This window comes from Pseudonaja textilis, chromosome 1 (genome assembly GCF_049901715.1).
Source record: "Pseudonaja textilis isolate UNSWEBS1 chromosome 1, rPseTex1.2, whole genome shotgun sequence".
NCBI lineage: Eukaryota > Metazoa > Chordata > Lepidosauria > Squamata > Elapidae > Pseudonaja > Pseudonaja textilis.
Window position 1 is genome coordinate 9,147,659 of NC_141990.1, and position 136,716 is coordinate 9,284,374.

At 42.6% G+C, this 136,716-nt stretch overlaps 2 protein-coding genes across 4 annotated transcripts; both read right to left on the reverse strand.

Annotated features, from left to right (window-relative positions):
- Positions 1–36,588: 36,588 nt before the first annotated feature.
- Positions 36,589–78,882, reverse strand: HEATR6 (HEAT repeat containing 6). 2 transcript variants are annotated; one of them, XM_026710150.2, is made up of 20 exons: positions 78,559–78,882; positions 77,387–77,494; positions 76,879–77,019; positions 75,570–75,685; positions 72,530–72,644; positions 69,713–69,814; positions 66,227–66,364; positions 64,281–64,564; positions 61,818–61,995; positions 60,646–60,852; positions 57,789–57,888; positions 54,566–54,921; positions 52,902–53,024; positions 51,570–51,650; positions 49,546–49,680; positions 48,072–48,194; positions 45,504–45,628; positions 44,415–44,511; positions 42,080–42,284; positions 36,589–37,420 (listed from the first exon to the last, which is right to left on the reverse strand). In XM_026710150.2, the coding sequence occupies exons 1-20, from the start codon at positions 78,823–78,825 to the stop codon at positions 36,867–36,869; spliced, it is 3,555 nt and encodes a 1,184-aa protein (XP_026565935.2). In that variant the 5' UTR covers positions 78,826–78,882; the 3' UTR covers positions 36,589–36,866. The 2 variants fall into 2 exon arrangements, with proteins under 2 accessions (XP_026565935.2, XP_087781611.1); XM_087925485.1 differs by having other exon boundaries at positions 75,570–75,675; positions 78,559–78,852.
- A 17,356-nt stretch (positions 78,883–96,238) lies between these two features.
- DYNLL2 (dynein light chain LC8-type 2) lies at positions 96,239–110,961 on the reverse strand. Of its 2 annotated transcripts, none has more exons than XM_026710151.2 (3): positions 110,614–110,961; positions 104,490–104,628; positions 96,239–98,404 (listed from the first exon to the last, which is right to left on the reverse strand). In XM_026710151.2, exons 2-3 carry the CDS (start codon positions 104,619–104,621, stop codon positions 98,267–98,269), a joined length of 270 nt encoding a protein of 89 aa, XP_026565936.1. In that variant the 5' UTR covers positions 104,622–104,628; positions 110,614–110,961; the 3' UTR covers positions 96,239–98,266. The 2 variants fall into 2 exon arrangements, with proteins under 2 accessions (XP_026565936.1, XP_087781623.1); XM_087925497.1 differs by having other exon boundaries at positions 104,490–104,632.
- Positions 110,962–136,716: the final 25,755 nt, after the last annotated feature.

The window sequence follows — 136,716 nt, forward strand, 5'->3', positions numbered from 1 at the left end:
GAACGCTTCTAGGGATGAAGCTCCCATAACTCCTGAATGCAACTTCTGTTCCATGGGTTGATTGTTCTGTCCGAAAAAATTTTCCTTATATCCAAGTTGAATCTCTCCTTGTTCAGTTTCCATTCATTATTCCTTGTTCCTCCGGGTACTTTGGAAAATAGGTAGACCCCGCTCCTCTTTGTGGCAGTCCCTCAAACCTGCAAGGTCCCCTTCCAACTCTGTTAATCTGTAATGTATTTGACAAGAAGAGAAGATCAACTTATTCTCCAAAGACCAGAAGGCAAGATGAGAAACAATGGATGGAAACTAACCGTGGAGAGAAGCAACCTAGAATTAAGGAGATATTTCCTAGCAATGAGAACAATTAACCAGCGGAACGACTTTCCTCCAGAAGTTGTGGGCGCTCCATCGCTGGAGGTTTCTAAGAAGAGACTGGACAACCGCATGTCTAGACTTGAACAGGGTCTTCTTGAGCAAAAGGTTGGACTAGAAGACCTCCAAGGTCCCTTCCAACTCTATTGTTCTGGGTTTTTTTTTTCTGATGCTCCGTTTATTTATATGTGCAAAATGGGACGACCACATGGTTGTAGCTACCTACGTCTTGATTTTATTGGAATTTGGCAAAGAGCATGCATTTACGGGCATGCATTTATGCAGCATCCCGGGCTCATATGATCCAAATTCAGACCCTTGGCTACTGGCTCATATTTATGACGGTTGAAGCATCCCGGGGTCACATGATCCCCTTTTGCGACCTTCTGACAAGCAAACTCAACGGGGAAGCCAGATTCTTTTTTTTAAAGGTTTTTTTTTATTTATTTTAACAACAAACATTAACAAATACGAACATAAAACATCAAATAAAACCATCTTTCTATTGTACAGCGTGTCGGTTGGTACATATCGCTTGTGCACAATATCAACAGTCTTTCCCTTCTAAATACATTATTAAAATTCATATTATATAAATCATCTATGCCTGTTATATTGTATTATTAACTCCTTATTAGACTTTAATTATAAATTCACGTCATCCTTTTCAAGCAAATCTCAACTTTTACAAAGACTAATAATATCATTCATTTCATTGTAATCAGTTATAACATATTATTTACATTGTCTTATCTTTACTATAATATTATATTTATATTATATTTTATTTCCCTATTTTCTTATCTAGCCATTGATAAAATAAATCCCAAATTTTATAATATTTTTTGTCTTCTTGCTCTCTAATTGCTAATGTCAATTTACTCATTTCTGCACATTCCATTATTTTCTTAATCACCTCCTCTTCTATCGGAAGTTTTTTACTTTTCCAATTTTTGGCAAATACCAATTCTAGCTGCTGTTAATACATTTATAATCAGATATATCAATTCTTTACTATATCCTTCAGGTAAGATACCCAATAAAAATATCTCCGGTTGGGGAAGCCAGATTCTATTAACCACTATGTTACCAACTTAAAAACTGCAGTGATTCACTTAGCTAGCGTTGCAAGAAAGGTCGTAAAATGAGGGAAACTCACTTAACAACTGTCTTGCTTAACAAAATAAATTTTGGTCGTAGGTCGAAAATGATCTGTAAAGTTGTAAGATGATCATTGTCTACATCTGATCTATCAAACTCCTTTGGGACTACGGTGTAATTGCGGAATATATTCTGGACTCAAAAATGAGAGCCGAAAAGCAAATAAAAGCTCTTCTGCAACATCCACCCCCGCACCCCCCGCCAACTCATACAACCCCCTCTCCCCCCTTTTTTTTTTCTAAAGGGAACTGATACTTGCACAAGACACTTGCACTTTGGACGTATGTCCTTCTGCTCCATTGAACACCTGTCTAATGGCTTCTCGGTTAATATTTAAGAAAGAATCCAAGGAAAAGGTAAAAGGAATTGAACAGGACAGTTTTTACATTTTCTTGGAGGAGGAGGAGGAGTTCCTCCCCCTCCTCAAAATCTCTTTAAAAAAAAAAAAAAAAAAGCAACAGTTCACAAAAAGAAAAAGAATCCAAAGTAGCCAGGATTATAATTTTGAAATTCTTGGGATCTTCCAAAATACGTATGTTTGTATGTATGTATGCATGCATGCATATGTCTGTCTGTGTCTATATACTGTGTGTGTGTGTGTGTATACACACACACATACACAGTATGTGGGTACTTTTCGCGGGTACTTACATGTATGGCATTCAGCTTTGTTCGGGTATTCTCCCACGTCATTGTAGTTGTGCTTTTAAAGTTGTAGCAACGTTTCGGCAGAATCTCATCTGCCATCATCAGGCTTCTGTATAGTGTTTATCTATCTATCTATCTATCTATCTATCTATCTAAAACGTTCAAAAGTAGCCACGGAGTCTATGAATCTGGTCATCTGTCCAGTTGGTATTTGTGCCCTTTGTTTTATAATCTCTAACCGGGAATCTCCGTAGGACATGCACGAAAAACTAAAAATGACAACTACAATAATGTGACTGAAGCTACACCTGGTTTTTATGTGCATCCCACATCTGGATTTTTTTGGGGATCGCATCCTGCAGATATCCCTGGCTCTCCCCTTCCTGAAAACATCTGCATAGCTGCTGCAGGAGATTGGATGCTGGACTACACAGATGTTCGCTCTCATTCACAAAGCTTTGATTTGCGTTTATCTTGCTTTCTTTTCACCAAGGGCAGCCTGAAATGAAATAAATACAGGTAGTCCTCGACTTACAACCGCAATTCAGGCCAAAATTTCTGTTGCTAAGCAAGATGGTTGTTAAGTGAGTTTGCTCCTTTTTGCTACCTTTTTTGCTGCACTGGTTAAGTGAACCACTGAAGTTGTTAAGTTAGTAACACAATTGTTAAGTGAATCTGGCTTCCCCGTTGACTTTGCTCACTAGGAGGTCGCAAAAGGGGATCCCGGAACACTGCAACCGTCATAAATGTGAGTCAGTTGTCAAACATCTGAATTTTGAACATTTTGATCACAGGACCACAGGGATACTGCAATGGTGTGTGAAAACCATCACTTTTCTCATTGTCGTTGTAACAGTCATTCAATGAATGGTTTTAAATTGAGGACTCCCTGTATGATGCTATTCTGTTGTAAGGGGTTGTGTTTTCCAAATGGGATTGAAAAAGCTAAGCAGGGTGAGATTTGTTCTATATTTGAAGGGAAGACAACCAGGAATTTTCAGCACTATTAGGGGAAATTGGAGAAAAAATTTACATTCACTCTGTCATCAAGAAACCACACACCCCCCGATCAGGGGTATGAACTCAAGGCCCCGGGGCCATATTTCGCCTGCAGGGTGCTTAGATCTGGCCCATGGGGCCACCCTGGAAACGCAAAGGACCACCCTTGGCACCTCTGCCAGCGAAAACTGAGCTTGGGAGGGCCGCATTTTCGTTGGCAGAGGGTTGCAGGAGGCTGTCGCAGCCAAAAACAGAACTTGGGAGGGCTGCAGGCAGGCCCTCCCAAGCTTCATTTTCGCAGGCAGACAGTTGCAGGAGGCCGTCGCAGTTGAAACGGAGCTCGGAAGCCCATTTTTGCTAGCTCTCGGGCCACCTTAGGCACCCCCCAACACGAGTGATGTCGAACTGGCCACCGTGGCCACGCCCATCCTTGCCTCCCAAGGTCAAACACAAACCTGATGCAGCCCTCAACGAAATCCAGTTTGACACTTCTGCCCTAGTGTTGAGCTACACTCACCAGAAACTTGACTTGAGTATCATAACTTTAAACCAAGGGCCTTCAAACTTGGCAAGTTTACGATTTGTGGACTTCAACTCCCAGAATTCCTGAGCCAACATGACTGGAAGAGGAATTGAAGGGGAATTGAAGCCCAAAAGTCTTAAAGCTGTCGAGTTTGAAGACCCCTGCTTTAAACCATTGTTAAACAAACGGTTGTAAGATGAGGACTACATGTTTGGCCAACACGGTCACCTTAGTTTTAGTCTTTCTTTCTTTCTTTCTTTCTTTCTTTCTTTCTTTCTTTCTTTCCTTCTTTCTTTCCCTTTCTTTCCTTCCTTCCTTCCTTCCTTCCTTCCTTCCTTCCTTCCCTCCTCTATCTATCTATCTATCTATCTATCTATCTATCTATCTATCATCTATCTATCTATCTATCTATCTATCTATCTATCTATATCTATCTATCTATCTATCTATCTATCTATCTATCTATCTATCTATCTATCTTTATTCTTTCTTTTTTCCCTTTCTTTCCCTCCCTTCCTCCCTCCCCTTATTTCTTTTTTGCTTAACATATTCCAATGTTTCTCAACCTTGGCACTTGAAGATGTTTGGACTTCAGCTCTCATAATTCTGGGAACTGAGGCCCCCAGATCTTCAAGCCGCCAAGGTTGAGAAACACCACGTTGTGCAAATTGCTGGAAATGGTAAAACAAGGATAAGCATGTTTGGTGCCTCTTCATGAAAGACACTTTAGACAGTCACTTATCTGAATATGTATAGGTTATCCTGCTTGAGCAGGGGGCTGGACTAGAAGACCTCCAAGGTCCCTTCCAGCTCATTCTATTCTACAATAGAACCTCTGGTCAAGAACACTTCTGACCAAATCGGGTGACGACCAAAACTGTCACAACATTTTTGCATCTGGTCACGAACAAATACTCAGGTGGCAATCAAACACAGCCACGGCAATTTCCCCTTCCACACCAATTTCCATGCCATTTTTTTTGTATACGCATGTGCAGTCAGTCTCGCTTCTGGTCCCAACCAAATTGGGTTGCAACCGAAGTCATGGAATGGATTACAGTTGTGAACGGAGGTTCTGTTCTGTCCTGTCCTATCCTATCCTTTCCCTATTCTATGCTATTCCCAATAAAGATTTCTATTCTGTTCTGTCCTGTCCTGTCCTGTCCTGTCCTATCCTATCCTATCCTATCCTATCGCTTCCCTTCCCTTCCCTTCCCTATTCTATTCTATTCTATTCTATTCTATTCTATTCTATTCCCAATAAAGATTTCTATCCTATCCTATCCTATCCTTTCCCTATTCTATTCTATTCTATTCTATTCTATTCTATTCTATTCTATTCTATTCTATTCTATTCTATTCTAGGAATGATTGTAAGTGCCCCTCATACAGTGCCCCTGTAACTTGAAACAATCACTGAGTGAGTTGTTGGTAAACGAGGACTACCCAAACTCACAACACAGCAGCGACTTTGTCATTATGTTTAAAAGAAATATTTATCAAATATATGTTTAAATATTGAACGTTTAAAACATTATTTTGGGGTACAAATGGAATTTTACCTTATTGTACCAGAGTGCCCTGTACAATAATAGTAATCCTGTCTTTGTTCCTTAGATTACTTTTTTAATTACTAAATTTATTGGCCGCCTGCCTTACCACAGGGTAACTCTTAATTAGAGAGCAGTTCTGCTGATATGTAACCATTATTAATGTCGTTATGTTAATGTATCGTGTTTTACATGTTGACATCAACCTTATTGTGTGTCCTGCAGGATTGAGGCAATCTATTAATATTTTTAAATAAATAATTGGGTCCGAAAGGAGGAAAACTAATGGGGATTTGCATAAAATTTGCATATGCTCATCCAGCCTTCTCTAAACTATTCTCACCCAGGAATATTGAGATTATAATTCTCCAAATTCCCAATCACGTCATAGCCAGTTGAATTCGGAGGGTGACAGGATGAAGAACAGCAATACTTGTCTGTCTGTTTGTCCATCTTAAAATGGGCTTGGACCGCACACAATTCTTTAAGTAGAGCACGGTTTTTCATCCGTGGCAACTTTAAGGCAAGTGGACTTTAACTCCACTTAGCGTTGCTGGCTGGGGAATTCTGGGGATTGAACCCTGGCAATTTTAAGATGAGTGAACTTCAATTCTACTGAAGTCCACCTGTCTTAAAGTTATCATGGTTAAGAAACACTGAGACAGAGGAAGAGCACTTGACAAGGTAGTTCTTATGGGATTTTTTTTTTAATAGATTTTTTTTAAAAAAAAATGTACCAGGGTTCTGATCTTAAGACGATCACAGAAAGGAATTATACCGATGCGTCATATCAGGAAGCGGGAAAGAAAAATAGATGGTGAGTAGTGGCTAGATTATTTATCCCTTGGAAGGAATATATAATTGTTAGCTGGAGGCACTTCCGAGAAGCTGATGTGGCCACTGAGGTTCCCACCCAAACATTAGTAATGGAGCATGAAGGAATCAGCAGAAACTGGTGGCAGCTGTTGGGAGTCCTAGCATTTGTCTCTGCGACAATGTCCAACTTCCATGGTGGGCAGATGTCCAGATCCAGAGAGAAATCCACCAAAAGCGTTTTGTCACAAATTCATTGAGACCGAAAGGTAACCTGGATCCACAAGGATGATAATCTTGCCAGATGACCTGTTATTGTTTTTTCAGCTCTTTTAATTTTATTTGTTCGGTTTGTTTATTTATATCCCACCTTTATTTTTTGTAATGAATCACTCAAGATAGCAAATACACACAATATTCCTTCCTCCTTCTATTTTCCCCATAACAACAACACTGTGAGGTAGGTTGGGCTGAGACAGAGGGACTGGCTTAAGGTTAACCAGCCCGCTTTCATGCCTAAGGCGGGACTAGAACTCACTGTCTCCTGGTGATTGGCCCAAAGTCACAGAGCCAGTTTTCATGCTTAAGGCGGGACTAGAATTCACTGTCTCCTGGTGATTGGCCCAAAGTCACCCAGCCAGCTTTCATGCCTAAGGCGGGACTAGAATTCAGTCTCCTGGTGATTGGTCCAAAGCCACCCAGCCAGCTTTCATGCCTAAGGCGGGACTAGAATTTACTGTCTCCTGGTGACTGGTCCATCAGCCAGATGGCTTTCATGACTAAGGTAGGATTTGAACTCATAATTTCCCACTTTGTCACCATTTGCTCTTCCTTGCTTCACTCACAGAATGCTTTAATTAGGATTTCTTGTACTGGAATAGAATAGAATAGAATAGAATAGAATAGAATAGAATAGAATAGAATAGAATAGAATAGAATGCAATACAATACAATACAACAGAATACAATACAATACAATACAATACAACAACAGAGTTGGAAGGGACCTTGTAGATCATCTAGTCCGACCCCCTGCGCTAGATGCCTCTTTCCAACTGAGTTCTGACTTTCTATTCTAATCTATTTTTTTATAAACAAAGTTTTTATTTTTTACAACAAACATACAAACAAAACATAAAAAAATAAAACCCTCTTTCAATTATATACATACAGTGTGTCAGTTGGTTACAATCTTTTGTGCTATCCTTTTTTTACCATTACTCACAAGTTATATAAATTCTCACCTTATCAATCTAGCTTGTGCTTATATAATATCAATTATTAAACATTCATTTGACTAAACTATTTTTCCATCATTTTATACGAGATATTCTAATTTTCATTATGATTTAATCTTATATATTCATCCAATGGTTATATATTTTATATTGTATTCTATATCAATCTATTAACTTTTAATGTAAGGCTTACTAATCTATTTCTTTACCATGTCTTTTTATCTAACCATTGATAAAATAAATCCCATATCATATAAAATTGTTTATCCTCTTGTTCTCTAATTTCAAATGTCAATTTACTCATTTTGGCACAGTCCATGATTTTCTTAATAATTTCCTCTTGCATAGGTATTTTTTCACTTTTCCAATTCTTAGCAAATACAATTCTAGCCGCTGTTAAATTTCTATTCTAATTTATTAACGTTATGTGGCTACAGATCTACTTAGAATCCTCACGGGCAGAATCCTCTGTGAGAGAAGAGATATTTTAAAAACCCCAGGTTGCTTTTTTACATGCGCATAGGCACAATTTTGACTGTTTCAGTGATTCCTTCTCTGGATGGCCCCTGTGAGTTGGTTGTCATTTGTTCGTAAACTATACAAACCAGGGTAGTTTAAGAGTGTGGCCGTTGTTATTAGCTGCCTAATTTATTGCTCGTGTTTCCTCTGATGAAAAAGGTGAAAGTTAACGGAAGAGTTGGAAGGGACCTTGGAGGTCTTCTAGTCCAGCCCCCTGCTCAAGCAGGAAACCTGATGCCATTTCAACAAATGACTGCCCAATCTCTTCTTAAAAACCTCTAGCTATGCAGAATTTTTATCGTGCATCTCTTGGGCTCAAAAACCCGAAGACCAATGTTATAATTCCCTGTGTGACCACTGAGGACTAGACAGCTGGAAGGAAATTGTATCAGCTCTGTTTGCTTCGAATTAAGCCTCGAAAATGAAATGCAGCCAGAAGGGGGGGAAAAAACAAGACAAACTCAGCACGTTGGGCTTTGTGGAGTTTGTCTTAAAGGACCATCCTTCCTTCAATCTGGGCTGAACTCTTGTGCAAACATTGGGTGGGTGATCACACCCGATAGGAGCAGCCCGACAAAGCTGCAAAAGAAAAAAGAAAGAAAGAAAGAAGAGCCAATGAATTTATAGGTGGCACCAAGTCAAGTGGGCACCACCGTTTCTAAGGGGGATTTAAAGAAATCGAACAAGTTCACAGGAGGCCGCTAAGAAGATCAGGGGCCTGTAAACTAAACTTTTAACAGTTGGATAAGTTCAAGCTTGAGTAAATACTGTGGGTGGATCCATTAGGACCCTGGAAGGATGTTAGCCAGACACGATTGCTCCAGGATATGAAACAAGGGATTTATAGTATTTTAAACAACATTTTTTTAAAAAAAACCAGCAGCAATTTGGCATTGGTTTTCCTGCTCTCTGATGCAGTGACCAGATAGCTATCAGTCTGGACTGCCTTACTGTGGATTCCTCCAATGGGCAGAGTTGGACTCAACACCCTATTCTAGAGTCCCTACAACACAAAGGAACTACAGGTGGTCCTTGACTTACAACAGTTCCCTTAGTGACCTTTCGAAGTGACAGAAAAAAAGTGATTTATGAGCATTTTTCATACTTAACCACCATGGCAGCATCCCCGTGGTCACATGATCAAAATTCTTGGCATCTGATTCATATTTATGATGGTAGCAGTGTCCCTGGGGTCATGTGATCGCCTTTTGTGACCGTTTGACAAGCACAACAGAGGGATACAACCAAGATCAAGGGAGGTACTGATATCACTCTATAAAGCCTTAGTAAGACCACACCTAAGAGTACTGCACTCAGTTTTGGTCACCACATTATAAAAAAGATGTTGAGACTCTGGAAAAAGTCCAGAGAAGAGCAACCAGGATGATTAGGGGACTGGAAACTAAAACATATGAAGAACGGTTATAGGAACTGGGCTTGGCTGGTCTAGTGAAGAGAAGGACTAGGGGAGACAGGATAGCAGTCTTCCAATATTTTAGGGGCTGCCACAGAGAGGAGGAAGGGGTCAAGCTATTTTCTAAAGCACCCGAAGGCCAGACAAGGAATAATGGATGGAAACTGAACAAGGAGAGATTTGACCTGGAAATAAGGAGAAACTTTCTGACAGTGAGAACGATCAACCAATGGAACAGAAGTTGCCCTCGGAAGATGTGGGAGCGCCATCACTTGACACTTTCAAGAAGAGATTGGACTCCCATCTGTCAGAAATGGTGTAGATAGGGTCTCCTGCTTGGGCAGGGGGTTGGACTAGATGACCTGCAAGGTCCCTTCCAACTCTGAAAAAAAAAGATAAAAACAACACTTAACAATTGTGTCCCTAGCTTAACCACTGCACTGATTCGCTTAACAACTATGGCAAGAAAGGTCGTAAAATGGGACGTAACAAATGTCTAAACTTAGCAACCTGAGGCTCAATTGTGATCATCGGTTGAGCTCTACCTTCATTCTTTTTATTTTTTCCAGATTCCTTTGGAAAAACTATTCCTGACCAAAAAAAAAAAAAAAACCCTTCATTTCCCCGCTTGTTGGCTGGGGGGAAAAAAACAACAACAACCCAAGGCGCTTTCCTCCAGCATCCCAAGTGAGATGAAGGTGCTGGGGTGTTGTTGTTGTTGTTTGCAACGCCTCCGTTGTCACGCCGCCAGCGTCCCTTTCCCACAACCCAGAGTGGGGGGCCCTTGATTCAAGAGAAGTGACCCTTCCCAAAAAGACACGCTTCTCGTTTGATGTCCTGCCTTTTTCCCAAGGAGGTCACCTCTCCCTCGCTGGGGAGGCAGGATGAAAATTGCCTTCTTTTGAAGCGGGGGGGGGCTCCATCTCTTATTGGGCTCGTCCACTTTCTGGACGAGAAGAAGTGAAGCCGAGGGAGGGAAGTTGCCCGGCGGAGGCAGTCTCCCAGAACTCTGCCGCAGCTCCAGGTGCAAAATAAACCCGATGGGACTGGGAGGTGGGCAGAGAGAGAAAAGAGAGATGATAACCGGGGGGTCCCTAGGTTGGGAGGGGGTCTTGTCTCGGTTGCTTAAAACCCACACCACCGAGGTGCCTCTCTTGGCCCAAGGGACAGGGCAAGGAAATGGTGGGCCGGGGAGGTGGTAACGGAGAAATATTTGGAGAAAATCAAAAGAAAATTGGCCGAGCCAATGGCCCGTGTCGGCCCCGGCCTCGGCGACTGGAGTGTGTGTGTGTGACTTTGATTCTCCTATCACAAACCCTCCTGAATTAAAAATTCAAGCAATTTCGTGCATGGCTTCTCTCTGACGAGAGCCGGGGCCCCGGACTCATTAATGCAAGAGCACAGAAGAAAGTCGTTAGCCCTGGTGAGATGGAATGTTTCTCTGGGAACAGTTCCGCTTGAGGGGGGAGAGAGAAAGTCCAGAAAAGCAGGAGGGTGGTGGTGGTGGGGGAGAAGCGAAGAAGTTGGATTTCACACATTTCTCAGCAGTGAGAAGGTCTGGGCCTGGATGCCCCCCTCCTCCTCCTCCCAAGCTGCGCCCCCCTTTTCCCAACAGGAAGGAGGCCCCGGGCTCCTGGTGGAGGCCCTGATCTCATCCGAGAAGTCCTGACCTCATAGTGGAGGCCCTGGGCTCCTGGAGGAGGTTCTGATCTTCTGACCGAGGCCCCGATCTCCTGGTGGAGATCCTGCTCTCGTAGTGAAAATCCTGACCTCAGGGTGGAGGTTCTGACCTCCTGGTGGAGGTTCTGGGCTCCTGGTGGAGCTTCTGGGCTCCTGGTGAAGGTCCTGGGCTCCTGGAGGAGGTTCTGATCTTCTGACCGAGGCCCTGATCTCCTGGTGGAGATCCTGCTCTCGTAGTGAAAATCCTGACCTCAGGGTGGAGGTTCTGGGCTCCTGGTGGAGGTTCTGGGCTCCTGGTGGAGCTTCTGGGCTCCTGGTGAAGGTCCTGGGCTCCTGGAGGAGGTTCTGATCTTCTGATGGAGGTCCTGATCTCATAGTGAAGGTCCTGAGTTCCTGGTGGAAGTTCTGATCTCCTGGTGGAGGTTCTGGGCTCCCAGTGGAGGTTCTGATCTTCTGATGGAGGTCCTGGGCTCCTGGGGGAGGCCCTGTTCTCATAATGAAGGTCTTGAGTTCCTGGTGGATTTCCTGGGCTACTGGTGGAATTTCTGGGTTCCTGGTGGAAGCCCTGATCTCATAGTGGAGCTTCTGGTCATGTGGTGGCCAGGCCAGCTCTGCTTTTCCCTGTTATGAGGATTGGGGGGCGGGGAGGCCTGATGGAGGAGACCAGCAGGACTGGTCTCCGACTGGATTTTGCCAGAGCCTCCCCTAATAGCCACGCACAGGGCTGATGATGGGTAGGTTCTGTACATTGCTGAGCTAGAAGGCTAAAAATGGACCCAGGAGGGACTTCCCCACCTGTTCTTGTGACCAGGAAAGAGGTTCAGCCTGGAAAGCCTGAAAAAGGTTTTGGACGAGATGGCCAATGGGTTCAGCCTGTTTGCTCTCTGGGAACATCACTTTCATCCATTCACCTCTGCAAACATTGGCGCAAGCAAGCAGTAGCCCCCTCCTGCCCACACCTTTTCTGTTGCAGCTGTCTGAGTTTTTGAAATTCTCTTTCCTCCAAATATTTATTTCTCTCTCCCCTCCCAAGCCACCCCGGTCATCTTTTCCATGAGGTCATCAGAGCTTTGTATTTTGGTCCTTTTTTTTTTTTTAAGGAAAGAAGGTTTTCAGTATGGCTAAAATGACCTTGATATATTATTTAAGGACAATTTTAGGCCACTGTTAAGATGCCAATCTTCTTAGCCACTATAAGGAAAAGAAGGTGCATTTGGGATGAAATAAAACAAAATGAAATTGAAAAACATTGGGAAAAAAAACCCAAGCAATCAGGCATCCAAACTTTTATATAAGAAGAATAGTATTGCTTGGCTGTGAAGGTCAATAATTTAAATCCTATATATTTTAAAAGTTAGCGTGTGAAGCTGTATTTGTTTATTTCTGCTTCCATTCTCCATTAGTTCGGGGAAAGATGATTTAAAAGTACAAAAAAAATGCCTACTTTAAGAGTTGGCAGTGCAGGGGTGGTACACTCAAATTAGTAATTAAACGGGGAGATCTTTGAATTATTAGAACTATGATGGAATTTTTTGAATAATGAACCAAGAGTATGCGATGAATTTGCAAATGTGACAGATAAAAGTATAAGTGCAATTAACATAGAACAAGAAATAAGACAGGAGAATATTTAAAGAAAAAATGAAAGAAGTTAAGATATGAATAGAATATATATATAAGTGTGAAGAATATAAAATGTTTGAGAAAACTAATAGAAATTATAAATGTAATGATACGATATGAAATTGAATGTGAAAGATGAATATGTAACTAAGGTCATGTTTGTATGGAAATGTAAAAACCTGGAACCACTCTGTTCACTAAAAGAGATATTTTTTGGAACATAAAAATAAAAAACTTAAAAAAAATAGATTTGGCAATGCTTCCAAGCAGAAAATATCATTCATATATAATATATATGATATTATGATATAGATAGATAGATAGATAGATAGATAGATAGATAGATAGATACAGATATGTCGCATCTGAATTCTGATAACCTGACTACAGGGATGCTGCAATGGTCATAAGTGTGAAAAATGGCCATGTGTTACTTTTTTTAATGCTGTTGTAACTTCAAATGGTCACCAAATGAATGGTTGTAAGTTGAGGACTACCTGTTTAGCCTCTGCAGGGCTCTCAAACTTTTTTGCCAACATCTCCTTTCAGAAAGAGAAATGGCTTTGGAAATGAATGTCCATGGAGATTCTCAGTCATATTCAGCTCATGGTTGTCCCAAAGGTGTCTTTTTTTTCATGAGGCAACTGGACTTTCTGTTTTTTTCTTTTGAAGATATTTTGCTTCTCATCCAAGAAGCTTCTTCAGCACTGACTGGAATCTTTCCATTCCTCATGAGCTGAAGAAGCTCCTTGGATGAGAAGTGAAATGTCTTCAAAAGAAAAAAACAGAAAGTCCAGTTGCCTCATGAAAAAAAACACCTTTGGAGATGCAGTGAGGAGCTCTGAGCTGAGGAGATGAGAGTCGGTCAGCGTCATCCCAGAAACACAGTAACTCCAAACAGCCATCTCCATGCTGCCAGCGAGGCTCTCATGACATAAATCAAGCTCAGAAATTGCCAAAATAATATAAAAGGACAGAGAAATGTGGGAGGTCGTGCAAGCAGTAAAGAAAACAGTCTCCTCCCGTGGGAATGGGGCATTTGGAGCCCTGGACCTTGGGATAAATTGCGACAGGCAGGCCTTAAAACAAACAGTGAGGCATGATATGCTCTGCCTTGCTCAGTGACTCACAGGAAGAGTACAGGTAGTCCTCGATTTACAATGGTTCGTTTAGTAACCTTTCGAAGTTGCGACGTAATATGGAGCAAAATTCACTTCACAAATATCTCATTTCGCAGAAGAAATTTTGGGCTCAGCTGAGGTCGTAAGTCGAGGCCTACCTGCCGTGGAAGCTTGAGATCATCAATAACTGAGTTTAAACATGCTTGGGATAAATACATGTCCATAAGCCAGCAAAAATTAGAAGATTTTTTAAAAATTAAAATTTCAGATATCCACATCTGCCTATCCTAGGTCCTTGGTGAGGCTTCATTCGATGGATAGAGATGCCAAATCCAGCCTGAACATCTGGCTGACTGCGCGATAAGCTGTAAATAAAAAAATCAATAATGAATAAAATCCCATAATTAAAAATGAATAAATAAGAAAATGGCAAACCTCAAACAAAAACTCAAAGGGCGGCTTGATGGACCATTGGGGGTTTTTTTTCCGTCAGCTTTCTACAGGTAGTTCTTGACTTACAGCCATTTTAACGACTCTCCAAAGTTACGACGACACTAAAAAAAATGACTTGCAAATGGTCCTCACATTTATGACCTTTATAGCATCCGTACAGCCACATGATCAGAGTTTGGGCACTTAGTAAACAGCCCTGCTGCTCCCAATTTTGGTCATAAGTGAAGGATTTACTTGGATGTTTCCATGCACCACTATAAGCCACACCTGAAGAGGACTCCATGTTCCATCTGCTGATGGTAGCTAGAGACCTTCGGTGCTTAATCTCCTGGGGTTAGAGCAGGGGTGTCAAACTCAATTTCATTGACAGCCACCTCATGGGTTTTTTGACCTCCAGGGGGCTGGGGTGGCGCGGCCAGAATGGGTGTGGCCCAGAGGTGGTATTCAGCAGCTTCTGACCAGTTCTGGAGAACCGGTAGTGGAAATTTTGAGTAGTTCAGAGAACCGGCAAATCCCACCTCTGACTGGAGATTTTACAGTATCCTTCCCCTGCCACGCCCATCAAGCCATGCCCACAGAACTGGTAGTAAAAAAATTTGAATCCCACCACTGGCATGGCCAGCATGATGTCACTTGTGCCGGGAGGGGGCGCCTGTGGCGGCCCGAGCACTCTGCCCATGAAAACGGGTTCCTGAGTTCTGTTTTTGGCTGTGATGGCCTCCTGCAATCCTCTGCCAGGGGAAACGGAGCTCGGGAGAGCTGTGTGCACCCTCCCAAGCTTTGTTTACGCTGGCAGAGGCACCGTGGGCCAATCCTTCCCTATTTCCAGGGCAGCCCCGTGGGCCAGATTTGGCCTCGGGGCCTTGAGTTTGACACCCCTGGATTAGAGGCAGGGATGGGATTCAAATTTTTTAACAACTGGTTCTGTGGGCGTGGCTTAGTTGGTGAGCGTGGCTTGTTGGTCATGTGACTGGCTGGGTGTGGCCAACTCAATATCACTCACATCGAGGCATGCATCTCCTCGCCTGGCCTCTCATGACTGTGGGGATGCTGCAAGATGAAAGATGGTCATAGGTCACTTTTTTCAGTGCCATTGTAACTTTGAATGGTCACTCCACACAAGCAAAGTACCAGCAAAGGAGGGGAAAAATACTCCAGAGAAGTTCCTGAGATTTCCAGAAAGTCTAGTCCTGCCAATAATGTAATACGGGTTAATGGAGGCAGTTTCTGTAAGCAACACCAGAATGTTTCCTTCCTGCTTTCCTTACAGGATTAGGCCAGGATTAGGCCAGTAATTTCTTCTAACAACCGGTTCTCTGAACTGCTTTGCGAATAGATGTGAACTGGTAGAATCCCACCCCTGGTTAGAGGGTCACATGACTATCAGCTCTTTATGGTTTTGAACCCTTTGCAAGTGTGAACTAATGAACTGGGTTATATGGAAGAGGGAGGGAAACTTCATTAGAATTTAAAGTGGGGAGAATGTCATGTAATTTTCATTTTTTTTCAGAAGTTACCGAACTCAGATTTCCAACTTGGAATGTATCTACATTCAGCATTTAGCCTTCTTAAAGCTGAAAGATTTCAGCAGTAGCAAAAAATATATGTAAACAAGGACATGTAAAAACCTATCTAGGTAGTCCTCAAATTACGACCAGAATTGAGCCCAAAATTTCTGTGCCAAGCAAAACAATTGTTAACTGAGTTTTGATCAATTATATGACTTTTCTTGCCACAGTTGTTAAGTGAATCACGGAAGCTGTTAATTTAATAACTTGGTTGTTAACTGAATCTGGCTTTATCATTGACTTTGCATGTCAGAAGGTCGCAAAAGGCGATCACAGGACTCTGGGACACCGCAACCATCACAAATATGAGTCAGTTACTAAATGCCCAGATTTTGATCACATGACCAGAGGAGGATGCAACGGTTATAAATTTGAAAAACAGTCATAAGTCACTTTTTTCGGGGCTGTTGTAACTTTGAACAGGACTACCTGTAGGAAAGGTGTAGATTGGTTTGTTTCTTTGGGAGCTATCAAAATGGCAATCTCTGTTTTCCCAGAATGCTCCATGGGAAAAAAGGCATGGATGTCAATTAATGGAAGGTGAGTTTATCCCCCAAAATATTGAACGGGAGATGCAGGGTTTTTTTCATCCCAGATTTAACAAATTTGGACATAACTTTAGAATGGCATTAAAAGTCTCTTCGCTTATAATAATACAGACCAAAATGGAATTAGGTGGGTGTTCTGAGATGCCTTAAAAGTAACCTGATGTGTCTAACCAGGTCATTATAATTTATCAAAAAGATGCCCTTTTATAATAAATGAATTAAATATTGCAAAGCCTCATATTTCACATATGATGAACCGAAATCTTTTTCGTTTTGCTGACTGGTAATTGTTTTGTGATTAAGGGGAATTGTCCCAGTGGACTGGATGGAATTGCGATCCGTAGTTCAGTGCCAGATCTCTGAATCTCTTGGATTAAATCTCATTTTTGGGAGGGGTTGTGATACAGTGCCCTCTAGTGTTTAAAAACGAAATCATCTCAAGGTACTTTTAATATTCTGCCCTAGAGAATTTCATAAGAACTTCCTTCAAGGGATTTTGTTCTTCCTAAATTTGTTATTTTCTCCACCATAAAAACTCAATTCCGGGACCAAAATGTGGTTTCTGAAACATATTTCCCCTATTTTTGTAAAAATGTCAAAATGGTATGATAATATGCACAGGGTACAAGTTTGACTTTGGAGTCAGCGTTCCAAGGCCAGGTTTCCTCTCTAAGGTCCAAGGGAAGATTGATAGTCCTCAATTTATGACTACAATAGAGACTAATATGGTCGTTAAGCAAGACATTATATGACTGTGACTTGCGACCTTCAGTGCCAGCTTTCCCTTTTATTTTGAAGGTCTAATATTTTAGGAGCTGTCACAAGAGAAGAGAGAGGCAACTTATTCTCCAAAGCACCTAAAGTCAGGACAAGAAGTCATAGGTAGAAGATCATTAAAGAATGGTCCAACCTAGAACTAAGGAGAACATTCCTGACATTAGAACAATGTGTCAGTGGAACGACTTGCCACCAGAAATTGTGGGTGCTCCATCCCTGGAGGTTTTTAAGAAGAGAGTGGACAACCATTTGTCTGGAATGGTATAAGGCCATGATGGCGAACCTATGGCATGCGTGCCACAGGTGGCACAAAGAGCCATTTGTGCTGGCATGCGAGTCGCAGGCAAACTTACCTCACTGCGCATGTGCGCGCCTCACAGCTGATTTTTGGCCTGTTTGAGGCCTTTTTCGGCCTCCTAGAGGCTTGAGGAAAGCCTTTGCAGGCTGAAAAATAGACCTGTTTCGTCACTTCCTGTATTTCCAGAAATACCAGAAGTGATGAAATGGGCCTATTTTTCGGCTTGTAAAGCCTGCAGAAGCTTTCCTCAAGCCTCTGGAAGGCCGAAAAAGGCCTCAAACGGGCTGAAAATCAGCTGGGAGGCACAGTGCAGGTAAGGGGGGGGCATGGGGAGTGTGCACATTGCCTTCTGGGTGCTGGCACGCGAGCGCGTGCACAATTTTTGGCACAGGAGACCAAAAAGGTTAGCCACTACTCGTATAAGGTCTCCTGCTTGAGCAATGGGTCAGACGAGAAGACCTCCCAGCCCCTTCCAACACGTATTCTGTATTCTATATATTCTGTATTCTACATTCTGTGTTCAGTCACAGAGGGCAGCCACTTGACAGTGGGATGCTGTGAGTTCCATAGCTGGGTGAAGGTTGCCAAGTGCTAAATTCATGAACATGTGACCACAGAGATACTGTCAATCAGAATAGAGCTGGAAGGGACCTTGAAGGTCTTCTAGTCAAGCCCCCTGCTCAAGCAAGCCATCCTATACCATTTCATACAAGTCATTGTCCAGTCTCTTCTTAAAAACCTCCAGTGATGAAGCACCCACAACTTCTGGAGGCAAGTTGTTCCACTGATCAATCGTCCTCACGGTTAGGCGGTTTCTCGCCTTAATTCCAAGTTGCTTTTCTCCTTGATTAGTTTCCATCCGTTGTTTTTTGTCCTGCCTTCAGGTGCTTTGGAAACTAAGTTGATCCACTCCTCTTTGTGGCAGCTTTCCAAATACTAATATAACAGATAATAGATAATCAGAGTTGGAAGGGACCTTGTAGGTCATCTAGTCCAACCCCCCGCCCAAGCGGGAGACCCTACACCATTTCTGACAAATGGCAGTCCAAAGTCTTGAAAGTCTCACTGAAACATTGTTATCATGCCCACCCACCCACCCTGTCCTTCTTTTTCCTAGACTAGCTTGTTGTAAGTAAGTGGACTGGTCATAAGTCACTTTCCTCAGTACCATCTTAACTTCAAACAGCCATTTAACAAATGGTCATAATGGATCAAAATGATCGTCAAGGATTATCTGTAGAGGTACCAGGGCTCATCCTTTCTACACCTTTGTCAGTTTCTGGGGCTGCTAATATTTGAAATTCCTGGAGTACAACTAGTCCTCGACTTGCAACCAGAATAGAGCCCAAAATTTCTTGTTGCTAAGAGAGAGAGTTGTTAAGTGAGTTTTGCTCTGCTTTGCGACCTTTCCTGCCACAGCTGTTAAGTGAACCACTGCAATTGTGGCTAAGTGGCTTCCTTACTGACTTTGCTTGTCAGAAGGCAACAAAAAATGATCCCATGACCTTGGGACACTGCAACCGTCATAAATATGAACCAGTTGCCAAGCGTTTGAATTTTGATTACGTGATCATGGGGATGTTGCAACAGACATTAAGTGTGAAAAACGGTCGTAAGTATTGGGAACGCTGATGAATGGGGGTGGCCTTAAAAGCTTCTGCACAAAACAGGAGGCTGGGTTTAGTGGTCTGCAGGTCTGTTTCCAACTATATAATTTCATGATTCATTCATGCTTGCGCTTCTTAGTAAATCACACAAAACAGGTCTGTTTCTTTCTTGCTTTTAATGATAATGGACAGGAGGGAACCAGTGTTCTAGACAGGGATTTGGTGAGGGGATTAATTCCTTCCTGCTTGCTGCTTTTTGACCCTCGGGGAAAAAAATCATCTCCCCCCCACCCCCTTCTCAAAGTTATTAGTCCTCCCCTATTTGTGAGGGAGGGGTTTTTCTATGGAACTTATTTTTATTTACTTAGAAAATTTATATTGCTACCTACTTGCACATGGTGACTCAAGGCGGCTTATAAGGATATAAGAACACCACATAAAGGAAATAAAAAGAATAAAAAGAAAAATAATAAAATAATAACCCCCCACAACGCACATTGTATATAAATTGAGAGCCAACCCTCACTCACTGCTAGCCTTGCAACTAAGATGATTAAAGGCCTGCAGACTAAAACATATGAAGAACGATTGTAGATTTGGGCTTGGCTAATCTAGAGAAAAGAAGGACTAGGGGGGACATGATACCAGTATTCCAGTATTTGAGGGGCTTCCATAAAGAGGGAGGTCAAATTTCCAAAGCACCAGAGGGCAGGACAAGGAACAATGGATGGAAACCAATCAAGGAGAGAAGCAACCTGGAATTGAGGTTGAAACTTCCTAACAGTGAGGACAATTAACCAGTGGAACAGCTGGCCACCAGAAGTTGTAGGTGCTTCATCCCTGGAAGTTTTTAAGAAGGGACTGGACAGTCACTTGTCCGAAATGGTATAGGATCTCCTGCTTGAGTAGGGGGCTGGACTAGAAGACCTCCAAGGTCCCTTCCAGCTCTATTTTGATTCTGATACTTAGTGTGGTAATGCAACGTCTGCAAGAAAACAACCAAGTTCAGAGAGCACCAAGGACCCCTCATCTCAACCCCGAACTACAAATATTTTCCTCTATCAGTGAGATGGACCTGTTATCATCCCTTTCTGGTTTCTATGTTGGTCAACTCCTGCCTAGGCGCTTGCCCAACCCACAAGAAGGAGACGGTCTGCGGGAGGGAGACGGGTACAGAGGAGTCAAACAAGTCAACACCACAGTGAGGCCATGCAAGACGAGCTTGCTTCTTCTCTTGTGGGTCCGTGCAATGTTTTTTGACCCCCACCCCTTCCTGGGAAACACCCCTGCTACAAAATCTGAAATAAGAAAGGCTGGTATTATGTGTCTTATCTACATTGAAACTCTGGGCTCTATAATGCTCCTCACGTTTACTGCGTCGGTTCACCCACTGCCGTCCCCACCTAGGCCATAGGGCTGGGGAGGCCCAGGGAGGGCTCTGTAATTAACTGAACTCCCACTTCTCTCTGATAAAACGACAGCTGCCAGGTTTTGGCACCACTTCAAAAACGGAAGGGATCAGCCACACCCAACGCTGGTCAGATTGGGACGGAGTATGTTTGATCTATTGTTAGGAAGGTGCTCAATTCGGTTTGGGCTCAAAGCCCAGATTGTAAGATGTAATATATATATATATGAGCGGGTTCAGAGGTATTTCTCGAGAAAAGTACTCCACGCGTTTATTCACCATAGAATTAATTCCCTATGCCTCCAGGCTTTAAATTTTGGGCTTGGACAATCTGGAACTGCGGTCCGATCCAGGCATAGTACACAAAATGGTCTGCTACAAGGTCTTGCCTGTCAACAACTTCTTCAACTTCAACCAGTGGTGGTATTCTACCGGTTCGGCCTGGTTTGAGAGAACTGATAGTAAAAAAAATGTTACCGTTTGGCTGAACCCGTAAGTAAAAAAACAGCTAAAAAAACAGGAGGCAAAAGGAAGTGCGCGGGGGGAGCAAAAGGCCCAGGAGGCAACAGACGTAAGTGGTTGAAAAACAGTCATAAGTATTGGAAATGCTGATGAATGGGGGTGACCTTAAGCTTCTGCACAAAAGAAGGAGGCTGGGTTTAGTGGCCTGTATGTCCGTTTCCAACTATGCCCACCCAGTTCCATGGCCACGCTTACTTAGTCACGCCCACCTAGTTACGCCCACAGAACTGGTGGTAAAAATATTTGCAGCCCACCCCTGGCTTCAACCCCAATAATACATGGGCAAACACCTGATACAAACCGCTCCAAACTCGATTACAGAAAATACGACTTCAGCAACAGAGTGGTCAACGCCTGGAACATGCTACCTGACTCCGTTGTTACAGTTCTTGTTTATGTTCATACTTACACTTGTTATCTTGTGCATATTTGACAAACAAATCAAGTAAAATAATATATATATGTATGCTCACAACACACAAAACACACTGTCACTGCACACAGACGCTTTGGCATCAAGATGCATTCATACTAGTTTACATTTTGTTATTCAATTCATGAATGCCAGTGCAAATCTTGAAAGAAAAGAGATCAGAAAAATCTTCATTTTTGATCCTTAGGTCCTTTTTCTTTTAAGACTGATTTAAGCTTGCCAGAGCAAACAGCAGTCCTTGGCTTATGACCAATTGCTTAGACTGTTCAAAATTATGACAGGCCCCAAAAAACATACAGGTAAATCCTCGATTTACAAGGGACATATGTGAAGGCATTGAAAAAAGTGACTTATGACTGTTTTTCACACTTACAACCATCGCAACATCCCCATGGTCCATTCAGATGCTTGGCAACTGAGGTCACAGGATCACCTTTTGCAACTTCTGACAACCAATGGGGAGAGACAGATTCACTTAACAACCGGGTTACTAACTTAACAACTGCAGTGATCCACTTAACCATTGTGGCAAGAAAGGTCGTAAAATGGGGCAAACCCAGTGGTGGGATTCAAATAATTTAACAACTGGTTCACCCAGGATCAGTTTAGTTTAGTTTAGTTTAGTTTAGTTTAGTTTAGTTTAGTTTAGTTTAGTTTATTGTCATTGCACCTCGTACAACAAAATTAAATGCCATCTTCATTGTACATTATGACTATAAAAAATAAAACATAAACACACATCCTTTACATTCTATACATTGAATTGAAAACCCTTGGCATTGCATTAATATTGCACTACACAGTAGAATTCAGTAGAGTTACTGCCCTGGGTTAGTAGCTGTTTTTCAGCCTATTTGTCCTTGTTTTTATTGTCCTGTGCCATTTGCCAGATGGTAATAGTTCAAAAAAAGGGTTCCCAGGATGAGGTGGATTTTTGAGAACGTTCTGAACTTTCTTAAGAAGCTATAAAGCTCTTCCAAAGAAGGGAGAGGGCAACCAATGATCTTCTGGGCAAAGATGGTTACCTTCTGGAGTGCTTTCCTATCTGCCCCTGTGCAATTGGCAAACCATGCAGAGGTGCAGTAAGTTAAGATGCTCTCTCTGGTACAGCGGTAGAAGGTCACCTGCAGTTTTTCATTCCGTTGTTGTATTCTGAGAAGTCTCAGGTAGTATAACCTCTGCTGGGCCCTTTTGACCAGGGCTGCAATGTGAGCCCCCCAGGTCAGTTCCTCTTGATAACACCCAGAAACTTAAAACTGGCCACTTGCTCCTCTCGGTCTCCATTGATAAGCAAGGGCTGGATGTCTGATCCATTCCTTCTATAGTCCACTATAAGCTCCTTGGTCTTATTGGTGTTGAGGACCAAGTTACTGTCTCCACACCACGAAAGCAGCCGGTCCACCTCATCTCGGTAGGCAGACTCATCCTCCCACCCCAGACATGAGGTCCATCACTGTTGTATCATCTGCAAATTTAGTAATAGTATTAGTAGCGTGAGTGGGAATGAAGTCAGGTTGGCTGTCGTGGGAGGCATCGCCCATCCCCGTCCTCCAGCTCCACTGCACATGCGGGATGAGCCTCCCGCAATGGCCAACCTGACCCTGGGAGAACCGGTTGTTAAATTACCCACAATCCAAATGGTTCCTAGGCGTTAGGCTGCAATGGAGAAACAGGCAACGGAGCAGCCGGCAAGAGGGAAGGAGGAGGAGCAGGGACAAGAAAGAGAGAAAGCAACCTTCTCCTTTCCTCATGCCGGCTGCTCCGTTGCCCGTTTCTCCATTGCTACGCAGCACCCAGGACTCACTTTGATGGGGGAGGGATTTAACAACCTGTTCACTCAAACCGGTACAAACCAGTTGAATTCCACAACTGGGCAAAACTCACTGAACAACTTAGCAACAGAAATGTTGGGTTCCATTGTGGTCGTATGCCGAGGACTCCCTGTATTTGGACACAGCTTTGAAACAACGACATTGGAAGTAGATTAAAATATATATATTCATTTATAATAAAACGAAGACATCCATGCCTGCAAGCGGGAACTCTCTCTCCCTTTCTACGCCTCCTTTTTGTGCAAACAGGAGACTAAATGAAGCAGTTTTATTTAGTCTTCCTGTTTGTGTCAATAAAAAGGAGCCAGATGTATGCCAAGGCTTAACTAATCTGGATTACGTGACCCTAAGTGCATGCATGCATTGCTAGCATGACCCCAAAGGGTCAACATCTCCTATAACCTCGCATTAAAAAAAAAAGCTGTTCAGGATTGTACCGTCCACCGTGATAGCCAAATATCTCCCAGGGATTTCATCTAATATATCCTGAAACAAGACGTATTGTACCACTGCCCTCATTCATTGCTAAAATGGCTACATTCCACAGTCATTATTCCATCTAAAAAAAAATCCGCAAAAATAAAACTAACAGGTACAATGGAAGTGCTCTAAGAAAGGGGTCTCCAACCCCCATGGACCAGCACTGGGCCACAGCATGCCAGAAACCAGGCCACACAAACAAGCTGGAGGCAAGTTGTTCCACTGGTTAATTGTTCTAACTGTCAAGATATTCCTCCTTAGTTCTAAGTTGTTTCTCTCCTTGATTAGTTTCCACCCATGGCTTCTTGCCCTGCCTTCAGGTGCTTTGGAGAATAGCTTGATTCCTTCTTTTTTGTGGGAGCCCCTGAGATATTGGAAGACTGCTATCATGTCACCCGTGGTCCTTCTTTTCATCAAATAAACATACCCAATTCCTGCAACCGTTCTTTATATATATTTTAGCCTCCAGTCCCTGAATCATCTTTGTTGCTCTTCTCCGCACTCTTTCTACAGTCTCAACATTTTTTTAATATTGTGGCAACCAAAATTGGATGTAGTAGTCCAAGTGTGGCCTTACCAAGGCATTATAAAGTGCTATGAACACTTCATCTTGTCTTGATTCTATCCCTCTGTTAATGCAGCCTAGAACTGTGTTGGCTTTTTTGGCAGCTTCGGCACACTACTGGCTCATATTTAAGTGATTGTCCACCAGGAGTCCAACATCCCTCTCACAGTTACTGCTACTACTCATTGGCATCCTTCAGTCTCAAGAGACTATGGTATCGTGCTCTGAAAAGAGGTCCTAAAACAGCATCTAGTGTGGCTAAGAATTTGAGAGTGGCAATCCCTTCCACACTGAGGACAGATACGGTCTGTCCCCTGTCCAGCCCCTGAATTTCGCTGGTTCCGGGACTGCCTCTTTGCCTCAGCCTACCGAACGAGTGTAACCCCCAAAAACTTTAACCTTAGACTGTCTACTGTTGACCTCACCCCTTTCCTAAGAGGTCTGTAGGGGGCCTGCATAAACGCACCAACGTGCCTACCGTCCCTGTCCTAATGTTTCTTTTTATTCATATCCATTTCATGTATTCATAATCATGTTTCTCCTTATCCCTGTTATCTAATACTTGCTTGATAGATAGATAGATAAATAAATAAATAAATGCTGCGTCTTTAGCCTCCTAGCTGAGCGATCAGAGGCCAAGGTTTCCCAGCTGTTGGTGTCCATTCCCAAGGCCTTTTAGATCCCTCTTGCAGATATCCTGATATCGCAGCTGGGGTCTCCCTCTAGGGCGCTTGCACGAATTCTCCCATACAGGAGGTCTTTCGGAATCCACCCATCAGCCATCCTCACGACATGCCCAGGCCAATGTAGACATCGCTGTTTCAATAGTGCATCCACGCTAGGAATTCCAGAACGTTCCAAGACTGCGCTGTTTGGAACTTTGTCATGCCAGGGGATGCCAAGAATACGTCGGAGACAACGCATATGAAAAGTGCTCAACTTTCTCTCCTGCCGTGCGTAAAGGGTCCAAGACTCGCTGCAGTACACAAGAGTGTGCTGAAGACACAAGCTCTATGGACCTGAATCTTTGTATGTTCCATCAGCATCTTATTAAGCCATACTCTCTTTGTAAGTGTGGAAAATGTGGTGGCTGCTTTACCAATACCAACTACTACTACTACTACAACAACTACTACTACTACTACTACTATATTTCTAACACATGCATATAATTGTGCTTTTTTAACTACAGTGTTTTGTATCAATAAATAAGTATAATAAGTATCAATAAATAAAGTATATTTCATTATACTAAATATATTTCATACTAAATCAACATCTATATAGGCTATCTGCTCACAGATGGTAAGTAGAGGACTGTTTTTACTACAATTGAGCCCAAAATTTCCGTTGCTGAGCAAGACAGTTGTTAAGGGAGTTTTGCCCTATTTTACGACTTCTCTTGCCACAGTTGTTAAGTTAGTAGCATGGTTGTTAAGTGAAACAGCCTTTCCCATTGACTTTGCTTGTCAGAAGGTCGGAAAAGGGGATTATGTGAACCCAGGGCACCGCAACCGTCTTAAATACATGCCAGTTGGCAATCTAGAATTAAGAAGAAAAGGAGAGAGGCAACCTAGAACTAAGGAGAAAATTCTTAACAGTGAGAACAATTTAATCAGTGGAATGGCTTGCCTTCAGAAGCTGCGCATGCTTTGACATTGGAGGCTTTTAAGAAAAGACTGGACAGCCATCTATCAGAAATAGTACAGATTTTCTACGAGAGCGGGGGTTGGACTAGATGGCCTCCAAGGTCTCTCCCAACTCTGTTACTATTACGGAGTCTTTTCCATCCCCTTCCTAGAAGACCATTAGAGCAAACTACCCAGGATGAATGGAAGACTGTCACATAAGTTGTGGTCAGCAGATTCCCAGCTGATTTTCTGTCCTTCCACTCCCTATCCCAACCTCAACCTTTAGACTCAGACCTAAACCGCTACAAGCTTGTACTTGGGTTTGCTTGACCTAAGATTAACTTCTTGTTTGTAACTCTGAGGAAAAACACACAAGCTTCTATTTTAAATTGGGATTTTTGTTTTATCTGTCAAAGGGTCACCGATGGCATTTCCCGGATGTGTTGTTATCATCTCAGGCAGGAGAAAAACGAAGAGGAATCAACAGGTCTGATTGCTCTCTTTCCCCAAAGACAATCAACCAGATCATGGCTTGTCTTGTCTAGGTTTGATGGATTGCAATTTTAGAAGGATTTCCCACCCCCCAAAATACCATCCTGATCTAATTCTAGCAACCGGAAGGGATTCCCAGAGATCTGCTCCTCCTCTGGACCACAGAGGATACATTCAGAATAATGACACGCTTTTGGGGGTATTTTAATTGTAATATGTTTTTGGAATTGTAAGCTGCCCAGAGTCATTGACTGAGATGAGCGGCTATCAAAATTGGATGAATGAATGAATGAATGAATGAATGAATGAATGAATGAATGAATGAATGAAAGAATAGGTTTGAAGAAGTTGAGACTCTGGAAAGAGTGCAGAAAATGATTAAAAGATGATTAAGGGACTAAAACTTATGAAGAGCGGTTACAGGAATTGAGTATGTCGAGTCTAGTGAAAACAAGGACTAGGGGAGACATGATAGCAGTCCTCCAATGTTTATGGGGCTGCCACAAAGATGAGGAAGTCAAATTATCCTCCAAAGCACCCTGAAAGCAAGATAAGAAACAATGGATGGAAACTAATCAAGGAAAGAAACAACCTAGAGCTAAGGAGAAATTTCCTAACAGTGAGAACAATTAACCAGTGGAACGACTTGCCTCCAGAAGTTGTGAATACTCCACCACTGGAGGTTTTTAAGAGGAGGCTGGACAACCATTTGTCTGAAATGATACAGGGTTTCCAGGGGGTTGGACTAGAAGACCTCCAAGGTCCCTTCCAACTCTACTACTCTGTTAAGTCTGTTGTTCTTGGATTGTCCCACCAATATTGATGGCAACGATGTTTACAGATTCTGACATGCCTGTCAACCATCCCTTCTTTCACTGTGAGACAAAAACACCACAGCTTTGGCTGGGTTCACACATTGCATTAAGCCAGAGGATGCTAAGCTGAAGCTAAACAAACCACACCTCAGCCAGGGTGATCTTTGCAAAGCTAAACAAGATAAACAAGAGCCGAATGGGGTTACTTTTATGATGGAAGAAAGATGATGTTTAACTTGGAGCGAGCATTCCACAGATTCACCTCCTCTCATTTCTGCTATCTCTTCCACCTTGTTCAGACGAATACAGGTAGATAGTGGACTCCTGGTTATCACATCATGGATTTCCCTAGTTAGCCCAACTTTGTCTGATAACAGCTTTCCAAAGGCATCACCATAGTGAGGAAGGTAAAATTTATTTTAAACCACTTCTGATCACTTTTCATGTTGAAGTGGTTTAGAAGACTAACGGTGCTAAAACCAGAATTAAAACAGGAGTGGAAACAATCTATATTTATATAATTTATAACAATCATTATTTTAAAAAAGCTAGAGGAGGTTAATAGCTGGGAAAACCAACTGAACAAAGGTGGTTTTTTTAAATTAAAACACATCAGTGTTGCAGGTAACAGTGGAGATTCTCAGTCATCCAGGTCACGATTGCCCCAAAGATGTTTTTTCAAAAAGCAACTGGACTTTCTTTGTTTTTACTTGTAGATGTTTCACTTGTCATCCAAGAACCTTCGAACAAGCTACCGGTAGTCCTCAACTTACGACCACAATTGAGCCCAAAACTTATGTCGCTAAGCTCCATTTTACAACCTTTCTTGCCACAGTTATTAAGTTAGTGACACGTTTGGTAAGTGAATCTGCCTTTCCCATTGACTTTGCTTGTCAAAAGATTGCAAGAGGGAATCTTGCCACAGTTGTTAAGTTAGTAACATAGTTATTAAGTGAACCTGGCTTCCCATTGACTTTTGCAAAAGGGGATCCCATGATCCTGGGACATAGCAATGGTCATAAATATGAGTCAGTTGCCAAGCATTTGAATTTTTTTTTTTTTACCTTTTATGTTTTTATTGAATTTTTCTTTTTTACATATCTCAATCGATGTTAAACAGTGCTGTGACACATTTTTATACAATTAGATTCTATATAATATCAATATAATCAATATATTCTATTTCTATATCTTTCACAACTATATAATACATTTTCTTTTCTTATTTCTATCTTTTATCCAGTCATACCATTTCTCCCATATTGCATAAAATTCCGAATCTTCTTTTCCTTTTAATTCTATAGTCATCCTATCCATTTCCACACACTCACATTTTTTTTTGATTACTAGGCCTTTGGATGGTATGTGTTCTTTCTTCCAACACTGCACAAAGACTATCCTGGCTGGTATTGTTATATGCAGCATCAAATATTTTGTCCTTTTATTATATTTACCTTTAATTATCCCTGGGAGGAATAATTCCGGGGTAAATTCTATTTGATTTCCAATTAAATCCTATATCCATTTTTATATTTTCTTCCAGTATTTTTTCGCTTTGGGGTATAATCATCATGGGTGATAGAAGGTACCTTTTTTTTGGTCCACATTTCCAACATTTTGAGTCTAAATTCGGGTAAATCTTAGCCAATCTTATGGGCGCCATTTTATATTGATTTTCTTTATAGGCCGCCGATTTTGTTATTTTATCATGTATATTCCAGCATCTGAATTTTGATCACGTGACCATGAGGATGCTGCAACAGTCAAAAATGTGAAAAACGGTCATAAGTTACTTTTTTCAGTGCTGTTGTAACTTACAACCATTTCAGCATCCACGTGGTCGCTGATCAAAATACAGACACTTGCTAACTGACTCATATTTATGACGGTTGTACTGTCCTGGGGTCATGGGATCCACTTTTGCAACTTTCTGACCAGCAAATTTAATGGGGAAGCCAGATTCACTTAACAATCATGTTACTAACTTAATAACTGTGGCAAGAAAGGTAATGAAATGGGGCAAAATTCACTTAACAAATGTCTCATTAGCTGTTGTTGTTGTTAGTTGCGAAGTCGTGTCCAACCTGTCGTGACCCCATGGACAATATTCCTCCAGGCCTTCCTGTCCTCTACCATCTCCCGGAGTCCATTTAAGCTCAGGCCGACTGCTTCGGTTTAGCAATAGAAACTTTGTTTAAATTTCGTTTAGCAACAGAAATTTTGGGCTCAATTATGATTGTAAGTCGAGGACAAGCTGTACAATAAACAATAGCAATAACGTTTAGGCTTATGTACCGCTTCATAGTGCTTTTATAGCCGTCTCTAAGTGGTTTACAGAGTCAGCATATTGCCCCCGACAATCTAAACAAACAAACCGTAACAACAGCAGCGATATAATTGTCCACATGTCTTCCAGAAGAGATCCCTCTTCACCGTTATTGGAAAGAGCATTAAAGAAGACAGCAATCTAAAGAGGAAAATTCAGTTTTAGGTGACATCAAGAGAGTTTCCAGGTGTTAGGAAATAAGAGTTCCATTATGTCCAGCATCCATTATCTTCAGTTTGAGCACATGTCATATACCCTCCTGGTTTCATTTTAACTTTTTCTTTGTACAAATTGCTTTACGTATGAAAATAAAAACAAAGCAGTAACTTGCAGTAATCAGCTATGTTTATTTTATCAGAGTAAACAAAATGAAATTAACAAAATGAAATTCAGTGTAGAGAAAAGTAAAGTCCTACACTTAGGCAAGAAAAACCGAAAGTACACATATAGACTGGGTGAAACCAGGCTCAATAGCAGTAACTGTGAGAGGGATCTTGGAGTCCTAGTGGACCACCAGCTAAATATGAGCCAGCAGTGTGCAGCAGCCGCCAAAAAAGCTAATGTAACCCTAAACTGCATTAACAGTGGGATACAATCAAGATCAAGTGAGGTACTAATACCACTCTATAAAGCCTTAGTAAGACCACACCTAGAGTACTGCATCCAGTTTTGGTCACCACACTATAAAAAAGATGTTGAGACTCTGGAAAGAGTGCAGAGAAGAACAACCAAGATAATTAGGGGACTGGAGGTGAAAACATACAATGAACAGTTGCAGGAACTGGGCATGGATACCCTATGTATAGAAGGATCAGGGGAGACTTGATAGCAGTGTCCCAGTTTTTGAGAGGCTGCCACAGAGAGGTAGAGGTCAAGCTATTCTCCAAAGCACCTCAAATCCAGACAAGGAATAATGGATGGAAACTGAACAAGGAGAGATTCAACCTGGAAATGAGAAATTTCTTGACAGGGAGAACAATTAACCAATGGAACAGCTTGCCTTTAGAAGTTATGGGTACTTCATCACTAGTACCTTTCAAGAAGAGACTAGACTGCCATCTGTCAAAAATGGTATAGGGTCTGCTTGGGTGGTGGGGTTGGATTAGATGACCTACAAGGTCCCGAACAACTCTGATAATCTGTGGAAAATTTGGACAAATTGCTTTACATATTAAAACAAAACAAAGCAGTAATTTGCAGGAATCAACTACGTTCATTTTATAAGAATAGTTCATGGGACTGAAATATGTTCACAAAGCACTTTTGTCAAAGGGATGCTTTGTTTGGGGTGTTTCATTTGTTTGTTTTTAAATTAACAAGATTTAAACAAAAGAATTAAATGCAGGTGGGACATGGAGCCTAACAGACTCCAAAGGGGACCTTAATATCTGCAGGCACCGTGCTGTTGACTCCTGATATACAATCAAGCTAGGGCTTTTAAAGACAATTTCGGGATGCAGTTCAAAGCTTAGGCCGACCTTTTGAGATCACTAACTCTTCACTTTTTCAAAAAGCTGCAGGTTTTGGCGCCTCAGGTTGTATAACTTGAAGCTACTACCTGAACCTTGGACTTTTGATTGCTCAGGGATTGGGAGGTGAGAGGTACAGAAACAGGATGGTTCCCCTTGTCAAAAAGTCGCAAAAGGTGATCCTTTGACCTCCCCCCAGGACACTGCAACCGTCATAAATGTGAGCCGCTTGCCAAGCGGCCGAATTTTGGTCTTGTGTCTTATAGTGATTCTGCAATGGTCATAAGTCACTTTGGTCAGTGCCATTGTAACTACGAACGGTCACCAAAGGAGCAATATTGTGAGTTGAGGACTACTTGTATGGTAGTGACTAAAGTCACTTAACAACTGTTTTGCTGAGCAACAGAAATGTGGACTCTGTTGCGCTTGTAAGATGAGGACTTTGTGTATTTTGATTTTTTTGCAAGGCGCAAGCCTTCCTTGGCATGGGTCAGTGTTTAAGACCACCTAATACAGGAGTGTCAAATTAAATTTCCTTGAGGGCCACATCAGAGTTGTGTTTGACCTGAGGGTGGGCATAGCCAGGGTAGGCTTGGCCAGCTTGATGTCACTTGTGTAGCAGCCCAAGGGCTCTGCCAGTGAAAACTGCCTCCCAGACCCCGTTTTTGGCCACGAGAGCATCCTGCAGCCCTCTGCCAGTGAAAACAGAGCTCGGTGTCAACTAAAAAATACTTCTTTGGTCCTTTTAGTGGTCAGCAGAAAGGGAGGGGGGAAAGCATGTCGGAGTCCTAACATTCGGGAGGGAGCTCGGAATGGGGGGAACCTCTATAAGAGGCCATCACGGCCAAAAACGGGGCCTGAGAGAACCATATGTGAGCCTCCCGAGCTCCATTTTTACTGGCTGAGGCACTGTGGGCCGGTCCATTGCTGTTTCTAGGGCAGCCCTGCAGGCCAGATCTAAACACCTCACGGGCCAGATTGAGTTTGACACTGCTGACCTAATAGATAGTCCTTTGGCCGTCCTGTACAGCAAGTATAACAAGATACCATTGATTGAAAGACTCTGCATCTATGGTTCAGGAGAGATGGAGGCTGTTGGACACCTACTCCTTCTATGCTCTTTCTATAAAGATTTTCGGGGAAGAACCTATCCTCCCAATTATCTATAGGTATTCTGGCCGTACTGACCCTGCTTAAGTCCAGCGTCTGCTTAAGGATGAACAGGCTGGGACTACAGCGCAGGGGGCTTGATTCTGCGCAGTAGCACTGGGGATTTGTCGGAAACATGTGATTATAGCTATTTTACACAAATAATGTAGCAAACCCTTTTGCATGACTAGTCTTTTGCATTTCAGTACTTAATGACTAAGGTTGCGGTGCCTCAGTGGTTAAGACACTGAGCTTGTCGATCAGAAAGGTCGCAGTTTGGGTGAGTAACTGAGTGAGCTCCCGTTCCTTGTCCCAGCTTCTGCCAACCTTAGCAGTTTGAAAGCATGTAAAAATGCAAGTAGAAAAATAATTTTGGTGGGAAGGGAACAGTGTTCTGTGTGCCTTCGGGTGTTTAGTCATGCTGGCCACATGACCACGGAGATGTCGGACAGTGCTGGCTCTTTGGCTTTGTAACAGAGATGAGCACTGCCCCCTAGAGACGGAAACGAGTAGCACGTATGTACGAGGGGAAATTTACCTTTATTTAATGACTGTGGGCCTCACAGTTCATGGACTGATGTTATAGTACAGTTAGGCCACTGACACACCAGATGCCACATTGTGATTTTAATATAGATTTTATCTGTTATTTCTTATTTTATTCTAGAATTTTTAACTGGATATTCCTTGAGTGTTTTTTTTTAAATTTGCTATGGGCTCTGGTCTTTTGGCTGTAATAATTTAAAATAAACATTTCTTTTTGTCAGATAGACAGATACTATATTTATTTGATTGATTAAATTTACATGCCACCCATTTCGCTATCCAAAGCCATTCTATTCATGGAGGACAACACACACACACCTGAAATTTTTTACTTACCTTTCAAAGAGGCCACAGAAGACTTGGAAAGGCCTGTCACTTTTCTGGCCTACAATAAATCATACCTCCAGCTGATAAGCAAAGTGCCCTCACCTTGAAACAATCCCAAGGGAGGATGTGAAAGGGCCAGCTTGCAAACAGAACAAGGAATCAAGAATCCCCATAAAACCTGCCACCTGCACTCTTAAAGGTTGTTAACGCACCCTTGCCCCAACACAGTGCCTCCCCCCCGAAAGATGGAAGCCCCTCCCAAACACAGAGCTTCCATTTGAAGGCCCCCTTCTTAAAATGTCGTGCCTGCATAAAATGGATACAGGTAGTCCTTGACTAACAAGCACAACTGAACCCAAAATTTCTGTTGTTAAGCAAGATACTGATTAAGTGAGATTTGCCCCTTTTTATGACCTTCCTTGCCACGATCGTTAAGGGATTCACTGCCGTTGATAAGTTAGTGACATGTTTGTTAAATGAATCTGGCTTCTTGCCCATTGACTTTGCTTGTTAGAAGGTTGCAAAAGGGGCTTCCATGACTCCGGTCATATGTATGAACCAGTTGTCAAAAATCTGAATTTTGATCACATGATCATGTCAGCTTTGGAAGCCATATTGAGACCAGATGCTCCCACGGTGCCACATTTTGAGCCTGGGAAAGTGGGAGGGGGGAATTTCTTGGAGTGTATGTAGTTAGACATCATAACATTCTTTTTCTAATTCAAGGTCATGTTATTCTGCGCATAAGTGAGGGGCAGTCTCCAGTTGGGACGGATAGTGATTGGGGCAGGTGATGCAATGATGGGTGCAGGGGATGGATTTGTAGTTTTTACTTATTGCAAGGAAGCATGGAACTTTCAGATTCGGGATTCCCCAGTTGTGCCAGTTTACTATCCAAAATAAAAAGAACTTTTGAGAAGATGTCTGTCCCGGAGTTATTGGTTGGAGTGGAGGTCTTCTGCAACGCTGACAGGGGATGCTACAAAGGTTGTAAGTGTGCAAAATGGTTCCAAGTTGCTTTTTTCAGTGCCATTGCATATTTGAACAGTCACTAAATGAACTGTTGTAAGTCGAGAGCTACCTGTACGTTTTAGATAAAGCTCCGATGTATTAAGACAATGGGAAAGATAGACCACTCAGGAGAGCCTCCCTCACCCACAGAGTATCAAGTTGACTTCTGCAGCAAAGGTGAACAAAGAGAAGAACAAGATGAAAATTCAGTGAAGCTTGAATTCCTCCCGAAGGAGCTATATATGGTGAGCGGATTCTCTCCTGCCAACACTGCAGTTGTTTTACTGATCCCTCGTCTTAAATGGGCGAATGTGTTAAGAGGTTGGCTAAGGGACATCACCTTTAATTATACTACTGCAGTGCAAGGAAAGATCTTGGAAAGGTTTTTTTCCATTTGACTGGGTTTTCTGCATTGACCTTCTACACCTGTGCTAACAATTATACCAAAAATAATTATGTGGGTCTTTCATTTTTATTATCAAAAGCAGTTACAGGTTGTAGAACTAAAGAGAAATTTCCTGACAGTTAGAACAATTAATGAGAACGACTTGTCTACAGAAGTTATGAATGCTCGCTCCAACACTGGAGGTTTTTAAGAAGAGATTGGACGGCCATTTGTCTGGAATGGCATAGGGCCCTGATGGCGAACCTATGGCAGAGCCATTTGTGCCACCACGCAAGCTGCAGGCAAACTTACCTCACAAAGCATGTGCGCGCCACAGCTGATTTTTGGCTGGTTTGAGGCCTTCTTTGGCCTCCCAAAGGTTAGGGTTCGGGTTTTGCGGAAAAACAGGAAATGATGAAATGGGGCTAGATTTCGGCCTACAAAGCTTGGAGGAACCTGCAGAAGCCTTCTTCAAGCCTTTGGAAGGCCAAAAAAAGGCCTCAAACCAGCTGAAAATCAGCTGTGAGGCAAAGTGCAGGTAAGGGGGAGGATTGCACGCGCATGTGTAGGGGACATGGGGGGGTGTGCATTTCCTTCTACGTGCTGGCACGCGAGTGCGAGCGTGCAAGCGCATGCACAATTTTTGGCAGAGGAACCCAAGATTAGCCACCACTGGCATAGGGTTTCCTGCTTGAGCAGGGAAGAAGACTAGAAGACCTCCAAGGTCCCTTCCAACTCTGTTGTTCTGTTCCGACATCCTTGACTTACAACTATTTTTTTAACGGCTGTTCGAAATTACACCACCACTGAAAATGTGATTTACAACTGGTCCTTGCACTTACAACCATAGTAGCTTCCCCTGTAATGTGATCAAAATTTGGGTGCTTTCACGACCGGCATGTATTTATGGAGGTGACAACAACCCAGAGGTTATGTGATCACCACTGGCAACCTTCCCAGCTGGTTTTTAACTAGCAAAGGTATTTCCTTAACTTTGGAGACATAAAGACCTGCCTTTAAAAAAAAAAAAAGAGTACACTGAATGGATAGCTGGGCTTCAATGCAGTTAAAATTTGGTACGTTAAACTCAGATTATCATAGCAACAGCAATAGTCCTTATATACCACTTACAGTGCTTTATAGCCCTCTACTGTTTCCCCGAAAATACAACCTACCCTGAAAGTAAGTCTTATCTTGATTTTTACACGTGCTTCCAATAGAAGCTCTACCCCCAAAATGAGCCCTAATTAAGATCCTGCCCACTACAGAATGCACAGGTAAAAATTAAGCTAGAGTGGGGATGGAGGTTGGGGGTGTGGAGCTGCCCTTCTACATACCTTTGGACAGTTGTAGCCAGGCCTCATGCACCAAGACATCTACCTTGCTGGCGCATTTCTTCTACAGCCCGCAAGGCTGACAAGGCTTTCTTGAAGGCCTCTGTAGCTGATAACAAAGCTCTGGATCAATCCAGAGCTCTGTTATTGGCTGCAGAGGCCTTCAAGAAAGGCTTGCCGGCCGCAGGAGAAGAAGTTCCTAAAGGCCTCTGACAGCGAAAAGGAGGCCAGGAGTGATGTGCACAAGTGAGGTTAGTCAGTGGATGACATCCTCCCAAAATAAGACCTGGTGCTTTTGGTGGCAAAAAAAAATTATAAGAAAGGGTCTTATTTTCAGGGAAACATAGTAAGCAGTTTACAGAATCAGCTGATTGCCCCCAACAATCTGGGTCCTCATTTCCCCTTCCTCAGAAGGATGGAAGGTTGAGTCAACCTTGAGCCAGTCAGGATTGAACTCCTAGCAGTCAGCAGAATTAGCCTGCAATACTGTATTCCAACCACTGCGCCACCACACCTCTTTTATCATCTTGGTACTCTTTGAGCTTGGTGGTTTTCTGGCAGACATTCCCTTACCCATCTTCGCTGCGGAAGATAACCAAGTTCAAAGAGCACCAAGGACTCTACTGTTCAATGCTGAGCTACAAATACCCTTTTCTATTGGTATCAGATTGCCATTTTAAATTGGGAACAGACATCTGAAAATAGGAGAAGATGCATTCATGACAGGTGGAGAGAGGAAATTCTTCTCCCCACCACTTTAGACCATCTTCTCCTATTCTTCAGAGTAAGGGTGAAAAAAATAAATAAAAGTTAAAAAAAAGATAAACATGGAAGGCAAAAGAACATCAACGGAAATATGTTTAGAATCGAATAATTTATTATTCTTTATTGGAATAAAGTAATATTTTTAGAAAATGTTAATATAGACGTCCTTGATTAGTTTTCTCCCCCCTCATTTTGTATTCATAACATAGCAAATCCTTTCCCAATTTCTGCCATTTGCTGCTCACGTTATTTGTGTGAAGTACTTGGAAATGACGCAGTTGGTAAGGCAAATGTTTAAAAGACTCGGTGAAGTCTGTCCCTGTGATTAAAAAGGAAAGGAGAAAGGAACCACCAAAAAGGAATTTTTAAAATTCTCCCGCAGGACAATGGCTGAGTGGTATGACCTGGAGGGGTATTCATAATAAGCACAGGCCTGGCCTGGCTTTTTTCTTAATCATACCAGCTTAAGCTTTGGTGAATTCTGTGGAACAGGTATGGGTTTTCAAGAGGTCTTCTAAGTAAGCCAACACCCCCCTTTTCACTGGGTAGCCTTCTGGTGCTTCCTCCAGCCTTCTCACGTGCTCAATGGCCCTTTCGAGGGTTTTGTCCCTTTCAGGAATGCTCTCTCCTATTCCAGCTTCTTCCCCTTCACCTCCTGATTTCATATACTGCAACATATAAAGCCGAATGATTTCTCCTTGCTCAAGCACGGACTTCCTGATATCTGGTAGGTCAGTCTTCTCGGCCAGGCTCAGCAGATGGAGCAGAGCGTGGCACAGCTGCACGCGGAGGCTAGCGCTGTATTTGAACTCCAAGAAGTCTTCAGCGTTCTCACTCCGCTGCAAAGCGGTCACCAGCGCATCCCAAATCTGGGAAAACTGCTTGGGAGACCCATAATGCCTCCTCTCAGATGGCACAGAGAGAGCTGTGGCTGACTTGATGCGGACTTTAAAATTCTTGCAGGATTTGACCGCTGACGTAAGGGCATCATAGGCTTTGCCAGTCCAAGGGGCTTCTCCTAAAAAATCCAAAATAGGTTAAAATATATATATATACACATATATATGTTTCTTAAGTTTTCGCGGGTACTTACATGTATGGCATTCAGCTTTGTTTGGGTATTTTCCCACATCATTGTAGTTGTGCTTTTAAAGTTGTAGCAATGTTTCGGCAGAATCTCATCTGCCATCATCAGGCTGATGATGATGGCTGATGATGGCAGATGAGATTCTGCCGAAACGTTGCTACAACTTTAAAAGCACAACTACAATGACGTGGAAAATACCCAAACAAAGCTGAATGCCATATAGATATAGATATATATATATATAGAGAGAGAGAGAGACACACACACACACACACACACACACTGCTTAAAAAAATAAAGGGAACACAAAAATAAGACATCCTAGTTCTGAATGAATGAAATATTCTTATTAAATACTTTGTTCATTACATAGTTGAATGTGCTGACAACAAAATCACACAAAAATTATCAATGGAAATCAAATTTAGCAACCCATGGAGGTCTGGATTTGGAGTTACACTCAAAATTAAAGTGGAAAAAAACATTACAGGCGGATCCAACTTTGATGTAAGGTCCTTAAAACAAGTCAAAATGAGGCTCAGTAGTGTGTGTGGCCTCCACGTGCCTGTATGACCTCCCTACAATGCCTGGGCATGCTCCTGATGAGGTGGTGGATGGTCTCCTGAGGGATCTCCTCCCACACCTGGACTAAAGCATCCCCCAATTCCTGGACAGTCTGTGGTGCAGTGTGGCGTTGGTGGATGGAGCGAGACATGTTGTCCCAAATGTGCTCAATTGGATTCAGGTCTGGGGAACGGGCGGGCCAGTCCATAGCATCAATGCCTTTGTCTTGCAGGAACTGCTGACACACTCCAGCCACATGAGGTCTAGCATTGTCATGCATTAGGAGGAACCCAGGGCCAACCACACCAGCATATGATCTCACAAGGTGTCTGAGGATCTCATCTCGGTTCCTAAAGGCAGTCAGGCTACCTCTGGCGAGCACATGGAGGGCTGTGTGGCCCCCTAAAGAAATGCCACCCCACACCATTACTGACCCACTGCCAAACCGGTCATGCTGGGAGATGTTGCAGGCAGAACATTCTCCACGGCGTCTCCAGACCCTGTCACGTCTGTCACATGTGCTCAGTGTGAACCTGCTTTCATCTGTGAAGAGCACAGGGCGCCAGTGGTGAATTTGCCAATCTTGGTGTTCTCTGGCAAATGCCAAACATCCTGCACGGTGTTGGGCTGTAAGGACAATCCACACCTGTGGACGTCAGGCCCTTATACCACCCTCATGGAGTCTGTTTCTGACCGTTTGAGCAGCCACATGCACATTTATGGCCCACTGGAGGTCATTTTGCAGGGCTCTGGCAGTGCTCCTGTCCCTCTTTGCACAAAGGCAGAGGTAGCGGTCCTGATGCTGGGTTGTTGCCCTCCTACGGCCTCCTCCACATCTTCTGATGTACTGGCCTGTCTCCTGGTAGCACTTACATGCTCTGGACACTACGCTGACAGACACAGCAAATCTTCTTGCCACAGCTTGCATTGATGTGCCATCCTGGATGAGCTGCACTACCTGAGCCACTTGTGTGGGTTGTAGACTCCGTCTCATGCTACCACTAGAGTGAAAGCACCGCCAGCATTCAAAAGGGACCAAACCATCAGCCAAAAGGCATAAGAACTGAGAAGTGGTCTGTGGTCACCACCTGCAGAACCACTCCTTTATTGGGGATGTCTTGCTAACTGCCTATGCTTTCCACCTGTTGTCTATTCCATTTGCACAACAGCGTGTGAAATTGATTGTCAGTCAGTGTTGCTACCTAAGTGGACAGTTTGATTTCACAGAAGCGTGATTGACTTGGAGTTACATTGTGTTGTTTAAGTGTTCCCTTTATTTTTTTGAGCAGTGTATATTGTCAGGGCTCCGGACAAGATTTATTAGGAGTAAACATGCCAACGCTGCCTGGGTGTAGCCGACTCTGAGACACATCACTCCTTGTCATCCTTGACCCTGGTTTTCCCCCACCCCCTGGGTGTATCATAATCCATATTCTCCAATGGGATACATCCATAACCAAGAGTCATCCATCATCCGGTTAGAATTTTGCATGGCAGAAACTTCAGTCACCTAGAAACTATCTTTGAAAACATTTATGGCATCCAAGTTGTCCACTGCTCTCCCCTCCCTTTCTGTTGGCAAGTCTAAAAACCATAGAAATATTTTATAAGTTGACATATATATTACCAGGCTTCTCAGGAAGCCATCTATTGCTCCTTTCTTTTAAAATATCTCCTCCAACCAGATTTGTGATCATTTGGTTAGTTTCCAGCAAAAAACGGCCATTCAAATGAACGGGTTCACTTAACGACCACATCATTTGTTTAAGGGCCACTGTATTCACTTAACAACAGCAGTGAAAAAAGCTGGAAATTTACTTCAGGTCATGTGGGTTCCTTGACTTATTACCATAACAACTTACAACTGTTATTCCGGGCTCAATTTTGGTCGTAAGTTGAGTTCTAGCTACTACAGTGACATCCACAGGTGAGCTTTCTCCAGGAATTTGGGCGGCATTTTTGGAAAGCTGGACAAAGATGTCCCTCTCAGGCTGGCCCATAATCTCGCATCTCACAGCCTATTTTTATTTTTATTTTACTTTATTGCCATTGCACCTCGTACAATGAAATTAAATGCCGTCTTCAGTGCATATTATGACTATGAAAATAAACACAAATACACATCCTTCACATTCTATACATTGAATTGAAAACCCCTGATATTGCATTAATGTTGCACTATACAGTAGAATTCAAAAGAGCTAGTGCCCTGGGATAGAAGCTGTTTTTCAGCCTATTTGTCCTGTGCCGCCTGCCAGATGGTAATAGTTCAAAATAAGGGTGCCCAGGATGAGGTGGATCTTTGAGAATGTTTTGAACTTTCTTAAGGCAGCGGGAGCTATAAAGCTCTTCCAAAAAGGGGAGAGGGCAACCAGTGATCTTCTGGGCAATGATGTTAACCCTCTGGTGCTCTGTCCTATCTGCCACTGTGCAATTGGCAAACCATACAGAGGTGCAGCATGTTAAAATGCTCTCTCTGGTGCAGCGGTAGAAGGTCACCAGCAGTTTTTCATTCAGTGGTTGTTTTCTGAGAAGTCTCAGGTGGTATAATCTCTGCTGGGCCCTTTTGACCAGGGCTGCAATGTTAGCACCCCCAGGTCAGGTCCTCTTTTAGGGTAACACCCAGAAACTTAAAACTGGCCACTAGGACCACTTGGTCTCCATGGATAAGCAAGGAGATTTATACAACCAGAAATTATGGCCAGTTAACACAACAAGATGGGAGGGGGAGTTAGCGCTAATAAAGGACTAGGGGACATTTCTGTATTTATCGATGTAGTATGGCTGTAGTATTGTTATTTATCCTTATTACCTTTCTTGCTCCTCACTCTTATTGGTAATACAGGTAGTCCTCAACTTATGATCACAATTAAGCCCAAAACATATGTTGCTGAGTGAGAGTTTTGTTAAGTGAGTTTTGCCCCATTTTATGACTTTTCTCACCACGTTTGTTAAGTGAATCACTGCAATTCTTAAATTAGGAACAAGGCTTTTAAGTGAATCTGGTTTCCCCGTTGACTTTATTTGTCAGAAGGTCATAAAAGGGGATCAGGTGACCCTGGGACACTGTAACCGTCATAAATGTGAGTCAGTTGCCAAGCATCCAAATGTAAATCAGATGACCATGGGGAAGCTTAACAACAGTCATAAGTGTGAAAAATGGTCATAAGTCACTTTTTTCATTACCACCATAACTTTGGTCACTAAATGAACTGTTGTAAGTCGAGGACTACCAGTACAGGTAGTCCATGATTTAAGACCACCATTGAGCCCAAAATTTCTGTTACTAAGCGAGGTAGTTGAGCGAGTTTTGCCCCATTTTACAACTTTTCCTGACACTTTTTGTTAAGTGAATCACTGCAGTTGTCAAGCTAGTAACATGGCCGTTAAATGAATCTGGCTCCCTCCTTGACTTTGCTTGTCAGGAGGTTGCAAAAGGGGATCATCTGATCCCAGGACACTGCAATTGTCATAAATACCTGACAGTTGCCAAGCATCCAAATGTTGATTGCGTGACCATGGGGATGCTGCAGTGGACATAGGTGTGGAAAATGGTTTATCTGTCACCTTTTTCAGTGCCCTTGTAACTTCTAACGGTCACTAGATGCACCGTTGTAAGTTGAGGACTGCCTGTGCTATTATGAGGATAGTCACTATTCTGTGGCTTTGCTTGTACACCAAGAGCTTCTTTGTCGGAGATGAATCCGTCTGTGTGTCTAATCACACTTGGCCAAATCAAGTATTCAATTCAATGGCACCAGTGGTGGGATTCAATTTTTTTTTACTACCGGTTCTGTGGGCGTGGCTTGGTGGACGTGGAGTGGCTTGGTGGGTGTGGCTTGGTGGGCGTGGCAGGGGAAGGTTACTGCAAAATCCCCATTCCCTCCCCACTCCTGGCGGGAAGGTACCAATGGGTTCTCCAAACTACTCAAAATTTCTTGCTACCAGTTCTCCGGAACTGGTCAGAACCTGCTGAATGCCACCTCTGAATTGCACCTGAAAATAACACTTGTCATTTTTACTTACCCAACGGCAAGGCAGGGTTTTTAAAGACATTTCCGAGGGCGTAGCAGGCATTCCAACGCACTTTCATCGTGGCATCACTCTGCACTGTCGACGTCAGAGCCTGGATGGATTCCTCAATGGGTTGGCTGAATTTGGGGCTGGCGATGTGGGACGGCTGGAGAAAATGAAGGAGGTTTCCCAGGGCTCGGACAGCATTGCTCTTGACCTGAAGAGAGATGGGAAAAGTCTGTGGCTTGTACTAAAAAAACTAGAGCTGTTACTGCCTTAAAGTACTGAACGATGTCATGAATCCATCTTGCTCTGAAGTCCGGCCTTTTCAGGCCTCTGAGCCGATAGAATGGACCAGGTCTTCGTAAGGACAAGGGTACCACTTCAAACCTTCTTTCTTGCAAGCTAGCAGTGTGTAAAAAAATCAACTGGCATGATGTTTATTTTTGACTGAGTGGCATGGTGGCCCAGTGGTAAAGAAGGCCGCCTCCTACTGGGAAGGTTGAAAGTTCAATCCTAGGAAATAGTAGATATTTCTCTCTCTGGGCGCAAAAAAATAAAATAAAAATCTGCTGCAAACTCCACATAGGTGTCAGGAAGGGCATTAAATGCTCAGCTCCATAAAGTCGCCTCGACTCTATCCTGAATTATGGGATTACTGGGGTTATAAAAAGGGACCACTGGACTTGGTTTATTTAGAAAAGCATTTCAATGTCTTTGTGCTTGCTTTTCTTATACCCTGAAGCGACATTCTGCATTGTATAGACAGAAAATCAGTAAATTATCTACTTGGTATATGCTTGGTCTACTGGTTAAGGCATCAGTAGAAATCAGGAGATTTTGAGCAATTCAAGTCCTGCTTTAGCCATGAAAGCCGGCTGGGTGATGTTGGGCCAGCCACTCCCGCTCAGCCCAATTCACCTCACAGGGTGGTTGTTATGGGGACAATAGGAGAATATGTTGGATATTTTGACTTATTTGTAAAAACAATAAATGCAGGATAGAGACAAATAAATAAATGTTATTGTAATATTCCATTGTATTTTTATTTCTGTTTTTTTTCTCTCACAAATGCTGTCACATTAGGGATTTGTAATTTTGTCTATTGTATGAGGCAAAAATACAAATACAAATCACATTGTGTACAGTGTCCTGAGAAGGCTGTACAGATGATATTAAAATGCTTAAAAGAGGCTGCAAACAGAGTTTCCCGTGGTGAAGAATCATCTGTAAAAAAATGCAATTGTCAAGCTTCAAATTCCCCTAAAAAGAACCAGCCTGTTAAAATTAATTATGTGCTATCAAGTCATTTTCAATTCCTAGCAACCGCCTAGATATATTTTCTCCATGAGCCTGTTGAATAAATGGTAAAAAAATATCAAGATGTGTTACAGGGAATTGTATACTTTATATATTGATATTCGTTTATTTGATTGATTTTTATCCTGCCTTTATTACTTGCTTACTCAAGGCAGCAAACATGCCCAAAACACATTTTCCTATTTTTCCCATAACAACCTTGTGAGGTGAGTTGGGCTGAGAGGGAGGAACTGGCCCGTGGTCTCTTCCTCCAGGAAATCGCTTCAATTGTTTTTCAAGACAAGATTTGATTCCTACTGATTTCAAATTAGTCAATCAAGGGTCAAATTTAGTCAAAAGGTGATCATTACCTTTTGACTCCCTTTGAATTATTTTCCATTCCAGCTGCCCTTTCTAGAACTGAGGAAGAGAACTGAGGAACAAGTTCACTTTTTAAGTAACTCAAGGTGGCAAACATGCCTAAAACACCTTCCTCCTCTTATTTTCCCCACAACAACAACCCTGTGGGGTGGGTTGAGCTGAGAGAAAGTAACTGGCCCAAAGTCACCCAGCCAGTTTTCATGCCTAAGGCGGAACTAGAACTCACAATCTCCTGGTTTCTCAGTCAGCATCTTACCCGCTATACCAGGGGTATCAAACTCACGTCCTCGCGGCAGTGTCACATGACGTATCGGGACTTTCCCCCCCTTCGCTTAACTGGGAGTGGGCGTGTCCAGGGGGGTGACGCATCTGGACCGCGGGCCGGGAATTTGACAGCCCTGCACTATACCAAGCTGGCTCTGAAGAGAGAAAACCCACAGTAGGTCCATTTTTAAATGAAAATCTTCCCTGTTTAAATAAGTAACTCCGACTTCTATGTCCTTCACAGGTTAGTCCATCTCATCACATTTGTTCTGTTCCCACTGAATCGCTTGGTGTTTTTCTTGGCACTTTCCCACTTATATGTAACTTGACAAATGTTGCCTGCCAAACTGTACAATCTGCTGCCTTTTTATAAGCTCACGTGCGCAAATCTTGAGATACTTGCCTTATCTTTGTCTTTCGATGCCTCGGTTGCTGATCGTAACATTTTCAGGAGTAACAAGTCTGAGAATTCATCCTGGAAACTTTGTCCCATTATCTCCCTGTTTCCCACCAAACAAAAACAAAGAAATCAGAAACCACTCCAGCAAGATCAAAAATACCAACAAATATCCACAGGAGTCCATCTTGAAGCAGCCTCTCCAATTTATACCTTTTGTATCTTTCATTATTTTTAAAGAGGGCTTGATTTGGAGAGATTGAAGTGTTTTTTTTAAATAACATGTTCATATCTGAGAAGACATTACAAAAATGTGGCATTATGAGCAATCTCTACATCTGATGAATAAAGGGGCTTTGAGTTTTTATATTCTTTTGTCTGTCCCTTTCAACGTATGAATTAGTTATAGCTGTGATGGCAAACCTATGCCACATGTGCCAGAAGTGACACGCAGGACCATCTCTCCAGGCATAACAGCCGTTGTCCGTTGCTCTTCCGGGTTCCGGCACGCACATGTGCGCAAGCCAGCTGATCTTTGCACACGCGGGAGCACTGGAAACTGGAACACCAGCTCTCCAGAGTGCATGCGCACACCAGCCAGCTGGTCTTTATGTGTACGGGAGCTCTGGAAACTGGAAGAGCAGCTCCCCGGAGCACTTGCGCATGCCAGCCAGCTGGTCTTCGTGGGCACGGGAGCACTGGAAAAAGGAAGAACAGCTCCCAAGAACGCATGCGCATGCCAGCCAATTGGTCTTCACATGCATATGCATGTTAGAAACCGGAAGATCAGGCAACCAGTGCATATGTGTGCGCTGGGAAGCTAACTTACGGTTTCCAGTGCTACCATCCGCGTGTCAGGAAGCTGCTCTTCTGGTTTCCAACGTATGCGCACGTACTCCCGTTTCAGCACTTGGTGCCAAAAAGGTTAACCACAGCTGAGTTATAGTATTCATTTGAAAATGGCCTCTCATAGTTAATTCCTTTCCTTTAGGATACTTCTGTATGTTTTTTTGTTTTGAATTGTGTTCCAGGAACTTGGATTCATCATTAAAGAAAGGAAAGGGAAGAAGAAATAACCTTAAACCAGCAACCTACTTGTTGATGATTAGAGTGTCTGTCAGATTTCCCAAAGACCAAGCTGCTTTGGCACGGACATTTGGAGAAGGATCACCAAGAGAATTCAGAACTGTGTTGGCCGTATCAGTGACAAACATCACATCCTAAGATCAGATATTGGTCATTAATATATTGTTATCCCCCACCCCCACATAGTCTGCTACATACCCTGTTTCCTTGAAAATAAGCCCCAACCAGGAAAAAGCCATAGCATGATTCTTCAGGATGCTCGTAATATAAGCCCTACCCCCCAAAATAAGCACTAATTGAGATTGTCACCCAGATGCATTTCCCCCAAAATAAGACCTAACAGGAAAATAAGCCCTAATGTGTCTTTTGGAGGAAAAATGAATATAAGGCTCAGTCTTATTTTCAGGGAAACGCGGTATTGTGTAATTTCTTCCTCAACACCATCAAATTTTAAGAATGTATCTTCTCTAAGGAAGCAGTATTGTCTTACCCAAGATGTTCATCGTTTTACCGATTTTTAATTACAGATGAGCTGTAGCCAAACTTGTCTGATCCCCTGATGTTGCAATGGTTTGGAAAAAACTTTTCATTTCAATGCTATCATAGCTACTTAAGAATCAACCACAATTGCTTCAATGTACCATATGCATACCCTTGTCACAATCTTATCATTACTTTAATTGCTTTTCTGCATTTCCTGCTATCCGTGCAGCTCCACGCTGCTCTTCAGAACCACAGCCTTATTGGACTCTCCTTTCTTGCTTCCTAACTGACTTTCTTTGGTAACCTGCCCCTAACTCTATTTCTACTTCAATTGCTAAACTATTTAAACTTGCTTCCACCCCCCTGCCCCCAGGAGACATTCACTTTTCCAGACATTCATTCATTCATTGCTTTCATGAATGAAGGCAAATATACATGCCCAAGAATAATGCTGCAGGGTCTAATATGCTTTAGGCTAGTCTATCATATTTATGTGGTGCCTGGTGGTGTGTGGATTTTTAATTGTCGATTGGGGTGTTGATAGGTGGCTTTTAAGCAGCTGGCTGTTGCACAAGGAACTTTGGCTGTTGCACAAAGAATCAGCAGTCAACAACTTCATAGCTGGCCATCAATACCCCAATCGACAACTAAACAGTTGTCCTTTGGGGGTATTGAGTCTGAAAACTCAGAAGTTTAAACCTCTGGTCCCGGTGGCCGGTGGGATCCTGCATTCATAGCTTTACAAGGCTGCCCAATTCAGACAGCGTGATTCGTGCTTACAATGTAAAAGTCAAGTTGATTGTGGGTATGCATCTCTGCAGTTTATTCAAAAGTGGTTTGTCAATGCTTTCTCTGTTCCGACTCCCTTATTCTGGCCTACGGACCTGAGGTTCCCTGGAGCCTGTCAATTACTTTTGAGACCAACCAAGGTTGGCTAGATGCTGCCATCTGCTGAGGCAAGAGATCTCACTTGCAAATAGAGATTTAAATGCCTGGGGTTTTTTTCCCCCTGCTTTTGAGACAGGATACAACATAAGGGCTCCCACCCTAATGATATTCCAAAAGTCTCTGAAGACCTAGCCGGTTCTCCCAGACCTTTCTCTAAGGTAAATACCAAGCCATTCCCCTGCTGGTTGTTTTTATCATATATTATCTTTTCCAGACAAAAATTGGAGTTTTCTTGCTTAGCTCTATGTTTCTAATTTTTAAGGAACAGTCACCTGAACTCAGGTGGCTCTAAAGTTATAATTATGATTTAATTATCATAATAATACATGCTGTGGCAAAAATTCTGTGCAGGTAGTCCTCAATTTATGATAACAATTGAGCCCCAAATTTCTGTTGCTAAATGAGATGTTTCTTAAGTGAATTTTGGTCCATTTTATGACATTTCTTGCCACAGTTGTTCAGTGAATCATTGCAATTGCCAAGTTACTAACACAGTTATTAAGTGAATCTGGATTCCCCATTGGCTTTGCTGGGCAGAAGGTCACAAAAGGGGATCCCCTTTGGGATACAGCAACGGTCGTAAGTATGAACTTGTTACCAACCCTCTGAATTTTGATCATATAGTCATGGGGATGCTGCAAAGGTTGTAACTGAAAAATGGTTACAAGTCACTTTTTTCAGTGCCGTCGTCACTTTGAACAATCACTAAATGAGCTGTTGTACGTCGAGGACAATCTGTACACAGTGCATAATATCTGTGGGACTGAGAGGTTTTTGTACAGAGGGGAAAAAAATGGCTGTAAGTATCACTCTGGTATGAGAACAGATCTTGTCCACTGCTCTTTTACAAAACAGTGAAAAGAGAACTGAAAAAGCTTCTGGGATGAGAAGAGAAACATCTTCAAAGAAAAACCAAGAAAGTCCAGTTGCCTCCTGAAAAGGGGCAACTGCCTCCTGAAAAGGGTCTCCCTTTGGGACAACCACGATCTGGAGGACTGAGAATCTCCATAAAACTGTGAAAACTTTCCCCAGCACTACAAAACAGGGTTCCTCTTTTTCTGGGTACGGCACTGTTTAGGTGTTGGTTGAGGAAGTTTCATTTTACAGTCGGATAAAGCAAAAACCAAAGCAGCTCAGGTGCTTTACCTGCTGAAGGCACGGGAAGACAATGTACACCCCAAGCGCCCGTGAAGCTGCGGCTTTCACCAGAGGATTCTCACTGTGGCTGAGTCCAAGAAGGATCGTGATGCAAAGGATCTGCTTGTTGTCCTGCATCAACAACAGAAAGAAGTCAGTCCTTGAGAGTTGCAAAACTTAATAGCATTTAGCAATAGCATTTAGACTTATATACTGCTTTATGGCCCTCTCTAAGCGGTTTACAGAGTCAGCCTATTGCCCCACAACAATCTGGCTCCTCATTTTAGTAATCTTGGAAGGATGAAAGGCTGAGTCAACCTTGAGCCAGTCAGGATCAAACTCTTAGCAGTGGGCAGAGTTAGACTGCAATAGCAATAGCACTTAGATAGTACTTCACGCTGCTTTTACAGCCCTCTCTAAGCGGTTTACAGAGTCAGCCTCTTGCCCTCAACCATCTGGGTCCTCATTTTATCGATTTCAGAAGGATGGAAGGCTGAGTCAACTATAAGCCTTCTGAGATTCGAACTGCCAAACTGCCGGCAGATGGCAGTCAGCAGAAGTAGCCTGCAGACAGTAGTGCATTTTAACCACTGCATCACTGCGGCTCTTAGTGGATTAAACTCAATCTACTAACGTATTTCATCCCAAGAGTAAATTAAAATGCCTAACCTAGAAACTGATGCAGTGCCAAAGGATAGCAAAGCACTGGCACAGTGTACCCTTTTTAGAATGACTTATTGTCAGTGCAAAGAACCAGGTTCATATGTCAAGTTGCAGTTAAGATGATTTATTGCTCAAGCTATACATAAGAATCTAGTCAATAAAGTTCAATACAGTTAGTCCTTGACTTAAGACCACAACTGAGCCCAAAATTTCTATTGCCCAAGTGAAACATCTGTTGTGAGTTTTGCCCCGTTTTATAACCTTTCTTGCCACAATTGCTAAGTGAATCAGCTGCAGTTATTAAGTTAGTAACACAGTTCTTGCGACATGACACTGCAACTGTCATAAGTATGAGCATGTTGCTAAGCATCCAGATTTTGATCATGTGATCATGAGGAGGCTTCAATGGTCAAAAGTGTGAAAAATGCACTTTTGCAGTGCCATTGTAACTTCGAACAGTCACTAAATGAACTGTTGTAAGACAAGGACTACCTGTATGAGAGAATGGTCAAGAGAATTCAAAAGGGATGGACTTAGATCATTGGTGGGACTGTAACAATTCTAAGGTGATGACATGCTTAACTCCACCCTCCCCCACCTCTTTCTGTTCTTCTCCTACACTTACAGGAGGGGGCGCCAGAAGCAATCTAGTTCTCAACAGATGCAATAGTTCACAACATGAAGTGACTGGATGCCATTTTGCCAGCTTCGCAGTCTCAGCAAGTATCTCTGTCAGCAAAACCAAACAACGTTTATTGATGGCTTTCAAATCTTGCACTTGCAAACTTAATACAAACACAGGTCCTAGCCATGCACTTACAGGGAGACGGCTAAAAGCTTCAGGCAAAATAGAGGAGAGGGCATCACACGTGCTGGTCTGGAGAGTTGGGTGCTCGGCATTTTGGAGGGCAGCCGGTAAAGGTCCATTCAGCATCCTTGTCCAGAATGTCACGACCTATGAGGTGGTAAAGAAAATCCTTGCAGTTTCATTCACAGAGATATATTTTTCATTCACAGAGATATATTTTTTTTATCTCTAGCACTGAGATTATATGCCACCCAATAGTTTTTTACACTCTCTGAGTGGTTTACGGAGTCAGCATATTCCTCACAATCTGGGTCCTCATTTTACCAATCTTGGAAAGATGGAAGGCCGAGTCAACCTTGAGCCAGCCAGGATTGAACTCCTGGCTGTGGGTAGAGTTAGCCCGCAATATTGCACTCTAACCACTGCGCCACCATGGCTCTTATTATAAATCTAGATATGAATGAAATAAGGCAAAGGCTACTGTTTGTAAAAAAGCAAATCTTGCCATCATTCGTGTATTTTATTTATTTATTTAACTGATTAGTTTTTTTAATTCCACTTTTTTATTCCACTTTTTTATTATTAGAAATAACTCAAAGCAATAAATATTGAATAATCTCTCCTTCTATTTTCCCGACAACAACCCTGTGAGGGAGTTGAACTGAGAAAGGGCCCGTCATCTCTTCCTCCAGAAAACGGATTCAATTCTTTTTCAAGATTCCTATCGATTTCAAATTAGTCAATTAGGCATCAAATTTATTCAAAAAATTTGAATATCTTTTGACTTCCTTCCTTTGAATTGTTTTTCATTCCAGCTGCCCTTTCTAACAAGTTAATTAAGAAGTGGGGGACAAGCTTACTTTATTTACCTTTCCTATTGAATTTTTATTCTATCATTGTGATTTATAGGGGTCTCTTTACTACTGAGCTACCCTAAAAAAAACTTTTTCAACTGGAGATGGGAAGAAAATGTTTCAAATTAAAAACAACAACCCAAAGCCAAGTTCCTGACTGCGATAAATGAAGCGGAATATTATGTCTGTAGGTATACGTTTGTAATATTTGTTCTGACAAGGCTTATTGAGACACTAACAAACACACGTTAGTCCCAAAACCCTTTTTCCTTTATTTCAACAGCTGTGAATTTTAGTCATTCACAGGCCGCAATGAGTCTCAAACAGTTTGTAATCGTCCCATGGAAGTCTGACAAGGATAAATCTGGTAAGCACGCACCTTTATCTTCCTTGAAATGCTGCCAACAACGAAATTTCCAATTAGTTATATAAGGCCAAATTCAACACAGAGCTTCAGGTTTCAAACTGACCAGTACGAACAAGGTTGCTTCCTGCAAAGGTTCCCATCCCTTTGCTCCTCCTCCAAGCCTTACTCCCGAGTCGCCCCTTTTGTCTTAACTGCTCTTGCCTTCTGGCAGCTCTGCGCATGCGCGCACTGGGAATAGGCTCCCCTTGTTCCTCTGCCTCGCTGCTGTCAGATTCTGGAAGCTCTGGAGTCAGCACATAACTCCCAGATGGTCCTGGCCCCATCTCTGTATCGGACACAGGACCCTCATCCGAGTCCTCCACAGAGTCCCGGACTGGCCCATGGTTCCTCCCCACTGTCTGACTCTGCTGCTGTCTCCGCAGGCTGCCGGTGGGCCACAACAATATTTTACATTTGAAATTGATATTTTTGTTTCTCATGCTTTTTATTTTGAAATGTGATGGGAATTACCATACAATAAATAAGTAATAAAGACAAACAAAACAGGGGACAGAAAATATAATTATCTTATATTTTAAAAGGAGCCGTGGTGGCACAGTGGTTAGAAGGCAGTACTGGCTGCTTGCAATTTGGCAGTTCAAATCACACCAGGCTCAAGGTTGACTCAGCCTTCCATGGTCGGTCAAATGAGGACCCAGATTGTTGGGGGCAATAGAGGCTGACTCTGTAAACCGCTTAGAGAGGGCTGTAAAGCCTTGTGAAGCGGTATATAAGTAAGTGCTATTGCTATAATACCATAACAGTACCAGACATACCAAGTCAATGGGTACTCGCTGATCTGCAACTAGGTCTGGCTTGCGCTGTTGTATTATACCCACTCCAAGTTCATCCAGGAGCTGCCAGAAACAAGGAAAAGAAAGGAATATCAGAAAGGAATATTATGAATTTGCAAAGCAAGATACCATACAGAGACAGTTATACAGGTAAGTCCTCAACTTACATTTGTTCATAGATACAAAGTATCCGTTCATAGATACAAAGGCATAAGAAAAGGCGAATTACAGCCAATCTTCCCACTTACGATGGTTGCAGCATCCCCACAGTCACATGATCAAAAATTTGGTTGCTTGGCATCGGCCTGTATTTATAACAGCTGCAGCATCCCAAGATCATGGGATTCCCATTTGCCACCACTCCAGCTGGCTTCTGACAAGCAAAGTCAATGGAATAAGCCAGATTCACTTAACAATTGCAGTGATTTGCTTAACAACCGTGGCAAAAAAGGTCATAAAATCAGGCATGACTCATTTATCAGACGCCTTACTTAGCGACAGAAATTCTTGCCCAATGATGGTTGTAACTCGAGAACTACATGTACCGGACCAAAACTAATATTGCAGTAAATCACAATATGGTTTAATTTGGATTAAGTTATTCAGGTGTGGCTTATGTAGTAACTATAGCTTAACGTGACTCTCATTACTGATAGGTTTTGCTTCTTTTTAGAATAAATCAAGGAAAACCAGTGAAAAGAAATCCTGTTGGTTTCTTTGAAATATTCTCACATTTTTTGTATGAATAACATTTAATTCCAGCATTTAAGTATAGTTTAGTAATTTAAATCACCAAATGGAGTCTCTGAATCACAAAATAAGTAATTTTGAACCATCATTATTTAATACAACGGCACAGATAGATTGTATTTTTTAAAAAAAACATGTAAAGCTATGTTTATGGATTTCCTGTAAGAAAATTTTTTTTATCAACAAGGAATCAATATTTCTATAAGCTAAATACCATTCTCCATAAGATAAACCCATATAAAACAAAAAATAATTTTCTCCAAAGCTTCAAATCATGATTGTCCAATCTTTTGGCTTGCCTGGGCCGCACTGAGCGAAGAGAAATTATCTTGGGCCACATATAAAGCATATAATAATGCACAGTATATAAATAATGTATATAAATAGATAATAAATAATAAATATAGTATAGTTTATGCATATACATACATGTATAATGTATATCTTTTATTTTTTAAATATTTCTACAATCTTGTGGGACCATATTATTAGCTGTCCAAGGCCACATGTGATCCAGGGGCTGTGGGATGAACACATCTGCATTAAATGGATGTTTGTACTTACTTTTGCTCCATGGAGCTGAAGCGATGGATCTGCTTCCTCCATGCATTTACAAGCCACTTCGCCAAGTTCTAGTAAACAGCTTTGAGCAAGGACAAAATAGCCCTTCACAAGCAGTGCCAAAACCTATAGTAGATTGAAGCCAGGAGAAGGAAAGGGAAGAAACATAATGGGAGTTTTAATATTTAATAGGAAACCTATTGGGGGGGCAATAACTGCTTAGAAAGGACTGTAAAGCACTATAAAGCGGTATATAAGTCTAAGTGCTATTGCTATTGCATGACATTTAGAACATATCTAAATTGCCATTTGAATAGTATCGCCAATAGCAATTGTGATCAAAGATGGTTGCCATTCTTTCATTTTATTCTTGTCATATGTTCTTATTTTTATTTTGAATTTGATATTAATATTTTTAAATAGTGTTCACTATTCAAATTTTTTATACAAACTGGGCATCAATATCAACTGAATAAACTAAAAGAAAATACAAGTTATTTTCTGTCAGCTGATATTTGAAAATTTGAAATAAACTATCCAGCATATAAAAGATGAACAGATGTACTGTCACGTCCTATGGACTTTCAGATCAATTAAACTGCAAACCGAACACTATTTAAAGATGCACCCCAGAGTAAGTATCTAGTATCTAGTATCTAATGCATCCTAAAATCCTAAAGTGAGGCTAAATAGGAGCATTCTCAGCTATAACTGCTGGGAATGATTTCTGCATCTCTTTAATAACTTTGGGAGCAATGTTACAGGTGATCTTGATGTATTCCAGGCTCTTTGCCTAGTCTATAGTCTTGCTTTTTGTACTTCTCTATCTCTATTTATTTATTTAAACAAATGCCTATGTATTCAATCAATCAACCAACCAATCTATCAGTTTCTATAGCCACCATCTTAGCCAAGTGACTCTGGGCAGCTTGCAATTCTAAAACTATAATACCATAAGGCATGGGAAATCAAGAATAACAGATATAAAAGCTCAAAGCAATTATTTGATTCCGGCCAGACCACTCTACACAACTATCTGATAAATCATCATCCTCTTTTAATGATCCCATAATCCCTTGTGGGGTGGAGTCTGAACAACTGAATGGAGTTGAGTATTTACTGGCCGGATGCCCTTCTCAGTGTGCCCAGAGAGAGAAGTATCTGCCTCTACCTGGGATCGAACTCGCAGTCTCCTGATCGTGAGGCGAGAGCTCCACCTCTAGGTCACCATGCCACTCAAACTATCTGATAAATGCTGAAAGAAGTTAAGAGGGGAATCCTTCCTGCAGCTGCTTCCTGCATAGCAACAACTCCAGGATGAATTGTCGCTCTTGCTCACAATTACAGATCGCATTCCACCGCAAATACAATAAAAGCAATAAAAGCATCCAAACATAATGGTGTACAGTTGCCGAGATAGTTCATCAACTAACAATAAAACCGAGAAATGGGGGTGTTAACATATTCCGAAGATTGGGGCCATTCTAATCCCTCATGGGAGAATATTCCACAAGGCAGGGGCTACAGCAGAGAAGGCCCATCTTCTAGTTCCCAACAGTCGACCCTTTTGGTTGACGGGATCCGCAACATGTCCAATTTGCTGAATCAAATTGGATGGGTATAGATTCTATCAGCAACCAACCAGCTGTCTCTCCTTATCCACGTACCTGCAGTGCCTCCAGGCGAACTGGTGAGGGTTCATAGGTGCTAACGGTTGACACACAGGTGGTGTCGCTATCCGAATAGCAATCTTCTCGGGGCAACACAGCAAGAGAGATGCAGAGACGCAGGAGCCAACAGGGCTCGGTTGTTGTCTTCTCCAGGGCAAGCGATGGTTCCCCTGAGACCAGAAGAGGTTCTCTGCGCCATTCAGGAGCACCGGAACGAAGCAGCAGGGCGGGGGTGCCATTGCTCATCCCCAAAGAGACCGGCTGCTGCAAAAGGAGAGACACCTCAGGCAAAGGGGCTTGAGCTGACACGATGGAACCCAGTAGAGTCAGGCTTGACACTCGAACATTAACATCTGGGAATAAAGAAAACACAGATGGCACACATGGAGCAGCTATTCTGGCACAGTGGTTAGAGTGCAGTACTGCAGGCTACTTCTGTTGACTGCCGGCTGCCTCTGCAATTTGGCAGCTCGAATCTCACCAGGCTCAAGGTTGACTCAGCCTTCCATCCTTCCGAGGCTGGTAAAATGAGGACCCAGATTGTTGGGGAAAATAGACTGAGGACTGTAAAGCAGTGGGAAGCGGTATATAAGTCTAAGTGTTATTGTTATTCTAAGCCAAAGAAAGATGGCACCCTAATGCATTATGGATTCTGAAGGAAAGGAGCAACGGCTATGGATTGGTTACGCTGCTCAATATCATAGAACAGCCTGGAAATCCAAGCCTGTTACCTAAACCTGCGGGGTCAGCAACCTGCGGCTCTGGAGCCACATGTGGCTCTTTTATCTCTCTGCTACGGCTCCATCGCTCAAAATATGTGTCACTACTGCCAATGTGCGACACTTGCTGGCATGTGATTTATTGAGCTTTTTGGTCCCCGGTAGGCCAACCATGGCTAAATCCAAGAAATGAAAAGTTTCAGAAGAGAACAGAACATTTAATTCCATTACATGTGCTAGATTTGTGGCCGCTCAGTAAGTAGACAGACATGGAAAAGGTTTTGTGGCTCCCGGTGTTATCTTTTCTGTGGGAAACGGGTCCAAATGGCTCTTTGAGTATTTAAGGCTGCCAACCCCTGACCTAAACCACTTGACAAAGGATGCAGCAATCAGAACGGGGCTGGGAAAAGAAACAGCAAGCACTCCGGAAGATGGGAACGATGAAAGGAAGATTGAAAAATGACCCGGTTCAGAAAGACACAAGGAAAAAGCTTCAAATTAAACAGCATTAGGTATTTTGTGTATTGTGCCCAGTGGTTCCATGAAAGGTAAAGTTTTTCCCTATCCAGTTGTTTCTGACTCTAGAGAGCAGTACTCATCTCCATTTCTTGGCTGAGGGAGCCACCACTATGCGAAGATACTTCCGTAGTCATGTGGCCAACATTGACTATACGCCGAGAGACACAAAACAATGTTATCTTCCCAAATAAGTGGTACCTATTGATCTACTCACATTTGCATACTTTTGAACTGCTAGGTAGGCAGGAACTGAGGTGAGGACAGGTGCTTACCTGATTGCACAGTGCTGATCTCAAACCCAGACTTTGCAGTTGATAAGTTCAGTGTCTTTAACCACTGAACCATCACGTCCCCTAGTGGTTCCATAATCATCATTTAGTAAGGTCTCCAAAGCTAAATCTGTCCTTCCACCTCAGAGAATTTTAGCTCCAGAACTATCACTTAGGAGATAAAGCTGGCCTACATCTTCCATATTTTTGTCATAGCGGGATTTCTATGAAACCTCTGGCTGAAGTAGGATGGAACAAAAGAAGATATGTTCAATTACAGGTAGTCCTTGACATATGCCATAATGAAGCTTACTACGGTTGAAAAAGGGGTTGGTCACCCAGTTTTTTGTGGTGGCTAATAAAACACACACAGTGGTTGTAAATGCAAACTGTGGCACAGTTGATTGCATGACCACAGCATGCTGCAAACAACCGTACATGACCATTCAAAGTTCAGTCATGTGAATGAGGGGTGAGGACAACTGTCAGAATTTTGCATCAAGATTGTAAGTCTCCTTTTTAGGTAGTTTGTAAATTTGAATGCTAAGCAAACAGTTGTAAGTCACGGACTACCTGTGTTAATTCACACTTCCTTTCCTACAGCAAATTATTCTCTTTTAAACCATAACAGCAATAGCACTTAGCAATAGTACTTAGACTTACATATCACTTCACAGTGTTTGACAGCCCTCTCTAAGCAGTTTACAGAATCTGCATATTGGCCCCAACAATCTGGCTCCTCATCTTCCCAACTTTGAAAGGATGGAAGGCTGAGTCAATCTTGAACCGGTGAGATTTGAACTGCTGAACTGCTGGCAGTTGGCAGTCAGCAGAAGTAGCCTGCAATACTGCATTCTAACCACTGCGCCACCATGGCAAGAAGATTGCTTGGTACCATAACCACAGATGATATCCGGCAAAAGCTTCACAGTTCCATATGCCGCTAATTATTAATATTACACAGGAGTTCCCCACATCCACACAAATTTGCATGGATGGCTCACAACCACATATACAAGAGCTAACCAATTTGATAATAACTTCTGTAGAGACACAAAGGTGCATAATTATGTGCTGGCATATTCCTGTCTCTCTTTTAAAAGAACAAAACTCGTGATCTGAGAAAAAAAAAAAGAAACAATCCACTAGCAAAACTTCTAAAAACAGATGGGATATAAACCTGTTGTACCCCACCATCTGATGCTTCTGTAACACAGCATTGCTTCATCCAAAACAACCAGCTGGACAATACGTTTTACTGCAAATAATACAAGTATCAGAACAGCTACACCAGGAGTTGTCAAACTCAATTTCATTGAGGGCCGTATCAAGGTTATGCTCGAGCTCAGGGGGTGGGGGGGGAGGCATGTCCAGGTGAGCATGGCCATAGTGGGCGTGGACAGCTCAACGTCACTAGTGTTGGGGGCACCTACGGTGGCCCACGCGGGGCTGGAAGGGATCCAGTTTTGCTAGTAGTTCGTTTTGCTAGCACTCTGCCAGGGAGAGCCTGCCCCCTCAGGCTCCATTTTTGGGCTATGATGGCCTCCTGCAGCCCTCTGCCAGCAAAAAGGGCCATTTTTGCTGGCGGAAGCACTGCGGGCCGGTCCTTCGCTGTTTCCAGGGTGGCCCTGCGGGCTAGATCTAAGCAACCCATGGACCTTGAGACTGACACCCCTGAGCTGCACAAAGGAATAATGTAAAATAACTGCATACCTTTATGTTTAATGTATGGCTTTATCTGGTTCCATACTCTTGATAGCAGGCCAGGCTTCAAACGGTTATATGGTACATTTGAGACCAGATTGGCAAGGCACTGTCAACGAGGAAGAAAAATGAAAAATTACCTCAACTTATGACCACAAGCGAGCCCAGAATTTCTGTTGCCAAGCAAGATAGTGACCCAAAGGGGCTTTTCTAAAAAGCAACTGGAATTTCTGGGGAGGTTTTTTTTTCCTTTGAAAATGTTTTGCTTCTCATCCAAGAAGCTTCTTCAGTTCTGACTGAAGTTGGAACTGAGGAAGCTTCTTGGATGAGAAGCAGAACATTTTCAAACAAAATAAAAAATTTTTTTAAAAAACAAGGAAGTCCAGTTACCTTTTGAAAAGGGACCTTTGGGACAAACATGACCTGGATGGCTGAGAATCTCCAGAGATGGCTGTTAAGTGAGTTTTGCTCCATTTTACAACATTTCGTGCTGCAGTTGTCAAGTGGATTGCTGCAAGGGTTAAGTTAGTAACATGGTTGTTTAAGTGAATCTGGCTTCCCCATTGACTTTGCTTGCCAAAAAACTGCTGGTTGATTACGTGACCCCAGAAAATGCTAGCTGCCAAGAGTTCGAATTTCCATCACGGGACCCTGGGTGATGCCTCAACCATCGTAAGTGTGAAAAATAGTCATAAGCCATTTTTTCAGTGCCATTGTAACTGTGAACAGCCACTACACAAATGATTGTAAGTTGAGGACTACCTATATGAAAGAGGGATTAGAATTCTACATCGTGGAAATGTCCTGTTTTCTTATTTCTCACCCCAGTTTTTTACTTGGGGGGGGGCAATGTCAGTTTAAGAATATAAGGATGAGGATTGTCCTTTGCTTAATTTTTTAGTGCTCTGTAAGCTTTTCCAGATAAATTTCCCCTCACATCCTGGATATAAACTGTTTTAACATCTACCCTCAAGATGACGCTAAAAGGCAGGGGTGTCAAATTCACAGCCTGCGGGACAGACGCCTCACATGCTGGTCCCGCCCCTGCCTGGTTTAGCAAAGGAGCAAAAAAGTCCCGATAGGTCACGTGGTGACACCGAGTTTGACACCCCCACTATAGGGCATTGCACGCCAGAACAACTTGGCACAAGGACAGTTTTCTTCCCCATCCCATCACTCTGCTAAACAACTAATTTGCTTAGACAACTAATTTGCTTACAACTACACTGTGAAACTATCTAGTAAGCCTATATTACTATTATTATTATTCTCATTTTTCCTATTAAAGTAGAACCTCTGGTCATGACCATAATTCGTTCCATAACTTTGGTTGCAACCTGATTTGGTCCTGACCCGAACCTAATTTTGGAAATTTGGCGCTTACAAAAAAAAAAAAAAAGGCACAGAAGGGGAAATTGGCTACAAAAAAAAATTGTGAATTTTTTGGTCGGAACCTGATTTGGTCTGGTCAGAAGCGTTCGTGACCCTCTAGAGGTTCTGCTGCACCTAACTTTGATTGTATCTTTCATTTTAAATTGTTTTATTTAGTATCTTAGTATGACTTAGTATGCTGATTGCTTATTTAGCATCCTATATCACTATCACTAAATGTTGTATCTTATGCTTTATAATGAATATATTTTTTGATGACTATGATCATGAATTATCACTTGTTGCTTTTATGTACATTGAGAGCTTATGCATCAGAGACAAATTCCTTTTGTGTGCAATCACACTTGGCCAATAAAGTATTCTGTTTGGTTGTGTCCTTATCCCATTTGTATTTTAAATGCTTTAAGTATAATGGAGCAAGTCACTTTGCTGCAGCAATTAAATGCACTAGGCAAAAGAGTGTGAGTAGGCACCAAAGAAAGTTGGTTGAGTTTCGGCCTATCCCTCTTTCTCAGCCCCAAGAAGAAGTAGCAAACCACTTCCAAAAAATGTTCCCAAGAAAGCAAGGGATTTATCCAGGTAATCAGCCTTATGATTGATTTGAAGACATATAAACAAAAACCACATACAAACAAACAATTAAAAGTTGGTCTCTTAGGGATCATCCTCCAAAATGGAGCCACTCAAATACGCTGCGTTAAATGGCTTGTCCGGAGATTACAGGTAGTCCTTGACTTACTTACAGTTCATGGTCGTATGATCAAAATTCAAACCCTCGGCAACTGGTTCATATTTATGACAGTTGCAGTATCCTGGGATCATGTGATCACCTTTTGCAACCTTCTAACAAGAAAGCCAATGGGGAAGCCAGATTCACTTAACAACCATGTTAAGTGGTTAGTTAACAACTGTGGCAAAGAAAGTTCATAAAATGGGGCAAAACTCACTTAACAAATTACTCACTTGGCAATATAAATGTTGGGCTCAATTGTGGTTGTAAGTCAAGGACTACCTGTATAGAACCAGCTCCTTCATGGAGTACTCTAGGCTGGAGAAAATTGGAATAGTAAGGTGTGGCTAGGATTGCTATAATGCCACTCTACCAACAATAGGAGGAAGAAAGCAATGATTATGTAAAATAATTAAGACAAACCTTTGCAATTAACTTTGAATCATCTTTTATGTAAAACAATGGATGGAAACTAAGAAGCAATCTATAATTAAGGAAAAATTTCCTGACAGTGAGAACAATGAATCAGTGGAACAACTTGCCTCCAGAAGCTGTGAATGCTCCAACACTGGAAGTTTTTAAGAAGAGACTGGACAGCCATTTGTCTGAAATGGTGTAGGGTCTCCTGTTTGAGCAGAGGGTTGGACTAGAAGACCTCCAAGGTCCCCTCCAATGCTGTTATTCTGATACTCAGAACTACTAGAACTAGTAGAACAAAAGCAACTTCTGTAGACAAACAATTACCTTGATTATCTGGGTGAGGGTTTGGGATGAAGATTCGGCCACCAAAGCCAACAGCATGCACCGGTGAAGTTCTCGGATGCTGGAGGCAATGCTCACCGAGAAGGGAGTGAATGCTCTCTTGTGATCAATGGCATCTTCGGCAATGGACAGGAATTGCTTGGAACCTTCCAAAATGGCTGACATAACTTGAAAAGCACAGGCCCGTGTCTGCAACAGAACAAAATCAATGAAGGAGTTGAGCCTAGGCACCTGATGGATCCAAATTATCTTCTGCATCCTTTCTCAAGGATACCGCCAGAGATCCTGGCTGACCTATGGAAGGCAGAGAGGGCCTCAGCCATTGATATGATCACTCCTTAGCATATCCTTCCTCTGGCAAAATACCTTGATAGCTTTGTTGTTATAAGGGGCTGACAAAGGGCTGGAGTGCCTGTGGAGGAACTTTAGAGTGAATTGGACTGAATTCTCTTTAAGACCCATATTCAACTACACTCCTGCATCCTGGACCTCACTTATAGATGTTAGCTAAGTTGTTTTAATTCTATCTTAAACCTTATTTTATTTATTTTTGATAGGATAGGGTAGGTTAGGATAGGGTAGGGCAGAATAAATAAAATGGAATGGAGTGGAGTAGAGTGGGATGGGATGGAGAACTCTGCTGTAGTGTTCTATCACCACATGTCAGCGTTCTGAGTAATGTACCCATTGAAATCAGAAAACCGAGGCAGGTAGATTCCTCAAAGAACATGGTTATTGGATACATCATATTGGCACAGCTGGTGAAAAACAACCCTGAAAGTTCCTGGGGTTTTCACCTAATTAAAAGAGTAAAAAATCCCCCCTCCAAGGTGTCACCGGTCAAATTGTCCATTGAATATCGCTGGCAGATCCCTGTCCTCCTTCAACAGCCACCTGTTACGATGACCTTGATTCCCACTGGAAAACTTTTTGTTTTGACTGCTAGTTGGGCTATCTACTTCCACCCTCCCTTCCCCCTCTCAGGCTTCGTGGCAACTAAGATGGTTTCAGCCAGGTTCGCTTCAGAGTTGACACCACAAAAAAGTGAACTGCATTGAATTGGATCCTATTCTATTGCAATGAGTGCTTGGAAGAGGGCTTACGCTGGATCATACAGGATGAGCAGTCATTACAAAGATAACGAATCCTCTTACCTTTGGGGATGGATCTTTTAAAGCAATTGTCATCAAAGACACTGTCTGTGGGCTTCCTATTCCAGGTTCATCAGAAATAAAAGCTGACCAGTAACCATAGAGCACTTTCTTCTCTATGGATTTCACAGCGGAAAGGAAGCAGGTTAAAGCCCCTTGGCGAACTTTGGCTTGGAAAGACCTGGCATGAACCAAAGACAAAATGAAAACAGGCCGGGGGAAAAACTGATGTAACACCTTAAGAAAATGACATTGTCCTATTGGCCAATGGGGTGGGAGAGGGGGAAGTCTTTGATCTTAGAATATAGAATAATAGGGTTGGAAGGGACCTTGGAGATCTTCTGGTCCAACCCCCTGCCCAAGCATGAGATCCTATATCAATCCAGATAAATTGCTGTCCATTTCTTCTTGGAAACCTCCAGTGATGGAATACCCACAACTATATGGAAACTAACCAAGGAGAGAAGCAGTCTAGAACTAAGGAGAAAATTTCTGAACAGTGAGAATAATTAACCTCTATTTGGCTTTTGAAATTGTTATTTTATTCTTGAATAGTAGAATTCCGGCAGTTCTGAAGTTCTTGGAAGAGGTGAAAAAATTCTCCCTACCTTTCCCCCCTACTTTTCCACTATGTGAGCAGTTTCCCAAAAGCCAAGAAATTAAAAGACATTTGCTCCTTGGGGAGGAAAGCTATGGCAAATCTAGACTGCGTACTAAAAAGCAGAGACATCACCCTGCCAACAAAAGTGCGTATAGTCAAGGCTCTGGTTTTCCCAGTTGCAATGTATGGCTGTGAAAGTTGGACCATAAGGAAGGCTAAGTGCCAAAGAATGGAGGCCTTTGAACTCTGGTGCTGGAGAAGACTCCCTTGGCGAGTCCCTTGGGCTGCAAGGCCATCCAACTGGTCAGTCCTAGAAGAGATCAACCCTGACTACTCGTTAGAAGGCCAGATCCTGAAGATGAAACTCAAATACTTTGGCCACCTCATGAGAAGGAAGGACTCACTGGAGAAGAGCCCAATGCTAGGAATGATTGAGGGCAAAAGAAGAAGAAAGGGATGGCAGAGAATGAGGTGGAGTCACTGAAGCAGTTGGTATGAGCTTAAATGGACTCCAGAAGATGGTAGAGGACAGGAAGGCCTGGAGGAACGTTATCCATGGGATTGTGATGGTCAGACACGACTTTGCGATTAAGAACAAAATATTTGAGAGGTTGCCACAAAAAAGAGGCGGGGGGGTCAACTTATTTACTAAAGCACCTGAGGGCAGGACAAGAAACAATGGGTGTAAACCAAGGAGAGGAGAGAAGCAACCTAGAACTAAGGAGAAAATCCTAACAGTGAGAACAGCTTGCCTTCGGACGGAGGTTTGTAAGAAGAGACTGGACAGTCATTTATGAGAAATAGTATAGGTCTCCTGCGATGGCAGGAGGGTTGAACTAGATGACCTCCAAGGTCCCTTCCAACTCTGATACTGTCCAGCTGAAGCAGGGTGTTCCCTATCCATACACTCAGTCTCCAAGCACTGAGGTAAGATGGCACGTCATGGCTTAATTCATCAGCATATTGATGATATCTCACCCCATGGTAACAGATGAGCTCACCCAGGGGCCTCACCTAGATGTTCAACAGGAGAAGGGAGAGTACCAAACTTTACAGCATCTTCCTGGGGAGGGTGTGTCTGCCCTTCCCCAGCCACCACTGCCTGGAATCAACCCCAGAAAAAAGGGAGAAAACCAACACAGAACCAGGCTGCCACTCCTGATCCTCTTGAGATGATCAGGAAGGAAACCACGGTTGAGAGTGTGGATAGCATTTGTTGCCATGGTTTTGTTGTTTTGCAAATGCAAATGGCCATGTGTCATTGGAAGGTGGCGGTATGCAAAATATTAACCCATAAATAAAGAGGAAAAAACCCTTTTTGTTCTTCCTGATACAGGCAGTCCTTGACTTACATTTCGTTTAGCGGCCGTTCCAAGTTACAACGGCACTGAAAGAAGTGAACCTATGTCCGTTTCTTTCACACTCACGATCACATGATCGAAATTCAGGTGCTTGGCAATTGGCTCATATTTATGACGGTTGCAGTGTCCGGGGAAGTCATGTGATTCCCTTTTGCGCCCTTCTCACCAGGGTAGCCAGATTCACTTCACAACCGTGCTACTAACTTTAACAACTGCAGCAATTCCCTTAACAACTGCAGCAAGAAACAAGTCTTTCAGCAAGCGTCTCACCTAGCAACAGCATTGCGGTCCTAAGTCGAGGACTACCTGCGTTCGTTAGCAACAGAGGCAGGGAGGAAACGGAAGGAACCAAGGGAGAGGGGGAAAAAAAATCTGCTTTTGAAAGAACTCTTGAGCCAAAGAGAATTCAGCCACGTTGCTGTAAAATGAACAGACACTTCAACGCTGCATAAAGGCCGCTGGGGGTGGGAGGAAGGGAGCTCTTGAGTGGTTGCCATCACAAACCTTGTTTTGCTCTGCATTCCACCTTCCGCATCAGAAAATTCTGAGTCACTGCTGCTGATTCTCTTCCAGCTAAAAGCGTGGGAAGATAAACGCTCTTTCGCAAGCGATGGATATTTATCACTGAATGCCCAATTTGTCATCTTAGAGCCCTGATCTTGCGACAACTCATCCTTTAATGAGGGTTTCTCCACTCGGCTTCCTTCGGCACCCCCTGGCTGCTCTTTTACTCCTTCTTCTTCCAGCTTCCCTTTCTTGGGTTTCCCTTTAGGTTTCTTCCTCCTGTTCTGTTAGCGGTGGTTGTGGGGAGTAGAAAAGATACAAGCACAAGTTTTGTTTTCAATTCAATGAATTAGGCCTAGTTCTCTTTATTCAATCCAATCATCTAATGTTTTTTTTCTACATATTAATACCCTGTTTCTCTGAAAATATGACCTACCCTGAAAGTAAGTCCTAGCTCAAAAATATATAAGACAGGGTCTTACTTTCAGCGAAACACAATATAGAATAGCCTGTGTAGGATTCTTCTCTCAGCATCAAGAAATCTATCTCAACTGGCATGAAAGATTTATCAAAAAGTCTATTAAGAGTTGAAATTCTAAAAAGGACAAGAGAGGATGGTTCGAAATAGAATACTTCTTATTTTATTCTTATTTTATTAAAGAGTTAGAAAAAAGAGATAGAAGTTAGAAATTGGAAAAATAATATTATTTTCTATACTGATATAGAATAGAATACATTATGATTACTGTGTATATACAAATGTTAGAAATTGAAAGATTATGATTATATATAGTTAAATAACACTATTATTATCACTGTATTTAAAATATATTGACCCAGACAATGCTTTGTTCATCAAGCACTTATGGATGCTAAAGATAAATAAAACTATAATGTCCTCTCTTTGATCTGGGGAGAAAAAGAAAAAGAAATTGATCTCAACTTAAGAAGCCTCCTACGACTTATTCCCTTTGCTTAAGGCACCATCCGGCTAACAGTGCCTCCAGCTCAAGATTTAAATCAAAGTAAACCAAATATTTCATGTTTCACAACAGCTGCTTTGGAAGTTCATCCTGTCCCGTTTTCAGACCCTCTGGTTAAGCAAAAGCTTCCAGTTCAAATCCCTGGCATCTCCTTCTAGCAATGGAAAAATCTCTGTTTAAAAATATGAAAAGAAGCTGTCCGCTAGAACAGAACTTCCTTTCCTATTCTGCCGCCCTCAAGGTGTGCTAAACCTCTCATCCCCAATGAAAGCTGCCATTCATGGAGATTATGGGATTTAGAAGCCCTAGAAGTAGTAATTAATGAAGGCAGATATACGCTCATAAATAGTGGCTTTGCTCTACAGATGGGGTGTCAAACTAATTTCACTGAGGACCGCATCACGGTTGTGTTGGGCCTTGGGGGGAGCGGGATGGGTGTGGTCAAGGTGGGTGTGGCCAGCTCAACATCACTCGTGTTGCAGGTGCCTGTGGTGGCCCAAGCCCTGTCAACAAACATGGGCTCGCAAGCTCCATTTTTGGCTGTGACAGCCTCCTGCAACCCTCTGTCAGCAGCCCCCCCGAGCTCCATTTTCACTGGCAGAGGCACCGCGGGCCAGTCCTTCACCAGTTCCAGAGCATCCTTGCAGGCCAGATCTAAGCACCCCGTGGGCCGGATCTGTCCCCCAGACCTTGAGTTTGACACCCCTGCTCTACAGCAGTGTATCTTGATCTTAGCAGTGCTGGCTGGGGAATTTTGGGAGTTGAAGTCCACACAGCTTAAAGTGACCAAGAAATACTGCTCGACTCTACAGGATTCCATTCGCTGCTGTAAGGTGCTTTTACCAAAATATTACATTTTTTTTCCAAACAGAAAAAAACAGCCCTCAGCTTGTGACCAGATGACATTTGAAGCGGTTTAGGTTTAACACACAATGCACACAAATGCACAGTTAAAAAGCTTACCCCTTTCAGTTTAACACTGTTCTGTTCCAACTTCTCTTGCTCGATGGGTGACCGGCTGTCGTATTGAGGAAGGAGTGCTGGATATAAGATGGTGGGCATTTCTATGTTGATTCCAGGGAGTCCATGAAACATGCATTTCTGAAATCGTCAAAGAAAATCCTAGACATCAATACTGTATTCTATTTAGTGGCAGCATCTACCACAGAAACATTAAATCTGCTTTTTTTTTTTTTTGCAAAGAATTTATGACCAAAACTGAGCCCAAAATTTCTTTTGCTAAGTCTGGCAGTTGTTTTAAGTCAGTTTTGCCCCATTTTACGACCTTTCTCGCCACAGTTGTTAAGCGAATCACTGCAATTATTCAGTTAGTGAGGGGGTTCCAACCTTTTCTATACCCCACACCCCTAGAGCGCTTCCAATATATTCTCGCACCCATTAAAAAATAATTATATGCATCTAATTATACATATACACTATAATTTTGAAACTTCTAAGCCCAAGTTTTTGCACTGCCTGGAATATCATCTCGCACCCCCGATTGGGAACCCCTGAGTTAATAGCACAGTTGTTAAGTGAATCTGGCTTCCCCATTGACTTTGCTTGTCAGAAGGTCGCAAAAGGGGATCATGTGACTGCGGGACATTACAACTGTCATAAATATGAGTCAGCTGTCCAGCATCCAAATATAAATCATGTGAGCAGGGGATGTTGCAATGGTCATAAGTGTGAAAAATGGTCAGAAGTCACTATTTTAAGTGCTATTGTAACTTCGAATGGTCACTAAATGAACATGTTGTAATTCGTACATGTTGCATTCTCCTTTCTTGAAACAAAGAAAAAAACAACCCATCTATTCTTTTAAACGTGGTTGGATGTCATACTTTTATAGGGTAAAATTCAGGGGTGGGATTCAAATGTCTCAACCACTAGTTCTGTGGGTGTGGCCTAATTTGTGGGTGTGGCTTCGTGGTCATGTGTCTGGGCATGGCTTGGTGGTCATATGACTGGGTGGGCATGGCTTGTATGTAAACATTATAAATGTTTATATAAATATTGAATTTTTTTATAAAAAAGGAGCAACTTTTACCCAAAATCAGGCAAAGCAGGCAGGCAGATTGAGTTGCTCACAGAATCACAGATTCACTTAGAGATCTATGATTCTGCAATCTGCTACCTGAGTCTACACTTAAAAAATAGAAGCTTCAGTCCTAAGGAAGGTTCAGCTCTGCTTTTAGATTAGCTAGAAAGCAAAAAATCCAACAATTTCCTGCTTTCTACCTAATCTAAATCTCCCGGCACAGCAGAACAGCTGATGGTTGGGCAAAAAAAAGGAAAAATAGCAACTTACCAAACCCAGGCAAGTTTGATGGCGCGCATGCCAGGTAAGGAGTGAGTGGGCAGGAAGGGGAGGGGCCAACCAGTGGCACGATTTGCTAGTTCTCCGAACTGGGCAAAATCATAACAACCGGTTTATAGAACTAGACAGATAGAATCCCACCTCTGGTAAAATTTAATACCCTGGATGACAAAAGTCTAATGCAAAGCTTGTTCAAAAACTGATCAGAATCCTTTGGATATCTTGGGAATCTAAATCCTTACTAGCTGGTAGTTTGTTCAGCACAGCAATGGTTTCATTTGCACTTCTACAAAGCACAGGGAACCGCTTCTGTGCACACGGTACTGAACTGCCACATCGCAACAAACCATGGTTTGCTGAATAAAGCATAATGACTTGGGCCACATCCTGTAGCTGAGCTAAAAATCATGTTGTACAAAGATTTATTGGACTTGCATTTGTGATGCAAAGCTCAAGCCACAAATCACCTTCTGGCTTAGGGTGGCATGTGAAACCAGCTGCAAACTATCTTTGGACATCGTAATGCACGATGGATTATTGTGACAGATGTCAGTCTAGCCTCCCCCATTATACATATACAGTGCAGAGACAAACACCACTCCCATAGGGCTTTTAAGATTAGACACTTCCATTACTATTTTGGAGTTAGCCCTATTCTGTGTGTCACCCACACTCAAAACTGTGAATAAGGTGATTACACTACAGAAGTACCATAATCCATGATCTGGCTGATCTACTTCAAACAAACATAGATGCTAATACTCTCATTTTGAGTTTCAGCAACAACAAAAATTGGGATGTACCTAATACAGCAATAAGATAGTCCTTAACTTACAGCCATTTATTTTAACAACTGCTCAACCACACTGAATAAACCACACATTTTAGTTCAGTGTAAGACCAGATCTCACACTTACAGCCATCACAGCATCCCCATGGTCACCTGAACACTTGGCAACTGACTTTACAGGTGGTCCTCGACTTACAACAGTTCATTTAGTGACCGTTTGAAGTAACATCATTGAAAAAAAATGATTTATGACCATTGTTCACACTTACGACCATTGCTGAATCCCCATGGTCACATGATTTACATTTGGATGCTTGGCAACAGGTTTATATTTATGACGGTTCCCATGTCCCTGGGTCAAGTGATCACCTTTTGCGACCTTCTGACAAGCAAAGTCAATGGGGAAGCCAGGGATTCCCTTAACGAATGTAGCAAGAAAAATCGTAAAATGGGGCAAAACTCACTTAACAAATTTCTCACTTAGCAATATAAATTCTGGACTCAATCGTGATCGTAAGTCGAGGACTACCTGTGTTTATAATGGTTGAAGCATCCTGGGATCATGTGAAGACCATTTGAGGTCTTCCCAGCCTGCTTTCCACAAGCAGTCAACGGGGAAAGCTTAACGTCCACGTGATTCACTTAACAGCTGTGGCAATAAAGCTCATGAAATTGGGTTCAACTCATTTATCAACCACCTTGACTAGCAATGCAAATTCGGGTCCCAATTCAAAAAAATTTACTACCATTCTATGGGCATGGCTTGGTGGGTGTGGCAGGGGAAGGTTACTGTAAAATCCCCATTCCCTCCCCATTCCTGGGGGAAGGTGAAATATCTCCATTCCCTCCCCAACCCACTAACCTGCTTTCCAGCTCCGTTCTCCTGTGCAGGGCAACAAAAGAAGACCCAGCCTATCAGCTAGGACTCAGGAGGCGGAGACTAGATGGGGGCGGGGCCAGTCAGAAGTAGTATTTGCCGGTTCTCCAAACTACTCAAAATTTCCACTACTAGTTCTCCAGAACTGGTCAGAACCTGCTGAATACTACCGCTGGTCCCAATTGTGATTGTAAATCAAAGACTACCTGTAGTAAATCTTGACCGCTTCTTCAGACATGCCAAGAGGAAAACAAAGCTGCTTGGCTCGCTCGCTATCAAATCAATTATGGGTACCGTGGCTTGTGCAATTCTAATTTTAGAAACCAGAGGCATTTCAAAAGCATTCTACACACTTGAGTACAAAGGGCCCATTAAAAAAATAAATAAATTCAGGGTTGTTTGGGGGCACTCGGGGAATCTCTGTAAGACAGGGAAGATTTAAACTTTAAATCTCTTTGTCACCTTTAACACAGCAAGGAGGGAACCGAGGTGATCAGTCTGGGTCAGCCTCATCTTTCCTCCGTTTAAGAGCGACTGCACTCCTTTCAAAGCATTTTGTAACAGCTGGAAGGAAAACAAAAAAACAATCAGCCTTCTTCCAAACATCCAGGAATAGCACAACTCTTATCATCTAGAGCAGTGGTCACCATACTGGTGGTCCATGAGAAAACGTTGGTGGTCCGCAGAAAAATTATTTGCATTTTTTTTTGTATTGCACTAAATCGGGGGTCCTTGGGCCGGATACATGCAATGAACTTTTGTGTTGCTGCAGAGAGTCTCCCACTTTGGGGTCTTTTTGTGTGGGTCGGAGCGGGGCAATAATTCTGATTTGGGGTCTGCTTCAGTGTCCTGGTGCGGGGCTTTGGGCAAAGGCTGGAGGGAAGTGCCACTGGTGGAGAAGAGCCAGAGGGCTTCATTCCAGTGGGACTGCATCATGGCCTGGAACTGGCTGACCATCTCAGCCCACTGAGCCTCCAGGTGCCAGGATCAGGCCTTGCACTCGCGCAGGTCTTCCCTCTGCTTGGAAAGCCTATGCTGCTCGTAGTCCGCAGTGAGGTGCTTCTGCCGAGCCTCCTTCTCGGTCAGATCCAATTTGAACTGAGCCAGCTGTTTTGCCAACTCTTTCTTGTGGTGGCTGCTTAGCTCCAACAAATACTTCCAGTTAGGGCCCTAAGTAGCCCGGAGGGGCAAGCAAGGAATGGCTGGGAGGGGGAGGGGCGAGTAGAGGCTGGCAAGGCACCCCTCAATGTGAGTTGGCCACGCCCACCTAGTCACATGACCACCTAGCCACGCCCATCCAGCCAGTCATTAGGCAGACCATTATTTGTACTCCACGAGATTTAAAATTATGAAGTCAGAAAGGTTGGTGACCCCTGATCTAGAGTGAAATTTTATCTAGAAGATAAAAGTCCAAGGGCAAAAGTTTCCCTCAAGTGACTACAGTTTGAGAAGTTGCTATAATAATATCACACCCAACTCTCATCGCAAGCTCAACCTGTGGTTTAGATTAAGCAAGCATTGGGCTTATTTAAGTTCACTGAGTGAAATCAATTTCTAAATGTTACCACCAGCAACTAATTAGCAACCTCAGACAGTTCCCCAGTGTAAGTTTCATAATCTGGGATATGATTTCCATTATATGATGTCCCAATTTACCTTTCTTGAATCTTAGCTGCAGGTTCACAAGAAGAAAATCCTGAAATGCTTCACTTGAAGCATGCTTGCAGGAAAAAGCATTCTCTTGATTAAACAACAGCTTAAGTTCTACTGATAAAGGAGAATATTTGTTGCTCAGGGTTGAACTGTGGGGTCCTAGGTGCTCTACTGAGCTTGGCTGTTTCCTTGCAGATGTTCCATTACTTTGGATGTCTGCAAGAAAATAACCAAGCTCAGAGAGCACCAAGGACCTCGCAGTTTACATCCTATCTGAGAAGATTGCCCGAGGGCATCAGGATTGGTAATTAACCCACTTCCAAAGAGTGATCAAGGAAGGCACACAATACATAGCTGTGCTCGATTGTCCCATTCCGATTGTCCCATTCCATCCTTCAGTTGTAGTTGTCTCCACACCAATTTTCTCAACCTCAGCTACTTTTAAGATGTGTGGACTTCAACTCCCAGAATTCCCAAACCAGCATTCTGGAGAGTCCACCTTAAAGTTGCTGAGATTAAGAAACAACGCTCTACAACAGGGCTGTCAAACTCCTGGCCCATGGGCCAGATGCCTCATGAGCTGGCCACGCACACACCCAGTTTAATAAAGAGGGGGAAAGTCCTGATACGTCACATGCCGCCCACCATGATGACGTGAGTTTGACACCTCTGCTCTACAATCTCCTGAATGTAATAAGCTTTCGTGTCATGTTGGGGGGGTGTTTTTAGCAGGTCTGTTCCTCATGGGTCAAGGCTGTGCATTTCTTCTGGGAACGAAGCCTCCATCCTATGGAAATTACTAACAGAGATGGAGATTTGGCATTGTACGTTGACAATATACTGGCGAGTCAGCTTTACTTTTCCTTTCCAACAGTGACAGGAAAAGAAATGGGGAAATTGCAAATAGAAGCCAGGCAGTGGTGGGATTCAATTATTTTTACTATTGGTTCTATGGGCATGGCTTGGTGGGTGTGGTGTGGTATGGTGGGTGTGGCTTGATAGTTGTGGCAGGGGAAGGATACTGTAAAATCTCCATTCCCGCCCCATTCCTGGGGGAAGAATACTGCAAAATCCCATTCCCGCCCCACTCCACTAACCTGCTTTCCAGCTCCGTTTTCCTGTGCAAGGCAACAAAAGAAGACCCAGCCAATCAGCTAGGACTCGGGAGGCAGAGAATGGATGGGGGTGGGACCAGTCAGAGGTGGTGTTTGCCAGTTCTCCGAACTACTCAAAATTTCCACTACCGGTTCTCCAGAACCTGTCAGAATCTGCTAAATACCACCTCTGAAGCCATGGTGAAAAACAAGGAAAGAAAAATAACAATCCCCAGAAGGACTGTTTGATCGTAGCCAGTTGAAGGTAAGCGTTGGTGGGAATGTATTCTTCCTGAAAAATTGGATCTGCAGCTGGGAAGTGCTTTTAAATCAGGCTATGCGTCTTGACTCTCAAATTGCATATTGGAATGAGATAGGCGAGGGGATGGAAATTTAAAAAAGGATTGAAACAGTTCAGCCCATCCCTTGAACTGCATTCTGCAGTTCCCTGAAAGTACGGAGGCTGGGCTGTCATTCCCCAATCTCTCCCTTACTGCCCACCTCTATTCTAAAGAATCTCCTTTGCCCTTACCATGCAAAAGGTGATGTCATCTACTTCAGTTCCTTTGGAAGACTGCAAGATGCTCAGGAAAGCTTGAAAGCAGATCTCTCTGTAAGAGTCCTCCAGGTAGGGCTGTCCAGGTAGGCTAAAAGACAGGCAGGTACAAAGGAGAATGACGAACTGCAGAAAAGAAGTAACACTTTTATCTGTCTGTTTAGAAAATGCAGTAGAACGCAGAAGCAACCACTTCATATCAGGAAGCTCCTAGTATCTGAAACCCCGTGGAAGGGGGGCAAATAGCTTTATCCAATGAAATAAGGAGAGGATTTATTAAGAAAAGCAACTATGCTATTATTCTTCCAAGTATTAGACAACATAGAAACATAGAAAAGTGATGGCAGAAAAGGCCTAGTGGTCCATTGAGTCTGATCTTCGAGGGTTTTTTAGTTTTGGGGTTTATCCAAAGCATATTTAAGCTACAAATATCCCCAAGTATGTGCCCTGACCTGTTTTTTCTGCAGCAAACTTAATTCTGTACTGTCTGTATTTGCAATTCTGCTATAAGAATGTTAAATACTAGAAGTTTCTGGGGGCAATTTCAGTTGAAATTACAGACTTTTCTTTACATCTCTATTTAGATTCTTCCATGTAATACATAATATTATAGCCTAACAGTGACTGGGTTCAAATATTGTGATTAGTCACTACTTGCTGAATAACACACAGGGACTGTTCACACAAATTAATAAGCCACAATCCTTAATACCTAGGTTCATCTTTTGCACTAAGCTATAATCAAATAAACTACATTCTGGTTTAGTACCATGCGCTCAGTACCAGGTGGTTTCTATTTAGAAAGTACTCTTCAATATCACCTCCATTATTTCCACTGATGTGTTTAAAACAATTAAATAAATCAATTGAAATAAATCTATTAAAATTGTATTTCTGTAGTGACGAACATTTGAACTAGAATGTTAACAATAGCTGTTTGGAAGTCTATTATTACACTTAAAGAAAACACACTTCTACAAAAATGTGCTGTAAGCTGGAATGTATGGGCATCTTCATCCGTGGGCCTTGAATTTAGACATTTTTTTTCTGGACCCCCACCCCCCCAAATGCTGCAATGATTGAACCCTCTATCCCTAGGAGAGGCACAACATAATGGAAAGAAGTCAAGCCCGACCTACCGTGTTTCTCCAACAATACGGCCTCCCCAAATAGGAAGTCCCAGCATCTTTTATAGGAATAAAATCAAATTAAGCCCCTCCCCCCAAATTAAGGCCGATATTAAACATGGGAAATGGGGGGGAATGGCAGGGGGGTGGGCTTGCCGTGAGGAAGTACTTTTGTTGCATACCCAGATATGGTGCTGCCTGCGTTGACTTTGGCGTTGGTGGGGCACTTCGTATCGGGAGACCTTCCGCCACCGTTGCTTTCCCTTCTCCCCGTGCTGCTGAGGCGTTTAGAGCAATGCCACGGTGTTTGGCACAGCCACGTGCGGCCAGCCGGGGCTCCTCCCTGCAACTGGAGCCCGGCGGAGACACTCGGCTTCAAACGCTCCTGTCGCCGCCTTCCCTTCGCCTTCGAAGGCAAAGCCAATTCATTTAAAAACGATCCCCTACTACCAGTCCGACAAAGCCTCCTCTGCCCGAGAGGGCAGCCCAAGCCCACATGGGGAGGCGAATCTCCCAAGGCCGCAGTGCAGGATTGGCCCACCCCGGGAGAAGCGCCCAGCCGCCATCCCTACCTGGCGCCGGCAAAGCGCAAAGAGCTTTGCCTGGGGCGCCCAGCGTAGCTGACAGGCGGGCCCTCCTTCCTGGCGGTGGAGCTCTCGCCAAGGCAGCGAGCACCTCCCTGCCGGACCCTCCGCTCATCCTGCCAAAGCTGGGCAGGCTGGGCAGAGCCAGGAAAGCGAGCCGCGAGTGCGCGCCCACCTGCCAAGCGAACGAGCCGGGCCAACCCGAGCTTGGCTTCCTTCCCAAGTCCCTCCAGACCGAACCCGAAGGGGCCACCGGGAGAGGCTGCCCGAGGCAATGATAGCACCCACCCGTCCGCGGATAGGGAGGTGAGGCGACAGCAGCGCTGCTTCCCTGGCCGGCGGGTCCAGCGGAGAGAGCCCGAAGCCGCCCATCCTTTCCACCGCTCGCCCAGCCTGTCCCCGTCCCCACGCATCTCCAAATGCGCTGGCAGCTCCAAATGTGCAGCGGCACGAGCATCGGGCAGAGGCGCTCACTTGGCGGGGCTCAGCTCGGAGGAGGACGCGGCGCAGGCCGTTGCCTTGCCTCCCTGTCCATGGATGGGTGGGCGCTATCACTGCCTCGGGAGGACTCTCCCGGTAGCCCCTTTGGGTTCGGGCTGGAGGGACTTGGGAAGGAAGCCAAGCTCGGGGTGGCCTGGCTCGTTCGTTTGGCAGGTGGGTGCGCACCCACAGCTCGCTTTCCCGGCTCTGCCCAGCCCGCACGGCTCTGGCGGGATGAGTTGAGGGCCCGCCTGTCAGCTGTGCTGGGCACCCCAGGCGAAGCTCTTCAGGCTCTGCCCAGCGCCAGGCAGGGAGGGCGGCAGGGCGCTTCTCCCAGGGTGAGCCGATCCTGCGCTGTGGCCCTGGGAGATTTGCCTCCCCACGTGGGGTTAGGCTGCCCTCTCGGGCAGAGGAGGCTTTGTCGTACCGGTAGTAGGACGTTGTTTTTAAAAGAACTGGCTTTGCCTTCGAAGGCAAAGGGGAGGCGGTGACAGGAGCGCCTGAAGCCAAGTGTCTCCACCGGGCTCCAGTTGCAGGGAGGAGCCCTGGCTGGCCACGCGTGGCTGCGCCAAATGCCGTGGCCTTGCTCTAAACGCCGCAGCAGCACAGAGAGAAGGGAAAGAAACGGTGGCGAAAGGTCTCCCAATACGAAGCGCCCTACCAATGCCGAGGTCAACATCCAAGCTGTCGCTGCCTGCCTGAGGATGCAAGGGGGGGGCAATTAAGTCACCCCCGAAAAGACAGCCTAGCCATTTTTTCGGGGGTCAACAAAAAATAAGGCCCGGCCTTATTTTGTGAGAAACACGGTATTTGTTTCAGTCATACCTGAGACACAGGTTTGCCATGCTGTGTATCGCAGCCCTTTTCTTCTCAGGGTCGGTTTCAGCCGGGCTGCTGAACTGTATCAGAAGTCCATTTTCCCCCAGCAAATCTGGGAGATACTTAAAAAAACACCAGTCAGCACATATTTGTTGAAGAAATTGGAGAAAAGGACAAAACAAACCTTAGAATTAACTAAGTTATATGACAAAAGCATGCTTAGTGCACAAATTCTATAAGCTCAGCCATCTATGTCTTTTTATGGTTTTCAACCTGGGTGAAGCTCAGGCTACAATTAACAAAAAGAGGTAAAAGTTGAAAATTTCATTCAGGACATCTGTTTTTCCCATCATCAGATAGCAGGAATTATTCTGGGTTAGCATGGGATATGAAATTATTTTATTTAGCTACCAAACAGCCTATACTAACCTGTACTGCATTAAACTAGAAATTATTGCTTATATTACATGAGTTGGACCAATATATCTGAAAGATAGTTAAGTTAAAAAAAATATTCTTACTACAGGAAATTTCAAAGAACCCAACATGTTTTTTTTAAATTTTTTATCTTGTCTATATTGTGAAAGCGGTATAAAAATATCAAAACAAAACCGAGGATGTAGAAACATTACTCAAGAACTCCAAATTACTTTGTGTCAGGATAACATATAACATTTCCACTGTCTTCTAATCTTCAAAAAATATACAGGTAGTCCTTGACTTACAACCACAACTGAGCCCCAAATTTCTGTTGTTACGTGAAACATTTAAGTGAGCTTTGCCCCACCTTACGACCATTCTTATCACAGATGTTAAGTGAATCACTACAATTGATAAGTTAGTAGGCACAGCTGTTAAGTGAATTTGCCTTCCCCATTAACTATGCTGGTCAGAAAGTGATAACATGACCTTGGGACACAGCAGGGGTCAAGCATCTGAATTTTAATCAAATGATCATGAGGCTGCTACAAAGGTTGTAACTATGAAAAATGGCCATAAGTCATTTTTTTCAGTGTCACTGTAACTTTGAACAGTCATTAAATGGATTGTTGTAGGTCAAGGACTACCTGTGCCAGAACCTAAAAAGTTTGATTAGCCCTTCTGCTTGGAGCTACTGGAAAAATCCATAGGTATCCCAAGGGATGAACTGAATTATTAACCTATCTGTTTATGGTTCTACTATTCAGTTAGCAATTCTCAGCAACAGGTATTGAAATTTCCTTCTGACTTCTAACTCCTCTGACCATAATTCCTCTGCACTAGGCAAAGAGAAAATGTTTCTAAGAAAAATATTCAAAATTATATTCCAATCCACCTTTTGGCACTTGTGCCCATTGTTGTAGACAGAGGCTGCCAAGGCTTGCAGAATTTCAACATGTGTCCAAGTGCTGCATTTTCTCAGAGCAGAGATGAAATAAGGCAGAAGATAATTCAGGCTCTCTTCATCCAGTGCAACCTGCAATCGCAAAAAGAAAAATGAAATTAGCATAATCTTGAATTGGTGAATTCAGGATAATATCTTATTCAGCAAGCAGTAAATCAGTTTCATTAACCGTTGCTTCTATCCTTCAAAAATGACATCCAGAAGAATGTAACAGCTAGAAAATCCATTAGCTGTCTCATCTGTATACTGAGAAGAGAAAAAAGTGTGCTACAATTATAGTAACTATATCATTTTTCTAACGGCAGCATTTTGTTTATAATGTACATAAGAAGACTAAATATACTATCAAGTCAATGAAAACAATTATGAAAATTTGAAACAGTAGCTGACTTATATTAGGTGCTCCACCAGAATATGGTAAAAAATATAGTTTTCTCACCTGGAATCTGTTGAGCAGCTGGTGAATTAATTGGGCCACTTTATTGACAAGATGTTCTTGATTAAGCTGGACTAGTTTACAAGCTTGGACAATTAATTCACAAATGTCCTGCCACATAAAAGATGACAAAAAGGGGGTGTATTAGTTACTTTTAATTCCCTGAAAGACACAGAGAAGTGAGATGAAATTGAATGTCAATACAGGTAGTCCTTAATTTACAGCAGTTCATTTAGCGTTCATTTGTTTGAAATTATACCTACACTGAAAAAGTTTTTCCCCACATATATGACTATTGCAACATCCCCAGTTGTGATCAAAATTTGGATGGTTGGCAACTGATTCATATATATAACGGTTGCAGGGTCTTGAGGTCATGTGATCCCCTTTTGCAATCTTCTGACAAGCAAAGTCAATGGGGAAGTCAGATTCACTTAACAAACGTATTGCTAATTTAACAATTGCAGTGATTCACTTAACGGTGGCAAGAAAGGTTGTAAAATGGGGCAAAACTCACTTAACGACTGCCTTGCATTGCAACAGAAATTTGGGGCTCAATTATGGTCATATGTCGAGGAATACCTGTATCTTTCAACCCCACCTATCTTATAGATTTCTTGTTGTGAGGTTAAAATTGAATTTTTTTAAAAATAGATAGTCCTCCACTTACAATAGCTCATTTAGTGACCATTCAAAGTTACAACAGCACTGAAAAAAAGAGACTGATGACCGTTTTTCAGTTACGACCTTTGCAGCATCCCTGTGGTCATGTGATTGAAATTTAGATGCTTGGCAACTGATTCACACTTATGACCGTTGCAGTGTCCCAAGGTCATGTGACTTTCTGACAAGCAGAATCAATGGGGAAACCCAGATTCACTTAACAATGGGGTTACTAACCTATCAATTGCAGTGATTCACATCAACAGCTGTGGCAAGAAAGGTCGTAAAATGGGGCAAACCTCACATCACAAATGTTTCGCTTAACAACAGAAATGATGGGCTCAATTGTGGTTGTAAGTCGAGGATTACTTATGTAGAATGATGGAATGGGAAAAGGCGAGACAATGTGGCCCTTCCTGTGGATGATCCTGGGGACCCACCCTTGTCTCGAGTCTTTTTCCTCAACCCCATCGGGCTCCCCCGCCGCTCCTCGGCCTTCTTCAGGTACTCACCTCCGGCTTCGGCCCCCAGGGCGCCGCTCCCCACGGGCCGCAGGTCTCGGACATGAGCTCGTCGAAGAGCAGGTGGAGCTCGGGGCGGCGGCTGCCGACGTTCTCCCCTCCCGGGGCCTGGCTGGGATCGGGGACGAGCCGCAGAGCCTTGAGTCGCGCCAGGTAGCGTTGCAAGCAGAGCCCGGATTCGGCCCAGGCCGGGTTCGGTTCTGCTGCTGCTGTTGCCGCCGCTGAGTCTCCTCCAGCCATGCAGGCCTCCGCCGCCATTTTTCCAGCTCGGCCTTCAGTTGCTAGGGCAACTAGGCCGAGGAGGGACGCCCAGGCCTAGTTTCCGGATGAAAGCCACGATGGACTGTATAGGAGGCCGCAGCAGATGGAACTCTATGGTTAGAGCAACTTCCGGGTCCTTTTGTGGAGCGTCCCCTGGAGGGGGGATGATCTGGTGATCTGTGGGATACCAAACAACATGATGCCATTACAGGCGGTCCTGAACTTATGACCACAGTTGAGCTCAACTTTTCTGTTGCTATGCAAGACAGTTGTAAATTGAATCACTGCAGTTGTTAAGTTAGTAACACGGTTGTTAAGTGAATCTAGCTTCCCCATTGACTTTGCTTGTCAGAAGGTCATAAAAGGGGATCACATGACCCGAGGACATGGCAATTGTCATAAATATGAGTCAGTTGCCAAGCGCTGGAATATTATGTGACAATGGGAGAATGCTTCAAAGGTCATAACTGTGAAAATTGGTTATTAAATAATTGTATTAAGGTGTTTTCTGTCACTCCTTGGTGAAGCAGAAAACAATATCCTAATCAAGTAACTACAAGGAGAAAACTACATCCTCAGCAACACTGGCAGGGCAAGCTACTACCACATATATATATATATGCATCTGCAAGCAAACAACTACACGTAGAGAGCACCAAGGACACCACAGTTCAACCCTGAACTATAAATGTTTTCTTTTGTTGGTGCAGTAATGTTCCTTTACTTCCTAACCAGGAGTGAGTTGAAACAACAAATGTATCCTTGATGGTAGCACTAACAATAATTGTGGGGAGTTAGTAACAATGACTTATTGCTTACCTTTGTGCAACCAGAAAATGCTGCTTCTTCTATTTTTAATGTATTTATTTGACCCTGTTATATTTTAGTGTTGTTTTATGAATGATTCTTTTTCACCTTGTGTCAATGTGGAGGGAGCAGCTACATAAATTGACTAGATGAATGAATAAAAACCCCTTTCCTCCAATTCCTGATTTTAACCATTTAGGGGTTACAAGTAGTCCTCAACTTACAACAGTTCATTTAGTGACCGTTCAAAGTTACAGAGGCACTGAAAATGTGACTTAAGACTGTTTTTTACATTTATGACCGTTGCAGAATCTCCATGGAGACGTGATCAAAATTCAAATGCTTGGCAACTGATTCATATTTATAACGGTTGCAGGGTCTTGGGGTAATGTGATCTCCTTCTGCAAACTTCTAACAAGCAAAGTCAATGGGGAAGTCAGATTCACCTTACAGTTGTGTTACTAACTTAACAACTGTTGTGATTCAAATAACAACTGTGGCAAGAAAGGTTATAAAATGAAGCAAAACTCACTTAACTGTTTCACGTCCCATGATCTTGATGCTATCCCTCTGTTGATGTGTCCTGGGACTGTACTAGCTTTTTTAGCAGCTGCAGCCTACTGCTGGCTCATATTTAAGCAATGGTCCACCAGGACATATAGTTACCTCTCACAGGCACAACCGTTGAACCAGGCACTGCCTATCCTGTATCTGTATTTCTGGTATTTCCTACCTAAACTCAGGAGCTTACTTACAGAATTAAGGAGAAACTTCCTAACAGTGAGAACAATTAACCGGTGGAATGACTGGCCTCAGAGATGATATTCAGCCAGTTCTGACAGGTTCTGGAGAACCGGTAGTAGAAATTTTGAGTAGTTTGGAGAACCGGCAAATCCCACCTCTGACTGGCTCCGCTCCCATCTCTTCTTTGCCTCCCATTGAGTCCCAGCTGATCGGTCTTCTTTGGTTGCCCTGCACAGGAGAACGGAGCTGGAAAGCAGGTTAGTGGGGTAGGGTGGGAATGGGGATTTTACAGTATCCTTCCCCTGCCACATCCACCAAGCCACACCATGCCCACCAAGCCACGTCCACAGAACCAGTAGTTTAAAAAAATGGAATACAACTACTGACTTGTCTCCAGAAGTTATAGATGCTCCAACGCTGGAGGCTTTTAAGAAGAGATTAGACAAACCTTTGTCTGAAATGGTACAGGATCTCATGCTTGAGCTTGAACTAAAAGATCTTCCAACTCTGTTCTGACAATAGTGCATATTTTGATAGCAGTCTAGCTTTCCATAAGGACTCCATATAAGATGTGACTTTAGAAAATGCCAAAGTTATGTCTAGCAGCACAAACCAAGATGGCTGTAGAGGACAGTGGCTGGTAAGTAATAGAGTAGGTTATACCTACAGTAGATGAAAGAGACAGGATCTGGGCCACTCCTGACTGTTCCACAGTTGCCATTGACATGTCACAAATCACACAAAGGTTGGGTCTGAAGAAGATGGAAGGACTTCTGAAGAAGATGGTTAGGTCCATAAATGTCAGATCAGCAAATTTCAGCAAACTCTGCTATTGGTTGGAGTTATGATGAAGGGATGTCATGAAAGACAAGTCAATCAATCAATCAGAATACAGCTGGAAAGGACCCTGAGGTCCCTCATCCAGACCCCTGCTCAAGAAGGAGACCCTATACCATTCTTTTTTTTAGAATAGAATAGAATTTTTATTGGCCAAGTGTGATTAAACAAACAAGGAATTTGTCTTGGTACAAATGTTCTCAGTATACATAAAAGAAAACTTTCGTCAAGAGTCAAGAATCATCAGGTACAACACTTAATGATAATCATAGGGTACAATAAGCAATCAAGTCATACTAGGAAACAATCAATGCAGATCATTAGGATGCAGGCGACAAAGTTACAGTCATACAGTCATAAGTGGAAAGGGATTGGTGAGAAGGAGTGATGAGAAGGTTAACAGTAATAGTGGAGATTTTGTAAATGGTTGGACAGTGTTGAGGGAATTATTTGTTTAGCAGAGTGATGGCTGTCCTTGTGTCTAGTTGTTCTGATGTGCAGTGCTCTATAGCGCGTTCGAGGGAAGGAGTTGAAACAGTTTATGTCCGGGATGTGAGGGGTGTGTAAATATTTTCACAGCCCTCTTTTTGACTCCTGCAGTATACAGGTCCTCGATTAAAGGCAGGTTGGAGTAATCGTTTTTTTCTGCCGTCCTATTTATCCTCGAAAGTCTGTGTCTGTCCTGTTAGGTTGCAGAACCAAACCAGACAGTTATAGAGGTGCAGATGATAGACTCAATAATTCCTCTGTAGAATTACAGTTATTACAGAATTACAATAATTCCTCAGTAGAAGAGTACTTAGGGCGGGGCTGTCAAACTCGCGGCCCGCAGATCCTTTGTGTCATGCGCTGACCACACCCATGCCAGGTTTAGTGGAGGGGGGAAAGATCATGATACGTCAGGTGACAACGGTGTGACAACACGTGTTTGACACCCCTGGTTTAGGATGACATCTTCAGGCTCTATCGGAAGACATGTCTTTAGCTTTAAAACAATGCAAACAAAGAAAGCAGAAAATCTTGCAATGCTTTAAAGCAGGGGTGTCCAACCTTGGCAATTTTAAGACTTGTGGACTTCAACTCCCAGAGTTCCTCAGCCAGCAAAGTCTTAAAGTTGCCAAGGTTGGACACCCCTGCTTTAAAGACTAAGGAATTGATTATCATGCTACTTTGCTCAATCACGTTCTGCTTCATTCTACACCTGCTTACATAGAAAACATTTCCCATTCTGACACCTCTGCATCTCTGCCACAAGCACATTTTGCTCACAGGTAATGATGAAAATATTGAGGGAAGGTAAAGGTGAATCTTTCTTTGGGAAAGCCCTCAATCCACTTAGAAGGCATTCTTAGCTGGTCGACAAAGAGAAGATAGAGTTAATCTGTTCTCTTTTCTTCCAGAGGACAATGAGTGATATTCTGTAAGAAAACAGGTTTCAGCTGAACGTTAGGAAAACAGCTTTCCAATGGATGGTGAAACAGCAATAAGGATGTAATTAGCTTCTGAGATGTGTAGATCTTGTTAATTGTGGTTTGTTTACAAGACAGCCAGTTAGGTGTAATGGTTAATGCTTCAGGCTAGAAACTGGGTGACTTGAGTTCGAGTCCTGCCTTAGGCACAAAAAAGCCAAGCTGAGTGACTTTGAGCTAGTCCTTCTTTCTCAGCCCTAGCAAGATGGTTAGAATGAAATGGGAATAGAATAGAATAGAATAGAATAGAATAGAATAGAATAGAATAGAATAGATAATTGGCCAAATTGGATTAGACACACAAGGAATTTGTCACCAGTGCTGAAGATAGTGTATATGCAAAGCAACAAGGTAATAATAATCATAACAATGATACCAATAAGAGGTGGTAATAAAGAAGATGAGAAGGATACTAATAATATTCCAGCCATACAACATGGGTGAATAAGATATAAGCCAGTATTGTGAGCATTAGGTGTTCAGCAGAGTGATAGCACAAGGGAAAAAAGTGTCCCTGTGTTTATTTGTTTTGGCATGTAATGTCCTATAAGCGGCGTTCTAAGGGGAGGAATTGGAACAGATTATGTCCAAGATGTAAGATGGGTGCATATATTTTCTCAGCCCACCTTCTGACCCACGCAATAATAGCAATAGCACTTAGACTTACAGTGCTTTACAGCCCTCTCTAAATGGTTTAGAGTCAGCATATTGCCCCCCGCAACAATTTGAATCCCATTTTACCCATCTTGGAAGAATGGAAGGCTGAGTCAACCTTGAGCCTGGTGAGATTCCAACTGCCAAATTGCAGGCAGCCGGCAGTCAGCAGAAGTAGCCTGAAGTACTGCACTCTAAACCACTGCACCACCATGACTCACAATGACAAACCAGCTCCAACCAAGATAACTGAAGGGACTTGTCCAAGTGATTGCCAGGAGTCAAAAACTGGTCCCTAAACACAAACCAACGTATGGCTTGGTGTGTTGGTTAATACAAATAATGGTTTAATGTAATATGCACACTATCTCTTCTCCTGGCAATGTGCTGGGCATTCTTTCTGAGAGGTGTTTGTCTTAGACCGTGTAGCTGATCATGAACCAAGCATGAATTGGATCTGGTGATTTTCTGCTTCCTCTCCAAAGTCATAACTCGAGCGATGTGTCTTGCAACCAAGGCTAGTTGGCCCCACCCATCTGCCCCTGCACTAGTCTGTCCTATATTTCCTTTGTTTGAAGCCCAGCTGATAGGCAGAGCGGATTGCTGCACCCCAGCTGTTTTACTCACTGAAGCTGCAGTAGAAGGTAATTTTTAAAGCTGTTTTCAAATGCACCGTGTGCGTGATCACCACACTGGTTGTTACACTGGTTGAAGCCCAACACTGCTTACAACAGGTAGTCCTCAACTTACAACAGTTCATTCAGTGACCATTCAGAGTTACACTGGCACTGAAAAATATGATTTATGATTGTTATTCATACTCACAACCGTTGCAGCATCCCCATGGTCATGTGATCAAGATCCAGCTGCTTGCCCATTGACTTGTATTTATGACAGTTGCAGAATCCTGGGTTCACGTGATCCCCTTTTGTGACCTTCTGACAAGCAAAGTCAATGGGGAAGTCAGATTTGCTTAACCACGGTGTTACTAACTTAACAACTGCCATGTTTCACTTAACAACTGTGGCAAGAAAGGTCTAGCAACAGAAAGGCCAGACTGAATTGTCGTCATAAGTTGATGATTACCTATACAGAGGAGGAGGAAAATTACAGCGCGATTATGGCCCTGTTTGAAAATCCAGGAAAAAAATCCAGGCAGGTATCCATTCTTCTTAAGCCCATTTTCTCAATGAGTTAGGAAAGATTAATAGAAAAATGCTTCATTTGGTTGCTGCATTAAAAGTCTACCCAGCTGTAACATAACAGATAAGAAGAAGGCAGTGTTTACTTTATGCAAAAAAGAATGATCCCTAATAGTATATTGTGGAGGCAAAATTGCAGCTTTTAGGCAAATAAATAGTTGCAAATCGGTTTTAAATGTGTGTGGCATTTTGCTTGCTCTAGCATTAAGGCTTATTGTCTAATGTCTGTGTTTAATCTGTAAGGGGGGGGAATGTAAGGAGCTATTTAGGAGGTGATAATGATAAAGGATTTAATGGGGAAAAGACTAACTTTAAGGCCAAACAGATGTAGAATGGAATCAATGCTGGAATTCAGATTTAAATTTGCAATGCCCTCTTATTTCTAAAAAGGAGAGAGCAGAGGTGGTATTCACTGGGTTCTGATCAGTTTTGGAGAGCCAGTAGTGGAAATTTTGAGTAGTTTGGAGAACTGGCAAATCCTACCTCAAACTGGCCCCCATCTCTTCTCTGCCTCGCAAGTCCCAGCTGATTGGCTGGGTCTCCTTTGGTTGCCCTGCATAGGAGAACGGAGCTGGAAAGCAGGTTAGTGGGGTGGGGAGGGAATGGGATTTTGCAGTATCCTTCTCCTGCCACGCCCACCAAGCCACACCCACAGAACCAGTAGTAAAAAAATTTGAATCCCACCACTGGGAGATAGTACAGTATATTGTAGAGTTCCACATTTCAATGCATGTGACATATAGGTAGTCCATCACTTACAACAGTTTATTAGTTTACTTTATTGTCATTGTACCTCGTACAACGAAATCAAACACCATCATCAGTGCACGTCATGACCATGAAAATAAACACAAACACACATCCTTCACACTCCACACATTGAATTGAAAACCTCGACACCACACCAACACTGCACTATATAGTAGATACCATAGTGACTGCTCAAAGTTGTAGTAGCACTGAAAAAAGTAACTTATTACCATTTTTCACACTTACAAATGCATTTCAGCATTCACATTTTATTTATTTGTTTGTTTGTTTGTTTTGTCAAAAGCTTACAATACAATAGAAATAAGAATAAACATAAGTTTAAATATAAGAAATAGGAACTAATAATTGGGAACAATAGGACAGGGACAGTAGGCACAATGGTGCGCTTATGCACGCCCCTTACAGTCCTCTTAGGAATACGGTGAGGTCAATAGAGGTTAGTTTGAGGGTAAAGGAGTGGGGCTTTGAGCAGGTGACAACAGAATCAGGTAGTGAGTTCCAGACATTGACCACTCTGTTGCTGAAATCGTACTTCCTGCAATCAAGTTTGGAGTGGTTTACATTAAGTTTATATCTGCTGTGTGCTCTTGTGTTGTTGTGGTTAAAGCTGAAATATTCATTAACTGGTAAGACGTTGGAACATATGATTTTATGTACTATGCTTAAGTCTAATCTTAGTCGGTGTAGTTCAAGGTTGCCTAAGCCAAGAATCTCAAGTCTGGTGCTGTAGGGCAGTGGCGCCCAACCTTTTTTGTGCCGCAGCCCGGTACCGGCATCACAAAATCATCCGTGGCCCAGTACCGGCATCAGCACGCATGGCAAGGCAAGCCAAGCGACCGGCCAGCCAGCTGTCCCCCGCTTCTCCCCGCCACCTTCAACTCCTTTGTACCTGTGTTGATGGGCTTCGCGACGGCTTTGGGACGGTCACTCGGCTCGCCTTGCCATGCGTGCTGAGAGAATCCTCGCACCTTAGTTTTGTTCGAAGCGCCCCCCCCCTCGATGAAACTAAGGCGTGAGGATTTTTTCAGCACCCAAACGTCGCTTTCTACCCGGAAAAGCTCACCGGAAGCACTTTTTCATCAAAACAAGATGGCGGTGCCCAGCAAACTGGCGGCCCAGTAGAAATTGTTCCACGGACCGGTACCGGTCTGGGGACTGGTGGTTCAGGACCCCTGCTGTAGGGTATTCTGTTGTGAACAGAGGAATGTAGTACTCTTCCAGTAAACTACTTCTGGACTCGCTCAATTGTATTTATGTCTGATATACAGTGAGGATTCCAGACAGCATTCGCATGATCACTTGGTTGGTCAAAAATTCAGCTAATTGGCAACTGGCTCATATTTATGACAGCTGCAATGTCAGGGGGTCATGAGATCCCCTTTTGCGACCTTCTGACAAGCAAAGTCAAAGGGGAAGCCAGATTCACTTAACAACTGCGGTGATTCACTTTAACAACCGCAGCAAGAAAGGTTGCAATATGAGGCAAAACTCACTTAACAACTGTCTCGCTTAGCAACAGAAATTTTGGGATCAATTGTGGTCAAAAGTTAAGGACTGCCTGTACTATTAAGCAAAACAGATTTCAAGTGAAAAATATTTGATTTCTTTTAATGATTAGTTGCAGAAGTAATTTCCTGTAATTTAAAGAGCGTGCTAGTTTATGGTTAGTTTTAAAATGATAGGTAGTCCTCAACTTACAACAGTTCATTTAGTGACCCTTCAAAGTTACAAAGGCACTGAAAAAAAGTGACTTATGACCAGTTTTCACACAACCATCGTGCATCCCAATGGCCATGTGGTCAAAATTCAGATGCTTAGCGATTGACTCATACTTATGACGGTTGCCGTATCCTGGGGTCACGTGATCCCCTTTTATGATCTTCTGACAAGCAAAGTCAATGGGGAAGCCAGATTCCCTAATTTGACTAATTTAACAACTACAATGATTCACTTAACGACTGTGGCAAGAAAGGTCGTAAAATGGGAGCAAACTTGCTTAACAAATGTTTCATTTAGCAACAGAAACTTTGGGCTCCATTGTGGTCGCAGGTCGAGGACTACCTGTATTCCTGCTGTTTCCAAACTGCTCTGGAAATTGCATGCCAACCCAAAAAGAAGAGAAAGGAAATATTGGTTCTAACTGTAGTGCAGTGACTTTCACCTAAATTAGCCCAAAGATTAAATGTATCAGCAGTTTGGGAGCCATGGATCAAGTTCCTGACATTTCAGCCCAGACCGAGAACGGCGTTCCGTTAAGGACAATGGCTTAGAAGCAAAATGATCCTTATCTATTTTCTAATTCAGATTGTAATGCAAGATTGTGCACCTTGACACTCTGGGCCTCGTCATGTGACCTTGAAAGCTTTTGGTCTGTTTCTCCCAATTGTCATTACGATGTCATTTTGAATATGATAGAAAGGGACACCTATTACACACATTTATTTATTTATAAATCAGAATTCAATAAAAAGACACCCTTATTAAAGGTATTTATGTATGTATGTATGTATGTATGTGCTGCAACCCACAAAAAAATTTATGCCCTTTAATCATACTGCTTCCTATTTGGTTCAGATAACAGATAATCAGAGTTGGAAGGGATCTTGTAGGTCATCTAGTCCAACCCCCTGCCCAAGCAGGAGACCTACACCATTTCTGACAGATGGCAGTCTTCTCTTCTTGAAAGTCTCAAGTGATGGCGCTCCCATAACTTCCGAGGGCAAGCTGTTCCATCGGTTGATTGTTCTCACTGTCAGAAAGTTTCTCCTTATTTCCAGGTTAAATCTCTCCTTGCTCAGTTTCCATCCATTTTTCCTTGTCTGGCCTTTGGATGCTTTGGAAAATAGCTTCACCCCTTCCTCCTCTCTCTGGCAGCCCCTCAAATATTGGAAGACTGCTATCCTGTCTCCCCTGGTCCTTCTCTTCCCTAGACTTCTTTGGTTCAGGCCAAAGAAGAAAAACTGACAAATAATCTGTCACTTTTCACCCTGAATATTTGTACATTTCTCAACAGAGCAAGCTGCTAGTGAATGGAGAAGGAATTCATATCTATCTTGCCACTTTCTGTGGGAGTCTTGCATTTTAATTGGGCTATTTATTGCTTTTAAAGTGGTGGCTCATTGCACAAGACCTTGAGCTGTTTCTTCTTTCGCTGGGCCCTCAGGACCCTATTCTTGTCCCCAAAAGCAGGTTTTCCTGGGAACCCAAATAAGAGCTATGTTTATAGGCTTCCAGTTTGGCTGAGGTGACTAATACGTTTCTGGTCTTCCAGGCCCGGTCCAAAGCAGATGGGAAACTTAAGAAAAATGGCATATAGACATCCTCAGCAGATCGGACATCGGGATGGGGGTTAAACAAGGCTAAATATAAGCAAAAGATATCCAAAGAAGCTTTTCTGTTCTCCCTGGTACTTAATTCAAGGGGATGGAGCCAGATTGGTGTATGGAGGAGAATGGAACAAAAGAAAGGAATGGAATAGGACATCACCTCTCTCCTGTTTACCACACAGTTCTTTTAGAAGTCCTAAGAAGGTTCCACGGCCATTTGCACTATTCAGGTGGCCCTGAGGCAGGGGTGGGCTGCTACCGGTTCGGCCCGGTTTGGGCGAACCCGTAGCTAGTTTTATGGCCGGTTCAGTAAACCGGTAAATCCCACCCCTGGCTGGCCCTGCCGACCTCACCCCTCCCCTCCCAGGAGTCCCCACATGGCCCGTTTGGATGCCAAATAAGTGCAGGGCCCACACGGAGTCTGGGTAGGGCAAAAAACAGGGCTCTCGGAAGTTCCGGAAGGCCAGAAACAGGCCGTTTCCAGCCTCTGGAGGGCCTCCAGAACCCAGGGGAGGCCATGTTTGCCTTCCACGAGGCTCGAGGAAAGCCTCCGGAGCCCGGGGAGGGTGAAAATGCCGCCCCCCCACCATGGTGCAGAAAGCTGACTAGGCCACGTCCACATGGCCATGCCCACCCAGCAACCGGCAGCGAAGTGGTTGCTGATATTTTTGAAGCCCACCCCTGCCCTGAGGGCACAGGTAAATCTCCAAGTGGCCTCAATGGCTCTCAGAAAGAGTGCTAATGACCAGATGACTGCAAGTGATATATGGTAAATCTTTCCATCTTCCACCATTCAGTCAGAACTGAAGAAGCTTCTCAGATGAGAAGCGCAATGTCTTCAAGGGAAAACAAAGGAAATCCAGTTGCCCTTTGAAAAAGCATCTTTGGGACAACCATGACCTGGATGACTGAGAATCTCCATAGTCTGAGAAAAGTATATGGAAACATTCTCATTTCATGGCATGTTCCAGAATGCCTAACTTAGATGATCGGATACGAGATTGAAGACTTCAGATTCTGACAGAAATGCTGGGGAGGAGGAATCATATCCTTGATTTACGATTGGTTGCTTAGCAACCATTCAAAGTTATGACAGACGTATTTAGGGCTAATTATGACTGGATTCAAAGTTCTGGTCAGGGCCACCCTGTAGGCATGTGACCAAGCTTTGGACGTTTAGTATTTACGATAGTTGGTATTTACAACAGTTGTCGCAGCCTGGATGACATGTGACCATCATTTGCAACCTTCCCAGCCGGTTTGCAGCAAGTAAAAATGGGGGAAGCTAGATTTACTTAATGACTGCATGACTCCTTTAACAACAGCAATGATTCATTTAGCAACTGTGGCAAAAAAAAAATCAGTCCGATTCACCCAACAACTGCCTTGCTTAGCCATGGAAATTATGGCCCCGATTGTGGTCATAAGTCAAAGATTAACTGTAGAGAGTTCTTATCCTATTCTTAAGACAAGTGGAATACAGGTAGTCTTTGACTTGCAACAATTCATTTAGTGACCATTCTACAATGGCACTTTAAAAAGTGACTTATGACCGTTTTTCATGCTTACAACAGTTGCAGCATCCTCATGGTCCGTAATCAAAATTCAGATGCTTGACAACTGACTCATATTTATGACCTTTGCAGTATCATGGAATCATGTGATCCCCTTTTATGACCTTCTGACAAGCATAGTCAAAGGGGAAGCCAGATTCATTTAACAGCTGTGCTATTAACTTAACAACTGCAGTGATTCACTTAACAATTGTGGCAAGAAAGGTCATAAAATGGAGCAAAACTCACTTAATGCCTCACTTAGCAACAGAAATGTTGTGATCGTAAGTCGAGGACTACCTGTATGTGCTTGAGAAATATTACCTTGGCTTGTTGCCATTCAATTTGAAAGAGGCTCCATATGATTTTCCTCCTCCTTTTCTTCCTCCTCTTCTTCTCCTCCTCCTCCTCCCCTCCCCCTCCTCCCTCTTCTTCTCCTCCTCCCCTCCCTCTCCTCCCTCTCCTCCCTCCTCTTGATCTTCTTCTTCTTCTTCTTCTTCTCCTCCCCTCCCTCTCCTCCCTCCTCTTGATCTTCTTCTTCTTTTTCTCCTCCTTTTATCTTCCCCTTCTCCTCCCCTCTTCTTCTCCTTCTCTTCCTTCTCTCTTTCCCTTTTCCTTCTCCTCCTCCTTCTCCTCCCCCCTCCTTCCTCCTCTTCTCCTCCTCCTCCTTCTCTCTTCCCCTCTTCTTCTCCTCCTCCTTCTCTCTTCCCCTTCTCCTTCTCCTCTTCTTCTTCTCCTCCCCTCCCTCTCCTCTCTCCCCCTCCTCCTCTTCTTCTCCTCCTCCTCCTCCTCCTCTCTTCCCCTTCTCCTCCTCCTCCTCCTCTTCTCCTTCTTCCTAACGTATTCCCTCAGGTGCAGGATCCATTTTTGGGATCACTAAATACCACTTTGCAAGGTCAGCTGCCTCTCTGGGGTGCAGGCCCACGGCTTGCATATCTTTGTTGATGGTGTCTTGCCATCTCTGTTCTGGATGCCCGCGAAGATGCCAGCCATTGACCTAGCTGGTAGGTATTCTTGGCCAAGGCGGAAGGTGCTGCTCTCTGGACATGTCCATCCCAGTAGAGTCAGCCTTCTCTCACCTTGCAGCATCTCCAGGGTCACGTGTTCAAAATTCAGAGATTGCAATGTCCTGGGGTCATGTGATCCCCTTTTGAGACCTCCTGACAAGCAAAGTAAATGGGGAAACCAGATTCACTTAACAACTGTGGTGCTAATTTAAGAATTGTAGTGATTCCCTTAACCAAGGTGTTGAGAAAAGTCGTAAAAGGGGGCAAAAACTCATGTAACAGATTTCACACTTAGCAACAGAAATGCTGGGCTCAATCGTGGTCGTAAGTTGAGGACTTCTTGTACACCTGTTTTCCTACCAAGAAAAGGAGTTTTTTTTCCTAACTGTTCAACATCACTTGGCTACATTGGCAGATTTTATAAGCATCTCCCACTCACAAACACACACACTCACACACACACACACACACTCAAGTCTCAATCTGAGCATTTTAGCTGCGTATTTCTGGCACCCAAGTGGATAAAGAGCCCACACCAATTTCTGCTCCCTTTGCATACTAAAAAACCTGAAATAATCATGGCAATTAGAGATAATTACAGTTATTTTGAAGTTGGAATTCAAGCTGGAATTCAACTAGGCATCAAGGAGAGGGAAGGAAAAGGGGGAAGGGGGGGAGGAAAGGAAGGCAGGAGGAGGGGGATTAAATTTGATGAGGGGAATGGCTGTGCTTCTCATGCAAAAACTGCTCCCTGCTTCCCTTGGCTGTGTACAAATTGTGCATAAATCACCGCATGCAAGACAATTACTTTAGAAGCTAATTTCTTCAGCCTGGCAGGGAAGTTTTGTCTGCAAAAGCCTTAAGCAGCTCAGAAAATGTTTTGGAGCCATAAAAAAAAAAAAAACCACTTCCCACCATCGTTCACAGGTGCCTCCCTTTGCATTGATGTTTAGGCATTGATGACTGCATAGAAACAAGGGTTGGGTGGAGAAACATGTCAGATGCTTGTCATTCACCACAGCAACTGGCATGTGTACACATGTATGCGCAATCCAGGACCCTCAAAGCTTACCCAGCTGGGAGACAAGAAAGACACAGATAGCTATCTTTAATGCTAGTTGTGAGGTTTGTTGATTAGGGTCAGGAGCGTTTAATTGCACAACCAATTAAATATGAATCAAAAGTGTGTAGCGGCAGCCAAAAAAGCCAATGCAATCCTAAGCTGCATTAACAGAAGAATGCAATCAAGATCAAGTGAAGTACTAATATCACTCCATAAAGCCTTAGTAAGACCACAGTTAGAATGCTGCATCCAATTGTGGTCACCACACTATAAAAAAGATGTTGAGACTCTAGAAAGAGTGCAGAGAAGAGCAACCAGGATGATTAGGGGACTGGAGGCTTAAATACATGAAGAATGGTTGCAGGAACTGGACATGTCTAGTCTAGTGAAGAGAAGGACCAGGGGAGACAGGATAGCAGTCTTCCAGTATTTGAGGGGCTGCCACAGAGAGGAAGGAGTCAAGCTAATTTCCAAAGCACCTGAAGGCTAGACAAGGAATAATAGATGGGAACTGAACAAGGAGAGATTTAACCTGGAAATAAGGAGAAGTTTTCTACCTGTGAGAACAATTAACCAATGGAACAGAAGTTGCCTTCGGAAGTTGTGGGAGCTTCATCACTGGAAACTTTCAAAAGACTGGACTGCCATCTGTCAGAAATGGTGTAGGGTTGGGGGGGAGGGGTTGGAGTAGATGACCTAGATTTGTCACCCTTCCAATTCTGTCAATCTGTTAATCACAATTAAAATAAGGCATACATAAAATTTAAAATTTAAAATATGTTAAAATAGGTACAGATCTTGCCCAGAAACTAGCAATGTTAATTATGTTCAATCGCACCACCACGAGGTCCTCGGGTGTGCACTGATCAGGGCACAAAGGACAGGTATACATATGTGTTGTTGTTTGCAAGTCAACACAATCGAAGAGAAGAAGCCATCAGATAGCCCCATTAGTTCAGAGAGTCTCTCTGGATCTTGTTGTATCCGTGCACAGTCTATTCAATGATTTCCATACTTGTGAAGCTGTGGGACGAAGGCAGAGTCTTGGAAATGGCAAGAGGAAATTCTTGCCTTTTTCCCCCTAATGAGTTCATTGGGATGGAGACTCTCTGAATGCTTTGAAACACTTTCTCTCTAGTTGCCATTTAAGACAGGGGTATAGTTACCAAACTGAAGGCCCGGGGGCCAGATCTGCCCACTGTAGTATTTAGATCTGGCCCACGGGACTGCCCTGGAAAGAAGTGAAGGAGCGGCTCGTGGTGCCTCTGCCAGCAAAAACCAAGCTCGGGAGGACGCACTGTCGCTGGCATAGAGTTGCAGGCCATTGCAGCTGGAAACGGAGCTCAGGAGCCTATTTTTGCTGCTGCCACCACCACAGGCACCCCGAACATGAATGACATTGAGCTGGCCACACACTCCAATCCCCACAACCCCAAGGTCAAACACAACCCTGATGCAGCCCTCAACGAAATTGAGTTTGACACCCCTGATTTAGGAGATAAGATGGAATCTTTTCGGAGTGATTTCAAATGCTTTTCCTCAGCTTTCCACATGGGCTGAATTGCTGTTTTTATGAGAAAAGCTGCCAACTGGCTCACCTCCTATCTTTTATTTACGTTGAATCTCTTTTTCTTTCATCAACAACTCTCAAATATATGTGCATCTAGGCAGTCCTTGAATTATGATGGTAATGGAGCCTGCCCCTCACAATCATAACTCAGCAGAAGTGGGCTATGAAGGCAGGACCCAAATTGCTTGTCTTTGAACTGTGAGAAAGGATATCTGACCCTTTGATTAGGATCGTATACTTGCTACTGTACTATAAAGATAATAATGGTGGTTCGGTGTCTTGAATAATATTTCAACTACGTCTGGACTTTAATTCCCAGAATTCCCTAGCAAGCATGGGTTGGCTGAGGAATTCTGGGAATTGAAGTCCACACATCTTAAAAATTATTGTGGTTACAAAGCTGATCTCGAACCACAATGAAGTCACTGACCAATCACCCAAATTGGTTCATTTACCATTCATTACCATGAGTTGTGAATTCAGTTCATTTACTTATAGTTATGCATAGCACAGGAACTCAGCCATTTCAGGTAGTCCTTGACTTCTGGCTGTAATTGATCCTCAGGTTATAGTCTTAAGTTTGGCAGTTGTTAAGCAGCTCCTGATTTTACACCTTTTTTGGTGGTTAAGGGAACATCTCCGTTGTTAAGTGGACCTGTTTTACTTAATGGGCATTTTTTTGCCAGAAACTGGAAGTAAACACCATAAACTGGCAAAAACTGCTTAAAAAGTCATGTGACTGTGGGATACTGCAAATATCCACAAATGTAAGCGGACTGCTAAGCGTGCTAACGTGTAATCATGTGACTCTGGGGGAGCACAGCTGTTGGAACTCCAGAACCAGGTTGCAAGTACATCTGGAGAGGTCCGTTGTAACTATGTCACTAGGCAAGAGGTACAAAGCAAGGGTGTCAAACTCAAGGGTGCTTAAATCCGGCCCGTGGAGCCAGCCTGGGAATATCAAAGGACCTGCCCGCAGTGCCTCTGCCGCCGAAAACGGGCCACATGCAGCCCCCGTGTAGTTTTGGTCACTAAAGTTCTGCAGGAGGCCGTTCAGGCTGAAAATGGGGCGGTGGGGGTGTCCATCCTGTTTTGGCTGGCAGGGTGCTGCAGGAGGCGCCATCCGGTCATCCCCCCACTCTCCAGCACACACACACCCAGCGGCCCATGGAGAACTACAATGCTGATCCAGTCCTCAAAAGAAATCCAGTTTGACACCCCTGGTACAAAGGAACTTGTCCCCAAGATGGTGGCTTTCTACATGCAGGAAATGTTTCTTGAGAGTACTGGTTAATGGGCATTTCTTGGTGTAGTTTGAACCAATTCTGTCAGACAATCTTCAGTCATGTAGGTTTGGGTGAAAACAGGTGTGGGCCAAAGACCACACCTGCCTAGCATCCTCCAGATGTTTCTACAATGTTCTTTGCCTTTATTCCATCTCTATAGATTTCCTTATCAACGGGCCATCATTGTCTTCTGTTTTTTTTCCCCAAGCAGGTGACCGTCTTCTTGGGACCAAGAACCAGGATGCTGTGGCCTTCCCAAGCTTGCAGAGCAAATATTTCCAGCATGATCACTAGCTCCATGATGATTAGGGTTTATATTTTGTGCATGTTGCTATGGGGTGGATTCAGGGTAACTGAGGAACCATTTTGACCCAATAAGATTGGCCCATCTCACTCGCTTCAGCAGAAGAGGCCTACTTCGGATCCCACCTGCTGAAGAATTTCGGTCTTTTGTCCTGTGGCCCTCACCCTTTGGAATAATCTCCCATTGAAGGGGTGCTTGATTCCCATACACTTGAAAACCTGGCTTTGTTGACTGGTCTAGGGCCCTTTCCCCAAAAGGGAGGCTCTATGCTGGGAGTGACTGATGGGTTAGAGAGAAAATAGTATTTATTCTTTAATCATGTTTGTATTGTTGAGAGCCACCCAGAATTGTTATAATAGCCAGAGGGATGACATATAAATTTAATAAAGTCCTAAAGATGATAATCCTCATCTTATGACAACTGAGCCCAAAATTTCTGTTAAGGGAGTTATTACATGAATTTTGCCTCATTTTATGACCTCATTGCCACAATTAAGTGATTCACTGCAGTTAAGAAACATTGTTAAATGAATCTTGCTAAAGGTTTTCACATGACCACAGGACACTGCAACTGTCATAAATGAGTCAGTAGCAACGTGTCTAGATTTTGATCACGTGACCATGGGGATGCTGCAACGGTCACAAGTGTGATAAAAACGATCATGGCAGTGCCGTTGTTAATTTTGAAGTCACTAAATGAACTGTTGTAAATTGAGGATTACCTGTAACTTAGCACTTCCCCGCCCCATACCCCAAATTGTGTACATACTCCACTCCAAAAACCCCGCACACCCCAAAACAAAACTCAACACCGTTCTTAAATGTGTCAATTCGATTTTAATGTTTTTGAAAAATAAGAAGGGTTAATCTGAGCAACTGCGGTTAGGATGGGAAGGATTCGTTTCTCGCCCTCCATGAAGTGAGCTTATTCACAGTTAAGACTCATGCACAGAATTAAAGAAACAAAGACAGTCTTCTCATTTTTATTTCCAATGAAGGACGGTGTTTTCTGTAAGACGGTGCCCCTTTGAACCCCTAGGCACTTACTTTGCCACTGCCTCCCTTGCCTCCTTGGATGGGGAAAAAATAACAGTGAACACAACAACTGTTCCAACTTTTAATATTTGTTTTGCTTAATAAAAGTTTCTACAGAGAGCCGGTTTTTGTTTGTTTGTTTGTTTGCTTTGGATTGGGCACATAGCGCATGTTGTTTATTATTATTTGGATCTGTCTTGTTTTTCAGACACAGCCCGCTCCCCAATGAGGGGTGACTGTCCTATTTCTCTAATCAATAACTTTGCTTTTTTTCCTTGAAGATGTTTCGCTTCTCATCCAAGAAGCTTCTTCAGTTCTTGGATGACAAGGGAAAGGTTTTCAAAGGAAAAAAAAACAAGGAGTCCAGTTGCCTTTTGAAAAAGCAGCTTTGGGACAACCATGTCCTGGATGACTGAGAATCTCCGTGAATCCAGGAGTTAAAGTGCTCCTTCAGTAAGTCTTCTTGCTTCCTCACTCCCATTTGTTTTTAAGACAACTGCTTCCCCATATGCCCCACCCCCAAACAGAATTTCTAGGCTCTTTGAACTGCGAAAAGCAACCAGAGATGTTAAAGCTATCACTGCATTTCTTACGTAACCTTTGCAAAAAGAAAAAACAATCCCCACTTAAAAATTTTTTAAATTGTTGCAACAGAACTTAAAAGTATTCCTGTACAACCACAGATTAAGGAAGCTAAGCCCAGAGACCTTTCCTTGCACGTTCAGGAGCTGGTTAGGTACAGAGCTGCTCCTGATGGCCTTCTTTTTGTTGGGTCAAGAGGGGACCAGAATAGAAAGCCAACAGAAGAGAGCCTCTTAAGAGATGAAGGTCTATCCATCTTTACTGGAGACATTTAAAGCACAGCAACATTTAAGCCACTGATTTTGGACAGGATCTTCCCTGCACAACTAGAGGACGTGAGCTACAATAAGGCAATACTGTACGGACTCAAAAAACAGGGGCATAGAAAATCCTGATCACATCCATTGGGCATCACGACAGAATCTTGGACACACAGAGTAGACATCTTTCATTTGAAAAATGCTTTGGAAAACGCCGATACAGACCAGGCCAGCCAATTCTGGGGAGGGGGGGGCGTCTCCTCAAGAGGATACCACGCATTTTACAAATCCGTATCAGCTTTGTTCGCTCAATTGGTGTTGGAGGCAGCACGGGCGAGTCAAAGAAAAGCAAAGGAAATTGGGCCAAGACAACACACAGACACGCTCACACACCCAGGGCTGCCTCCAATCACTATTTAGAGCTAAGGCGACTTCATGGGACAATAGTGCCATTTCGGGAAGGGGAAGCTTTGACAGGAATTTAAAAATAATTTAGTTAACTTTTAGACAGATTCTACACCTAACAGTGTTTTATTTTTTCCTCTGCTAGGGTAAACCCCCAGCCTTCCTTCTACAAGAAAGTTAAACCCAAAGATTTGTTTTGTGGAATTGAAGTTTCTTATTTTATTTTTATTTCATTTCTTCTTCTCACTTAAAGGCCATTGTTGAAGCATTTTACAGTTCTCCTAGTGCAAAAGAACAGAAAAATAAGAAGCAGGAACATAAAAAGGAAAAAAAATAAAAGAGGAAGAGGGGATAATACACTGCCTTTCTTCTCCTAGGCAATCCCCCCAAAACAGAGAAAGAAATGAGAATTGTAGGTATTTTTTACGGCAACATATACACATTAAATATAGTATCGAGTCCATGCAGTGGCGCAGCCATGGTTAAAGAGCTGGAGCCTGTCTTTAGTGCTACAGTCCATGTTCCTCATCAGCCGTGACCCCCACAGGCGCTAGCCTGAACCCCTAGCCGGATTTGAAGAGGAGAATCGCCACTTGGCCCAAGTAGAAGTAAATGAAGTGCTTCGTCTCATGCGTTACATAGCTACCGAAGTTCCTGCCCACGATGCAGTGCCAGGTGGGGTTGTATTTCTTGTCAAATTCCTGGAGAAGAAGCAAAAGCAGGAAGGAAAAATGAAAATCAGTGATTTGTGCAGAGAGCATTTTCAGACATGCACTCAAGCCTTGGCTTATAAAAGGAGAAAGGGGACATGAGCGCCTGCAGTTGGGAAAGAAACCGAGGCCTGCTGTGTAATGTAGAAAAGGGCCATGGCTTTTGACAGCACAATGGAGGCCACCATCTTGAATTTTTGGACCAGCCCTGAGGAATAAGGGTGGGTCCAAAAAGTCAAAATGGCAGCTGTGTGAGGAAAACTGTCCCTGCATTGATTTATGTGCCATCAGACTCTTACCAACAACTCAGTTACAGTAGATGGTCTCCATAAATTGCCAATTGCTTTCAATTTTCTATCCCTATGGTTTTCTTGGTAATAATACAAGAAAAAAATGTAATACTATGGGGCCTTTTACACACTATGAATTGATCCTTTTGGTATTGTTCCTAAGGTGACCATCAGCCTCTAGCATCTTCCACCACGGTGCTTTTCACAATTTTAGCCACTTTAATCTGGCTGGGGAATTGTGGGAGTTGAAGACCACAGAGCTTAAAGCTGACCAGGTTAAGAAACAACGCTCTATATAGCAGGGACCTTGGCAAATTTTAAGATTTGGGGATTTCAATTCCCAGCATGGCTGGCTGAGGAATTCTGGGAGTTGCAGTTCCTAAGTCTTAAAAGGTGCCAAAATTGGACATTCCCGCCCTACAGTATTGTTGCTGTCCAATGCAGGGGCCTGCTTGCTTTAACTATGCAGCTAGAATAAACTTCACAAATTTAGGTGACAGGGAATATATGCTTTTGGCATATACTCCCAGGAGTTTTGATCGTATTCTTCTAGCCCATCTCAGTTTTAGAAATCCTTCCGGACCATCTCTAAAGTCAACCAAATGACACTTTTTAGTGTGACAGTATTAAAAATACATGGCAGGATTGTGCCAACTCTATTTTTCCTTTTACAAAATGGACTTGAGTGTTTCTCTCAAGAGAACATCTTCTACATATAGACTAGTCTTCTCTTGACTTTGCACAATGCTTCAAATATTATTGGCTAAAACTACCACCAATCTCTTGCCCTGGGAATACAGGTAGTCCTCAACTTACAGCAGTTCATTTAGTGACTAGTGAAGTCACAACAGCACTGAAAAAAGTGACTTTTGATGCTTACAACCATCACAGCATACCATGGTCATGTGATGAAAATTCAGAAGCTTGGCAACTGGTTCATATTTATGACAGTTGCAGTGTCCCAGGATAATGTGGTCACTTTCGCACCCTTCTGACAATAAGTCAATGGGAAAGCCAGATTCACTTAACATGTTACTAACTTAACAACTGCAGTGATTTACTTAACATTGCAGTTCAGTGGCAAGAAAAGGTCACAAAACTCATTTAAGAGATGCTTCACTTAGCAACATAAATTTTGGGCTCAATAGTGGGGATAAGTCAAGGACTACTTGTATGGGGTAGGCCAAGGGAACGTGGGAACCTCAAAGATTTACTATCTAGCTGTCTGCCTCTGATCATTTCAATTATTTTTCAACATAAAATCTCACACTCCATGGCCTGTAAACTGCATCATATATAAAGTGAACCACTCTTATTAATCGTGAAAATATATTTTTTACAGATAGTCCTTGATTTGTGACCATTTGAAGTTCCAATGGGCCTCTCAAGGAGTATATATGATCTGGTTCCAATGTCCCCCATGGTCATGTGACTGCATTTTGGGGCACTCAGCAACTGGCCTGCATATACAGCTCTTTGCAGTGCCCGGTGGTCAATATTACTTTAACATTCTTTTTGTAAAAACAAGCTTTTACTTCCAGTTTTCAGAAAACTAGCCCACATGAAACAATTAGTTCACTTAACGACAGCAGAAGGTTGCAGGATCCGTTGCAAGTTAACTGCTCTTTTGAGTTCTAGATAACAAGATATTCCTCCTCCTTTCCAAATTGCCATCTACCACATTTTCTCAGGCAATTTAATCCATTTTCCATTTAACGCACCAATGTTTTCCAATCTACAGATTTCCACAACAGAAGAATGGTTGGTGAAGTTAATGGAACTATCTTAGATGGTGAAACTATTTTAATTAAAGAAAATATTTTGTCTATCTTTGTTTCTACATGGAGGTTTACTTTGGGACTTTTTGCTTGAAACTGAAATGTAATTTTAATGTTGGGATCTGATGATTAAAGAGTTTACAGTTGCAGAAATACTGTGTACTATTGAATTTTGGAGCAAAAGGTTAATGTTTATTTGTACAGGTTTAATTTCTCTTCCTTCCATTCCATCTAATAGGTGCATTTGGTGGAAACCAGAAGTAAATGCTGAAAACTGGCAAAAACCCTCTGAAAACCAGAATAATAGAATTAAGAGTTGGAAGGTACCTTGGAGGTCTTCTAGTCCAACCCCCTGCTCAAGCAGGAGACCCTATACCATTCCAGGCAAGTGACTGTCAAACTCTCTTCACGGAACCAGTCCTCAGTGTCCAAAACGTTAGGGGCCGCTATCTTAAAAGCCTCCAGTGATAAAGCACCCACAACTTCTGGAGTCAAGCCATTCCACTGAATAATTGTTCTCATTATTAGGTAATTTCTCCTTAGTTCTAGGGTGCTTTTCTCCTTGATTAGTTTTCATCCATTATTTCTTGTCTTGCCTTGTAGTGCTTTGAATAGGTTGAAACCGCCCCCTCCCACCCCCCAGTGGCATCCCCTCAAATACTGGAAGGCTGCTTTCATGTCACCCCCAATCCTTCCTTTTCACAACCGTGGTCAGGGGATGTTGCAAATGGCCATAAATGTGAACCTGTTGCCAAGTGCCCAAAATATAACCAGATGATCATGGGATGTACACCTTTTAAAGGGCCTATCATAACACTAAATGTTCATTAAGCAACTGATAATTAAGGATTACCTGTGCACAGAATGTTTGTGCTTATGTTTATGAATGTGTAAAGTGCCAGTTACCCATTTAAATCACGAGTCTCGAGCCAAACGTCCAAAAATTAAAAAGGATTTAATGGGAGTCTGGGTGTACCAGACTCTGACGCACATCATTCATTGTCACCCATGACCCTGGTTCTCCCCCACCCCCTGGGTATATCATAATTCATATTCTCCAATGGGACACATCCATAGCCAAGAGTCATCAATCATGCTCTCCAGTTAAGACTTTTGCGAGGCAGAAACTTTGGTCTCTCTTTGAAAACATTTATGAAATGCAGTTTTGGTTTGCAAGCTGCTGCACTGCTCCCCCCTCCCTTTCTGTTGGCCATTCTAAAAAGACCATAGAAATATTTTATGAGTTGACATAAAGAGAACTGAGCAGGGTATTGATGCCAATTCAGTAGGATGATCCGACAAGCATCTTTCCTGACCTGATAACAATTTCATTTTAAAACTTATATTAAAAGTTTGCAACAAAAAGAGGTCTAAGTAAGGTACATTCTCTATCTTTCTAATAAAGAGAGAAGTTGGCTACATCCCCTTGATGTATCAAAATTTAAAGGTAGAGTTTTACTTTTCAAAGGGTGAAAATTAGTCTGATGTATATACAGATCTATGCTATAATAGCAATTATTGTTTATAAGGACTCTACTGAGAGAACCCTTCCAGCATGCTGTTTCTGCTGTCTAAAGGCAGAGGGACTGGCAGCTTTAAGGATTTAAACATTCAAAGAGAAGGCCTCAAATTCATACAATGACCTAAAGTCTTTTTCTACCAAACATCTGACACTTTGGCAGTGACAGAACAAACATGTAACACTTTAGAATTTTAATCAGGAGTCATAAACATCTTTTATTTTGGCACAATGCATGGGGAAACTGTTACACATAAACAAGTGCTAAAAAATAGATACACATAAATAAAATATTTAGAGTGGGGCCTCTTCCTTTTAATAAGGCATTATGCTCATTGGAAAAAAAATACATATGCACCATTGGTTCATAAATGTGTGACTGATTTCAATTTGACATGTTGCCTAAACACAAACACTGTGATTTAGAAGAAATTATTTAATAGCTCAGGGTTGAACTGTGGGGGTCTTTGGTGCTCTCTGAGCGTGGTTGTTTTCTTGCAGACGTTTCAGTACCACACCGGGTAACATCATCAGTGCTGATGATAACCTAGTTTAGTAATGAAACATCTGCAAGAAAACAACCACGCTCAGAGATCACCTGGGACCCCACTGTGATGGTTTTTGGTTTAATGTACGTTAAGCACAGTGACTCAGTTCTTAAGTCAAGGATCACCATTAATACCTGGCTTTTCCACATTTGCATTGCCAGTTATTTTTTCCTTACACCCTGAAACCTAAGTCTTCTTAATCTACCTAATTTAATTTATAATTTTAATTTATATTATTTCAGTAATAATTAAAAGATAATTATTATACATTAATTTATAATTGAATTAACTAAATTAAATCTACTTCATCCTGAGGTTCTGAATCTTCAGAGATAGGCAGCTGTGTTAACTCTGCACTTAATCTTAACTCTGCTCCCCAATCCATTAGCGACCTTCACTCTTCCAAAAAGCTTTCACTGTAACAATTCTTGCAAATCAATTCGGAATTTGGTTCCAGTAGAAAGTATCACTTTTTTAAAAAATTCCCCGCTTAATGTTTATTTTGTCTAACAGCTTCGAATTAAAAAATAAACAACTGAAAGCAGAACATGATATTAAGCCTTCCAATTCAGAGTGTTACTCAAATGAAATATGTACATTCTGTCCTTAGTTTGGTTCCGAATATCTCTGGGTGAGAAAACCAGAAGAAAATTTTTCTTCAAAACCCTGCAATCAATAGTGCATGCAGAATTTAGATAGGCCAATTATACTGCCTTGTTTTGGTCATTACCCCAAATTGTAGCAAGCTTTTTTCAGTTTGATTATTTTGTATTAAGACACTAATCATAGTTTGCTACTGTTTTTCAAACTTGGCAACTATTGAGATGCGTGGATTTCATCTCCCAGAATTCCCCAGCCAGTAATGCTGGTTGACTAGGATTCCTTGCTTAAGGAAACCAGTCTGTGATGGGCAAACCTTTCTTCAATAATAATCAGACAGAATCTTCTGAATCAAATACAGTAGTTAAGAGAAAAGCTGTAATGGCTTTGAAAATTCACTTAAGGTTTTTCCAGAAATATCTGGCTGGCATTGGCTCAGATAAGTTAGGATAGGTAGTTCTTGACTTACAATTGGTCACTTGGTGACTGTTTGAAATTACAATATATCTCCCCCAAAGCTACTTACAACCCAGATTAGACGCTCCCCTTCAGTGATGTGCCTGCACTTTTTGGCACTTGGTAAGCAGCCAACATCTACGGCCATTTGCACCATCCCATGGTCACATGTCCAGAATTATTTTCTGCAGAAAACCGGCATTTACTTCATTATTGATCCATTTGCAATACATTTGGGGGAGAAACCCTTGAAATTGTTGTAGCAAGAGTTGGTACATTCCAACAACTCTCCGCCTAACTTTTTTACTTTGGCAGATGAAGTTGTTCAGATGAGCAACAAAAAGTCTCAAGATCAACTAAATTTTGGTTCAGATGCCATGAATTCAACCTTTTAAGATACCTTTGGCACTGGATGATTGAGATACCAACATTGACATACGACATTTTCAGCAAAACTGCCCCATTGCAAACAATGATCAAAGTGATTCACTTAACACAACTGCCAAAAAGCATGTTATGAAATTGGTCAGTCGCATGATGACTCAATTTACAACTGTCACAACTTACAAACATTAGCCACGGTGGCACAGTGGTTAAGAGTGCAGTACTCAGGCTGCCTGCTATTTGGCAGTTCGAATCTCACCAAGCTCAAGGTTGACTCAGCCTTCCATCCTTCCAAGGTGGGTAAAATGAGGACCCAGATTGTTGGGGGCAAGAGGCTGACTCTGTAAACCGCTTAGAGAGGGCTGTAAAAGCACTATAAAGCAGTATATAAGTTTAAGTGTTATTGCCTTTAACAGGCAGGCTCTATTAGGGTCTTAAGTCAAGGACTACATGTAGGGCTATACAACCCCACCCCATCACGCTTTGCAGACAGAAACGTACCTTCTTGATGTATGCTGCAATATCCTTCTCTATATTATACTTCTCCATGGCCTGAGTAGCACAATCGACAGCATCCTGCTGCATGTCCTCAGACATGTCAGCATTTTTGATCACAGCCTTTCTGTCAGACATGATGGACCTGTCTGAGAAGATACCAAAGATGAAGACCATGTCAGAACTCAATTTATCCCAGATCTAATTCCAAGAAAGCACCTAAAACCTACAGTCTTGCTTTTATTATCTGCTGAAGGAGAGGTGGTAACTGCAGGTAATTGTACGGAGGAAGCAGAAAATTACACAGGTCATTAACTACAGGTGATTTCACAGAGGAAGCAGGAAATTCCATATCTCTGAAAGAACATCCATTATTCTTTGATGTTACTGGGGAAGACAATCCCACTCATCACAGGAGCTATTTCTCACAAGTGCCCAGGCATCCTTCACAAATGTAAGAAATCCCTAATCCACAAAGAATGCGTCCCAGAGATAGTCCTCAACTTAATAACCACTTGCTTAGCAACTGTTTGAAGTTATGGTGGTGCTGAATAATGTTTGACTTGCAAGTGGTCCTTGCCTTTATGATGGTTGCAGCATCTTGCTTGCCATGTGATTGCAATGTGTGATCTTCCCAGCCTGCTTCAGACAATGTCAATGGGAAAATGAGCAAGGAAGGACACAAGTCATAATCACGTTGTCTCAATGACTACAGCATTTAATGAGTACAGCAAAAAAAAAAAAAAAGTCCCAAAGGTGAGGACTCCCTGCAGACAGTTGGTCATTTGCATTCATTTAGTGAGACTCCTTGTGTCCTCTGGGTCAGCTGAGTGGTGCAAATGGGTGTGAGGCCTTCTTGGCACTGTTGAAAGGACTGTGTTGTAAACTGGAAGATAGATGATATCATATTCCAATGATCTGTTAAGAGAGGGTTGTTCAATTTTGACACAGATGGCCTCTTTCAAACTAGCAATCCTCTCTGTCCAAAATGTGGCAACTTTTTAAGATTTGTGGACTTCAACTCCCAGAATTCCTCAGCCAGCATTCTGGGAGTTGGAAGTCTTAAAAGTCGCCACATCTCAAGACCCTGAACGAGATGCTACTATCCCAATGAGGGATGTTGCCTGCTTATCAAATTCTCAACACAATGACAGAAGAAGAATTCCCATCAAAGAAGGAAGCAGAAGTTAACCAACAGATTTGTAAATAAATTGCTGGTCCACATGGTATCAACGTTCTCTGCCAGTTATGGCACACCCCGTATCCTCTAAGCCAGACATCTGGCCTGCAGCATTGGCAGCAGTGCGCGGGGTGTCAGCAGACTTGGTGGCAAGAGAAAAGTGCAGCCTCGGGGGTTGGGACAGCAATGGTAGCGGGTAGGGCGGCATCCCTGTTGGCCCTTCGCAACCATCCCAGTTTCTTACATGGCCCCTTGTAAAAAATAATTCCCCACTCTACATTATGCTTACAGAGGAAATTTGTATTGAGTGGAGGCAAGCAACTCTACCAAACTACAGTTCCCAGAATTCTTAGTGAAAGCCATGCCAATTTAGACCATTTAAACATGTTCTAAACCACATCTTCAATGAGCAAGTAAAGCAAAAGTCACAGAAGTAACACCCTAGTTTTTCTAACCAAAGAAAAATACTTTGAACTATTAAAAATGCCACAAAGTCCTACACCCTCTGATGTAGATTATCTTTGTCTCTTCCAGATGTGCAGGGAGGGGACTATCATCCCATCACAGCTGGAGAATAGCATTTCTAAAGATGCCACAGCACTTCTCTATCTGAAAGCAGCCGAGACTATTTTATAGTATGAAATACACCAACTCTATACATCAAACTTTCTTTCTTTCTTCTTGCATCCCAACACCACCTCAGACGGTTGTTGTAGGAAAAATAGGAGGGAGTATTAGATAGGTTTGCTACCTTGAGTTGTTTATAAAAATAATAAAAGGCAAGATAAAAATAATGTAAGTATTTTCAGCAGTGCAATTTTAGTCGCCCTCAAAAATCAAGAGGGAAGTGGGAAATGAAGTCCACATCCAAGTTGCCTCATTTCAGTGGCACAATTTGAGTGGCCTTTAAAGGATGGAAATGAGACTTAGGGTGCTTCCAAAAAGCTTTCTATCCTTGTACCGGTTCAACTTTCTGTGAGATCATCCTTAATTCTCCAATAAAATGAAGAGATGTCTGTCCTCTTAAGTATGTGGTTCAGTCTTCCATGGCATGGTATCTTAACACAGCCATTCTGGATGATATCAGTCTGTGTCAGCAATGGACAAAATAAAAAAGATGCGTGTCCTTTTTGTAGTCCCTGAAGATCAGCTGCTGAATTTTGGCAGCAGTTCATTAATAAAGCATGTTTTATCTCCCCCTTGATAATCAATAGTACAACTGAGTAAGGTTTTCAATAGGATCCATCTTATTTTTTTTTTTAAAAAAAGCACCATGCTAATTTGCAAAGCAGCTAAATATATCTGCCACTCCCTAGTATTAAATAAAGGAAAAGTACTGTAGTCCCTGGCTGCAAAAAAAATTCCCCCTGGATTGCCAATTATGGCTTAGCGCAGTTAGTTACTCAGCTCTAAAATATATGTTTTCTGTTAAGAACAGAATCTAACCGGATAAGAGGATCCATGTTCTGGCCTGCAATTTTCCTAGTTAAAACTACAAATATGCAAAATGAATTGTCAAGAGTGGCAGTGTTTCTAACAGGAGCATGCACTAGTACTTCCCTGCAGAGCGCGCTGTCCCTTGAAAGCAAATCTCACTAGCTTTTCAATCCCATGAACTATCCAGGAATGGCCCATTCCAATGTTTTCACTACCCATTCCCCCAAGGCTAGATACCCAGTTCTTTCTGTCCCGAAGCCAGCATGCAGAGCATGTGAGGTCCTTTTGTGGAAGACACAGCAAATTCTGAGCAAATTTCACATCTTGGCAAGAACCCACCCAAAAAGGATTTGAAGTCACAAAGTAAGAGCTGTTCAAGAAGAGGGAGAGGCCCCCCACCTCACATTAATAGCCACGCCAAGATTCTAAGTTCTCCAAAATGTTGACTATGATTCGATTTCAAGGTTTAATTTTTGCATTTGCACATCATAAATAAACTAACTGTACACAGCATTAAAAGATGCCATATTCACTGCATGCCTTCCACTGACTGGCATTTTCGTGAGTTTTTTTAAAGCTATTTTTTTCAGTAGATAGTGTTTGGCCTCATTTTTCAGCTATTTTCACCAGTACCCGTTCTCACAGGAAAAGTTTACTAATATTTTTTTTAAAAAAAACACTCCATAAATGAGCACCCTTTAATCATATAATCGAAAATTCCCAATATGCTACAGTATTAAGGATTACAGGCAATCTTTGACTTACCATTTGTTTAGCAACTGAAGTTGCAACAGCACTGAAATTAATTTATAGAGACAGTCCTCACACTTACGACCACTTCACCACCCTGGACAGGTGCTCTGCTGCAACCTGCATGTATTTACAATGGTTACAGCATCCCAGGATCACATGATCCCCATTTGGGACCTTCCTTCCTAGCCAGCTTCCAACAAGCAAAATGAGGGAAGCAGTTTCCCTTATCAACTGCATAACTGAAGGTTCCTTTAAAAACCATGACAAGTCAAAAAAAAAATAATCCATCATGACTCACTTAACAACCACCTCACATAGCAACAGAAATGTTGGGCGCAATTGTTGGTTTGTAACTTGAGGAGTACCTGTAATCCTCAGGCTCTCATTGGCTGATTCAGCAAGCAAATCTGAAGGTAGCAGGTGTTCTCCCAGAGTGCCAGACAAATTTACCAGTTATAAATGGAGAGTAATTATCTGCCGCACCTGGTGCATTCCAATATACATTCCACCTCCAAACTTCAGCTGTTACTCTTTGGGGGGAAAGCACTACTATGTTGGGATAGTCCAGCTCAAAACCAGGTTAAAAACCCACATAAATATGTCCAGCAGCATTAGCCACTATGACTTTAAAGCAAGATCAAGTTATTCATCTAAGCTCATCGGTGATCTAAAACTGGACCAGGAGAGAAATTTAAGTTTGTTTGTTTTTTGCCATTTTCATCAGCTTCCTTCCAAGATTACCCCACACCGAAATAGGACAAGGTGCACACATCACCATGAGGTTTAGCAGGTAAATCTTGCAGAATAGAGATTTCAATTCCCAGGATCCACACCCAGAAAGGGATGGCAGCTGAAGCTTCTAATACCTGAAGCGCCCCAAGATTGGAGAAGGCTGACACAGCACAATAATATGTGCAGTCACTGCTATATGTGCAAAAGGAAAGCAGAGGAAGGAGACAACCAGGGTTGATTCGAACTCCCACCGCCAAAGAGGGTGAAGATAACTGTTCTTTGGTAAGATGATCTTAAGTCAACCCCCTCCCCAATAACAGGGATGAGCTATTAATCGGACCCCACTTCGCACCCTAAAGAAGAAACCTTTCTCCACTGTAGTCCTAATTATAATCACAAGTGCTCCTATTTAAAAGAGGATATATCCTATAAGGACAAGACAACCTTCATAAAAGTTACTTGCAGAGGTACATTGTACTATTATCAATGCATCCAGGTGCAGGTTGCAGCCATTCATTTCAGGCTGTTTTTTTTTTAAGACAATTCAAACACTTATTACCCTTTAAGACAATTCAAACACTTATGGGGCTGGCACAAAGGAAGTTCCCTCACCTGCAGCTTTTTTTTGGGGGGGGGGAGAGGAAGGGGGTGTATTTGAATGTTCCAACTGCCTCCCCCTTTCTTGGATCCAGTCCAAGAGAAACTCCACCTGCAGGCTAGAAGACAGTTCTGGCTGATGGGGAAAAAAAAACCTTCCCCCCCCCCAAAAAGCCACCCCCTCCCATTTCAAAGCCACTGACTCTAGAAGAATCCAGCCGCTTGGCTTCCTCACTCCAGTGTCCACGGGATAAGGCATTGGATTGCAAAGGAGAAACAAGGTTAAAAGCCGGCAAAAACCGCCATCCCTCAGCCACACACACACCCTCATTAAAGGTCATGTTACTCTACCTGTTCCCACATGACAAGGCAGTTTCTGACACCACTTCTATGGATTCTGTCTCTCTCTCTTTTTTAAAGTCCTTTGGTACTAAAAAGCAAGACAGCCTATCAACCTTCCTCCTTACCAGGAGGAGAAGCCCCCGACTAGATTTCCTCCCAGTGCCCCGCAAAAGTCCCAAAGCTGATCCAGTTTTAACCCCCACCCTCCAAAAAAAAGTGGGGGGGAACTTAGATTTCTCTAGCAGGACACTGGAAGGTTGGAGGGAAGCCCAGGAGAATGCAGATCAGGATGGACAGGATTCAGATCAGTGGTACTCCATCCATTCACCACCCACACCCCCTTGCAGTGGAAAAGGGGTGCGGGTGGGGGGTCAGACAAGTCAAAAAGAGACTTCGGCCAAGGTGGGTCCAACTGACTGGTAGATTAAGACTAGAGGTATATAAAAATGACAGGTGGAGTCCCAAGCATCAAGGCAGGAAGAGTTGCGAGGCGGGGGTGGGTGGCGGTCATCTGTAGCAAGACTTTGCGGGCTTCTCCCTCCCCCCTCCCAAAAAAGCACAGCGTCTATTACTATGACCCCAACCCGGAACCCTGCAGAGATCCCCAAAGCGCAACGACACCCACCCACCCCCACCCGCCCAATATCCTCAAGTAAGCCCAAACGGATGGGAGCGGCAGCTTCGGAAGCCCCCTGGGAGAGAGCCGCCTCCTTTATTCAAGGATGGTGGAGAGTGGGGGGGGGGGCTCCATTTCCCAGCAACCATCCCCAAGACGGCCAAGTTACGGGGGCTTTTGGGGAAGGGGGGAGGGCAAGCGAGGGGCGTGGACCAAAACAAAACGCGCGCAAAGCAGGGAGCGCAGTTAAAAACCCGCCGGCATCTGCATCTCCGGCTCGGGTAAATCGCTTTCAAGCCCTTTCTCCCACCCGCCACCCCGGGGCTAAATTCCTTCCCAGCCTTCTCGACCCGATCCGCTCCCTCCAAACGTTACTCGCGATGCAAATCTAAACGCGATGCAAGCAAGGCGGTCAGGGAGTCCCGTGTCGTCGTCGTCCCCCCAACCCGGTGTTGCGCGCCGGCCCCGCTCACCCTTTTTAAACAGCGGTTCGCCTCGGAAACCCGCGTCCAACGACGACGACGGCAGCCCCTGTGGCCGGCGTCCCTCCTGCAACGGCAGCAAGGTTTTTGCAAAGGCGCCCTAGCGCCTCTCTCCACCAACCCCCGCCGGCTTCTGCCTTCTCCAGCCCCGGGGTGCCAAACAGAGAGCAGCGCAGCGGCCGGCCAGCCGAGCCAAGGCGTCTGGAGCGTGGCGTCTCTCGCTTTGCCCAGCGCGCTGGCGGCGGTGGAAAAGGAGGGGAGGGAGAGAGAGAAACTCGCAGCGCAGCAGCAGCACCAACGTCGACGCCCTCCGCTTCTTTCCCCCAGCAAGCCTCCTCTGGCGAGCTGCCCTGTCCCCCCCAGCGCTGAAATAGCTGTCCCACCCCTTGCAGTGGCTCAGCCACGCCGCGCCCCGATTGGTTGCCGCAAAGCCTCGTCCCACGCCGACCTAGCATTCTCCTCTCGCTGTTCTCTGCCTACATCTTGTTTCATCCCATAATGCCACGAGGAAATTGCAGAACCAATTGGGAGGGGGGGGGAGGAGAAAGGTGGTGGTGGGGGAAGAGAGGAGGAGGGAGGGGCGGGGTGGGGTTGGGCTGGAGCGTGCAAGCCGGGTGGGTTGCCTTGTGCTTGTGCAAAAGCCGGGTGCGCGATTTTTTTCTTTTTTTGTGCCATGTTTGCAAAAAAAAAATCAAAATGGATCTCTTTTTTTTTTTGGGGGTCGAGGCAAGCGATCTCTCCGATCCTTAAAACAGCTGCATGCATCCTCCAGGCAGCATTGCAACAGGTAGTTTCCTCCCCCGTGTTTGCATCGCCAGGGAGGGTTAGAAAGGAAGGACCTGTTGCATTGCTGGGGTTTCGATCAAGCGGTTGCAAAACCCCATTGGGAGACGGGGTTGCAAAAAAATAAAATATAAAAGCTAAGGATCCCCGTATGAGCGGCTTTTTTTTTAAATGATTCCGTGACCTACGGTGTAATCTCAACGCCTATTTTATTTAGGAGCGTAACCCGGTGGGAATTCAAAGCCCAGGAATTCGAACTGCAGGGTTGACTGAGATTCGTAGGAGGGAAAAAACAAACCATGATTTGGATGAGGGATATAGTTAGGCAGGTTTGTAAAGAGGGAAGGAATAGGAGAATGGATTTTAAAAGGTGTTTTTGCAGCTTTCTTTTCTGCGTTGAAGAAATGTGCGCTTTCCCATCGTTATGGATGTATTGGAAAAATAATTAGTCTTCTACTTGACCGTTTTAAATAAAAATGATCGCTTTCTCGGATACTTCTAGCAGAGGGAGAAAGGAAAAGAGTGCAACAGTTTACCGAATTTCTTTTCAGACTGAATTTTGAAAAGAGTTTACAAGCAACAAATAAAAGAAAACAAGAATTAAAGTTTAGAAAAACCTCAACCATCTTAACAATGAAACAATCAAACGTTAGCAGAAAATAACTGGGACCTTTTTTTAAAAAAAAAGTTCACTGTAAAAATCCACATTACCATGAAATAGCAGTTTGTTTATCAAATTTATGTAGCTACCTGTCTCACAAATGGGACTGGAGAGCGACAACAAAATGTATTCCTTGAATATCTTGCTAATATGAAAGGTTTAACTTTTTACCAGTTTCCAGAACCCCCATGAGGAAAAGAAAGCAAGATGAGCCAGGCCTGTTTAAAGCTGCATCAAATTTATATTTAAACATTCAGAGGAAAGAAAAATGTTGTTTTTTTATCAAGGTTCCTACTGTTTTGGGAAGCATGCTAAAAAGATGACTATGGATGGTCAAATTGGTGGCAGGACCTGGAGGAAAAAAATAGACTTTAGATGTGATTAAACTTTTATGACATTGATTAAATGCAGGCCACATAAATAACCTCTGTATTTAATGGGAGAGGAGAGAGAAACATAGTATGGCATCTTCTGAAGAAGCTTTCTACCCAAACTTTTTTGAAGCAGTTCTGGATTAGGGCGTGGGACTGAACTAATTCTAATATTTAAAGGCAGCCTAGGAGACAGGAATGCAGTACGAAAGAGATGTTAGATTTACTACACGCTTCTATAAATATGTTTTATACACAGCACCTGACTCATTCACTAAAAGAGTATCAGAATAGTCAAGATTCTTTTCCAAGATAATAGGAAGCTGGAAATACGATACATGCACAAAATATTTTGTTTTTATTAAGTGGGGAGGAGGAAAATATGACAATGGAACGTAATCAAAATGTGAGATGCCTTTGTTCCAACATACAAACCGAGGCAAACATGGAGCTAAAATTTGGCCTGCAAGTTTTCCGTTCCTTGTTTTGTAGCAGCTTTTATAGCTGATAAAGAACAATTTATATGAGCAACAAACATCATTTTATTTAGGACAAATTTTAAGCTTCCCCCATCACAGGGCTCCAAATTCCAATCCTTAGGATGGGAAATCAGTTTTATCCATGATTTGAATGAGAGAGTCAAGGGGAGGCCAATCAAATTTGCAGGTGACACCAAGCTGGGAGGAGTGACAAATACTTGAATGAAGATTCAAAAAGATCTTAACCTTGCAGGAAAAAAATGTAAGCAACAAGTATAAGAAGGCGAATACAGGTACTTCTTGAGTCGACTTACAACAGTTCATTTAGTGACCGTTCGAAGTTATAACATCACTGGAAAAAGTGACATGACCATTTTTCACAACCCCATGGTCACATGATTTACAGTTGAATGCTTGACAACTGGCTCACATGTATGACAATTGCAGTATCCAGGAGTCATGTAACCACCTTTTGTGACCTTCTGACAAGCAAAGTCAACGGGGAAACCAGATTCACTTAACAACCATGTTATTAATTTAAAACTGCAGTGGTTCACGCAACAAATGTGGTGAGAAAAGTCCTAAAATGGGGCAAAACTCACTTAACAAATTACTCACTTAACATAAATTTGGGGCTCAATTGTGGTCGTAAGTTCATAGTACACATATAGGTAGTCCTTGCTTAATGACCATTTAGTGAACATTTCAAGTTCGGTGGCACTGAAAAATGTTATTGATGACTGGTCCTTGCACTTATGACCATCATAACATCCCAAGAGTCACATGATTGTTGCAGAAAGTTAGCACCCACCCTTCTAGAAGAATGAAATATTCTAGGAAATATTAAAAAGGCAGAATATGATACTGCCCTGCATGAGAAAAGGAGAAATATGCACTTGGAAAGCAGCCCCCACCTTTGTTAATAGTCCCAGAAGACTGGTGCCAACCGATCTACCAGACAAAAGGCCTTCAGGGTGGTAGGATTAGCCCCCACTCAAGATCCAAACCAGGACAAAGCCTGTCATGGCCTGAATCCGAGGAGGAAGGTGAACAGCTGACAGAGAGTGGGAGTGTGGCTCTATTGGGTGTGAAGGAAACTGGGGAAGAGCAAAGCCCAGCTGGGCAGAGGTAGAACAAGGGGAAGAGGAAGACCCAGGCCTACCCCCTCTTCATCGTAGGGCACTCAGGGAGGAATGGAGAAGAGGGCAATATGAGCACGCAAGGCTTATGGGGGAGGAAAGGGCCCTGATTCCCATCATTAGCCACACCTGGAAAGGGAGTTTAAAAGAGATGCATACTGAGTGCGGCATCTGCTGGGAACAAACGTGAGTTTATTTTGTGTCGACTTTGGTTATCTGCGGTCCTGGCATCCTCCCAACCGTGTTGAATTACTATCATTCCTTCACATCTGGAATCCCTTCTCTTGCCCTGCCAGACTAATTGCCTCATCTTGCCTTGATTGAACTTAAAAGTTACAGTTTTTGTTGACCACGTTTTGGACTTGATTCTTTGCAGTCAAAGGCTGTTCCTGGGAGAGTTTTTCTGTAGCCAGAAGGTAACCTGAACATTGGGGGCAAAGTTGGAGCTAATAATGGGACTTCTACTGATTATCTGACTGTGTTGCCTTTGTGCCACGCTCCGGGTCATCACAAAGCCATAATAGAAATTGCCCAACATCCTTTCAGGACACAGCTCTCTTCATTACATCATTACCCAGCAAGATTCAACCAAGCCTAGGACACAGACAGCCTATAAGGTTAGCTAAAATCCCCGCATAGCCCCCTGGGAGTCTGACAACCGATAGGATACTTTTCTTGCAAAGCCCAAGAGAGGGTATAAATATATCTCATTCTCCACTCCGTGTGGTCAGCTACCCAGAATCTCACCTGCTTGGTGGTCCTGTTTCACCATCTTTCTAACCAGCCTCCATGTTTCCAATGTCTTTCTCCCCACTTGGAACTGAATCCAGATGGATACTTCTTCCAACTTTGTGATTCGGGTGTGTGACAGCCATTGTGCATTTATGACAGTTGCAGCATCATACATTTAACGTGATCACCATTTGTGACCTTTCCCAGCTGGCTCCCAATAGGCAAAATATCACTGGGGAAGCCAGCAGGAAATGTTGCAAGTCATAGTCATGTGATAGCTTACCTAATGACCACAGTGGTTTCTTTAACAAAGGTGATTACAAAAAAAAAGGTCGATAAAATTAGGTGCCCTCATGTGATGCGTCACTTAACAAGTGCGCCATTTAATGATGAATTTTCTGGTCCCTATTATGGACTTGAGGACTCCCTATAAAAGGATCTAAACCAGGGATACCAAACTTGGCAACTTTAAGACTTGTGGACTTCAACTCCCAGAGTTCCTCAACTACCTGGTGGCTGAGGAATTCTGGGAGTTGAAGTCCACAAGTCTTAAAGTTGCCAAGTTTGGAGATCTCTGATCTAAACTAAATCTAAAACTAAAGCCAGCAATGTGATGCAGGTGCTAAAAAAAAAAAAAAAATACAGTGGTAATCTTGGGGCTTAATCCTACTGGTCCGAATACTACTGGCCATCCTTAAGATGCTAAAAACCCAGGCCTTCAGCCAGAACATGGGATGAGCCCCTCCAAAAATGAAAGATCTGGATTGTGATAGCTGGCCTCACTTATTCTGCTTTTCTCTTCTGGATGTTTGCTGTTGTTTGATTTTCTAATTCTTTTTATGTTTCTAGCCAATTGAAAGCCAACCAGAATTGCTTTTGTGAGTTATGTGTGCAGCCGCAGAAATAACATAAATAAATAAAATGCAATTCCCTCTAAGTAGAGATGTAGCGATGTGTGTTTGGTACAAGAAATACTGTCTTCATACACAGGCTGATAGGATTTGAGCTGTCTGAAAGGCATCAGATATTGGGTGTCATTGTGGACAGCCCAATAATGAGGTTGACTTGGCATGTAGCAGCAGAGAAAAAGGAAAATTTCCATAAGCAGGAAAGGGATTGAAAATAAAAATGCCTTTTAGCAATGACGTGTTCACCAGTTGTACAAGCAGTCCTCGACTTACAACAGTTCATTTAGTGACCATTCAAAGTTAGAAAGGCAACTGAAAACAGTGACTTATGACCATTTTTCACACTTACGACCATTGTAGCATCCTCATGGTCGTGTGATTTACAATTGGATGCCTGACAATTGACTCATACTTATGACGGTTGCAGTGTCCTGGGATCATGTGATTCCCTTTTGTGACCTTCTAATAAGCAAAGTCCATGCGGAAGGCAGATTCATTTAACAACCGTGTTACTAACTGTTGGAAGTTAAAACCCACCCCTCTCCTAGGAAAATGAAATATTTTAGGATATACTAAAAAGGCAGAATATTTCCCCTAAAAAGAAAAGTAGAAACTCACTTCAGAAGCAGAAACTCAACCCCCCTCACCTTTGCTAATGGGTCATTACTCTGGCCTAGGCCAGTCTATTTTACATAACAAAGATCTACTCCAGGTAGACATATAATAGGAATTGCCCAAAGCCCTTTCATTACATCATCATCCAGAAAAGCTCAACCAAGCCTGGAACTCAGGACAGCCTACAGAGTTGCCCCTGCATGGCCCCATGGGAGTCTGACAACCAATCAGAATACAAGCTCAAATTCAAATCCCAACAGAGGGCATAAAACCAAGGGACTCTAGGATTTCTGCCCTTTTTTCCACCCAGGAGCTCCAAGGCATGTGATCCTGTCCACCATTAAACCATCTTTCCAAGCAATCACCATGTTTCCAGTGCCTTTCTTCCCCACTTGGAACTGGACCCAGAAGGATATTTCTTCCAACATAACAACTGCAGTGATTCACTTAACCACTGAAGCACAAACGGTCATAAAATGGGGCAAAATTCATTTAACAACTGTCTCGCTTAGCAACAGAAATTTGGGTCTCAACTGTGGCGTAAGTCAAGGAAACAGTTCTGTTTCAACCGCAGTTTTAACACTGCTCGAAACCAAAAATTCTTTGGTCTACTTTAAATCTTTCTATTAATTATACATAAACCATTGGCAAACTTACCCTTCTGTCTCCAGATCTTGTCTTCTTCATTTTATTTTACATTGCCCTTGACAAAATTATTTTATTATTTTTCTTGGCAAAATTCTCATCTATCACGATAAGTTAGCCATTTGTGTTTACTTATTATTTCTCTGCTATAAAATGTTTCTTGTGCTAACAACTGCAAAGGTGGTTTGGGGCACATCCTGAATTTATATCTACAGGTCGTTCTCAACTTACGACCAGAACTGGGCCCAAAATTTCCATTGCTAGCGATTGTTAAGTGAGTCGTGCCCAATTGTATGACCCTAATTTGCCACGTTGTTAAGTGAATCACTGCAAGCTGTTGTGAATCTGTGGAATTCACTAGCACAAATCTTGATGGTGACTTCACTTTAAAAAAAAATTTGGAACCTTCACTTAAAAAAAACAAAGACATGGATAAGATTGAGCGAATCCAGAGACGGTTAACAAAAATTAGTGCAAGGTTTGATGGACAAAACATACCAGGAGAGATTGGAGGAACAGAATATGTACAACCTGGAAGGCAGAAGGCAAAGGGGCGATATGATTTCAACCTTTAAATATATTAAGGGTGAGAATGAGGTTCTACAAGGGGGCACGATGGCTCAGCCATTAAAGATGCTGAGCATGTGACAGCTCAGGTTTGAGACGCTGCGCAACAGGGTGAGCTCCTGTTACCTACTCCAGCTCCTCATCTCCTAACAGTTTGAAAGCATGCAAATGGGAAGGTAACAGAGTTCCATGCGCCTTTGGCTTTTAGTTATAGTTATGCTGGCCACATGACCACGGAAGTGTCTTTGCACAATGCTGGCTCCCTCGGCTAATAAATGGAGATAAGTAGCGCCTCCTATAGTCGGACACAACTGGGCAGGGGATACCTTTATCTTTACCTATAAGGTTCTAGAAGGCATCTAATATTTTCAATATTAAGGTTCTAATGTTTTCAATATTAAGCAAAAATCAAGAACATGGGAGCATAACCTCAAAACGACAGGTAGGAAGTTCAAAAGTCAAGTTAGAAAGGGTGACTTCACAGAAAGAATAGTGGGAGCTTGGAAACAACTTCCAGCAGAGATAGTGGGTCAATCATCAGAAATTGAGTTTAAACATATCCATCATTATCCAAATTTTTTTAAAAAAGAGAATCCTCAAAGATCAGACTTAATGGATCACTAAATCTTTTTCTGCTGTCAGTTTTCTCTGTTTCTATATTCCTATCATTTAATGTTAGCTCCAAGCAGTGATATCTGGGTGTGTTGAAGAAAAACCAAGGGGAAACTTGCCATTGAAGCCCACCCTGTTTTTATCTGTGGGCCAGGGGTTTGCCACAGTTCCTATATTGACTTGCTTAATGCCCTTTGTAGACACCACTAACTCTAAGTAGTAGTGATAGTAACATCTGGCTGGGCTTTGGGAGAAACAAAATACGGTGTTGTGCACATCTTGGCTTAACCCAAAATATGACTCTATGCACAAAGATCAGGACTGTGCATGCCATGATATTCCCTGAGGTGCTCTACCGAAGTGGACATTGGACTTTGAAGAAGCAGGATAGGAAGAATATTGATGCTTTTCAACTTTGGAGAAAAATCCTGAGAGTACAGATTTGTCCTTGACTTACAACAGTTTGTTTAGTGACCAAAGTTACAGTGGCACTGAAAAAAAGTGACTTATGGACTATTTTTCACACTTGCAACCGTTGCAGTCTCCCCATAATCAGATACCAAAACTCAAATCGTTGGCAACTGATTCATATTTATGATCGTTGCAGCGTCCCAGGGTCATGCAATCCCCTTTTGCGACCTCCTGACAAGCAAAGTCAGTGGGGAAGCCTGATTCATTTAACAACCGGGTTACTAACTTATCAACTGCAGTGATTCACTTAACAACTGTGGCAAGAAAAGTGGTAAAATGGGACAAAATTCACTTAATGAATATATCGCTTAGCAACAGATGTTTTGGGCTGAATTATGGTTGTAAGTCAAGGACTATCTGTACAGGTAATCCTAGAGTTACAACAGTTCATTTAGTTATGGTTCCAAGTTACAACAGCACTGAAAAAAGTGATGTATGACCTTTTTTCACAGTTACAACCTTTGTACAAACCTTGATCATGTAATCAAAATTCAAATGCTTGGCAACTGGTTCATACTTATGACCATTGCTATGTCCCAAGGTCATTGTCAACTCATAAAACATTTTGTATACACATTTTATAGTTGACAATAGAAAGAAGTGGGGTGGAGTTTCAAAGAGCAGGCAACAGTGTGGAATCGAAAGTACATTCCATTCATATTTTCTTCAAAGACTGATTAGATGACTGAAGCTTCTGCCATGAAAAAATCTAATTGGAAAGCATGATTGATGACTCTTGGCTATGGACGTTTTTCATTGGATGATACACCCAGACATTTTATATACACGTTTTATAGTTGACAAGTCATGTGATCCCCTTTTGCGACTTCCTAACAAGCAAAGTCAATGGGGAAGCCTGATTCACTTTACAACTGGGTTGCTAACTTATCAACGGCAGTGATTCACTTAACAGCTGTGGCAAGAAAGATTGTAAAATGGGACAAAACTCACTTAACAAATGTCTCAATTAACAGCAGAAATTTTGAGCTCAATTGTGGTCGTAAGTCAAGGATTACCTCCTGTAGTGCAGACCGCTGAGAAAACAAACCAATGGATCATCAAACAAATCAACCAGCATTCTCACTCAAGGCACAAATGACCAGCCTCAAATTATCTTACTTCAGACACAGTGTGGGAAGACCCAGCTGATGCTGGGAAAAAGGAAAGAGAAGTGAACAACCAGCAACAAGGGGGTTAGACTCTGTTATAGCTGCCATGACTGCCCATTGGAAGAGCTGATGTGTTCTGGTCTTTTTCTGTCCTCGCTGTGAGTTTTGTTCGGGGGTGGGGTGCATGAAGGGAGGCTCAGCCAATCTCATTGTACATATGTCGTACAATGACAATAAAGGCAATAATAATAGTTTTGTTTTGTCCTTAGCTCTTATATAATTATTCGTTTGAAAATGTGATTTATTCTCATATATTCTCTCATATAATCAACCTGTTCTGCTGTTTCCTGTAAATCAGGGGTGTCCAATCTTGGCCACTTTAAGACTTGTGGACTTCAACTCCCAGAATTCCCCACCCAGGTGGGGTATTCTGGGAATTGAAGTCCACAGATCTTAAAGTGGCCAAGGTTGGACACCCTTGCTGTAGATTATCTCTGAAGAGCTGGGGATGCATATTATTTCCAACCAGTTCCCAAACTCAGTCCAGGGAAACATTTCCAGATGCACTGGGAATTCTGGGAACTGAAGTCCCAACTTATCAAAAGGCTGGTAGATTGGGAAAAATTGACAGTCTTGTAATATTTTTCCTTTTACAATCCTTGGCAGGCTGTAAACCCAGGAATCTTTTAGGCTTCTGTCAGCCAACATTGAGGACTGTTGATGAGTGCCTGGCTTGTCAGCATGTGTCATAAATTCTGCTGTCACAGCAATTTTTCTCTGGCTGATTCAAATCTTAATTATTACAGTGATTCCTGTTTTCTGTTCTCTGCCTGTGATGAAAAGTTAGGAGGCTGAATTTGCTTCTCACCAATCTCTTATTAAGACATGCTCCTCGACTTACACCAGTTCTGTTTAGTGACTGTTCAAAGTTACTGAAGCACTGAAAAAAAGTGGGTTATGACCATTATTCACACTTACGACCAGGGGTGGGATTCAAATTTTTTAACAACCAGTTCTGTGGGCGTGGCTTACTTGGTGGGCATGGCTTGGTGGTCATGTGACTAGCTGGGTATGGCCAACTCAACATCACTCACATTGAGGCACGCATCTCCTCGCCAGGCTTCTCATGACTGTGGGGGTGCTGCAGCAGTTGTAAGTGTGAAAAATGGTCATAAGTCACTTTTTTCAGTGCCGTTGTAACTTTGAATGGTCACTCCACACAAGCAAAGTACCAGCAAAGGAGGGGAAGAAAACTCCAGAGACATTCCTGAAGTCTAGTCCTGCCAAGAATGTAATAAGGGTTTCTGTAAGCAACACCAGAATGTTTCCTTCCGACCTTCCTTACAGGATAAGGCCAGTAATTTCTTCTAACAACCAGTTCTCCAAACTGCTTAGAATGTTAACAACAACAGTTCTAGAGAATAGGTGCGAACCTGTAGAATCCCACCCCTGCTTACGACCTTTGCAGCATCCCCATGGTCATGTGATTACAATTCAGATGCTTGGCAATTAGTTCATAGTTATGACGGTTGCAGTGTCCTGGGGTCATGTGACCATGTTTTGTGACCTCCTGACAAGCGAAGTCAATGGGGAAACCAGATTCACTTAACAATTGTGTCACTAACTTAGCAACTGCAGTGATTCACTTAACGAATGTGGCAAGAAAAATCGTAAAATGGGACAAATTTCTCACTTAGCAACATACAACTCCCTCCCTCCCTTCCTCCCTCCCTCTCTCCCAGATAGATAGATAGATAGGTAGGTAGGTAGATTGGTGGGATTCAATATTTTGAATATTTATATTTCAATAGATTGGGATTCAATATTTTTTACTACCAGTTCTGTGGGCGTGGCTTGGTGGGTGTGGCAAGAGGATGCTGCAAAATCTCCATTCCCGCTAACCTGCTTTCCAGCTCCATTCTCCTGTGCAGGGCAACCAAAGAAGACCCAGCTAATCAGCTGGGACGCAGAGAAGAGATGGGGGCAGGGCCAGTCAGAGATGGTATCTGCCAGTTCTCCAAACTATTCAAAATTTCCACTACCAATTCTCCAGAACTGGTCAGAACCTGCTGAATACCACCTCTGGATAGATAAATGTATTTATGATGGTTGCAGCATCCCAGGGTTGGGGGATGTCATTTATAACCTCCTTAGGGAGTTTCTGACAAGTAAAGTCAATGGGGGAGGCCAGATTTGCTTAATGATTTAGCTTAACAGCTTCAGTTATTCGCTTAGTGACCAATGCAAAATAGTTGTAAAATGGGACATCGCTCACTTAAAAACCACCTTAGCAATGGAAAATTTGGGCTCAGTTATGGTCATAAGTCAAAGATCACCTGCAGTTAACTTGGCCTTCTTAAAATGTGGTTTCTACCTCAAGGTCTAGTCTAGCAATGAGATGTGTTTGTCAATTACCCTGCGAGGAGGGCTGTCATTTTAGAACCAGATGTTGCAGAATTATAATTCCTTACGTCCTTCACCATTTCTCGTTTCAGCTAGGATTGATGGGACTTGTGGGTTCAGATTCTTTGTGTGCACTGGAGATGATTGTAGGGCGTAGTCCAAAGAATTCAAAATGGCAGCCAATTGTGCACGGTAATCGAAGTTTGTGCTTTTTTTATATGTGTCATTATGGATGGAGCTTAATGTTTTCAGCAGCGTTATATACCTTTGAACAGTCACTGACCAAATGGTTATAAGTCAAGAACTACCTGTACAACATTTCTGCAAATGTTGAATCTGTAAGCAAAGTTTACCAGCCTTGAGCTGGAGGGAAGACAATTTTACACATCTGTGGGAAGCCCCCCCTCCCCTCCTAGAGGAATGAAATATTTTGGGGAATATTAAAAGAGGCAGAATATTATATTTCCCCAAAAGAGAAATGGAGAAAAAATATTAATAAAGGCAGAAAGCAGCTCCAATAGATTCCAGCAAATACTTGAAGTCTTTAGAGATGGATATTTAGTTAGAAATCTGGGCCTATTCACAAACAAAAGACCTTTAGCTCCAGTTGATGGGATTAAAAAGGACAGGACAGGATTTTTAGGACCTAATAAGATTAACCAGCACCAATCAAATAGTAAAAGCATACAAAGCAAACCTCAGAATTACTGAAAATAATACGGTAACTTGTATAAAAATACTGTAACCTGTATAAAATATTTGCACTTATCAAGATAATTTGTCAGCTGTCCCAGTACTACAGGCTGTTCTTGGTTCTGCTCATTAAGAAACAGAGGCCTTCTTTCCAATCAGCCTCCCTTTTATTTCCAGAGCCTATTTCCTGGCTTGGAACCAGACCTGATTTTTTTTTCCCCTCACATCTCTATTAAAGGGTTCCTCTGTGGTGTTGGAAGAAATATCCAGGTCCAGTTCCAAGCTGGGAGAAAGGCACTGGAGACAAAATGGAGGCTGGAGGCTGATTGGAAAGATGGTTTAATGATGAAGAAACGGAGTTGAGAGTGGGAGCGGGGATTACACCTTCTCTTGGGCTTTGCATTTGAGCTTCCTGTTCCTGTGCAAGAGCATGTATTCTGTTGGCTGTTGTAGGGGTCATAGGTTGTCTGAGCTAAGTTTGGTTGAAGATTGGAGGGTGATGCAATGTCCTTAGTAGATTGTGCAATGTAGTGAGCTCTGCTGCTGGATGGTAGTGGGTTAATCCTATTATGTCCTGAAGGGTGATGTCTTAATCCCATCATCCTGGAGCTGAAAGTCTTTGGTTTTATAGATAGGATGGCCCAATCTTTTTTAATAGGCAAAAAGTATCTGCTGGGGGCAGGGAGCTAGGGCTCTGAGTTTCTGTCTCCCTTACTATTTTTCTTTTTCTTTTATGGGAAATATTTTACCCTGCCCTGCCTTTTTTAATATTTCTCAAAATATTTTATTCTTCTAGGAGGGGCTAGGTGCTAACTTTCTACAGTGGAATGCAACAAGACTGTGATTTAGATTCGATTCAATTCGATTAATTAGATTAACAGAGTTGGAAAGGACCTTGTAGGTCATCTAGTCCAACCCTGCCCCCAAGCAGGAGATCCTACACCATTTCTGACAGTTGGCAGCCCAGTCTCTTCTTGAAAGCCTCCAGGGATGAAGCTCCCACAACTTCTGAAGGCAACTTCTGTTCCCTTGGTTGATTGCTCTGTCAGAAAACTTCTCATTTCTAGGCTGAATCTCTCCTTGTTCACCCATTATTCCTTCTCTGGCCTTCAGGTGCTTTGGAAAATAGCTTGACCCTCTCTTCTCTGTGGCAGCCCCTCAAATATTGGAAGCCTGCTATTATGTCTCTCCTGGCCCTTCTCTTCCCTAGACTAGCCATGCCCAGTTCCTGCAACCGTTCTTCACATGTTTTGGCCTCCAGCCCCCTAATCATCTTGGTTGATCTTCTCTGTATTCTTTCTAGAGTCTCAACATCTTTTTCATAGTGTGGTGTGAATTTATATTGTGCTGATCGTTGTTCTTGGTTGACGGTTTGTTATAGAGCTTAATAGTGATGCTCAGGTTTTAAAATGATATATTTTCATTGTCAGTTCCTGATGTACTGAAAATCAATAACCTCTATGATATTCGTAAATATATCAGTATATATTTCTTTATCGTATGCCTTTATCTTTCCCTTTTGGTCCATTTCTTTACCCATTTAGATGTTTTCTTTAAAACATCTAAGAGAAACACACACATCAATAAAGAAACAGAGGTTGCTTTTATTTATAATTGTTACCAAATTCAGCTTCCACCATATTGCTAATAAGATCCTTATTAATCTGTGTATGTTCTTTGCTAAACTTCTCAAAGGTTTCTCAGTCCCTGGGCCAGACCAGAAAGATGGGGGTTGAAAAGCTGGCTTTTCCAAAGCTGACTTTGGTTCTACCACGTTCTCTGCAGAGAACAGGTTGTTTTTTTTTTCCTGAATTCATCTGGCACGTGTTGGACTCTATAATCCTTTTATTAAAAAAGAAAAAGAAAATCCAGCTGCAATGGGTTACCTTACAGAAATGTTGCCTTTTTGGATCCAAATGGCCTGAGAGGGAAAGCCTCATTTGGATGGCATTCCTGAGTTTTCAGCAGTAAAACAGGGCTACCGCAATCCCCAGATCCAGCCTGTCCATCAGTTAATTGGTTCTCTGGAAAGCCTACAATTCAGCTGGAAATGGGTAATTCCCCATTTAATTTACTGCTGATGTTTGTTATGTCTAGTTGAACGAAGAGAAGACTAGAGGTGACGTGAGTCTTCCAATATTTGAGAGGCTGCCACAAAAAAGAGGGAGGCAACCTTTTGTCCAAAGCACCTGAAGGCAGGACAAGAAGTAACAGATGGAAACCTATCAAGATGAGACCTGCCCAAGCTAGAACTTAGGAGAAATTTCCTGACAGTGAGAACAATTAATCGATGGAATGGCTTCTCTTCAGAAGTTGTACATGCTCCATCGCTGGAGACTTTTCAGAAGAAACTGGCCAGCCATTTGTCCAGAATGGTATAGGGCAGGGGTCCCCAAACTTGGCAACTTTAAGACTTGTGGATTTCAACTCCCAGAATTCTGGGAATTGAAGTCCACAATAGAATATAATTCTTTATTGGCCAAGTGTGATTGGACGCACAAGGAATTTGTCTTCGTGCAAATGCTCTCAGTGTACATAAAAGAAAAGATACATTCGTTGAGAGTCAAGAATTATAAGGTACAACACTTAATGATAGTCATAGCGTACAATAAGCAATCAAATCATACTAGGAAACAGTCAGACGATGCAAGTCTCTTTTGAAGCATCTATGCCAGGGTTTTCTCAACCATGGCAACTTGAAGAAGGATGGACTTCAACTCCTAGAATTCCCCAGTCAGCATGACTGACTAGGGAATTCTGAGAGTTGAAGTCCACCCCTCACCAAGTTGCCAAGGTTGAGAAACCCAGATTTATGCAATGTCAACGCAGGACAATCTACCACCTTGCAGATTGTGATCTTAACAGATTCTTATTCCAGGGTCTGCATCTGATTCAAAATATGGCAATGAACTTCTGAGGCCAGAGAATGGTTCTCAGGGTGGACCTCAGATGTTATTTGGAAATGTTCTCCTAATGGAGAAACTACCTACAAGGGTGGAGGGGGGAATAAAAGATCAGCTGGGCAGACCGAGAGAACATTTCCTCCTGGATTTACTAGTGTTTTATGCTTACTTGCAGAAAGGTTGGTGTTTCTCTTACTTGATTATGCAAAAGGCAGCTTTCCAAAGTAATATTTCCTCTGCCTGCAGTGCTTACCTCATTTTGGGCCAAGCTCACCCACTATCTAAAATAGAAATAGATGAAATGGCTCCTACAGATACCTCCTGTCAGGCTCTCTGCCCACCTGACCTTTTTATTAGATGATTTTAATTTTACCAAGAGGGAAGCTGGCATGTCAGGAGGTAAAAAAAAGCACCAGGATCAAAACATGATCTTTATTTCCAAGAATGCCTCTGGAATTCACAGGAACACCCCTGGTATTTTTTTTGGGGGGGGGGATGGGGGAGCAAGGACTGAAAGTATCCAAAGTCCACGTTGGAAGAGGGTGCCTATCTGCCCGAAAAACACAAGGCAAATTAAATCGGCATAGAAGGGAGTGAGAGGAACAGTAGGAGTGATCTCATCAATTCAATGTGTCTTTATAAATCACTATCATTTTATTTATTTCTTGTATTCATTTATATCCCACCTTTATTACTTCATAAATAATTCAAGGCGGTGAACATAGCTAATATTCCTATGCCATCTTCTTTTCCCTCCAAAACAATTCTGTGAGGTGGGTTGGACTGAAAGAGGGGGATTGGCCCAAAGCCATCCAGGTGGCTTTCATGCTTGAATGTGGGACTATAACTCACGGTCTCCTGGTAACTGGCTAAAGGTCACCCAGCCAGCTTTCATGGGTAAGGATGAACTGGAACTTATCGTCTCCTGTTGATTGGCACAGAGTCACCTAGCTGGTTTTCATGCCTAAGGTGGAACTAGAATGCATGGTCTCCTGGTGACTGGCCAAATGGCACCCAGCTAGCTTTCAAGCCTAAATCAGAACTAGAACTCAAGTCTTCTGGTGATTGGTCCAAAGTCACCTAGAGGCTTTTGTTGCTTAAGTTGGGACTAGAACTCAGACTGCCTAAAGGTCACCCAGCCAGCTTTTATACCTAAAGCAGAACTAGAACTCACCATTTTTTCATGATTGGTCCAAAGTCACCCAGACAGCTTAATGCCTAATGCAGCATTCAAACTCACAGTCTCCCGGTTTTTAGCCTGGGAGTCACTAGAACAGGGGGTCTTCAAACTTGACAGCTTTAAGACTTGTGGACTTCAACTCCCAGAATTCCTTCTCCAATCATGTTAGCTCAGGAATTCTGGGAGTTGTAGTCCACAAGTCTTAAACTTGCCAAGTTGGAAGACCCTTGCACTTGAACAAACTGGCTCTTTTAATGGGGTATTTTCCCGCTGCTTCTGGTATAAGCCATGTCTGTGTGACCCATCTATTGGCACCTTGTATTAAGACAGGGTACAAAGGCCTGTCTTACTCAATTGGTCGCCTGAACCTGTTTGGGGCATGCTGTCCCCTTTGGTCCCTTATTAAGGTTGAGGAACAATCAGAGCTGACTCCCTGGGCCCCCAACCCCCCTTTCTCCCTTCTTTTGCCAGTCCTGACAGACATGGTAGCAAATTCCCAGCTTGGAGGGAGAGGATATAAACGGCAGTGAGGGTAAGACAGAAGCAGCTTTTTAGCTGTCGTTTCAGTCTCCACACACCGTATCACAAGAATGCTTTCGGGGCAGAAACAGCTCTTCAGTTCTTGAAAAGTGAAATTGACCAGGGAAAGAAAACAAAATCCTTTATCCCTTTTACACAGCGCAAGCATAAGTGGCATGATTAACAAGGAGGGCAGTGACTGGGAAGATGCAGAGTCAGGCCTTCCATTTTCCTTCGGCAGCCTTGCGTGGCCTGGCTCTCCTTTGCTTTAAGAGGTTCTGGGAAAAGCTTTCGAGGGGATTGAGAGAAATGGCTGACGCATGGCCGATTGGTCATTTCATCCCATGTGCTGACGATGCATGGAGGTGAATCAGTCGACCGGAGACAGCCAGATCAGCTGTATTGTAGAAATATGGTGGGATGCAGGAATTGGGCATGTCTAGTCTAGTGCAGAGAAGGACCAGAGGTGACATAATAGCAGTGTTCCAATATTTGAGGGGCTGCCACAAAGAAGAGGGGGGTCAAGCTATTCTCCAAAGCATCTGAAGACAGGATAAGAAGCAACGGGTGGAAACTCATCAAGGAGAGAAGCAACCACTAGAACTTCAGCTGTCACAAGAACCAAGGAGAAATTTCTTGACAGTGAGAACAATTAACCAGTGGAACAGCTCTTCAGTGCCTTGAACAGCGGGTTGGACTAGAAGACCTCCAAGATCCTTTCCAACTCTGTTATTCTGCCTTGGCCTCAGTTGGAGTGAAGAATCTAATTGTAAATCTAATCTTATGAGGCTTCTCTATACAATTACTAACTAGGGCATACAAAACATTTGCTAGACCAATACTCAAATACAACTTATCTGTCTGGTATCCTCACTGTGGACCAGACATTAATACAATTGAGAGGGTCCAGAAGTATTTCACGAGAAGAGGTACTACACTCCTCTGCTCGCAACAGAATACCTTACATCACCAGGCTTGAAATTTTGGGCTTGGACAACCTTGAACTATGCTGCCTACAGTTGGACTTGAGCATAATACACAAAAGTATCTGCTACAATGTCCCACCAGTCAATGACTACTTCAGCTTCAACCGCAACAATACAAGAGCACACAACAGATACAAACTAAATGTAAACTGCTCCAAACTTGATTGCAGAAAGTACGATTTCAGCAACCGAGTGGTCAATGCCTGGAATGCACTGACTCTGTTGTTACATCCTCAAGCCCCCACTCCTTTAACCTCAAACTATCCACTATTGACCACCCCATTCCTAAGAGGTCTGTAAGGGGCATGCACAAGTGCACAATCGTGCCTACTGTCCCTGTCCTATTGTCCCCATTTATTCATACCTATTTCCTGTATTATTACTCATGTTTATTCTTATACCTATTATCTTGCAAGCAATTGACAAATCAAATCAAGTAAATAAATAAATAAATAAGAATAAAAGAGCAGACCTAGGAGTTGAAACACATGAACCAAATTTCTGACCTAACCTCAGCCTGGGCAGGACGTAGTTCAGGGATAGAGTTTCCTTACATGCTAAAGGTTGCAGGTTCAGCACTTAGCATCTCCAGGAACTAAGTCTGTAAAATTTGGAAAGATGCTGCCTATTCAGGTAACCATGACTGAATAACAACAACAGAAATGTTGGGCTCAATTGTGATTGTAAGTCAGGGACTACTGTATACAGGTGATGTCTTGAATTTCCAGTTGAAGCTTATTACCAAAATAGCCAACCAAAGTTTAAAATAGAAGCAGGTGACGTCCTGGGTCAAAGTGCTGCTGTCATGAGGGAATTGCACGGCTGAGGCGATTTGTCATCAGCATTCTGCTCAGCTTCAGACAAAGCTCTTTTTCAAAGCAGGATGGAGTCCTTGATCAGGGAACAGAGCGGTTGGGAGTCTTAGAAGCTGTGTCATAGCTACACTGAAAAAACAGGGGAGGCTGACAAAGCTAAAACTTGGAAGACTTTTGGCTGAAAACGGCTGTGTTTTAAGCCTGTCGTCTCCCCCAGCCTTGGAATTTCATTAAAAAGGTTTAAAAGGGAAGGGAAAGGAATGTGGTATGAAAATGTGCCCTGAATACAGGGAGCCCTCAACTTACAGCCGTTCATTTAATGACTGACAATCATCATCTTCATTTAACGACCCTATAATCCCTTGCAGGGCAGAGTCTGGGTAACTGAGTGGAGCTAGCAGAGAGTTTAATGGCCAGATGCCCTTCCTGTTGCCAATGCGGAGTTTTGTTCAGCAAATATATTCTCAGTGTGCTCAGAGAGAGAAATATCTGCCTCTACCTAGGACTGAACTCGCAGCCTCCTGATTATGAGGTGAGAACTCCACCTCTAGGCCACCGCACCACTCCAATTTAGTGACAGTGACAATGACACTGAAAAAGTGACGTATGGCTGGTTTTCACACTTTCGACTAATGCAGCATCCCTGTGGTCGTGTGATCAGAATTTGGATGCTTGACAACTGGCTCGTATGCCATATTCAAATTTCCCAAGGAGCTGCTGATACAGTTCAACAGAGGAATTATTGAGTCTGTCATCTGCACCTCTATAACTGTCTGGTTTGGTTCTGCAACCCAACAGGACAGAGACAGACTTCAGAGGATAATTAGGACTGCAGAAAAAACAATTACTACCCACCTGCCTTCAATCGAGGACCTGTATACTGCAGGAGTCAAAAAGAGGGCTGTGAAAATATTTACAGATCCCTCACATCCCAGACATAAACTGTTTCAACTCCTACCCTTAAAACGACGCACACCAGAACAACTAGACACAAGGACAGTTTTTCCCCAAACACCATCACTCTGCTAAATGAATAATTCCCTCAACACTGTCCAACCATTTACAAAGTCTGCACTACTATTACTGTTGATCTTCCCATCACTCCTTATCACCCATCCCCTTCCACTTGTGACTAAATGACTGTAACTTTGTCGCTTGTATCCTTACGATTTATACGGACTGTTTCCTAGCATGATTTGATTGCTTATTGTATCCTATGACTATCATTAAGTGTCGTACCTGATGATTCTTGATGAATGTATCTTTTCTTTTATGTACATGGAGAGTATTTGCACCAAGACAAATTCCTTGTGTGTTCAATCACACTTGGCCAATAAAGAATTCTGTTCTATTCTATATTTATGACGGTTGCAGTATCCTGGGGTCATGTGGTCACTTTTCACGACCTTCTCACAAAGTCAAAGGGGTAGCAGGTTCACTTAACAGCCATTTTACTAGCTTGACAATTGCAGTGATTCGCTTAATAATTGCTGCAAGAAAGGTTGTAAAACGTGGCAAAACTCATTTAACAGCTGTCTTGCTTAGCAGCAGACATTTTGGTCTCAACTGTGGTGGTTCATCGAGGATTATCTGTATTTCGTTCATCCTTAGACCCGTTGTAGGAGATGACCAGGCTCAGCCCAAGGGAGAGGTGAAATGTGTTATCGGTTTAGAATTGCTATGCTTCCATTAGAGACCTAAATCCAACACACACACACACACACACACACACACACACACACACAGAGTGAATTCCTTTGGCTTTTATCTAGTGCCAATTTGGCTTGATGGTTATTAGATCAGATTCTGGTATATAGGTAGCATGTTTAACCTGATAATAAGGAGAAATTCTATGACAGTGAGAACAATCAATCAATGGAACAGCTTGCCTCGGAAGTTGTGGGAGTTTCATCACTTGAGACTTTCAAGAGATTGGACTGCCATTTGTCAGAAATGGTGTAGGGTCTCCCGTTTGGGTGGGGTGTTGGACTAGATGACCTACAAGGTCCCTTCCAACTCTGATTATCTGTTATCTGTTATGTAATAAACTTGAAGTGCTTTGAACTCAATTCCTGTTCCTGGTTACCTGTGCCTGATACCTGTGTATCTCATCCTTTTAGATACCTATGGTTGCTTTCTTCCACAGATAAGTCCTCATTTAACAACTGACTTGTTTAGAAACCATTCCAAGTTACAACAATGTTCAAAAAGTCACTTTATAACCCATCTTCACACTTATAGGTAGAGTTTGACTTACGACCGTAATGGAGCCTGTCCATTATGATCATAATTTGTGAGTGTTGTAATACAAGTCACCCACATGATTGACCCAATTTTATGACCATTTTTGCAGTGGTTGTTAAGTGAATGGCACAGTCATTAAAAAACAACAATGGTTTGCTATTGTAAATGCCAGTTTTCTGCAAAACCTTCATAAAATGCAGTCACATGGATGGTGTGATTCACTTAACAATCATAGCAAAAACAGTTGTAACACTATGTGTAACTCATTTAACAACTGCTTTGCTTAGCCACAGAATTTCTGGTCACGAGGCAAGAACTCAAGCCGCCTTGAGTTGCCAGGGCAAATAGGCAGCAATACAAATCTAATAAATAAATAATAAAATAAAATAAAAACTAACTATAAATGATAGCCATCCAGAGTCATTTGCAGGCCCCTAGACTGGTTTGCTGGGATGGGTGGCTATAGAAATCAATCAATCCATCCATCAATCAATCCATCAAATACATGCATACATACTTTATTTTAACACAACTGCATTCTTATTCATGCTTCTCCTCCCAGAATTCCTGCAATTCACGAGGTTCAAGTTACACAATGATAGATTTGCCTTCCAAGGAAAGCATTCACACCCATTGCTGGTGTTGAACAACAGAAGTGAGGGTAAAGAACCAGAAATATCTGAGCAAAAGCTGCTTAGAAACATCTGTGTTTGATGGATGTATTTCCTTTTAGCAAGTTTGGATGTGTAAAGTCTTCAGAGAGGTGTAGAGTCTTTGCAACATCATTCAGTCATCAGGGATTTATTTTTCACTTTTCATTTAATCCCCTGAATAAATTAAGGGAGTGAAAGGATCACACAGGTGTCTTTCTTCTCCCTTTCCTGTCATTTCACTTTACAGGTGTTTTAGCCAAGTATGAGACAGGCCTCCTGCAGGCCATAATTAGGTAACCAGACCTGACATGAAACTACCGAATGCGAGAAACAAGCTAAAGTAAAATCACAGCCCAATCAAGGAATCATAAAGTTCACTCCCTACCACACTGACAACCCAAGCCATTTGTACATGAAATGAGAACAAATTTTACTCCCTTACTAGCACTGATGATGTTATCTAGTTTGGTAATGAAATGTCTACAGCAAAAACAGACAAGAAACTACCACTGAGATGTGAAACTACCAACTGAGACAAACAAGCTAACAGTAAATAGCAGCCCACTCAACGAACTATCAAGGACAATCCCATCAAAACCAACAAGCCAAGCCAATTCTATATAAACAGACAGCAAACCCCACTCCCCTTCAGCACTAGTTGGGTCATGAAATGTCTGCAAGAAAACAAGCAAGCTCAAAGAACACCAAGGACCCCACAGTCGTCATTGCACTCCTCCTGCACTATCACCATGACCCTGCACACCCCACTCCCTTCTAGCATTGATGATGCTACCTAGTTGGGTCATGAAACACCTGCAAGAATGCAACCAAGCTCAGAGAGCACTAAGGACTTTACACTTCAACCCTGAGTTACACATATTTTTTTCTGTCAGACATATCCGTATTAGACAAGGGCACCCTTGATTGTGTCCTGGGACAGTAGCAGAGAGTCTGTTAGATCTATCATCCAATCATAGCCATTTTTTAAAAAAAAAACCTGGTTCTATTCAGACAGAAAAGAAATCAGATTCGGAAACCAGGTTATTTAATTTACTGATCAGGATGAGCATATTTTCTTCAATACCTGTCATCAAGTCCTTAGTGCAACCAACTCTCTATTATGTCTTTTCCTACTGCTGTTTATTCTGCTTTGTTTTCTTCATGCTGATCCTTTAATTTCACAACTGTGCTATTTTGAAGTGCATCCCACATTAGAGAGACGGTGTTATTCATTTTAAAATGTGCTAAAGCTCTCTGAAATAAAAATATTTTCAAAGAAGAGAAGCACATGTTTCTTAACCAATTTTAACTCCGGTTTCTAAACATACTTTCCGTCAAAATGGGTATTGCTTAAGACATCTTTATACATACTCTGAGCTGAGAAATGGTGAGGATTTTTCAGAGGCTTGTTAAAAGACCACCAAGATTTGATTGGGGGAATTAACCCAGGGTACAAGCAGCTCAGGCAGGGAATTGCAAACCCTGAACTCTTTATTAACATGGGAAAAATATGTACCCTTTTATCTCTGACAGAATTTTTATTGCGCTATTCATTCTGTGCTGTTCTAGCAGTAATACAAAAGTAGCAATTGTTAAAACAGCCAAACAAATTAACAATTAAGGCCACTTGGGGATGTATCTTAATTGCAATGTCTCCAAAAAGCTGCTCAAGTTTTTCTCAAGATCTATCAGGAGTGCATCACTTGTGATCACATCGTGAGATTACAGTAAGGTGAAGAGCACAATGTGGACTTGAAGCTTGCCTAGAACTGCCCAAACCCAAATTTGTGGTTTATGTATAGTTAAACAGCTATTAGTCCCCCGAAAAACTCTGGGTTGCAAATATGATTATGGAGATCTATCTTATTATGGTTTTCTATCAGGACAGTGTTTCTCATCTTTAGCAACCCTAAAATGGTGGCTGGGAAATTCTGGGAGTTGAAGTCCACATCATTTAGAGTTGCCAAGGTTGAGAAACGTTGAGATGGGGTAATTCTACATCAGGAAAATGGAGCAAGATAATGCTGGGCAGCTGCAAAACTAGCTCCTCTGTCCCAAGTCATATACTGGCTGGGGAATTCTGGGACTTGAAGTCCACACACCTTCAAGCTGCCCAGATTGAGAAACACCTGTATAAACAAAGAACAGGGACATTAGCAAGGCTATTGGGAGTCTCTTGACTCTCAGGAAATTGATTCCCCAGAAACATTTCTATTACGTAGCTGCTGAGAGGCTATGAACCACGATTGAGGATGAAAGAGCACTCCTAAGGTGGAGAAGTCTAATCTGGCTTCAAGCCCCCATTTTGATTACAAAACTCACAATATGGGGTTTGCTTGCTCTTACGTTGACCCCCTTTCAGTTATTATGGCCTTCCAATTGCATAAGAAAGACAATTTGGTGTAGTGGTTATGGTGATATATATATGTGTGTGTGTGTGTGTGTGTGTGTGTGTGTGTATTTGTTTTCTGAGGTTCTCGCGGGTATTTGTATGTGGATCTTTGGTTGTTCGGGTTTTCTCCCGCGTAAGATTCGAAGCCTGAAGATGATGAATGAGACTTCATCGAACGTTGCCTAGATACTTGAATCTTACGCGGAGAAAACCCAAAAACCAAAGATCCACATATATATATATATATATATATATATATATATATATATATATATATATATATATATATATTCTTAAGTTTTCGTGGGTACTTACATGTATGGCATTCAGCTTTGTTCGGGTATTTTCCCACGTCATTGTAGTTGTGCTTTTAAAGCTGTAGCAACGTTTTTGCAGAATCTCATCTGCCATCATCAGGCTTCTGTATAGTGTTCATCTGTGTATATGTATGTATGTATATATATATATATATATGTATGTATGTATGTATGTATATGTATATGTATATATGTGTGTGTGTGTGTGTGTATATATATATATATATGTGTGTGTGCGTGTGTGTGTGTAGTGTGTAGTGTGTATGTATGTATGTATATGTATATATATGTATATGTATATGTATATGTATATGTATATATATATATCACCATAACCACTACACCAAGTTGCCTGACTATCTATCTATCTATCTATCTATCTATCTATCTATCTATCTATCTATCTATCTATCTATCTATCTATATCAGACCTTATTCATATGTATCTGGGTTACATGCTTTGTATAATTTAAAATTTTTAAAGTATTTTTTTTTTGCAAGTGTCTTCTGGACTCCTGCCTTGTACAAAAGCTATAAATAAAACATTGATCCTGAAAACATCCAGATTGCTCATCTCCAGCAGCAGAGAGGAAACATACTGAAATATCTTCACTATGGGCATTTGGGAGATAGAAACACTCATAAATTATGCTTAACAGGAGTTTTATTAGGAAAATCAAAAATTATTTGGATGATAAGATGTTCCAGGACAAGTGGAGAACATGCCCTTTTCTGCATGTCACCGTGTTTGCATAACATGTTGTCCTGCGGATAACTTATCCATCATTTATTGAACTGACCAAATTTCCTGGATCTGCACAACACAATGAACCGTTGAATAACCACACAACACAGAACAGTTGGCAGAAAAGTGGCTGAACTACCCTGCAGATCAATGACTGTGTTCTGCATAAAATATTTATGCTGAAATTCTCTGTGTTTGGTTACCTTTTTCTGCAGGCTAACAGATCTTCACAAGAAGGTTCCCTCTTTTAGACCTGGGAACGAAATCTACAAAAAATTTTTTGATCCCGCACCCTTATCAGTTGTGGTAAAACAGTTTTGTGGTAAAGTTGATCCTCATACTTATGTATTATCGCAACATTCCCAGAGATACGTGATCAAAATTCAGGCACTTGGCAACTGGCACATATTTTCAATGGTGGCAGCATCCTGGGGTCATGTGACCACAATTTGTGACCTTCCAGCTAGCTTTGGACAAGGAACATCTATGAGGGAAGCTAAATTTCTTAACAACTGTGTGATTCAATTAACAACTTCAGTGATTTACATAACAACCATGGCAAAAAAAGATTGGGAATGATTTATTTAACAAGTGCTTTGCTTAACAATGAAAATTCTTGTCCTAATTGTGGTTGTAAGTTGAGGACTTCTTGCATTTATAAATTGTATACAGGTAGTCCTTGACAACTATTTGTTTAGTGCTGTTCAAAGGTACAACATAGCCTTATGACCATGTTTCACACTTATGACCATTGCAGCATCCCTATGGCCACATGATCAAAATTCAAATGCTTGGCATGTGGTTCATATTTTATGATTGTTGCAGTGTCCTGGGGTCATATATTCACCTTTTCCAACTTTCTGACAAGCAAAGTCAATGGTGAAGATGGATTCACTTAACAACCATGTCACTAGCTTAACCACTGCAATGATTCACTTAACAACTATGGCAAGAAAGGTCGTAAAATGGGGCAAAACTCACTTATGACTGGACTACCTGTAATTATCAGTCACTTTGGCATGTTTTTCCTGTCTTCCTTTAAAAATTAAAAATTCTGAGAAGTTGAAAATCATTTCAATCCCTCTTAATTCTTTTTTCCCCCCTCTGCCTGTAGATCCCCAACTGAGCCTGTTTTCTTCACTCTTTCTAAGT

Bases quoted from the DNA above. Each gene is read 5' to 3' on its own strand.
- HEATR6 (XM_026710150.2), bottom strand. From the start codon at position 78,825: ATGGCGGCGGAGGCCTGCATGGCTGGAGGAGACTCAGCGGCGGCAACA. The intron at 77,495-78,558 runs GTGAGTACCTGA...TTTATGTGGCAG, and splicing joins CCTGGGGGCCGAAGCCGGAG to GACATTTGTGAATTAATTGT. The intron at 75,686-76,878 runs GTGGATTGGAAT...TGTTTTTTTAAG, and splicing joins ATGGGCACAAGTGCCAAAAG to TATCTCCCAGATTTGCTGGG.
- DYNLL2 (XM_026710151.2), bottom strand. From the start codon at position 104,621: ATGTCTGACAGAAAGGCTGTGATCAAAAATGCTGACATGTCTGAGGAC. The intron at 98,405-104,489 runs GTACGTTTCTGT...CTTCTTCTCCAG, and splicing joins TTGCAGCATACATCAAGAAG to GAATTTGACAAGAAATACAA.